The following is a 111,087-nucleotide window of genomic DNA, read 5'->3' on the forward strand; positions in this document are numbered from 1 at the left end:
TGTTATGCAATCTGAGAGCAGCATGATGTAGGGACAGAGAACCTGGTTCCAGCGATGTGTCACTTACTGTAATGTCACTTATCAGCAGGAGATTATCACTACAGAACTATGTGTCTTGTGCCTCCTAGTCCTCCTGCTGTGTGTAACTCCGCCCCCACTACTGATTGGCTGCATATAAATAAAGCTACCAATCAGTGGTGTGGGCGGGGTTATACAGGGCTCAGCTTTCAGAGATCTGCAGCACAGAAAACTGGTTTGTATGAAAACTGCACCACACAGCCCAACAAGTGACACATCGTTGGAATCAGGGTCTCGGTCCCTACATCATACTGCTCTCAAACTACATAGCAAAAACTTCCTGACAGATTCCCTTTAAAAAGTACAACTTCGAGCATGCCAAAGAGCCGAAAAGTGGCTTAATGTTAGGCTAGGGCGCCAGCATTGGCCATGCACCTCGGTATAATCAGATTGCTTGATGCAACCTTGCATTTCCCACCTTTTTACCATGCCTTAACTTTGTGTTTCTGGGGACCGAGGCTTCATGTTACAGTTCTCACACCGGCTTTTATTTCATGTTAAGCCTCTTATCCTGTTTCTCCCGCAGCCTCCATCTTCCATCTATAATTCTTTCCTCTCCCCTGTGAGATTCTGTGTTATTAATGTAAAATTGTGTTTTTTGTGTTTTTTTGTGCACCGAAGCAAACTGCATCTCCCACTGGGATAAGTCGCCGTGTGAAATAATTGTTAGTCCTGCCATGTTTGATGCCATTCCTTCTGTCTGAATAAAACATCAACAACCCTTTCTTTGGAATTTTCTTTAGTTTCATTTTTTTTTTTGCAATGTGTTTGATGACGACGTCCGTGCACCGCTATGGAATATGTCAGCAATATATAGGCGACTAGAGGAGCGCGCGGCTGCCACACACCTCCCAGGGACGGCTGACAAGGGGATAGGGTGCACCGTCTGGTTTGGTTAATAGAAGGGCCGATCCCTATAAAACGTCAAGGATTTATAGTTTAAAATGACATGATCTATCCAGACAAACGTATGTGCCCCCTCCACATCACACCTACAGGAACTTTTATGACCCCCCAATTCTACATCCATAGACATTAATATGGAGTTGGTTCCCTCTTTGTAGATATAACAGCTCCTGCTCTTCTGGGAAGATTTTCTAAAAGATTTTGAAGGTGTCTGTGGGAATTTTTGCCCCTTCATCCAGAAGATCATTTGTGAGGTCAGACACTGATGGAGGAGAGGTCGGCTCACAATCTCTTATAGGTGTAGGACTCGGGTGAGGACTGGACTCTGCAGTCAATCATGTTCTTCCACCATACTCCCCCCAACCATGTCTGGACCCTCTACACTGGGCACAGTCATGAGGAACAGAAAAAGATCTTTCCCAAACTTCCCAAAGAGCTAATTGTCTACAATGTCTTGTGCTGAAGTATTAAGATTTCCCATCACTGCAACTATGTGGCCAATCTCTGAAAAACATCCCCATAGCATTATCCTCCACCAAACTACAGCGGACACAATGCAGTCAGGGGGTAACGTTCTCCTGACATTCACCAAACTCATTCGTCAGATACCAGATAGGGAAGTACAATCTGTCACTGCACAGAACACGTCTCCTCCACAGTCCAGTGGTGGTGCCGACACTCAGCATTGTGCTTGGTGATGTAAGGCAGCATGCTTGGTGATGTAAGGCAGCATGCATGCCATTACCAGAGGAGGTCTGGACTCTGCAGTTATGGAGTCAGCAGAGTGGTTGTGACTTTTCTGCCCTCTGCTCTTCAGCACTCGGCCCCCGCTCTGTAACGTTACGGGGTCTCCACTTGGCTGAGTTTCTGCGGTTCCTTCCACTTCTCAATAATATCACTCACAGGTGATGGGGGAAGATTTAGGAGGGAAGAAATGTCATGAACGGACTTGTTACACCTGTTGCTTCCATTACAGGACCGCGCTGGTATGAGGGAGCTCTGGACCACCGGCTGTACTGTCACATGTTAGTAAAGGCAGATGGCATGGGGGAGGGGGCTGGAGCTTCTACTCTGGGGTGGGGGGCGGCAAGGGGCCAGAGGTTTATACACTGGGGGGGCTGGAGGTTATACCCCCGCTGGGGTGAGGAGCCGGAGGTAATATACTGGGGGGCTCAGGACTGAATGAGAATTAGAACCCAGAATTTAAGATGTCTGTCCTCCTCCTGGACCTGTCGTCTGCCTTGGCACAGTGGACCATTCCTTTTACTACAGACTCTCTCATCTCTCGGCATCACAGACTTGGCCCTAGCTTGGATCTCCTCATACCTAACAGACCGGACATTCAGCGTCTCCCACTCGCACACCACCTCTTCATCTCGCCCCCTATCTGTCGGTGTCCCCCAAGGTTCAGTTCTAGGACCCCTACTCTTCTCCATCTACACCTTCTGCCTAGGAAAGCTCAGAGTCTCACGGCTTTCAGTATCACCTCTATGCTGATGACACACAGATCTACCTCTCTGGACCTGATATCTCCTCCTTACCAGAATCCCACAATGTCTGCCCGCTATCTCATCCTTCTTCTCTGCTAGATTCCTAAAGCTTAACACGGATAAAACAGAATTCATCATCTTTCCACCATCTCATTCATCCCCCCCACCAACTGACCTATCCATCATAGTCAATGGCTGCCCACTCTCCCCAGTCCCACAAGCTCGCTGCCTCGGGGTAACCCTGGACTGTGATCTCTCCATCAAACAACATAGCCAAGCCCTTTCCACTTCCTGCCGACTCCAACTCAAAAATATCTCCAGGATCCGCACATTCCTCAACCATGAATCTGCAAAAACACTAGTGCACGCCCTCATCATCTCCCGCCTTTACTACTGCAACCTATTGCTGTGTGGCCTCCTCTCTAACACTCTCGCACCCCTCCAATCTATCCTAAACTCTGCTGCCCGACTAATCCACCTGTCCCCCCACTATTCCCCGGCCTCTCCTCTCTGTCAATCCCTCTACTGGCTCCCCATTGCTCAGAGACTCCAGTTCAAGACCCTAACCTTGGCATACAAAGCCATCCACATCACGTCTCCTCCATACATCTGTGATCTAGTCTCCCAATACATACCTGAACGCAACCTCTGATCCTCACAAGATCTCCTTCTCTACTCCCCTCTTATCTCCTCTTCCCACGATCGCATACAAGATTTCTCTTGTGCATCCCCCCTACTCCTAAACTCTACCCCAAAGCATCAGACCCTCGCCTACCGTGGAAATCTTCAAAAGGATCCTGAAAACTCACCTCTTCCGAAAAGCCTACAACCTGCAGTAACCACCGCTCCACCATAGCGCTGCACGACCAGCCCTACCCTCACCTACTGTATCCTCACCCATCCCCTGTAGACTGTGAGCCCTCACAGGCAGGGTCCTCTCTCCTTCTGTACCAGTTTGCCGTTGCGTTTTTGTTCAAGATTTTTGTAATTGTTTGTGCTATGTATAACCCCTTTCTCACATGTAAAGTGGCATGGAATAATAAATAATAAAAATATGTTCCCTATGGTGAATCTTTGCTGCAGCAGTGCCATCTAGTGGATACGGCATAGCATGGGAATGCAAGTATCAAAAATATCGTAAGAGAAGCTTCTCTTGGGATTTCATGGTGTTGTTCTAAGTTAGAAAATTATCACCTACAAACAGGAAAGATAACTTGCTGGGACCCCCACCGATCCTTAGAATGAGCCATCACCAGTCATTGTCTATCGGCTGCTGGACGTGGCAGAGGGCTGTATCTGATCATCTCCGACCATCCCATAGACAATACATACACAGGCGCAGCCATTGCTCCATTCATTGTGGCACAGCAGAGCCCCTTTCTCTGGTAAGATGGCATCCTAAGCGTTCAGCTACTGATGAATGATCATCTGGGTAGGTGGTAAGTTATTAAATTGAGACAACCCCTTTACAAAACGGAGCAAAAAGTGGTTTTGCAGACCTGTTTCTGCTCTTTCCTGTACAGTAAAAAATGCATATATTCTACTCTATGGTGGGCGGCCCGAAGCCAAAAGTGCAATCATCTGATATATCGGCCGGGAGCGTTTTCTAGAGTATAAGCCAAACGTAGGGCTCAAACCTGCCGAGGGCGACCGGGCCTTAAAGGGTTACCGATGGGCTGTGTTGCATAGTCCTTATCAAGCACTTTTGCAATTTACTGTTTATTAAAATTTTCAGCCGTTTTTGAATTTTGAAGACTTACTTTTTTTTTTTTGCATGCAACTCATTGCCTAGACTACCAACCACCTCTGCTGACTAGCAACAGTGGCCGAGCATGCGCAGTGCTTACAAGCTCATTTATATTCAGCTTGTAAGCGCTGATTTGAAGCGTGCTGGTGCACACTGTCACCTCCTAATCACGGACAGCTTCAGCGCAGTGCTTACAAGCAGGACAGCAGCGGTGGTCGGTCTCCTAGGCAACAAGCTATACATAAAGTTGTTTCTAGATAAATAATGGCTGTAAATTTTAATAAAGAGTAAATTGCAAATGTGGTAGAGGACGGGAAGTATCCCTTTAAGGTCCCCATACATAACTTTCTGATCATGGGGGTCCAACCCCTGGGACTCACATGTGTGACCGCCGCTCCATTCATTCCCTATGTGATCGGCAAGGGCTGCGCCTGGCTTTGTCCAGCAGTCACATAGAGAATGAATGGAGCAGCGGTAAAAGTCAAATTGAGAGGCGGTTTCGCACATCATCTCTCCACTATTGATCGATGGCATTTACACAGCAATAAATCAAAGCGGCAAAAGCCATATAGGAACAGTTGAGTGACTACCCCTGTGAATACTGTAATTGCAGTCATATTGGTTGTCAGCCACACAGATCCCATATGAAATACTAGTAAGAGGTTGATTAGAAATGGGTATTCTTTTTTCTGATATTCATGTCTGAGCAATATGACATTTATCTGTGATGTCCTCCAGAGGGCGCAGCGTTCCCAGAATTTTTTTTTTTTTACTATACACGCGCGCCACCTAGCGGAGACGGCTGGAAAGACATTTTGTAGTCTTGCGCTGCGTTCCAGACGTCTCGCCAGTGCCAGGATGTGACGTCATCAGCCGGCACCGTTGGGCCTCGTATCGTTCCTGTGCTGGGCGCAGAACGTCGGGAGGCGAATCAGGAGGGAAAACTTCAGGTAAACGGTTTTATTGGGCTAAATTGTGTTTACTGCCCCCGACAGTGCAGTTCAGACAGCGGTGGCCATAGATATATCAGTGTAATTCCTGTGTCTGTGGGGCCCCATCCAATCTCCCTGAGAATGGAGAGAGGCGGTGACTGCGCTGTAAGGATTCCTGCCCAGCCTCTCTTCATGGTCATGGTGTACCTGCTGGAGGTTGCGGTGTCCTTGTGTTTTTGTCCCTGAGGGGCTTTACTGATGTCGGACCCCACGATAAAAGGACACAATATGTTATACCCGCTGTGTTGTATGGGGGACGCTGTCCAGGGGCCCAATATGTATGAAGTGTTGTGATTACATGTACTAATATACTTATCCGTAATGTCTGCCACCCATGTGCCAGGATCAGCGCCCCCAACCCCATGTGCTAGGATCAGCGCACCCCCCTTCCACCGCATGTCCCAGGTTCAGTGTTCCCCCACCTCCCCATATCCCAGGTTCAGCCTCCCCCCTCTACACCCAGGTTCAGGGCCCCCCCCCCCATGTCCCACGTTCAGGGTTCCCCCCCCCCCATGTCCCACGTTCAGGGTTCCCCCCCCCCATGTCCCACGTTCAGGCCCCCCCCCATGTCCCACGTTCAGGGTTCCCCCCCCCCCATGTCCCACGTTCAGGGTCCCCCCCCCCCATGTCCCACGTTCAGGGCCCCCCCCCCATGTCCCACGTTCAGGGTTCCCCCCCCATGTCCCACGTTCAGGGTTCCCCCCCCATGTCCCACGTTCAGGGTTCCCCCCCCCATGTCCCACGTTCAGGGTTCCCCCCCCCATGTCCCACGTTCAGGGTTCCCCCCCCCCCCCATGTCCCACGTTCAGGGTCCCCCCCCCCATGTCCCACGTTCAGGGTCCCCCCCCATGTCCCACGTTCAGGGTCCCCCCCCCATGTCCCACGTTCAGGGTTCCCCCCCATGTCCCACGTTCAGGGTTCCCCCCCCCATGTCCCACGTTCAGGGTTCCCCCCCCATGTCCCACGTTCAGGGTTCCCCCCCCCATGTCCCACGTTCAGGGTTCCCCCCCCCATGTCCCACGTTCAGGGTTCCCCCCCCATGTCCCACGTTCAGGGGTCGTCCCCCCCATGTCCCACGTTCAGGGTCGTCCCCCCCATGTCCCACGTTCAGGGTTCCCCCCCCCATGTCCCACGTTCAGGGTTCCCCCCCCATGTCCCACGTTCAGGGTTCCCCCCCCCCATGTCCCACGTTCAGGGTTCCCCCCCCCATGTCCCACGTTCAGGGTTCCCCCCCCCCATGTCCCACGTTCAGGGTTCCCCCCCCCATGTCCCACGTTCAGGGTTCCCCCCCCCATGTCCCACGTTCAGGATTCCCCCCCATGTCCCACGTTCAGGGTCCCCCCCCATGTCCCGCGTTCAGGGTCCCCCCCCCATGTCCCGCGTTCAGGGTCCCCCCCCCATGTCCCACGTTCAGGGTTCCCTCCCCCCCATGTCCCGCGTTCAGGGTTCCCTCCCCCCCATGTCCCACGTTCAGGGTTCCCCCCCCCCATGTCCCACGTTCAGGGTTCCCCCCCCCCCATGTCCCACGTTCAGGGTCCCCCCCCCCCATGTCCCACGTTCAGGGCCCCCCCCCCATGTCCCACGTTCAGGGTTCCCCCCCCCCATGTCCCACGTTCAGGGTTCCCCCCCATGTCCCAGGTTCAGGGTTCCCCCCCATGTCCCAGGTTCAGGGTTCCCCCCCCCCCCCCCATGTCCCAGGTTCAGGGTTCCCCCCCCATGTCCAACGTTCAGGGTTTCCCCCCCCATGTCCCACGTTCAGGGTTTCCCCCCCCCCATGTCCCACGTTCAGGGTTTCCCCCCCCATGTCCCACGTTCAGGGTTTCCCCCCCCCATGTCCCACGTTCAGGGTTTCCCCCCCCATGTCCCACGTTCAGGATTCCCCCCCATGTCCTACGTTCAGGGTCCCCCCCCCCATGTCCCACGTTCAGGGTTCCCCCCCCCATGTCCCACGTTCAGGGTTCCCCCCCCCCCCATGTCCCACGTTCAGGGTTCCCCCCCCCATGTCCCACGTTCAGGGTTCCCCCCCCAATGTCCCACGTTCAGGGTTCCCCCCCCCCATGTCCCACGTTCAGGGTTCCCCCCCCCCATGTCCCACGTTCAGGGTTCCCCCCCCCATGTCCCACGTTCAGGGTCCCCCCCCCATGTCCCACGTTCAGGGTCCCCCCCCATGTCCCACGTTCAGGGTTCCCCCCCCCATGTCCCACGTTCAGGGTTCCCCCCCCCCCATGTCCCACGTTCAGGGTCCCCCCCCATGTCCCACGTTCAGGGTCCCCCCCCCATGTCCCACGTTCAGGGTTCCCCCCCCCCATGTCCCACGTTCAGGGTCCCCCCCCCCCCCAAGGTCCCACGTTCAGGGTTCCCCCCCCCCCATGTCCCACGTTCAGGGTCGTCGTCCCCCATGTCCCACGTTCAGGGTTCCCCCCCCCATGTCCCACGTTCAGGGTTCCCCCCCCCATGTCCCACGTTCAGGGTTCCCCCCCAAGGTCCCACGTTCAGGGTCCCCCCCCCCCCATGTCCCACGTTCAGGGTTTCCCCCCCCCCATGTCCCACATTCAGGGTTCCCCCCCCCCATGTCCCACGTTCAGGGTCCCCCCCCCCCCCATGTCCTACGTTCAGCGTCCCCCCGCCTTCCCCCTGTGTCCCGGGCTCGGATATTTCCAGTACTGGTAAGACCAGTATCGGAGATATCGGTGTCCGTGTGGCACACGTGTCGCATCAGGATCACACGTACCGGCACCTGTGAATCAGCAGTACAGTTAGCTCTGTTCCCAAGTGCCGAGTGCTGAACGCTGCCCTAATCATTGTTCCCTGCCAGCGCTGCATTCAGCACCAGCAGGGACAATAATGAGAGTAGTATTCTGCTCCCGCTGTCTCCTAGTGTAAAAATAAGAATAAAATAAAAAAAAATCCTTATACTCCTCTGTCTGAAGATGTCCCCCGCTGTAGAAAAAAGGTGGCACTCACTGTCCCATAGGACCACAGGACTCGTTGAAACGGCCGTCGTCAGACGTGTTCCACAGACTCCCCTACATCTATGTTTTAATGTGATACAATAAAGTAATTTTTTTTATATTGGACGGTGAGTGCCACCTTTTTTCTACCTTTATGGACATATGTGATTAAGGAGATTGGCATAGCTGTTGAACTGATTTAGACAGCCAGCCCCCTTTTAAGCACCTCCATTATCATGATGCTTAAATGGATCATGGATATGGAGGACCACATGGCAGGAGCTCATCACTAAGAGGACAAGCAATAAATCACTGATTTTGTTAAAAAACAAAACACCAAGCAGCCCAGTAAGTGACATCTCGCTGGAATCAAAGCTTCTGCCCCTACATCACTCTGCTGTCAGATGGGCAGCAAAAAACCCTCTTACATATTCCCTTTAAACCCCTTGTTGTAAACTTGTAATGCAAGTAAGGTTTGGTTTTGTTAGGTTGACCCACTCCAAATGGGGGATGAAAAAGAGTCTTGGAAAGTGAAAACGCTGGATGAAATTTTGCAAGAAAAGAAAAGGAGGAAGGAGCAAGAAGAAAAATCAGAGTCCAAACATACAAAAAATGTAAGAATCGGGGAAATGATCGCTCTTGTAGATGATTGCGGCCCAAACACTGCGAGGCCAAAATTCGGGGCTATGGAGAAAATACAGAGATAAAACATACTTACCGCAAGAGACATTGCTGCAGGTCAGATTACGCTGCGTTAGAGCCCAGCGGGCACGAGATTTCTAGAACTCCCATCCACTTTGCTGGAGTTTTTCTCATTTCATAGTTTTGTGTTTTTCAAACGGAGTTTTTTAAGATCAAGTGTAAGTCTTTTTTTTCCCTCCAGTTTCTTAATCACCTTTTTATTTTTTTATATCCTTCCCAGGCTGATGATCGTGATTCCAAGAGAGATTCCTTGGAAGAAGGGGAGTTGAGAGATCACAAAATGGAGATTACTATTAGAAATTCCCCTTACAGGCGCGAAGACTCAATGGAAGACAGGTACAGGCCAGACGTCCTCTGTAAATAGCGATTTTTATCAATTTTACGTTCCACATTTTTTATAGTAAAGGTGATTTATGATGCATTTAATTTGTGGTTTTATCCTTCTGATTTAGTGATGTACAAACTTTAAATGTACATGTAAATGTACAATGCAGCGGCAGTAATACAAGCTGTGATCAGAGACTGATACAGTCAGAGACTGATCCCGCCGGGCTTCTATAAAGGAGAACTAAAAATAATACGGCACACAGTGTAATGTTCTGGTGGTCATTGGTAGGGATGAGCCGACCCGTGGAAGTTCAAGTTTGTCGAGTTTGACCAAAGTTTAGTCTCTTTTTTTTTTTATTTCTCTTCTTTTTTCTCTCTCTCTCTCTCTCTCTCTCTCTCTCTCTCTCTCTCTCTCTCTCTCTCTCTCTCTCTCTCTCTCTCTCTCTCCTTTTTTCTCTCTCTCTCTCTCTCTCTCTCTCTCTCCTTTTTTCTCTCTCTCTCTCTCTCTCCTTTTTTCTCTTTCTCTCTCTCTCTCTCCTTTTTTCTCTCTCTCTCTCCTTTTTTCTCTCTCTCTCTCTCCTTTTTTCTCTCTCTCTCTCTTCTTTTTTCTCTCTCTCTCTCTCCTTTTTTCTCTCTCTCTCGCTCCTTTTTTCTCTCTCTCTCGCTCCTTTTTTCTCTCTCTCTCGCTCCTTTTTTCTCTCCTTTTTTCTCTCTCCTTTTTTCTCTCTCTCTCTCTCTCTCCTTTTTTCTCTCTCCTTTTTTCTCTCTCTCTCTCTCCTTTTTTCTCTCTCTCTCTCCTTTTTTCTCTCTCTCTCTCTCTCCTTTTTTCTCTCTCTCTCTCCTTTTTTCTCTCTCTCCTTTTTTCTCTCTCTCTCCTTTTTTCTCTCTCTCTCCTTTTTTCTCTCTCTCTCTCCTTTTTTCTCTCTCTCTCTCTCCTTTTTTCTCTCTCTCTCTCCTTTTTTCTCTCTCTCTCTCCTTTTTTCTCTCTCTCTCTCCTTTTTTCTCTCTCTCTCTCTCCTTTTTTCTCTCTCTCTCTCTCTCTCTCTCTCCTTTTTTCTCTCTCTCTCTCTCTCTCTCCTTTTTTCTCTCTCTCTCTCCTTTTTTCTCTCTCTCTCGCTCCTTTTTTCTCTCCTTTTTTCTCTCTCCTTTTTTCTCTCTCTCTCTCTCCTTTTTTCTCTCTCCTTTTTTCTCTCTCTCTCTCTCCTTTTTTCTCTCTCTCTCCTTTTTTCTCTCTCTCTCTCTCCTTTTTTCTCTCTCTCTCTCTCTCCTTTTTTCTCTCTCTCTCTCTCCTTTTTTCTCTCTCTCTCCTTTTTTCTCTCTCTCTCCTTTTTTCTCTCTCTCTCTCCTTTTTTCTCTCTCTCTCTCTCCTTTTTTCTCTCTCTCTCTCTCTCCTTTTTTCTCTCTCTCTCTCCTTTTTTCTCTCTCTCTCTCTCCTTTTTTCTCTCTCTCTCTCTCTCTCCTTTTTTCTCTCTCTCTCTCTCTCTCCTTTTTTCTCTCTCTCTCTCTCTCTCCTTTTTTCTCTCTCTCTCTCTCCTTTTTTCTCTCTCTCTCTCTCTCTCTCTCTCCTTTTTTCTCTCTCTCTCTCTCTCTCCTTTTTTCTCTCTCTCTCTCTCTCTCCTTTTTCTCTCTCTCTCTCTCTCTCTCCTTTTTTCTCTCTCTCTCTCCTTTTTTCTCGCTCTCTCTCTCCTTTTTTCTCGCTCTCTCTCTCCTTTTTTCTCGCTCTCTCTCTCCTTTTTTCTCGCTCTCTCTCTCCTTTTTTCTCGCTCTCTCTCTCTCCTTTTTTCTCGCTCTCTCTCTCCTTTTTTCTCGCTCTCTCTCTCCTTTTTTCTCGCTCTCTCTCTCCTTTTTTCTCGCTCTCTCTCTCCTTTTTTCTCGCTCTCTCTCTCCTTTTTTCTCGCTCTCTCTCCTTTTTTCTCGCTCTCTCTCTCCTTTTTTCTCGCTCTCTCTCTCCTTTTTTCTCGCTCTCTCTCTCCTTTTTTCTCGCTCTCTCTCTCCTTTTTTCTCGCTCTCTCTCTCCTTTTTTCTCGCTCTCTCTCTCCTTTTTTCTCGCTCTCTCTCTCCTTTTTTCTCGCTCTCTCTCTCCTTTTTTCTCGCTCTCTCTCTCCTTTTTTCTCGCTCTCCTTTTTTCTCGCTCGCTCTCCTTTTTTCTCGCTCGCTCTCCATTTTTCTCGCTCGCTCTCCTTTTTTCTCTCTCGCTCGCTCTCCTCCCCTTCCCCCCCCCTCTTTTTTTTCTCTTTGCTCTCTCTCTCTCTTTGCTCTCTCTCTCTCTGCTCTTTGCTCTCTCTCGCTCTCTCTCTCTTTGCTCGCTCTCTCTCTCTCTGCTCTTTGCTCTCTCTCTCTGCTCTTTGCTCTCTCTGCTCTTTGCTCTCTCCCTCTCTCTCTCTGCTCTTTGCTCTCTCTGCTCTTTGCTCTCTCTCTCTGCTCTTTGCTCTCTCTCTCTCTGCTCTTTGCTCTCTCTCTCTGCTCTTTGCTCTCTCTCTCTCTCTGCTCTTTGCTCTCTCTCTCTCTCTGCTCTTTGCTCTCTCTCTCTCTGCTCTTTGCTCTCTCTCTCTCTCTTTGCTCGCTCTCTCTCTGCTCTTTGCTCTCTCTCTCTGCTCTTTGCTCTCTCTCTGCTCTTTGCTCTCTCTGCTCTTTGCTCTCTCTCTCTGCTCTTTGCTCTCTCTCTCTGCTCTTTGCTCTCTCTCTCTGCTCTTTGCTCTCTCTCTGCTCTTTGCTCTCTCTCTCTCTGCTCTTTGCTCTCTCTCTCTGCTCTTTGCTCTCTCTCTCTGCTCTTTGCTCTCTCTCTCTCTGCTCTTTGCTCTCTCTCTCTGCTCTTTGCTCTCTCTCTCTCTCTGCTCTTTGCTCTCTCTCTCTCTGTTCTTTGCTCTCTCTCTGCTCTTTGCTCTCTCTCTCTGCTCTTTGCTCTCTCTCTCTGCTCTTTGCTCTCTCTCTCTGCTCTTTGCTCTCTCTCTCTGCTCTTTGCTCTCTCTCTCTGCTCTTTGCTCTCTCTCTCTGCTCTTTGCTCTCTCTCTCTGCTCTTTGCTCTCTCTCTCTGCTCTTTGCTCTCTCTCTCTGCTCTTTGCTCTCTCTCTGCTCTTTGCTCTCTCTCTGCTCTTTGCTCTCTCTCTGCTCTTTGCTCTCTCTCTCTGCTCTTTGCTCTCTCTCTGCTCTTTGCTCTCTCTCTGCTCTTTGCTCTCTCTCTGCTCTTTGCTCTCTCTCTGCTCTTTGCTCTCTCTCTGCTCTTTGCTCTCTCTCTGCTCTTTGCTCTCTCTCTGCTCTTTGCTCTCTCTCTGCTCTTTGCTCTCTCTCTGCTCTTTGCTCTCTCTCTGCTCTTTGCTCTCTCTGCTCTTTGCTCTCTCTCTGCTCTTTGCTCTCTCTGCTCTTTGCTCTCTCTCTCTGCTCTTTGCTCTCTCTCTCTGCTCTTTGCTCTCTCTCTCTGCTCTTTGCTCTCTCTCTCTGCTCTTTGCTCTCTCTCTCTGCTCTTTGCTCTCTCTCTCTGCTCTTTGCTCTCTCTCTCTGCTCTTTGCTCTCTCTCTGCTCTTTGCTCTCTCTCTGCTCTTTGCTCTCTCTCTGCTCTTTGCTCTCTCTCTGCTCTTTGCTCTCTCTCTGCTCTTTGCTCTCTCTCTGCTCTTTGCTCTCTCTCTGCTCTTTGCTCTCTCTCTCTCTCTTTGCTCTCTCTCTCTCTCTTTGCTCTCTTTCTCTCTTTGCTCTCTCTCTCTCTTTGCTCTCTCTCTCTTTGCTCTCTCTCTCTTTGCTCTCTCTCTCTCTTTGCTCTCTCTCTCTTTGCTCTCTCTCTCTTTGCTCTCTCTCTCTGCTCTTTGCTCTCTCTCTCTCTGCTCTTTGCTCTCTCTCTCTCTCTGCTCTTTGCTCTCTCTCTCTCTCTGCTCTTTGCTCTCTCTCTCTCTCTGCTCTTTGCTCTCTCTCTGCTCTTTGCTCTCTCTCTGCTCTTTGCTCTCTCTCTGCTCTTTGCTCTCTCTCTCTGCTCTTTGCTCTCTCTCTCTCTGCTCTTTGCTCTCTCTCTCTCTGCTCTTTGCTCTCTCTCTTTGCTCTCTCTCTCTCTCTCTCTTTGCTCTCTCTCTCTCTCTGCTCTTTGCTCTCTCTCTGCTCTTTGCTCTCTCTCTCTCTGCTCTTTGCTCTCTCTCTGCTCTTTGCTCTCTCTCTGCTCTTTGCTCTCTCTCTGCTCTTTGCTCTCTCTCTGCTCTTTGCTCTCTCTCTGCTCTTTGCTCTCTCTCTGCTCTTTGCTCTCTCTCTGCTCTTTGCTCTCTCTCTGCTCTTTGCTCTCTCTCTGCTCTTTGCTCTCTCTCTGCTCTTTGCTCTCTCTCTGCTCTTTGCTCTCTCTCTGCTCTTTGCTCTCTCTCTCTCTCTGCTCTTTGCTCTCTCTCTCTCTGCTCTTTGCTCTCTCTCTCTGCTCTTTGCTCTCTCTCTCTCTCTGCTCTTTGCTCTCTCTCTCTCTGCTCTTTGCTCTCTCTCTCTCTGCTCTTTGCTCTCTCTCTCTCTGCTCTTTGCTCTCTCTCTCTGCTCTTTGCTCTCTCTCTCTGCTCTTTGCTCTCTCTCTCTCTCTGCTCTTTGCTCTCTCTCTCTCTCTCTGCTCTTTGCTCTCTCTGCTCTTTGCTCTCTCTCTCTCTGCTCTTTGCTCTCTCTCTCTCTGCTCTTTGCTCTCGCTCTCTCTCTGCTCTTTGCTCTCGCTCTCTCTCTGCTCTTTGCTCTCGCTCTCTCTCTGCTCTTTGCTCTCGCTCTCTCTCTGCTCTTTGCTCTCGCTCTCTGCTCTTTGCTCTCTCTCTCTCTGCTCTTTGCTCTCTCTCTCTGCTCTCTCTCTCTGCTCTTTGCTCTCTCTCGCTCTCTCTCTGCTCTTTGCTCTCTCTGCTCTTTGCTCTCTCTCTGCTCTTTGCTCTCTCTCTGCTCTTTGCTCTCTCTCTGCTCTTTGCTCTCTCTCTGCTCTTTGCTCTCTCTCTGCTCTTTGCTCTCTCTCTGCTCTTTGCTCTCTCTCTGCTCTTTGCTCTCTCTCTGCTCTTTGCTCTCTCTCTGCTCTTTGCTCTCTCTCTGCTCTTTGCTCTCTCTCTGCTCTTTGCTCTCTCTCTGCTCTTTGCTCTCTCTCTGCTCTTTGCTCTCTCTCTGCTCTTTGCTCTCTCTCTGCTCTTTGCTCTCTCTCTGCTCTTTGCTCTCTCTCTGCTCTTTGCTCTCTCTCTGCTCTTTGCTCTCTCTTTGCTCTCTCTCTCTCTCTGCTCTTTGCTCTCTCTCTCTCTCTGCTCTTTGCTCTCTCTCTCTCTCTGCTCTTTGCTCTCTCTCTCTCTGCTCTTTGCTCTCTCTCTCTCTGCTCTTTGCTCTCTCTCTCTCTCTGCTCTTTGCTCTCTCTCTCTCTCTGCTCTTTGCTCTCTCTCTCTCTCTGCTCTTTGCTCTCTCTCTCTCTCTGCTCTTTGCTCTCTCTCTCTCTCTCTGCTCTTTGCTCTCTCTCTCTCTTTGCTCTCTCTCTCTCTGCTCTTTGCTCTCTCTCTCTCTCTGCTCTTTGCTCTCTCTCTGCTCTTTGCTCTCTCTCTGCTCTTTGCTCTCTCTCTGCTCTTTGCTCTCTCTCTCTCTTTGCTCTCTCTCTCTTTGCTCTCTCTCTTTGCTCTCTCTCTCTTTGCTCTCTCTCTCTTTGCTCTCTCTCTCTGCTCTTTGCTCTCTCTCTCTGCTCTTTGCTCTCTCTCTCTGCTCTTTGCTCTCTCTCTGCTCTTTGCTCTCTCTCTGCTCTTTGCTCTCTCTCTGCTCTTTGCTCTCTCTCTGCTCTTTGCTCTCTCTCTGCTCTTTGCTCTCTCTCTGCTCTTTGCTCTCTCTCTCTGCTCTTTGCTCTCTCTCTCTGCTCTTTGCTCTCTCTCTGCTCTTTGCTCTCTCTCTGCTCTTTGCTCTCTCTCTCTGCTCTTTGCTCTCTCTCTCTCTGCTCTTTGCTCTCTCTCTCTGCTCTTTGCTCTCTCTCTCTGCTCTTTGCTCTCTCTCTCTCTGCTATTTGCTCTCTCTCTCTCTGCTATTTGCTCTCTCTCTCTCTATTTGCTCTCTCTCTCTCTGCTATTTGCTCTCTCTCTCTGCTCTTTGCTCTCTCTCTCTCTCTGCTATTTGCTCTCTCTCTCTCTGCTCTTTGCTCTCTCTCTCTCTCTGCTCTTTGCTCTCTCTCTCTGCTCTTTGCTCTCTCTCTCTGCTCTTTGCTCTCTCTCTCTCTATTTGCTCTCTCTCTCTCTGCTATTTGCTCTCTCTCTCTCTCTGCTCTTTGCTCTCTCTCTCTCTGCTCTTTGCTCTCTCTCTCTGCTATTTGCTCTCTCTCTCTGCTCTTTGCTCTCTCTCTCTCTCTGCTCTTTGCTCTCTCTGCTCTTTTCTCTCTCTCTCTCTCTCTCTCTCTCTCTCTCTCTCTCTCTCTCTGCTCTTTTCTCTCTCTCTCCTTAAACAGACTCCTGGGAGAAGTCAGGGTTCAGTACCAGATACTGTGTCCAGTATGAACCCAAAACTTTAAAGTTCGGGTTCATCTCTAGTCACTGGCCTCAGCAGTCTTATGCATATAATGGCTCAGCGTTGAGCTATAAAGCCAGTAGTAATTGGCTGCAGCGGTCAAGTGTTGACAGCCTGTAGTCAGAGACATGCTGGAGCATCTGCCCTCTGTCAGCAGAAGAGAGGATAGATACGATCTTATAGACATTTAAGCCTGGCTCAGTAGGAATGAGGCGTGTGACATGCGCCCATATTACAGCCGACTGGCAAATAAAAAGAATCCTGAGTAGAAGTAAATCCTGTGTGTTCATTTCTTCTTTATTCCTAGAGGTGAAGAAGACGACTCCTTGGCTATTAAACCTCCTCAGCAAGTTTCTCGAAAAGAAAAGTCTCATCACAGAAAAGAAGAGAAAAGAAAAGAGAAACGTCGGCACCGAAGCCATTCTGCCGAAGGTGCCGGGGGTGCGTCTGTATAATCAGCATTATTTATTTGCCTCTTTCAGGAGCATACATACCTGTCGCAAACTTATTTAATTGAAGTTTGGATTTGGGGGCTGGAATACACTTGCAGGGTCACAAGAAACCTTTACAGCATACCCCTTCATAGCGCATGGACTGAGCACGATAATGTAGGAAGGGTCCGCCATAAGAAATTCCTGATTATATTCTAATTATTCTTTGTTACTGAGTAGTGTAGTTCTTCTACAACCAGACCAATTATTTTTGGAGCCATGTTGCTGTTCACATGGAGACTTTCCCTTACTGCTTTGATTGTGGAAGGTTGAAACATGGTTAATAGCTATGGATGATGAGACGGACGTTCCTAAACAGACAAGTTAGGAGTAAATCTTTTTAACAGGTTTTCCGAAAACACCTGTCCCCCGACTGCGGTTTAAAAAAAAGCGAAAAAAAACAACAAGCTGTGCTTTACTTCTCCTTCCCAGGTCTAGCGCTGAATCTTCACCACTGCTTCCAGTCTCTGTTATTGCCTGCAGCCGTGAGATCATGTCCAATAACTGAGCTCAGCAGCTCTTCCCGAGTTGACGGCACGGGCTGCTCAGAGCCAATGACCTCATTGATTGTCTGCAGCACTGTTGACATGACATCATCGCAATAGACACTGTTAGCATGGTTTTAGACTCGACGCTAGACCCGGGAAGGGTGAGTAAACCTTTTCAAAAGCATTCACTGACCTTACTGTTATACTTCTCACCGAGCAGGTAAATATATGCGCGTGAAGGAAAAGGACCGAGAGCACGAAAGGCGGAAAAGACACCGAGAAGAGCAAGATAAAGTTCGCCATGACCGAGAGCGACTGAAGAGGAGGGAGCTGGCCCGGGAGCATTCGAGAAGGGAACGGTAAGGAGAGCCGAGCATCGTGTGTTGTGTATGATCTGCTTTAGACCACGTTCACACGTTCAGTATTTGGTCAGTATTTTACATCAGTATTTGGAAGCCAAAACAGGAGTGGAACAATCAGAGGAAAAGTATAATAGAAACACGGCACCACTTCTGCATTTATCACCCACTCCTGGATTTAGCTTACAAATACTGATGTGAAATACTCACTGGCGGGGATTGCCTGTGTTTGTCAGGCAATCCCCCCCCATGTTTTGTGGCTGTCTAACAGCCCCGAAACATGCTGCCGCGGGGACTCAAATGTGGCACTCCAGCACCTGCGATACTCGGTGCATACCCGAGCACCCTCGGCAAACTCGAGTAACGAGCACTTGCACTCATCGCTAGTTATCAGTAGAAAAGTAGTGGACAACCCCTTTAAGTGGAGTGGAGATTTGATTTCCTTATAAATGTTATATCACTTAAAGGGATTGTGTAATCAGAAATTGACCTTTTACTTAATCATGTTTTTGTTACATGTAATTTTAAAACATTTTGGAAATGTGTGTTTTTTTCCCTTTATATGACAATCTGTATTCATAAACTGAATTGGTAATATTGCAACTGTCACTACTGGTGCATTTTTTTTAGACTCATACTACCTGTCTTTTCAGGGAGAGTTTTCAGCAGGCTCATTATCATCAGAGGCAGGATTACAATGACAGGTAACATCTCTACTCACAGCTGATAAGTACAGGATCCACCTGTCACAACAGGCGATGTCAGAGCTCCCCTGCTCCTTTTTCCTTCGCAATGATTTTTGCACACGCTCATTACATGCCTTAATGCAAAAGATAGGGGTGGGGTCTCTTAATTGCTGCTAATGTACATGTCAAGTTTCCTGTATTGACTGTAGAATGGCCCCAGTGGCTGGTGTGAAAATGACAAGATTTTTAATATAGATTGTAATATGGGAAAAAAAAACATTGTCAAAACATCTTCTTAAATACATTTTTACACAAAAGCCTGATTTAAACAATTTTCTGACAGCACATCCCTTTAAAATGTTTCCTTTAAAAGTGAGTTGATGTCTCTTGCAAAAATGTAAATGACTGTGGCATTCTTTTGAGCGAGGCTTGCTGCCAAAATAATCCAAATTATAACATCCTATAACTTATTTGGGAATTCGGAATTAATGAAGAAGATCCTCTTCATCAGTTGACTCGGTGTAGAGCGGCTACAACAAAACAGTCTCATTCTGGAGGCCTCTTCTCATCCATACATTACATAGACTGCAAATAAAAGTCAGTGTGAACTGTGCAAATTGCCTCTTCACAGAGGAAGAGGACCTGAACTCTAGCGCCACCTATTGTAAGTAGCAATCCTAAAAGTCAATATCGACACTTTTAACAAGCCTTGCCACATGACTTGGGATAAGAGCCAAACCAGAATCTCTATTTGCAGACACGTGTTTCAGGTGTTTGCCCCTCATCAGTGCAAAGCAAGAGATCTGATTTGGGTGTATTAGAGTGTCACGGGTGTGTCAGAAGTGACAGACAGTCGCCCTGCAGTTGGTTGCAGAAGATCTCTACGTTTGACATTACAGACATCTTCTTAGAGGCTGTCTCTAGCACCCAGCAGCCACCTCCCTCTGGCTAATTAACTCCCTTCCCTGGATGTATAAATACCTGGTGTGTTCTAGAGGGAGATGCCGGCGATATTCATTACTATCTGTGAAGGCTTTAGCGAGAGCAGTACTTTGTCCTCTCTGGAGCTTGAGGACGCGTGCGCATTTGTCTGGAGTTGTCTAAAGCTAAGCTATTTCCCCTTTTGTCCTTCCTTGTTGTCTATAGTGTTTAGTGGAGATCGACTAGTGCTCATCTCCTCCCTTCCCTAGCCTGAGCCAAACGCCAGGGAAAGACAGGACGCAGCACGCGTGCGGTGATTGGTGAAGAGCCAATACAGGGATGTTAGGGCAGACAGGGTGACGCTAGATCAACCTAGGAGATCTCCACTTCCCCCTTTCCCTAGAGTCTGGGCTCCCTTTCCCTCTTCCCTTTGTGTTGCACTAAGTCTTTCCCACACCTTGCGTGACAGAGGCCTCTGACTGGGTTTTAAGGGGTAACCTCTCTCCTTTTGGAGAGTGACATGCCAGTGTAAAGAGACTTAGGCCATGCAGTGCTCCTCTGGGAAATTAAATATGCAGCCAAATCAGATCTCTTGCTTTGCACTGATGAAAGGGCGACACCCCAAAACACATGTTTGCAAATAGAGATTCTGTTTTTTTTTTTTTATACTAATGTGGGGGTCGTGATGACATTCCACTCGTCCTCCAGTCACTCCAAATTCAAACTATGAGCATGGGTCAACCATTCAAAGAATGAGTCAGACAACAAGCTGGTTCAAGCTCAGAGCATGCTCAGAAGACTACTACAGTCAACGTCCTCAGCATTGTTCTGCGTTTATTTTTACATACACAAATCTAAATACACTACATAATGGGAGGGAAAAGGGGTTGTCCGGGGCGGGGTAAACCATGAAAGTCCAGTGTCTGGCCACTCCTGATTGGTCCACATCTCCTTATCTCAGTCTCTGGGCAGATATTGCAGCCGTCAGCTTATAATCTTGTTTCGTTTCTCTGAAATAAGTCTTGGCAACACTGGAAATGTCTTAGTTTAAGTTTCGATTTGAGTATTACGTAGCAAGGAAAGCTTATTGTTATATGACACAAAATGGTGGTTAGTACATTAGCAAAAAAGCGTATAAAAGTTACAAGAATATAAAAGTTACAAATATATATATTCTCTTTTTCCCCGACATTCCCCCCTAAACACTAAGCTTTCCTTTGCTTCGGGGCCTTTGAGACTGTCCATGTGTGGGGAGAGGGGAGGTGGATTTCTTCACCCAATCATCTTAGAAGCTGCCCCCTTATGGGACGCCCCCAGACAATTGAGCCCTATCCTGGATGACACATGGAGTTCTCCCAACTGATCCTAAACTGAATCTTTCAATTGGACTTTGTTATGGGGGGGTCTGGTCAGACTTGTTCAAAGGAGTGTATTTCTCTATATAAGGGGACTATGCAGCACAGGACCACCAGGCCCAATACTAGTAGACCTCCCATTACTAGACAAACTTGTTGGAAGAATCCCTTGAGCCCTCCCAACCAACCTGAGAAGAAGGAGGTATCTACCCCTGCGTGGTAGCTGTCCACCCTGGGACAGACAGTAAGCATATGGAAAGGATATAGAAGAAGGTAGTCATCTTTTATAGGCTCGTTCTGTCTCTCTTGCAGTGGGAGGTGTGAATCCAGGTGCTCCTGCCCTCAAGCTTCAGAGCCGTCGGGGTGGTGAGAAGCACAGTGTACGCTCCCTCGAACCGCGGCTGGAGGCAGTCTTTCCGGACAAACTTCTTCACATACACTAGATCGCCTGGGATGAAATCATGTACTGCATCACCTGTAGATTCTGGGAGAGAAGCAGATACTGTAGAGCGGGTGTTAGTCAATTCTTTAGACAAAACAATTACAAATTTTACCACTCTATCATGTGTTTCAGACAACTCTTGGGGCCTAATCTCTCCTATCTTGGGTGGGGTCCTAAACAAAATTTTATAGGGAGTCAGCCCATGTTTGGCCTGAGGAGTGTGTGTGATATGATACAATACTATGGGGAGTAGGTCGGGCCAGGGGAGGGGATGATCTTGGGTCATTTTCAAGAGCTGGGTCTTGAGTGTGGAATTCATTCTCTCCACTTTGCCTGAACTGGCAGGATGGTATGGAGTGTGGAGGCCCAAATCTGTTCCCAACATGTTCCAGAGTTCTTCGTAGATATTTGTTGTGAAAGCTGGTCCTTGATCCGATTCTATGATTTGGGGAACTCCAAATCTGCAGGCAATTTCGGTGATCAGTTTCTTGGCTGTGACTTTAGCAGTCATGTTGACAACCGGGTAGGCCTCGGGCCAGGCTGAGAACATATCCACGGCTACCAAAACGTACTCCTATTTTCTTGCTTTAGACATTTGGATATGGTCGACTTGTATTCTCTGCCAAGGGTAGTCTGGTTTAGCCAGGTGTTGGAGAGGGACCCGTGCCGTACACGTTGGGTTGCAGGTAGCGCAGACAGAGCAGGATTTTGAGTACGCAGTCACAGTGGAAGAGATTCCAGGTGCAAAGTACAGTTTCTTGATCCATGCCAAAGCTTGATTCTTTCCTCTGTGTGTAGGCCCGTGAGCCCATGCTGCCACAGCTGAGTACATGCGTCTAGTCAAGCAAGGCTTCCCATCCACTTGGTAAAGAGTCGAGTTGACCTTTGAATCTTTGCGACCTGCCAGCACAGCTCCTGCCGCTTTCCATTGCTTGACTTCTTCAGTGGGGGTCTCCCTTTGTTCCTCACACAATTTTTCTTCAGGCATCCTGACCCCCCTGGATTCCATTCGTGTCTCCGCTGGACTTGTATGGTCTTCCGCCGGCTGTTCCTTGGCTCTTGCTCTAGTGAGCGTCACAGCTACGGTTTGCAGGGTCTCTCCCATCTCTTCTTCCTTTTCCTACCACTTTGATGACACATTCTCCACTGCTGCAGTCTTGGCTGCTTGGTCAGCTAGGTGGTTGCCCCTGGCTTCTCTGGATTCTAGTCTTCCATGAGCCTTGACCTTCATAACAGCAACCTGAATGGGTAGTTCCAGGGCCTTCATTAGGGCCTTAATCCATGAGACATGTTTCACTGGTGTACCTGCAGCTGTGATGAATCCTCTAGACTTCCACAAGAGTCCAGAATCATTGCAAATTCCATGTCCATACCTGGAATCGGTATATATATATATACGCCTTTGTTCCTGCTGCCAGGTGGCAGGCCTCTGTGAGAGCCACAAGTTCAGCTTCTTGTGCAGACATGTATGGTGGTAGAGCTTCAGCCTTCAGAACTGTTAGATCTATTGTGACAGCATATCCCGTGTGGAACTTCCCTTGAGGGTCTGCGAAACGGGATCCATCAGTCCATAGGTGCAAGGCAGGGTCTGCGAGCGGATGTGCCACCATATTCTCTGGAGCAGAAGTCTCTTCCTGCAAAATTTTTATACAATCATGAGGTTCCACCAATGGACCTTCACCCTCTTCACCTTCCCCCCTAGAAGGTGGAAGCAAAGTGGCAGGATTGATAGTCAGACATCTGGTAAATGTTATATTGGAGGGCAACAATAGGGAACACTGCAGCCGCAGGTGTCTTTCGTTGGTTAGATGTTTCGGAGATGTTTGTTGCAGAACAGCTGAGAGATCATGGCCGGCCTGTATAACTAGATCATGTCCAAGGACGATATCAGCTGACTTGTCAAAAAGGATGTGAGCAGCGTGGACCGCCTTAAGGCACGTGGGGGCAGTTCGGGCGACAGGGTCCAGGCGGGCTGAGTAGTAGCCCAAAGGCCGATACTTATGATCATAGCGTTGTGCTAGAATTCCAGAGGCATGACCTTCCGATTCCGAGACAAAAAGGTGAAATGGCTGAGTATAGTCCGGTAAGCCCAAGGCCGGGGCAGAGACAACAGCCTGTTTAAGGCGGTCAAAACATAGTCTGTGTTGATGAGAAACACGTGGATCTTCAGCATGAAACCAAACTGAGCCTTCATTCTTGAGACAGTCGTACAGAGGTTGCATGAGCTTTGAGGCATCAGGGATCCATTGCCTGCAGTAAGTGATGAGGCCAAGGAAAGTCTGCATAGCGGAGTAGGTGGTTGGGAAAGTGATATCCATGATGGCTTGTTTTCTTTCTTCAGTCAGATGTCTAGCACCTTGTGATATACAATGTCCGAGGAAAATGACCTTGGGCAGACACCATTGGACTTTGCCTTTCGAGACTTTACAGTTAGCTGAGTGAAGAAACCAGAGAAGGGATACTGACATCTCTGGCAAATTTTCTTCAGTGCCACAGAGTAAAAGATCATCCACATACTGTAGAAGGGTGACCTGAGGGTTCTCTTGAACCCATGGCTCCAGAATAGACTTTATAGAATGAGTGAATTGGTTAGGAGAGTTCTGGGCTCTTTGAAAGGTGAAAACAAAAAGAAACCACGAATCTTCATGTAAGGGTATACTGAAGAAGGCGTTGGCCAGATCTAACACCGTAAACAAAGTGGCCGTTGGAGGCAGCTGAGACAAGAGGGTGTTTGGGTTGGGCACCACTGGAGTTTCTAAAATGGTAGCTGCATTGACGGCTCTGAGATCCTGAACCAACCGGTATCTTGGAGACTCTCTCGGAACGGTTTTCTTTTTTACAGGAAAGAGGGGTGTATTGCATGGAGATACACATCTGACAAGGACTCCTGATTCCAGGAGGGAAGCGATTTGGGTACCCAAGTGTTGTTCTTGTGCAGCCTTGAGGGGGTATTGTGGCAACCGTGGATACCTGTGTCCAGGCTTGAGGTGTACTCGGACCGGGGGAACCTGCAGGAGGCCGACGTCCTCTGGCCCACTGGACCACAGAGAGTTAGGTTGTATGGTCATCATCATGAGAGGGAAGGCTTTAAGAACACAGCGGTCTTCAGTCCCTTGTTCGGAATGAGGGTCCCGCAAAAGAAGCTCCATACCATAGTTTCCGAAGGTAATTATTGCCTTCATCCGCTCTAAGAGATTGGTTCCCAACAGATTGACAGGACAAGTTTCAGAGACCAAGAATCTTGTGAGTACTCCGGTGAATGGTCCTGCAGACACAGGGACTGTGAGTGGAGAGGAAATATGTTGGCCTTCCACCCCAACACAGGTGAGGGTATCCGGTGATAGGGATACAGAAGGAGGGAGCTGTGCAGAGGAAATGACAGATGTGGCCGCCCCAGTGTCCACCAGGAACTCCAGTGGTTGATGGTCCACCTGTAAAGTGACAGTCTCTGAGGATGTGGTCAAGGCTACCACACTCCCAACACAACATTCGTCCTTCAGAATCACGAGATTGTCTCCTGTTTCTAGATGATCCCTTGTCATCTCTTCTGTCTTGTCTTCTATATGTGGGAGGAGTATCATCACCTGTGCCTTTAACCATTACCCACTTGATTCCATGTTGGTTGCCAGGGGGTGGGTAGCTTTCTTGAGCTTGATATAGCATGGCAGGAGCGGTTTTCTTCTTTGGCTTAGTATCCTTTTCCATTTTTAGCATTGATTTTTGGAAAGCTTTAACGATATCCACCGCGTCGTTGAAAGAAGAAGAACGAATCTCGGGGCGTACCCTCAGAACGTCATCTCTGAGAGCGTCTTGTAGGCCATCTACTAGGGCCTGAACCAACAGGGCGGCCTGCATCTTGACGTGAGGACTGTATCCGAGATCCTTAAAATGCATGCTGAGTCTTGCAGCAGATCTTTCCACAGATTCATCAGGGTCTTGTTGAACATCTTGTACAGACCCAGCTTGATCTGACAAGCGATTCTGAGCCCAGGCTTTTAACTGTTTCATGTATTCTAGGCCGGATTCATACGTACTAAGGGGTCCTGCTTTTGTGGAATCCATGGCCTTTTGAAAGCTCTCCGTTTTCGGCTAAGTGAGCCTGGCATTCTGCAGCCAGAGTAGAACCAGCAGCAAGGGCAATTTTACGAACCAATCCTCCAGCATGGCTCATACAGGTGTTTGCAGGGTTGACTATGGCCCCCACCCGATGTGTAAGGATGTCACCATAGCCTATTGACAGAGTGACAGAGCGTCCTGATGGGTCTACTAGGTTCCGGGAGCGGCAGGGGTCCCAAGCTTCTGAGAGGCTGGGGGGTGGTGTTCTTTCAGCAGTTGCTTGGAGCAAGGGCCGGAGTACGGGTAATGGATGTGGGGTGGAGGATGCCATAGGAGACGTATGGGGTAAAGGAGGGGGGGCTGGAGTATCTTGAGCCCATCCCTCATCTGGCTCCGTATCGTCTTGAGTAACAGTATGTTGGCGGAGGGAGAGCAGTCTGGCCTGAAATTCTGGGGAGTTGAGGAGGATATCCCCAGGGTTGTGGGTGACTCCCATAGGAAACAGGGGAAGCGTCTCAGCATCGTGGACTGGAGCAGAGGGTGTCACATTAGTTTCAGATGGGTACTCTGGGACTACGGGCTTTTCCACCTGTGCTGGTGGCTGGTAATATGCACCGGACGGATCTAGTAGTGGATATAGGCTGGATTGGGGCTTTCCGGGCCTCCCACAACAAGTAAGAGGTGTAGTAAGATGGCCGTGGGAGGGAGGAGGTGGGAGTGGGATTATTCTTGGAGGCAGGAAAAGGTGTAGTAAGATGGCCGTTGGAGGGAGGAGGTGGGAGTGGGGGTGGGATTGTTCTTGGGGGCAGGGAAAGGTGTAGTAACAGGCATCAACGGGGTTACGGCCAATTTAGGGTCACATAACAAATCACATTCTGTAGCTTTCATGTATCCGAACAAAGGCTCGGCATTCTCTGTCCCCCCCCTGCACCATCTACTCTAAGATGTGCTTGCAGAAATCCTCACCCAACTTTCCCAACTTCTGTGTAACACATTCATAAGCTTATCATGTTCTACAAATTCCTAACATTCTTCTTGCCTTCTCGTAACTCCACTAATTGGCTTAACTCCCACAGCAGCATTCCGCAACTTACGAGATCTTTCAAATTTGAATATACACAACATTTTCTTATAGAATGCAATGATCTGTCGCGACTCAGATCACTGGTGCAGCCGACAGGTCGCCACTCCTCAGTGTAGAGGCACCTCTCAATACACCGATAAGACAGAGAGTAACCTCTCAATCTGTCCCTTCCCTAACCTTGAATGGCGACTTTACAGTACGACTCACCACGGCACCCTGACAGCAGAACCCCTCCTTATGAGGTTTCTCTGTATAAGACGAAGAGCACCTCTCAATTCGTCTTCTTTCCTACTACGGCACCACCCGTCAGTGTAGAGTACACCTCTCAATACACTAATAAGACAGAGAGTAACCTCTCAATCTGTCTCCTTTCCTAACACGGCATCACCCGTCAGTGTAGAGTCACCTCTCAATACACTGTTTCCTAACCTTGACTTTACAGCAGTCTCTGTATTAGACGAAGAATACTCCTCAATTCGTCACAGATTCTGACAGTACAACACCTTACACTACAATTCAGGAATGCTTTGAAACTTCGACTATCAGTTACGGGAGGCAGCTATCTAAGAAAAGTACAGTGACCGGGGGAGGAGGAGGTGGTGTGCACACGAGCACGCGCAGGCATGCGACGTCACTCGGTTTAACACTTGCTGGTTCAGGACGTGGTGCGGGACGCCCAAGGTCTCACCACTCGACCGGTCACCCACCCAGATCCAACCTGACAATCCCACAGGAACCGCTGCGGCTGACACACAGGCAAGTGAGACATATAAAATACATCTCAACTTACCGTGTTCGATGGAGGTTGATCAGGCCTCAAATTCAGCCACCGCGGTCACCACCAGGGAAATCAGCAATATGGGTCCGGGAGGGCGGCGTACCGCTAGCCACGCCGCACGTTGAGCGCCATTTGTGGGGGTCGTGATGACATTCCACTCGTCCTCCAGTCACTCCAAATTCAAACTATGAGCATGGGTCAACCATTCAAAGAATGAGTCAGACAACAAGCTGGTTCAAGCTCAGAGCATGCTCAGAAGACTACTACAGTCAACGTCCTCAGCATTGTTCTGCGTTTATTTTTACATACACAAATCTAAATACACTACATAATGGGAGGGAAAAGGGGTTGTCCGGGGCGGGGTAAACCATGAAAGTCCAGTGTCTGGCCACTCCTGATTGGTCCACATCTCCTTATCTCAGTCTCTGGGCAGATATTGCAGCCGTCAGCTTATAATCTTGTTTCGTTTCTCTGAAATAAGTCTTGGCAACACTGGAAATGTCTTAGTTTAAGTTTCGATTTGAGTATTACGTAGCAAGGAAAGCTTATTGTTATATGACACAAAATGGTGGTTAGTACATTAGCAAAAAAGCGTATAAAAGTTACAAGAATATAAAAGTTACAAATATATATATTCTCTTTTTCCCCGACACTAAGTCATGTGACAAGACTCTTTAAACTGCCGATATTGACTTTTATGATTGAAAGCACTAGAGTTCAAGGACCTCTGCCTCTCCTTTCCCAGTGAAGCATTGCACGGGCTATCAGTCTCCTTACACTGGCATGTCACTCTCCACAAGAGAGATGTTACCACTTAGACCCTAGTGTGAACTGTTTAATGCTTTCTTTCTCCTGTGATGATGGGTTCACCTATAATTTGTAGTTGATTGCTGGGGATCCCGGTAGTATGACACCCTGTGATCAGCTTATGGCTGGACACCAGATTTTTCAGCTCCTTTAATTTTAATGGAACTTTTTTCTTTCTTTCTTGCAGCGACCGTCTGGAACAACTGGAACGCAATCGTGAGCGCGAGAGGAAACAGAGGGAACAGCAGAAGGAACTGAAAGAACGACAGAGGCGAGCCGAGGAGAGACGTAAAGGACGGGAGGCCAGGAGAGAAGGTACTGTATCTGCTCCCTGTCCTGTCACTTTGGTGTTGGGCTCTATGAAAATGCTGTTTTAATTTTAGGGATCAAAACTTCCAACATGTTTTATAGATTGTTCATCTTTATAGTAGTTGGAGCTCTTCCAAAATTTCCTTGATTTTCCAACACATGGTTGCATATTACATTAGTAATATTATGAAAAAAGTGGAGAAAATCCACAGCAGAAAGTTTCCACCCTGGACTTAAATACTCAGCGTGTCAATATATTCTGCTGATTTGTCCGCAGAAACGTACCGAGACGCTGCTGCCTTTCCACAATTAAATTCTGCTGCAGAAACGTCCATTGAGAACGTTCCCTTAAACAACCCAAAAAATTCCCCTAGTGATGTGAAATAAGAAACAATTAAAAACGCTAGTCAACAGACTTTCATCCGAATCCTGGAGAATCCCTGTAAGATGCATTCATTGAAAGCACTTGATGTATTCAGCCTTTATTAAAGGGATTGTGCAAGGAAGAGTTCAAGATATTAAACTAGCTGCAAGAAATGTATGAAAGAAAAAATCACTTTGGCTGTTAAATCCTCCATCTTCCCTGCTCTGATGATCCCCGCAGTATCCTTTCTTTCTGTTAATTCCGCTCTTAATTTTGCCTTCCAAATACTGACCAAAATTAGGTTAGTGAGAATGAAGCTGACCCAGGGAAAACGAGACGGATCCTCCGATTAATCCACTAGTGACCCAGTCCTTTTCCATCCAGGGCCCTTTCCTGTAATAATGTCCCCCATCATGGCCCTTTCCTGTAATAATGTTCCCCATCCTGGCCCTTTCCTTTAATAATGTCCTCCATCATGGCCCTTTCCTGTAATAATGTCCCCCATCCTGGCCCTTTCCTGTAAAAATGTCCCCCATCCTGGCCCTTTCCTGTAATATTGTCCCCCATCCTGGCCCTTTCCTGTAATAATGTCCCCCATGCTGACCCTTTCCTGTAATAATGTCCCCCATCCTGGCTCTTTCCTGTAATAATGTCCCCCCATCATGGCACTTTCCTGTAATGTTCCCCATCCTGACCCTTTCCTGTAATAATGGCCCCCATCCTGACCCGTTCCTGTAATAATGGCCCCCATCCTGGCACTTTCTTGTAATAATGTCCCCCATGCTGGCCCTTTCCTGTAATAATGTCCCCCATGCTGGCCCTTTCCTGTAATAATGTCCCCCATGCTGGCCCTTTCCTGTAATAATGTCCCCCATGCTGACCCTTTCCTGTAATAATGTCCCCCATCCTGGCCCTTTCCTGTAATAATGTCCCCCATCCTGGCCCTTTCCTGTAATAATGTCCCCCATCCTGGCCCTTTCCTGTAATAATGTCCCCCATCCTGGCCCTTTCCTGTAATAATGTCCCCCATGCTGACCCTTTCCTGTAATAATGTCCCCCATCCTGGCTCTTTCCTGTAATAATGTCCCCCCATCATGGCCCTTTCCTGTAATGTTCCCCATCCTGACCCTTTCCTGTAATAATGGCCCCCATCCTGACCCGTTCCTGTAATAATGGCCCCCATCCTGGCACTTTCTTGTAATAATGTCCCCCATGCTGGCCCTTTCCTGTAATAATGTCCCCCATGCTGGCCCTTTCCTGTAATAATGTCCCCCATGCTGGCCCTTTCCTGTAATAATGTCCCCCATGCTGACCCTTTCCTGTAATAATGTCCCCCATCCTGGCCCTTTCCTGTAATAATGTCCCCCATCCTGGCCCTTTCCTGTAATAATGTCCCCCATCCTGGCCCTTTCCTGTAATAATGTCCCCCATCCTGGCCCTTTCCTGTAATAATGTCCCCCATCCTGGCCCTTTCCTGTAATAATGTCCCCCATCGTGGCCCTTTCCTGTAATAATGTTCCCCATCGTGGCCCTTTCCTGTAATAATGTTCCCCATCGTGGCCCTTTCCTGTAATAATGTTCCCCATCGTGGCCCTTTCCTGTAATAATGTTCCCCATCGTGGCCCTTTCCTGTAATAATGTTCCCCATCGTGGCTCTTTCCTGTAATAATGTTCCCCATCGTGGCCCTTTCCTGTAATAATGTTCCCCGTCGTGGCCCTTTCCTGTAATAATGTTCCCCGTCGTGGCCCTTTCCTGTAATAATGGCCCCCGTCGTGGCCCTTTCCTGTAATAATGGCCCCCGTCGTGGCCCTTTCCTGTAATAATGGCCCCCGTCGTGGCCCTTTCCTGTAATAATGGCCCCCGTCGTGGCCCTTTCCTGTAATAATGGCCCCCGTCGTGGCCCTTTCCTGTAATAATGGCCCCCGTCGTGGCCCTTTCCTGTAATAATGGCCCCCGTCGTGGCCCTTTCCTGTAATAATGGCCCCCGTCGTGGCCCTTTCCTGTAATAATGGCCCCCGTCGTGGCCCTTTCCTGTAATAATGGCCCCCGTCGTGGCCCTTTCCTGTAATAATGGCCCCCGTCGTGGCCCTTTCCTGTAATGATATCCCCCGTCCTGGCCCTTTCCTGTAATTTTGCTCCCCATCCTGGCCCTTTCCTGTAAAAATGTCCCCCATCCTGGCCCTTTCCTGTAATATTGTCCCCCATCCTGGCCCTTTCCTGTAATAATGTCCCCCATGCTTGCCCTTTCCTGTAATAATGACCCCGTAAAATAAGACAACCGGAGTTCAAATGGACTTTGCTTGTGCTTTTTTTTTTTTTCTATCTTTCGGACAGGTGTTTTTGTGCCTGGCTGTAAAGATGCCCCAGAATAAAAATCGCAATGTATTTGACAGTTCCCTCATTGTACTTTATAGCTCTTTCAGGACTTTTTGGGGATTCAAATGGGGTGCTTGATGGAAGTGGCAGAACATTGGTTCTGAATGACCCAGGCTGTCTGGGGATTACATTGGCAGCTCATTGGTTTCAATGGGCATTGTGTAATGCTTGATTTCTCCTGCGGGGGCACTCTACAAGAATATTAACAGCTTGATAATCTGGTTGAGAAGATCCATCAAATAAAATAATGCTAAAAAAAAAATGTTAAATGATTGTCTCTCAAGGTCAAACATTTCAGACTTTGTTAACTTACTCTTTATAGTTTATAATACAATATAGAGCACCATTATTCTATCTTCTTTTTTGTCTCTCTTCCTAAAGTGAACTGGTAGCAATCAATTGGTAGTAATAATACGCCTAATTGCTAGTCATGCACTTGCCAACCTATACAACATGCCTTCTAGGGCTCGCAGGATCTGCGCTTGCTGAGCGCAGGAAGCCAGGGCTCTTACAGGAGACTGAGAGAATGCAGTACAGTGCAGAGTCAAGAATACTTGTAGAGTTTAGCACTCAAAGTAAGTTTTGGCTTTTTAAAACCATTTATATGACATTAACTTTGTGGCAGTCCTGTCCTGCATTGTATCCTCAGAACTTTTTCTCAGCCAGACAAGCTGGCTCCCAGTAATGTTTTGCAGATGACTCTTGGCAGCAAGAGAGATTGAAATATATACTCTTATGAAATCTCTCTGGCTGTCTTATCAAAGGGCAGAATAATGTGGGCTCTTTGTTATGACTAATGTCAACAAGGCCTGTATGATCCCACAAACATATAATATTTGGGGGTCCCTTAAGGTGCCCATCGCTGTACCCTTTTTGCTGTCTGATATGACACAATCGCCCATGAAGTCTCTACCAGAGTTGTGTAGTCAGCCTCAGATATTAAGGCAATTTCAACCCCTCTGTACCCTACTATACACAGACAAATGAAATGGCCACCACTGTGACACGACACAGAGGGTTTTTTTCAGGGATTTGGCTTCTTAAGTTGAGCATTTAGGAATGCTCAAAAGAAAAAACAAGACACTGTTATATGCTTACTATTTAAATGGTTCTTCTGTCACTTACCTCTGGTCCCATGTGTTGACTTTGCTTCCGTGGTAACATTATATGACCACCGCAGCAATGTTTTTTCCAGCCGTTCTGGTTTACCGTCATTAGTATTATTCTATGATGAGCGTGTTACTGCCTCTTGGTGAACACACATCATATTCTGGCGTGGTGGAAATCATTTGGCTTACTTTTACCATAGGGGTAACACTGAAAGGGAATCTGTCACCCCTCTGGGCGATATCAGACCTCTACTATGGCCATACAGGGTATAGAAAAGTAAATCTATACTTACCTGTATGGCCCATAGTAAAGGTCTGATTGCAGAGAAGAGCACTTTAATCAATTCTTTTTTCCACAGGCTTGGCGTCCAGCCTATGTGCTTATTATTCCCCTAAATCCCCGCCTCTCTGCTTAATTATCATACCCCCCTCCTCCCCTGCATGTCACAGGTCCCTGTGACGTGCACTGTGCTCCCTGACTTCCAGGCATGCGCAAAGCGCCGCTCACATAGAGCTCACATAGAGGTCGCTTTGCTTCATCCCGGCCCCGTCTGCCTGTGCTCTGCGTCGCAGGTTTCTATTGCGCAGGCGCCGAGGGGTCACTGTCACTTTCCGGCGCCTGCGCAATAGAAACCTGCAGCGCAGTGCACAGGCAGACGGGGCCGGGATGAAGCAAAGCGCGCTCTATGTGAGCGGCGCTTTGTGCATGCCCGGAAGTCGGGGAGCACAGTGCACGTCACAGGGCCCTGTGACATGCAGGGGAGGGGAGGTATGACAATTAAGCAAAATAGGCGGGGATTTAGGGGAATAATAAGCACATAGGCGGGGATTGCTTGGCTTCCCCCAGACGCCAAGCCTGTGGAAAAAAAAATTGATTAAAATGCTTTTCTCTGTAATCAGACCTCTGCTATGGGCCATACAGGTAAGTATAGATTTACTTTTCTATATCCTGTATGGCCATAGTAGAGGTCTGATATCGCCCAGGGGGTGACAGATTCCCTTGAAGCAACCGCAATACAAGTGAAGATCACAGGGACTTGTAGCTGCAGTGGCTTTTTAATAAATGGCTAAACCGGCACACCACTTTGCAAGAGAACGGCTATTTTAGTGCCGCGCCTTCTGTTCTTGCTTTGCTTTTCATTCGTCACCGCTTTTCTTTTTATTGCTTGCACTCTTTTTTAATTTACAGCTTTGGAGATTTTTGCAAGAAAAAGCTCCCCCAAGTAAGAAGAGGCTGCAGCGTTCGGTCAAGCACTAATGTTTGACTTTGCCGCCGCTTGTAGTTTCCTCTTTCGGAGCATTGATTTCTCCATTGCAGTTGTTGCCTGTAATTTTGTCTTGTTATATAAGGCTGCTTAGAGATTTTTCCTTCTAACGCTTCCATTGTCAGGTGCTTCTGGCGCGGGGACCAGTCGAGATTACACCCGCCGGCATAAATCTGCGCACTTTGCACTGAACCCTCCTGCTTCTCATGCGAGGTTTTATAAGAGCGAACGTCACGCGGAAATATTGCTTCCTATATCTTTCTATTCACTGACAGCAAGCATTCTTGTGTGTACGATCAGGACTAAGGTTCGAATTCCTGACCGTAAGCAGAAGAACGGAGAGGAATAGAAACTCAGAGTATTTTAGAAAGATATTCTACAAAGATGAGGCGATTGGGCCGTACCCGGCACATACACAAAGCTTTCCGTTTATTGCCCTAATTTCCGTTTTCTCCTCCGCAGTATCCGCTCATCACAGAACCGCCAGAGAGGAGCATGGCGACAAAAATAAAGCCAGTTACCCCAACCGCAGTCCCATACGCCAACAGCGGGAAAGAGTCGAAGGAGGAGACTTGCGGAAACACGGTAAGCCATGCTAATGGCCATTATGGCAAAAATGCCAGAATGCTCGTTAGGGTTTATAGATGTAATATCGAGTCATCTGCCGACCCAGTGTCCATTATGGTCTGCAGCTCGGCCAACACGTTGATAGCGCTGAGGACAATAATGGTTCTGCCCGAGTTGTTGGCACAAGCCGTCGACCTCACTGATTGGCTCCTCCGCTGTCGTTAGCACTGCAGACAATGACCAGAAGCAGCGTTGAGAGGCTAAGTGCTGCATCAAGGAAGGGGTTTCCAATGAAGATAACCCTATCCATATGTACTGGCAGACGTACAGCCATTTGTTTTAATGGCAGTCATTACTTAATGCTCTCCTGGCTGCAATGTACTTGACAAAAGCAGCAGTTTTCCAGGAGCGGTACCCAGGGCAATTGACTGATCGCCTCTGGGGTCTATAGTGAGAAAACCTCTTTTCATTATCGCTTCATTGGGGGACACAGGACCATGGGTGTATGCTGTTGTCACTAGGAGGTTGACACTAGGCAAAAAAGAAATAGCTCCTCCTCCGCAGTATATACTCGCCTACAGGCACCAAGCTCACCAGTTTAAACTTAGTGTCTGTAGGAGGTAGACCTGGATCCTACTGATCCAACCCTGTTGTGTTTTATTAATCCTTGTTCTTTATTTTTCAGATACAGGTCTTCAGGGTTAACCGGTAACACTGCGTCCCCTGTTAACCCATTTCACAAGCGACCGAGAGAGCAGTGTGCATTCCCCACATAGCCCACTCTCGGATCTGCTGGGCAGGACTTATACCCTGTCACCTCATGGTGTCTCAGGGTGATTCCTGGTGGCTAGTCCTTGTCTATTCCCCACCCCAGCCCCCTCCTCAAAGCGGCCTGGGAGGGAGACGGTCCCTACAGGTGACCTTCCCCCAGATTCTGGGGTCGACACAGTCTCCTGCACTGTCCAGTACCGGTCAGTGCGGGACGGAGGAAGAGCCAGGATCCCCCCCCTATCCACGGAGGACCTCCTGTGACCATCCTCAGAAGGAAAGAAGAAGAGGAGGTGTTGGGACCTTAAACAAAAGGTACAATCCCACCCCCTCCTGCTGCTTCACAACCGCAGGCCCCAGGCCCCTCAGAACACTGGATATTGGCTCCCAGCACTGCCTGCCACACTTGCCCTCCACCGGCGCTTACTTACAGCAGCGCTTCCTGGGCCACGCCCCCTCTCCTCGCATCTTCATGGCGTCTCCTGCAGCATGGCATCCCCCACACCACCCCCCCCTCCTTCTTTTCCATTGTGCGCAGCAAATCTGCTCGCGCTTTCTCAGTCAGGGGGCGTCTCGGGTGGGCCTTTCCTCTTACCGGCGGGTATACGCCCCCTCCGGCAATTGGCCAATCAGGGCCGAGGAGCATTGTGACGCTTCCGCAACGCCCACAGCTCTCCCGGTGACCTATCAGCAGCCGAGTCTTTTAAGCCCGCCCCCATTCCTTTCGCCTATTAGAGCCTCGGCGCCCCTCGTTACTCAGGGCAGCGCTCTCTGCTCCTGCCCTGCCCCTCTGCGCTGTTCTGCTCCTGGCTCCGGCAGCACCACTCTGCCTGGCAGCTTCTTCACCGCAGCTCCTATAGCGGGTCGCTCCAGCCTCCGCTCCGGAGTTCCGACGGGGGACACGAGACCGTGGTTACTTCAGGACCGGGTAGGCTCTGCCCTGGCACCGACCCACACCCTTTCATACCCATAGGCTCCCTCCGCTGCGGTATCCCTGGTCAGCCACATATGCTCAAAACCCGGGGGCTCTCTATCCGTCCCTCTCACATAGTTACATACTACGCCTGTGCTCTTTGCAGTACTAAGTGGCCCGCGGGTCTCACAACAGCTTTCTGTTCAACCTGCAAACCTCCCACCATGCTGGCACCCCAGGATCCCCCCGCAGACCCAGGACGAAGGAACTCCCTCTCCTCCGGAGTGGGCTGTTGCTATGTCCCAGTCTGTCTCTGACCTCACCAAGGTATCTCAAACTCTGGTGCAGGTCCTAGAACGCTTGCCTATGTTATCCACGGCCACAAGCGCTCCGAACGTTCCCACGGACGATTCACAGGCACCCCTGCCCCCTCCTCCCAATGGCAGACTGAGAGTACTTTCTCAGAAACGTACTCACACAAGCTCATCCTTCAGCTCTCCAGACTCCAAGATGCTCCCTCCCTCACATCTCTTCCCCAGAGGTCGCCTTGGGATCTGACTCTGCATCAGATTCTGACTCTGGATCCGACACGGACCAATATTCCAAGATCCAGGACATGGTTGACAGCCTTATATCGGCCGTCAATCACACTCAACACGTTAGAGGATGAGAGCCCTTCTCAGGACTACTCCGTTTCATTCAAGAGAATTAAGCGCCCGGCTCGCACCTTTTCTAATCATACAGAATTTGACGGTGTCTTTCAGAACAGTGAGAGCATCCAGAAAAGCGTTTCACAGGAAAGAAACAGTTAGACATGCTATACCCGTTTAACCACGATCTTGTCAACAAATGGACGGAGTCCCCATCTGTGGATCCTCCTGTCTTTCGGCCAAGACGGTGCTGTCTCTTCCAGGCGGTTCCTCCCTCAAGGACACTACGGATAGACAGGTTGAGGCCTTGGCTAAGTCAGCCTTCGAGGCTGCTGGCGCCTCCCTTTGTCCTTCCTTTGCCTCAACTTGGGTATCAAAAGCAGTGTCCGCATGTGCCAAACAGCTTAGACAGGGCATCTTAACGGCGGCTTCCCCAAACGATCTGGCTGATCTAGCGGATCAGATCGCCCACGCAGGGAAATATCTGCTCACGGCGTCCTTTGATGCCGCTGCCTGCTCAGCCCGCGTCTCTAGTAATATTATTCCTATACGTAGAATTCTAGAATTCTTTGGCTGAAGGCTTGGAACGCCGACCCGGCCTCCGAAAAATCACTAACAAATCTCCCGCTTCAAGGCTCCAGGCTGTTTGGGTCTAAGTTAGACCAGATCATTTCTGATGCCACTGGGGGCAAGAGCACCTCCCTTCCCCAGCCGAGACCTAAATGCCCCTTTCCTAGGAGACGTTCCCTTCAGTTTCGGTCCTTTCGTCAGTTCGCTCAACCGGGCCCCTCCTCTCAACAGGACTGTACCCCAGCACAGCGAGAGAGACGTAAGCCTACCTTTAGGCCCACCCCCAACTGGCGCGCAAAGGGTCGCTCCTCCAAGCCCTCTGGATCCCGATCACGATCTAACAGATTTTCCTCAGCATGACGGGTCACTCCCACCTGGGACTTCTCCCAGGGTGGGCGGCCGTCTACTTCTGTTCCGAGACTCTTGGGTCTCGGCAATAGAAGACGTCTGGGTGAAGGAGATTGTGACCTCCGGCTACAAAATCAAATTCAACGCCATGCCAAGAACACGATTTCTCAGGTCCCGCCCCCGCAACCATTTCTGCTTCCCGGTTTCCTTCAGGCCATCGCCTCCCATCTGCGCTCAGGAGTCATAGTTCCAGTCCCCTTTCAGGAAAGGTTTTCCGGTTTTTACTCCAATCTTTTCGTTGTTCCAAAAAAGGACGGCTCACTGCGTCCGATCCTGGACCTCAAAGAACTAAATCGACAAGTACGCTTCCGGCACTTCAGAATGGAGTCCCTCAGGTCGGTAATCGCCTCGATGGAAGCCGAGGAATATCTATGTTCAGTGGACATTCAGGACGCATATCTTCACATCCCAATCCGCGCACCACATCAGAAGTTCCTTCGCTTTTCCTTCCAGAACGCACATTACCAGTTCACTTCTTTCCCCTTTGGGCTTGCCTCCGCCCCGAGGGTTTTCACGAAGGTAATTGCTACAGTCATGGCCATTCTACAAGATGGGATTGTAATTATCCCCTACCTCGACAACCTGTTAATCAAAGGCCCCACGTTCAGGGACTGTCTCCACAGTCTCCAGATCACCTTAAACATGCTCTCTCGGTTAGCTGGCTGATCACCACAGACAAATCCTCCCTGGTCCCATCTCAACTTGTAACCTTTTTAGGAATGCAGTTCGACACGACCCGTGCCCGGGTCCTTCTCCCGAGGGAAAAGATAAACTCTCTCCGTCGGGGGATCCACCTTCTCTCCGACCCAAGTCCACACTCTCTTCACCTATGCATGAGTGTCCTGGGAAAAATGGTGGCAGCTATGGAAGCAGTGCCTTTTCCCTGTTCCATACCCGGCCTCTTCAACTGGACCTTCTTTCGGCATGGGACAAGAACCCGTCGTCTCTAGATCGACGCATCAGGTTACCTCTTCAAGTGTCAAGGGCATTAACATGGTGGACCCGCCCCTCTTCCTTCAGACCCGGGAGGTCATTCCTACCGCTTTGCTGGCAGGTGGTCACGACCGATGCCAGCCTCATCGGTTGGGGGGCTGTCTTCCTTCAACACACAGTGCAGGGCCGGTGGAGTCCCCACGAAGTCTCCCTACCGATCAATATCTTGGAGATGAGGGCAATTTACCTGGCGTTGCGTCACTGGCAGGATATTCTAGCAGGGTTCTCAGTCTGCGTACAATCGGACAACGCCACGGCCGTGGCATACATACACCGTCAAGGAGGAATGCGCAGCAAGTCCGTCTTGAAAGAGGTGGCAAAAGTGCTAGTTTGGGCCGAGAACACAGTTCCAGCAATCTCGGCAGTCTACAATCCGGGGGTCGACAATTGGGCGGCCGACTTCCTCAGTCGGCAGGACCTTGCCTCGGGAGAATGGTCTCTCCATCCCGAGGTGTTGCATCAGATTTGCTTACGGTGGGGCACGCCGGACGTCGACCTCATGGCGTCTCGGTTAAATCACAAGGTCCGATCCTTTGTAGCCCGGTCCCGCGATCGATCAAGACGCGCTAGTCATATCATGGTCTTAGTTCCAGCTGCCCTATCTCTTTCCCCCTATACCATTGATCCCTCGAGTCGTCAAAAAGATCAAGACAGAAGGAGTACCGGTAATTCTAGGAGCCCCGGATTGGCCCAGACGCGTCTTGTACGCAGATCTAGTAAACCTGCTCGTTGACTCCCCCTGAAGACTACCAGACCGTCCGGACCTCCTCTCTCTCCTATTCTTCATCAGAGTTCTCGTTCTCTGAATTTAATGGCATGGCCGTTGAGGCCGCAGTATTGAGGAAGGCGGGTTTTGCGGACAGCGTCATTCAGACCCTAATTAGCGCCAGAAAACCTGCAACCTCTCACATATACCACAGAACCTGGAGAGCCTTTTTTCGTCACTGCGAGAAAGATTAGCTAGCTCCCATGTCCTTTTTGTTACATTTCTTCAGTCTGTCCTGGAGGCGGGATTCTCTCTAAGCACTGTCAAAGGCCAAGTTTCGGCCTTGTCCATTCTATTCCAACGTAACATGGCTTCCCGTCCTCCGGTCAAGACGTTTCTACAAGGGGTCGCTCACCTCGCGCCGCCTTATGGCCCCCCGGTGGATCCATGGGACTTTAATATGGTCCTAAGCGTCCTCCAACAGCCCCCGTTTGAGCCCATTCAGGACACCTCAGCCTCTCTTCTCTCCTGGAAGGTGGCTTTTTTCTGGTGGCTGTTACCTCAATTAGGAGGGTTGCAGAGCTCGCAGCCCTCTCATGTCGGTTGCCCTTTCTGGTCTTCCATCAAGACAAGGTAGTGCTCAGGCCGGTGCCTTCCTTTTTGCCGAAAGTAGTCTCCTCTTTCCACAACAATGAGGACATTGTTTTGCCTTCTTTCTGCCCGGCCCCAGTGCATCCACGGGAGAAATCCCTGCACAAACTGGATCTGGTCAGAGCTATACGTGTGTACCTTTCTAGAATAGCCTACCTTGGGTGTTCGGACATCCTGTTTGTCATCCCTGAGGAGCGTCGCAAGGGTCTTCCTGCTTCCAAGTCAACCATCGCCCATTGGATACGTTCGACCACTTTGGAGTCATATCGCATCTCAGACAAACCTCCCCCTCCAGGAGTAAGGGCTCATTCCAGATGGGCGGTGGGGGCCTCTTGGGCGGTTCGCCATCATGCTTCGGCTTCACAAATCTGCAAGGCCGCAACCTGGTCTTCACTCCACACCTTTACAAGGTCCACACTTATTCCTCGGCTGATGCCAGTCTTGGACGGAAGGTTCTGCAGGCGGCGGTGGCTATCTTGTGTTCTCCCACCCTAGGGACTGCTTTAGGACGTCCCATGGCCCCGTGTCCCCCAATGAAGCGATAAAGAGGGATTTTTGGTACTCACCGTAAAATCTCTTTCTTGTAGCCTTCATTGGGGGACACAGCACCCTCCCTGATTTTGGGCATATGTCCAGTTGGCCCTGTTGGGCATTTAATTTAGTTTTCACAATTGTGCCCCGTTGCATATTGCATAGTTGGTTATTTTATGTTCCTCCTACTGCTTTAGCCACTAACTGATGAGCTTGGTGCCTGTAGATGAGTGTATACTGCGGAGGAGGAGCTATTTCTTTTTTGCCTAGTGTCAACCTCCTAGCAACAACAGCATACACCCATGGTCCTGTGTCCCCCAATGAAGGCTCCAAGAAAGAGATTTTGCGGTGAGTACCAGAAATCCCTCTTCTCGCTTCCACCGTGACCCATCTTCATGTACCACTGAGAACAGACCCTGCAGAGTAATGCTGCTTTGGATCGCTGCTGTATAATAACTACTATTTATGCTTTTTTCAGTGAAAGATGACCGACCGGACATGCGGGATCTGCTATCTGACCTGCAGGATATCAGCGATAGCGAGCGAAAAACAAGTTCTGCGGAGTCCTCGACAGGTACAAATTATTAGTGATATTTGACAAGCTGAGACGTAGGTCTGTTTTTGGGAGGTGTCCCTACATACTGTTAACACTGTCCAACCATTCCTGATAGATTCAGACACAACCTACTGACAAATGGAATGGCCAGAAAAGTGGTGTAAACGCTTTGAAAACTTGCAAAATTGACTAAAGTCGCATTTCTGCCAAGACACACACCACTTGGAAAATGCATCTCTTAATGAATTGGGCACATTGTACTTCAGCGAGCTCTTCGTTAAGACTGGCGAGCGCTACTTCACTCTTAATAAATAAGCCAATATGTATTTATCTGCGATCCCCTCCTCTTATATGTATTAAAGTTGATCTGTCAGTTCCTGTAAGAGGGAAAAAAAGTGATAGAAGAAGAAATTCTAAGGCTTTTCTTACCTGTGTTAGTAAATCGGATGATTTCCCTCAATATTCCAGGGAGGCAGGTTTAAAAAATTACCCTCACCTCCAAACAGGAGTCTGAATTTCACTACATACAGAATATTATTTGTCTGGCATGTAATAATATCTACAGTGTATTTTGCAGTCTAGAGGGAGAGGACATGGCAGCTTCTAAATGGTTAGTCTGCAGGAGGAGAACATCACAGTTTCTAAAGAGTTAATGTGCTAAATGGGTATTAAATTATTAAAGAAGTTGTCTACTACTTGGACAACTCCTTGTCATACCCCACGCTTGGCCCAGATAAAATAATAAAGCTTATAATCACCTCTCGTGCTGGCGCCGTTCCCGCTGTGTCCGCACTCGCTTTCCCCGGGACTCCCGTGCTGTTGTTGTGATACGTGACCCCGGTGCCCTATCAGCGCTGGCGTTACTGTCCCCGCCTCCCCTTCATGTTCAATTCGACAGGAGGTGGGGACAGTGATGCCAGCGCTGATTGGGCGCCAGGGTCACATGTCACAACAACCGCACGAGAGCTCCAGGACCGTGAGTGCTGACACCACTGGAACGGCGCCAGCTCGGGAGGTGAGTATAGGCTTTTTTATTTTATCGGGGCCAAACATTTAGATCAAGAAGGGGTTGTCCAAGTAGTGGACCATCCCTTTAATACATCTCTTACTACATACTGTAAAGAGCCACCATGAGCCAAATCACACAGAAGAGAAGGCTTTAGACTTTACCTCTGCTGCTGTTTCTGCACCATAATACATAGGAATCTATATCATGGATATTCAGTTCTATAAGAAGCAATGCAACAGCACAGATCTCACACGTGTTTACATGCTGCACACTCCACTCGCCTCCTCACAGTAGTATTTTCCAGCAGGAAGTCTCACATAGCTTGTCAAAATTGTGAGACAGCAGAGAGCCTGCTAGTGTCTCCCTTTTAAAGTTCCAGAGGTTTCAGCACAAAATTAACATTTGTGTTTTTTTTTAATTTTATTATATATGAGAGGCTTAAATTTGGTTTTCTTTACCAGGATATTTGCTCTTTTTAAGTCTTGACCATTTTTTTGTAATATGATTCCAGCTGAGTCTGGATCAGGGACGGAAGAAGAAGAGGAGACCAGTTCTGAAGAGTCAGAAGAGCCTGAAGAAGAAGAGGAAGATGATGAGGAGGAAGAGGATGAAGAGGAAGAGACTGGAAGCTACTCAGAGGCTGCATCAGAACAGACTGCAGGTAGTAATATTGTCACTGCTCTATGCCCATGAATTACACAGCTACATATGGCCCCACAGTCCCAGAAATCTGTCCAAGTGCCTGGGAGCAAATTGTCTATTTTGAAATATAATTCTTAGGCCGGTTTCACACGACCGACATTTTTTTTTTAATCAGGTCATTTTTATTGAAGCGCTCCAAATACAAATTTTCCTATTTCATTGATCATGTAAGACATAATAATTCCATATTCACAGATCGTTTTCCTGGAAACTTTTTTTGCTAAAGAAATCACAGTGCATTCATTATATATATAGATATAGATATATAGATATATGTGTATATATAGATATATGTGTATGTGTGTATGTATGTATATATATATATATATATATTATACACACACACACACTGTGTGCAGAATTATTAGGCAAGTTGTATTTTAGAGGATTATTTTTATTATTGATCAACAACTATGTTCTCAATCAACCCAAAAGACTCATAAATATCCAAGCTTAATATTTTTGGAAGTTGGAGTAGGCTTTTTTTTCGATTTGGCTATCTTAGGAGGATATCTGTTTGTGCAGTTAATTATTACTGTGCAGAATTATTAGGCAACTTACTAAAAACCAAATATAATCCCATCGCACTTGTTTATTTTCACCAGGTAAACCAATATCAGTGCACAAAATTTAGAAATAAACATTTCTGACATACAAAAACCAAAAAAATTTGTAATGAATATAGCCACCTTTCTTTACGATGACACTCAACAGCCTTCCATCCATAGATTCTGTCAGTTGCTTGATCTGTTTTCGATCAACATTGCGTGCAGCAGCCACCACAGCCTCCCAGACACTGTTCCCAGAGGTGTACTGTTTTCCCTCCCTGTAGATCTCACATTTTATGATGGACCACAGGTTCTCTATGGGGTTCAGATCAGGTGAATAAGGGCGCCATGTCATTATTTTTTCTTCTTTTAGACCTTTACTGGCCAGCGACGCTGTGGAGTAGTTGGATGCATGTGATGGAGCATTGTCCTGCATGAAAATCATGTTTACTCTGTCGCCTCATTGGGGGACACAGGACCTTGGGTGTTATGCTGCTGTCCACTAGGAGGCGACACTATGCATAATCTGAAAAAGATTAACTGTGGCTCCTCCCCTGCAGTATACACCCCTGGACGGCATCAGCCATCTTCAGTTTTTGCATAGTGTCGCAAGGAGGCACACCTCAGACCTTCACTCGTCCCTCGCTTCAGCACAGGATTACAGATGAAGAAAAGAGGGTCTCTTAAGAGACCCCCGGCATGGCTCCTTCCTCTGCCCCCTACTATGGGGTGCACAGTTGAAGTTGAGATGGCGTAGCCACCATGCTGCTCCTTCTCCGGCCCCTCGGGTCAGGCTCGAAGTGGAGAACCCCCCTCCTTCCCCAATTCCCTCAGTCTTGGTCCGAAGTTGAGGCGAGGACAAAAGCCCCCTGACGGTGACAGCGGCACCCTCCCTAATCCCCCCTGGGGGTATTAGGTTGAGACACCATCAGGTAGGGCCTGGACGGCAGCATCTGCAGCTCTCACCAGCCAGCACACTGCGGCCGAGGACCAGCAGCAATGCAGGAGCCCCAGTCTGTCTGTGGGATCCTGTAGGAGCCGGGGGGAGTGCAGGCAGCCATGGCACATACAGGCACAGGCCTTCACAGGCTCTACACCTGCGGAAGTTTTCTCCCTAAAAGCGCCTAAGGGGGCTCTCTTAAGAGCCCCCCTTCCATTTATGCCCCCACCGCCATTCTGCCTTTTAATCCGGGGGGTTCCGGTTCTGAACCGCCCCCCCCGGACTACAGCGCCGGCCTGGAGCCCTTTTGGGCATAGAAAATAAATTTAGACCGCGGCTTTGGCCTAGTTGAAGCTACCACCCATTCTCCGCCCCCCCGGATGACGATTTTGACACTCTGTGGTGCCACACAGGGGGCGGATCTAGGCTGCAGGGCGCGCATCTCCATAGAAACTGCCGCCCTTGCAGCGCTCCGCCCCCCTTCTCCTTCACCTCAGGATACAGGAGAAGAGCTACAGCGGCCATTACTGCTGCAGGACATTCACAGGCCAGCCATGTCTCCGGGGAGGCACAGGACCAGGCTTTTTCAGCGCTGCTCACAGGGGCACATTGGTGGGGTAAGTTCTCAGCTTGAGTTACCCCTCAGCTGTGAATTTTCTAATACTCTGTATCCTCCTCTGCACAGTTAGCCCCCCTGCATAGCCACTCCAGGTGCACTATGACGGGCTCAAAGTCTAAGAAAACCAGGCAGGACTGCCTTTCCAGAGTGGTGAGAAGCCTGCAGTAATGCTCTTCCCAGCGGCATATCCGCATTGCAAGGATTGTACGCAGACTACTGTGCCAGAGTCCCAAGCAGCCCCTACTACCCTTCAGTGGAATGGGCCACTCAAATGTCACAATCTATGACACAGTTCATAGATAACATGACCGACAATTGATTCAGGCTCTGCAAAGTCATACCTCTGCTAGACTACCCAGCAAAGGGAAAGTCTGACTCAGCCACATACTGACCCAGGCACATCCAGGTCAGGGTCAGGACGCAAGCGCACCCATAGGTCACGCTCATCTGCGTCATCACACAGCACACGGTCATCCCTGTCTAGGGACAGATACCGTAGTCCCAGGTCATCTAGACAGTCCCCTACCAGGGACAGGGATTATATTTATCCGCACCATTCCCCGTCCAGAGAAATACTCCATTCTGATTCACCTAGGAGACACCTTAGTGACACACAGGAGTCAGAAGATTCCGACTCAGACAAAGAAACTGATGGATCCCTAACTCTAAGCCCACCTAGCAATACAGCACTAGTTGAGGACATAATCTCGTCCATACATCGGGTGCTGGATATCTCTGATCCGACCCCGGACGCACCACAAGATAACATTTCATTTGAAGGAGCCCTGAAGCCGCCTAAGTTTTTCTTGAATCATTCAGAATTTAAAATCTATCCTCAAAGAATGGACAGACCCACCAGCAGTGGACCCCCCAGTCTCCCAGCTGGCTTCACAGGCACTTCTTTCACTGCCAGATAGCTCAACCCTCAGGGATGCAGCAGACCGGCAGGTAGAAAGTATGGCTCGTTCAATTTGCGAAATCACAGGAGCCTCCCTAGCTCCCGTGCTCGCTTCATGTCTGGGCAGCCAAGACCATACTGGCTTGGGCAAAAAATCTACAAACTGACCTACAAGATTCTGCCCCTGAACTGTCGGAACAAGCAGTTCAAATACCAGTTGTGGCAGACTACTTGCTTCATGCAGCTCTGGATTCTGCAAGAGGTGCAGCGGGGGCAATATCACACGCCATCACTATTCGGCGTATCCTTTGGCTACGTGAATGGAAAGCGGACCCAGCCTCTAAGAAGTCCCTCACGCAGCTTCCATACCTCAGCGGTCGGCTTTTCGGTGAAAGGTTGGACACAATGATATCCAACGCCACTGGGGGTAAGAGTACCTCTCTTCCCTAACTGAAACCCCAAACGCAATTATAACAAGCGTAACCAAGCTAGATTCCGATCCTTTCGGAACTCTTCCGGCTGGTCCGTCTCTCGGCCAGCACAAAATAACAGCCGCTTCACACGCAGGGAAGACTCGAGATCGACACAAAAGTCGGACAAGACCTGGCAGTCAAATGCAGGCCAATCAAAAAGAGGGAAATCCAAAAAAATTCTCATCATGACTCACGGACTCAAAAAGACACTCCACCTGTAGGCAGCCGACTTTTACTCTTTCATCAAGTCTGGCTACCTATTACAGAAGACAGGTGGGTCAGGGAACTAGTATCTTCAGGATACAAAATAAAATTTACTTCCAACTCACCAAACAGATTCCTTATATCTGTTCCCCCAAAACCGCCAGAAAAAGCTTTTCACCAAGCGGTCTCCTCACTCCTTCAAGCACGTGTCATAATACGTGTCCCAACAGCCGAGCGCTTCCAGGGGTTCTACTCCAATCTATTTTTAGTCCCCAAGAAAGGAGGTGGGGCACGGCCCATACTAGATCTAAGACAGCTCAACAAATATGTAAGAGTACGTCACTTCCGTATGGAGTCCCTTCTTTCCATCATCGCATCCATGGAAAAAGGAGAATATAGACATACAAGATGCATACCTGCAAATACCGATTGCACCTGCCCATCAGAGATTTCTGAGGTTCGCAATCGACCAGGACTACTACCAGTTCGTGGCTCTCCCGTTCGGACTCGCCACGACCCCCAGAGTGTTTACCAAAGTCATGGCGGCCACCATGCACATCCAACACTCCAGAGGCATAGTGGTCATTCCATATCTAGACGATCTCCTCGTCAAGGCTCCCACCTTCAAGGACTGCGAGCTCAGTGTCTCAATCACGATCGACACTCTGAGTCACCTGGGCTGGTTAGTCAACCTACAAAAGTCGTCACCAGCCCCAAACCAGTCTCTGACATTCCTGGGAATGCTAAATACCTCCAGGAGTCTAATACTCCTTCCCAAGGACAAGGCACTGCCTCTCCGTTTAGGAGTTCGCACCTTTCTCAGCAAACCCCCTCGATCTCCGGTTTGCCATGAGAGTCCTTGGCAGGATGGTGGCGGCAATAAAAGCGGTTCCATTTGCCCAACTTCACCTCAGACCTCTCCAATTAGACATTCTCAAGTCATGGGACAGGAACTCTTCTTCCCTCGACAGGAAGTTCCAGCTGACGTTGTCAACCAGGAAGTCCCTTCACTGGTGGCTCAACCGGTCCTCTCTAACAAAAGGGAAATGCTTTCTCCCAGGTCAATGGAAGGTCCTGACCACAGACGCTAGCCTGACGGGTTGGGGTGCAGTACACCTACACCACAGAGCACAGGGCAAGTGGTCCCCAGTGGAAGCAACCTTGCCCATCAACATCCTGGAGATTCGTGCCATCCTCCTGGCGTTGAGAGCCTTCCATCACTTACTGGCAGCCTCTCACATCAGAGTACAATCGGACAATACCACAGCCGTGGCATATGTCATTCACCAAGGGGGAACCTGCAGTGCCAGAGCGATGCAAGAAGTGACACGCATCCTTCACTGGGCGGAGAAAACGAGCTCCATTATCTCTGCGGTCCACATTCCGGGTGTAGACAACTGGGAAGCAGACTTCCTCAGCCGGCAAGGAATAGACTCGGGAGAGTGGGCTCTCCATCCCGAAATCTTTCAACAGATCTGACATCGTTGGGGTACTCCGGACATGGACCTAATGGCGTCTCATCTCAATGCCAAAGTCTCCAACTTCATGGCCAGATCACGCGACCCGCGAGCGCTAGCGGAGGACGCCCTGGTTCAGGACTGGACCCAGTTCCAGCTCCTGTACATTTTTCCACCTCTCCCCCTGATTTCCAGAGTGGTGAGGAAGATCAAACAGGAGGGAGTACCAACCATCCTAATTGCACCGGACTGGCCCAGGCATACACGGTACGCCGACATCGTACGACTCACAGCAGACGTACCCTGGCGTCTCCCCGACCGCCCGGATCTTCTATCACAAGGCCCGTTCTACCACCAGAACTTAGAGGCCCTCAATTTGACAGCGTGGCCATTGAGACCTGGATTCTAACCCAGGCAGGTTTTTCGCCAGATGTCATTGGAACCATGATCAGAGCACGAAAACCAACCTCTGCCAAGATTTACTACCGTACCTGGAAAGCCTTCTTTACCTGGTGCGAATCTCGTAAACAAACCCCACTACCCTATTCCCTACCTAGGGTACTCTGTTTTCTCCAATCGGGCCTGGAAACCAGACTATCCCTGGCCTCCCTTAAGAGCCAGGTGTCAGCCCTTTCAGTGCTTTTTCAAAAGTGCATTGCTTACAAACCGCAAGTAAGAACATTCTTCAGGGGGTTTCCCGATTGGTTCCCCCCTACAGACGACCACTAGAAACGTGGGACCTCAACCTGGTGCTGGCTGCATTGCAGGAATCACCCTTTGAATCCCTTAGGGAAGTCCCACTCCGTCTTCTATCACAGAAGGTGTTTTTTTCCTCGTGGCAATCACCTCGCTACGCAGGGTGTCTGAACTCACAGCACTCTCCTGCACACAGCCCTTCCTGATTTTTTTCCAGGAAAAGGTAGTCCTTCGTACGGTTCCATCCTTCCTTCCGAAGGTTGTGTCCAACTTCCATCTCAATGAAGAAATTTCGCTACCATCCCTCTGTCCGGTTCCGGTTCATAGAGTGGAAAAGGCTTTCAATACGCTTGACCTTGTCAGGGAATTGCGTATCTATGTGTCTAGCACTGCGCCCTTCCGGAAATCTGATTCTCTTTTCCTCCTTCTGGAAGGTGGCCTCAAGGGTCTGCCAGCTTCTAAAGCTACCCTTGCCAGGTGGATCAGATCCACCATACAAGAGGCCTACCGCCTCAAAAATTCTCCTCTTCCAGCAGGTATTACAGCACACTCTACACGTGCGGTAGGGGCTTCCTGGGCCATTCGGCACCAGGCTTCGGCACAACAAGTGTGTAAGGCAGCCAACTGGACCAGCCTACACAATTTCTACCAATCACTATAGCGTTCATACCCAGTCTTCAGTAGATGCGAGCTTGGGCAGACGTGTTCTGCAGGCGGCAGTACCCTAATTATAGGGACCCGTCTACACAATATTCGTCCATTGCTTCCCACCCAGGGACTGCTTTGGGACGTCCCAAGGTCCTGTGTCCCCCAATGAGGCGACAGAGTAAAGAAGATTTTTGTGTACTCACCGTAAAATCTCTTTCTCTTAGCCTCTAATTGGGGGACACAGCTCCCACCCTGTTGCCCTTCCAGGCCGTTAAGTTGAGTTCTCATATTGGTTTTCCTATGAGTTCTTATATAGTTGCATTTTCATAGGCATGACTATGTTATCTATGTTACGTTCCTCCTACTGCTTTTGCACAAAACTGAAGATGGCTGATGCCATCCAGGGGTGTATACTGCAGGGGAGGAGCCACAGTTAATCTTTTTCAGATTATGCATAGTGTCGCCTCCTAGTGGACAGCAGCATAACACCCAAGGTCCTGTGTCCCCCAATTAGAGGCTAAGAGAAAGAGATTTTACGGTGAGTACACAAAAATCTCCTTTTTCTTGAACGATACCGACTTCTTCCTGTACCACTGCTTGAAGTCTTGTCTTCCAGAAACTGGCAGTAGGTCTGGGAGTTGAGCTTCACTCCATCCTCAACCCGAAAAGGTCCCACAAGTTCATCTTTGATGATACCAGCCCATACCAGTACCCCACCTCCACCTTGCTGGCGTCTGAGTCGGAGTGGAGCTCTCTGTCCTTTACTGATCCAACCTCTGGCCCATCCATCTGGCCCATTAAGAGTCACTCTCATTTCATCAGTCCATAAAACCTTTGAAAACTCAGTCTTAAAATATTTCTTGGCCCATTCTTGACGTTTTATCTTATGTTTCTTGTTCAAAGGTGGTCGTTTTTCAGTCTTCCTTACCTTGGCTATGTCCCTGAGTATCGCACACTTTTTGATACTCCAGTAACGTTGCAGCTCTGAAATATGGCAAAACTGGTGGCGAATGGCATCTTGGCAGCTTCACGCTTGATTTTCCTCAATTCATGGGCAGTTATTTTGCGCCTTTTTGATTGTTCGGTGATCACTCTTCAAAAGTTTGGAAATTTCAAGACTGCTGCATCCCTCCGCAAGACATCTCACAATTTTGGACTTTTCAGAGCCCGTCAAATCTCTCTTCTGACCCATTTTGCCAAAGGAAAGGAAGTTGCCTAATAATTAAGCACACCTTATGTAGGGTGTTGATGTCATTAGTCAACACCCCTCCTCATTAGAGATGCACATCACCAGATTTACTTAATTGGTAGTTGGCTCTCAAGCCAATGCAGCTTGGAGTAGGACAACATGTATAAAGAGTATCATGTGATCAAAATACTCATTGGCCTAATAATTCTGCACGCGGTGTGTGTGTGTGTGTGTATGTATGTATATGTGTGTATATATATATATATATATATATATATATATATATATATATATATATAAATATATATATATATATATATATATAAATAAATAATCTCTATTAATTATTTTGCAGAAGAGGTCAGCGATGAAGAGATGAGTGAGGAAGAGGAGAGAGAGAATGGGAATCACGTTCCCTTTGGTAAGAGTCCTATATTGATCTACTTTTTGTAGTAGATGTTATCGTCCCCATTGGAGGACAGCAAAATAAGTGGTGGCATACACTATACGGTTCCTGTAGTGGCCAACTTGGGCAACCAGCTCTATTGAGTATTTACAGCATGTCGCTGGCAGTGGGGGTGTTGCTGGATGTTAGACCCTCGCGATTTGATATCCTTTAAAGAAGTCTTCTCTCCAACAAAGTTTCACTGGCGTGAGCTGCACTGATCCAGAGAACATCATCTGTCCTCCATTGGTCATCAAAATTGGTAATCAATGGATTTTACAGCTCGATTTACTGAAATGCTTGAAAATAAAGAACAAATTTGGCATTGTTTTCAGCAGTGTCGTTCCCTCTGCTGCTCTTCACCTGACTTTGCTAACATGACTGCAGCGGAGACGTCCTTTATACACGTGACCGCTGCAGCTAATCCCTGTGTTCATCCATTGTTGCTACACCCATGTGAGCGAGGACCGTCTGGGAGCATCAGAGAAACGCTGATGGCTTTGGCAGCAGATAGGCAACACTGAATTTATTTGCAAACATTTGAACTGTAAAACCAGAAACCCCCTTTAAGAATATTACCCAAATGCTCAATGTATTATCTGTCGCTTTGTCGGTATCAGAAACTTTGCTTATTTCGCAGTTACAGAGTCCAGATTTGATTACAACTCTCCCGAGAGTGAGGAAGAAGAAGAGGAGGAGGAGGAAGAAGAAGAAGAAATTAGAATTGCGAGCCCACATTTAAATGCTCAGACAGAAGGTGAATTTGTTCCCGATTCTCCCGTCATGGCACCTGTCGAGTTGAAGCAAGAATTGCCTAAATATCTTCCGGCTCTACAGGTAACATGAAGGACACACGTGCATAATAATAATACAGCATTCTTGGTCTGAGATGATCATTTCACCCATTTTTCCGCTTTTTACCAGGGCTGCCGCAGCGTGGAGGAGTTTCAGTGTCTGAATAGGATCGAGGAAGGGACCTATGGAGTTGTGTACAGAGCGAAGGACAAGAAGACAGGTCAGTAAAGCTTTTTGTGTTTTTAGAGTTGCAGCATTAGTTTTACGTTAGCTATAAGGGCGTGTTACTGCCACCTGTTGGAAGCAGCGATCCTACAAGTAATTATTGACCCTTTAACAAGCCTTGCAATATGACTTAGGATAGGACACTCTTATTTCAGGTCTATGGATAAATATGGTGCAAGGCATGTGAGACAGGTTAGCTTAGTTAATCAGCCTCATTGTGTTATATATAACACATATTGTGTTATATGTTAAGTGTCCAAAAAGTGTGATCTAATATATTCTCCAGCGGGGGCACTGTTCTGTTAGTCTAGGCAAAAACATGTAAGTATTTAGATCAGAAAGGCAGCGTATCCATATTCAGTCATTGTAGGACACTGTGCACTCATCTGTGTTTTTCTCGGGCGCTTAATTAGGGGACACAGGAACAATGGGTGTTGGCTGCTGACAGTAAGCACAAAAGTCGTCTTTTTCTCTGCAGGCTACACACCTACAGGCACCAAGCTACCGAAGTTGACCTTAGTGTCATCCAGGCGGCAGACAGACATCTGGGATCTCAGATCTGTTTGTACCTAGTTTTTTGTTTTCTCTACAGGCCAGGAAACCCGATCATGTTTGTCACAGGTCTCTACTTCTCTCAGGCGGTCGGTACTTACCTTTAATTACTGACCAATCCTCTAAATTTAAGAGACATGGTTGACAGTCAAATGCAGCTAGGCAGTGACTGCTTGCCGGTGAAGGAAGCAGATATCTTTTCTCCAGCAGAAGGCGACTTCCTTAAGAAAGCCAAACGCACCATGAGGTGTAACCACTCTGAGTTGGACAAAATTCTGACCAGGGAGTGAAAGAACCTGGACAAACGCTTTCATGGACCTTAGTACTTGGATATTCTCTATCCTTTCTCAGTTGACCTCCTCTCTAAATTGTCTGCTTTCCTTAAGGTAGTACCAGTGGTCTCTATCTAAGTTATCTAACTTTACCACCTTGCCGTTTGTGGGCGCTGCTTCTCTAAAGGATCCGACTGACAGGCACTTAAAGTCTATATGGGTAAGTCTGCCCTCTAGACTGTGGGTTTTGACTTGCACCTAGTCTTTGCTACCACTTGGGTCTCTAAGACAATTTCCTGGTCAAAGCAGATACTTCAGGGCATCCTCTGTGGCACTCCAGCTCCAGAAGTTGCTGATTTAGTCTACCCGATACCACAGGCAGGCAAAATACCTCTGCTCTTCTTCACTTGAGGCCACCATATGCTCTTCTCGGGCAGTGGACATCATCATTGCCATTTACAAAATTTTTTGGCTTAAAGTATGGAGTACAGACTCAACTTCCAAGAAATCCCGTTCAGCCAGCTTTTTAGTACCAGTCAAGGCAAAATAGTTGCTTCTTTAAAAGCCATCTTCTCTGCTCAGTTCCATCCCAGATAGCTCCAACTTGCTCTACTTTCCATGGCGTACTGGTGCCCTCTCTCCTTTGAGCACTCTGTCCTTCTGTGCCCCTCAGGTTAGACAATCACTCCTCTGACAAGTCTGTTCTCCCCTTATTCGGCAAGACCGCTCCTTCCTCTCCTTTATTGGCAAGTAGTCACCACTGATGTCTGCCCTCTGGGCAGTGCTGTGGAGTCGGTAAGCCAAACCTTCAACTCCGACTGCCTCAATTTCCATGACTCCGACTCCACGACTTCCGACTCCCTCATACATGGCTCATGATTAAGTGATAAATTTACTGTAGCACAGATTCATCTCAGCTAAAAGTCTAGACCCTTAGATCAGGAATAGGACAGACATTTATAGGAGATTTCATAACTTTCCCAAATTCTTATGAAAAAATGTTCCCCACAAACTGCATTTTACTACTGTACCCAATTGATTATGTATTTTAGGAGTCGGTCCTTTTTATACAGATTCCAACTCCATCAAAATGGACACAGACTCAGACTCCACAGCCCTGCTTCTGGATGAGATGGCATTCAGGATGCTTTGCTAGTTCCTAGACTTGTCCATGTCCTGTAATCCACTAGCATTTGACCTCAGACGCGCTGGTGATCCTGTGATTGCATAACAAGATGATCAAGGCAGTAGGGATTCCAGTCATTCTCGTGGATCTGGACTGGCCCAGATGGTGCTGGTACACAGAGGTGTTCTACAACATCAAAAATGTCCCTGGATTTCTTCCAGATTGTCCAGACCTGCTTTTCCGGGGTCCTATCTTCCACCGGAATTCACATTTGCCGAGTATAATGGCATGGCTGTTGAGGCTGCTGTCTTGGAAGGCCTCTCGGATTAGGTAGTCCAGCCCGTCATCAAAGAATGGAATCCCTCCTAATTTCTTGTCTACCATTGTACCTGGAAGGCCTTTTTCCAATGGTGTGAATCCTATCGCATCGCTCCCATGTCCTTCTCTTTCTCTTCTTTTCTCTCTGCTTTCTTACATTTTGGTCTAGAAGCTGGCTTGGGCCTACAGCTTCCTGAAAGGCCATCTTTCTCCCTTTTCCAGGAAAAAAAATCTGGCTTCCAAATCTCCAGTCAAGATTTTCCTCTACGGTTTTGCCCATTCAGTTCCTTCCTACTGCTAACTCTTTCCCCCTGTGGGATCTCAACCTGGTATTAGAATATTTTACCCTTTTTGAGCATTTACAGGAAGTTTCCCCGCAGTTCACGACATGGAATCCATCAGAAGGATCTCCGAGCTGGCGGCCCTCTCGTGTCACTCGCCTTTTTTTTTCGTTTTCTTCAGGGACAAGGCGGTTTTGTGTCCAGTTCCCTCCCTCCTTAAAGTGGTCTCCGTCTTCCACCTTAATGAGGATATAGTTTAGCCCTCTCCCATCTCGTCCAAGAGAGAACTACCTTCACAAATTGGATGTGGCGAAAGGTCTCTACTTGTCCATCACCACCGCCCTTTTCAGGTGCTTGGACTTTCTCTGTTTTTTGCAAGGGATTGCCTGCTTCTAATGCAACTATTTCTAGCTAGATACGGTCTGCCATTCCTCGGATTTTTGAGGGCTTTCTGACCTTTGCTCCGTCAGACCTCCGCACTACAATTTTGCTAGGCCACCACATGATTTTCAGAACACGTTCTACAGAGTCCATACCTTTGCATCTATGGATGAGAGTCTTAGCAGGTGCTGCTGGCGGGTATCACTCAGGCTTCTTCAAGGGTTTCCACTCCTTATTTTTCTAATTTTTTATCCCCACCTGAGGCACTGCTTTGGTTTCTGCGTCTTCCAGTGAAGAGCTCTTGAAACAAGGATTTTTGGTACTTTCCATAAAATCCCTCTCTCATAGCCTTCATTGGGTGACGCTGCTTCCCTGTTGGGTGTATGTGTGTTTTTCTTTCTGGAACAACTTGTTGCCTCTTTTTGGTGTAGCCTGTGGAGGGGAAGATGACATTTTTGGCTATCTTCATGTCGGCAGTCAACACCCATGGTTCTTGTGTCCACCAGTGACGCACCCGAGCACATAACCAGTCTATACACCGCGCCTTACAATGATTGGATACGGATACGCCCTAGACTCTAACAGCGCAGTGCCCCCGGTGGACAATATATGAAATCATAGTTTTCAAACAGACATTTTACATAGGTACTAAAAATCATTTTTTTATTTTTTTTATTTTTATTTTTTTCTATTGTCTAGATGAAATTGTGGCCCTTAAAAGGTTAAAAATGGAAAAAGAGAAGGAAGGATTCCCTATAACTTCCCTCCGGGAGATCAATACCATATTAAAAGCCCAGCATGAGAATATTGTCAGGGTGCGGGTAAGCATCAGAAACAGCGCTGCAGATGCCTTGTTAGTCAATGTCAGACTGCAGAGATGGTTTGGGTTTTCAGCCTGCTATTTTTTTCTCTTCCTTCCCCACATGTTAATGACAGATATTGTTTCCTAGTCTCGGCCATTTCCTGAGACAGCTGGAATGAAATGTACCCGAATGTAATGAGTGGGTTTGGTTTTGCGGTGACCCTCTTACATATACATGAACGCTTCACCGCTTATTCCTAAGCTGCATTTTACTAAAAGGATTTATTTTTTTCCTTGATAGACTTTTATAGTGCAACCGCTGGCATGGCCCCTCATCCCAAAAATATAGACGTGGTCACACCCTTCTCCATAAAAATTAATGGGGGATTTGGCAAATAGGCTACAGGGTGATTCATTTGATAGCTCAGGCAATGGGGACCGAGGCCTTCCCCTGCTCCTCCTGGGGGGGACCGGGGCCTTCCCCTGCTCCTCCTGGGGGGGACTGCGGCCCCCCCCCCCCCCCTGCTCCTCCAGGGGGGGGACCGGGGCCTCCCCCCCCCCCCCTCCCCCTGCTCCTCCTGGGGGGGACCGGGGCCTTCCCCCCCCGCTCCTCCTGGGGGGGACCGGGACCCCCCCCCCCCCCCCTGCTCCTCCTGGGGGGGACCGGGGCCTTCTCCCCCGCTCCTCCTGGGGGGGACCGGGGCCTTCTCCCCCGCTCCTCCTGGGGGGGACCGGGGCATCCCCACTAATGGGATTAGTAGGAGATCAGTTGGCAGATATCAACCGTTTAGATTTTTTGACAAACGTGGTATAAAGATTGATTGCGGAGGAACCATTTTAGCAAAGACAAACTGAGCTTCACTCGCCCTCCCCAGGTCCGTCGCTAAAGCTCCACTTCTGCTGTTGCCGCCTGCAGCTCTTCCATAACATTGAAAGCACTGCAGCCAATCAGCAAGTTCATTGGCTCTTCCGGAGTTGACAGCATGAGCCGCTGAGTTTGGTGATTGGTTGCAGTGTTGTCATCGCTGCAGACAATGACAGACACCAGGAGCATCAGCAGAGACTCAGGGGAGGGCGAGTAAAGAATAATATTTGGTTTTGTGAAACCCTTGTATAACTCGGCTGCAAGAAACTAAGACAACCCCTTTAATCTCTTTTTCGGGACTCCGGACCTTGCGTTCTCACCAGCTACACTCCTTCTGCAACCGCCGAGCTAAACCAATTTTAGCTTAGAGTCTGTCGGAGGTAGTAATGGTACAAGTTTCTTTATTTTTCCCTTTTTCTGGTTTCGGTTGGGGATACAGGGCTCAATCATCGCCCCAGTTACCCTACATTCAGAGATCTGGCCAGAAAATGATAATCTCTGCCGCTGTCACTGTGTCCTGATACTTGAGCTGATTCTCTTCTTCCTAGGAAATCGTTGTTGGGAGCAATATGGACAAAATCTACATTGTGATGAACTATGTGGAGCATGATCTGAAAAGCCTCATGGAGACCATGAAACAGCCTTTCCTACCAGGTGGATGAATAGATGGATTTATTTATGTTGATTTTTTTTTTAATATATTAATTTGTAACTTGGGAGATCTTGTTCCCAATGAATGTCTGTCCCTGCAACCAGATCTCTTAATGGTGGCCATTTAATTTTATACCTTCCTGAATAACGGTGGCCTCTGTACTGGAGGCTGTAGTCATCTATCACTGATGTCCTCCATCTATTGAGGCACTAAATCTTCCACCTTTCAGTCCTGATACAAAACTGGAACAAGTTTTTAAAAGTCCTAAACTTCTCAGAACTGGAATGAATTCCTAAAAACTCTTGAACATGAATTAATCGCTCCAGCAAGTTCCTCTCTTCTTTTTCCAGCCGACGTCTGTTACTTATTAGTACAGAACAGATTATTCCAACCAGATTTTATTTTAGGAAAGAAAAAAAAATCCAATATAAAACCCTTTTCCCCATCTCTTCCCTCCGCAGGTGAAGTGAAGACACTTATGATTCAGCTGTTAAGGGGCGTCCGACATCTCCATGATAACTGGATTCTTCACAGGGACCTCAAGACGTCGAATTTACTGCTCAGTCACGCTGGAATATTAAAGGTACGGCTTCTGCCTCGTCTCCAAAGTGGCACGGTACTACTAACACAGCAATCAGACCTCCACCAATTGGTGACATATCGCAGTAATTAGGGGTTTCAGGGTCGGACGCTGCTTTTTATGGAGTTCCCTGATGTGTAGATGGAGAGGGAAACCTTGATAGCAAAGTGCAGAAGTGTTTTATATCAGACATAAGGTGCAGACATTGCTTTTGTTTTAATCCATTTATTGTAATAATATTTTAGAAGTGCTGGTATATGACATCCGTCTATTTTTTTTTCATAATTCATTAAATTTAGTTGTGCTTTATTTTTTTATTTTAACAGGTTGGAGATTTTGGTTTGGCTCGTGAATATGGCTCTCCTCTAAAACCTTATACCCCCATCGTGGTCACCTTGTGGTATCGAGCTCCAGAGCTTCTGCTTGGTGCTAAGGTATATATTACGAAGAGACTGATGGACTTTGTCACCTTTACAACCATTTTTTATTAGTGTAATATATCTAAAATCAGACAAAACAGCTCTGTAAACTCTACATAGTACACCGCCGCTTCTTACTAATCTGCCGGACATGGGTTGGTAAGCGGCAGGATCGGACTACACAGGGTTTGTGGTAGTTTGCTCTGTGGAGGTACATACATATGTCAGCATTGTTTGCATGCTTCCATTAATAAGCATTAAATAAAGTGGATTTGGTTTTCAAGTCTTTTATAATTTCATTATTTTCTTGCCAGGAATACTCCACAGCCATAGACTTGTGGTCCGTTGGTTGTATATTTGGAGAACTTCTGACCCAAAAGCCGCTCTTCCCAGGAAAATCTGAGATTGATCAGATCAACAAGGTCTTTAAGGTAAAGTTGTTTTTTTTTGCATTTGTTTGAAATATACCGTATATTCCGGCGTATAAGACGACCTGGTGTATAAGACGACCCCCCTACTTTCCTGTTAAAATATAGAGTTTAGGATATATTCACCGTATAAGACTACCCCTTTTCCAACGCATACCAAACACCGGTAAAAATTAAAAAAAAACAGATTTGAATTTAACATGGTCCTTTTTTAATTTAAATTCTTATGACATGCAGGTATATAGCAGGAAAACTGTCACTCATAAACATATTAAAATAGGGGGGACCCCATGTCATTTTTTGGGGGGGTCCCCCATTCTAATAGCTAGTAAAGGCTAGGTATTCAGCTGGGGGCTGATATTAGTAGCCTGGGAAGCTCCGTGGGTATTACCCCCTTCCCAGACTTCAAACATCTGCCCCAGCTGTCTGCTTAACCTCCGCTAGAGACTATAATGATGGGGGATCCCACGCCAATTTTCTTTTTAAAAAATCCTTTATTTTAACACTAAATGACAATTGAGGGGTTAATAAAGATGCAGTCCCTAAATTATTAATTTTGTAATTAATTTTTCCCAAAAATGTTGACGTGGGGCTTCGCCATATTTTTGTGTCCAGCCAGGTACAGCAGGCAGGAACGGGCTGCCCCCAACCACCAGCTGCCTAGTTGTACCTGGCCGGACACAACAATATAGGGAAGCCCTTTTTTTTTTAATTATTTCATGAAATAATTAAAAAAAAAATACGTGGGGCTTCGCCCTATTTTTGTGTCCAGCCAAGTACAACTAGGCAGCTGGGGGCTGGAATCTGCAGCGCAGGGAGGCCCAAGCTTTCTGGGCCCCCCCCGCTGCAAATTGCAGTCCGCAGCCGCCCCAGAAAATGGCGCGTTCATAGAAGCGCCATCTTCTGGCGCTGTACCCAACTCATCCAGGGCCCTGGTGCGGTGGCTCACTGGGTAATAAAGGGGTTAGGGCCAGCTTGGCATTATCAGCTGGCCCTAAGCCCGAAATTCATGGGGTCACGCCAATATTAGACATGACCACCATGAATTTCTAGTAAAGTAATTAAAAAAAACACAACACCCAGAAAAAAGTCCTTTAATTGAAATAAAGACACAATTTTTTAATGTTCTAAATTAAACCATACTTACAGTCACGCCCATTCCAGCTGAAGCCAACGATCTCCTGCAATAAAAGTAAAATAATAAAGCAACCTCATCCTTACCTTTCCATGGTTCCCAGGACCGGTCCAGCTCTGCTACATTCACATGACAGGCTGCACCGCAGCAGAACGCTGCCGTTCAGCTTGCCATGCGGCAGACACTGAGAAGCGCAGGCATGCTTGTGCTCCTCAGTGTCTGACTGTGACGGCATCCAGATGAGCCGAGATCATGTCCAATGAACTCGGCTCACCTCATGCACGTCACTGACAGCGTGGGAAAATTCTCCTGCTCCCCGCATGCGCAGTAGAAGTTTCCCACGCTGTCAGTGACGGACGTCCAGGAGGTGAGCTGAGTTCATTGTCGGCTCATCTGGATGTCGTCACAGAGAGACGCTGAGCAGCGCAAGCATGCCTGCGCTTCTCAGTGTCTGCGGGATGACAGGCTGGATGGCGGCGTTCTGCTGCGGTCCAGCCTGTCATCTCGATGTAGCAGAGCTGAAGCTGTCGTGGGAACCATGGAGAGGTAAGGATGAGGTTGCTTTATTATTTTTCTTTTATTGCAGGAGATCGCTGGCTTCAGCTGGAATGGGCGTGACGGTAAGTATGGTTTAATTTAGAGCAATAAAGATTTGTGTCTTTATTTCAATTAAAGGACTTTATTCTGGGTGTTTGTGTTTTTTTTAACTTTGACTATGGGGTTAGTAATGGGGGTGTCTTATAGACGCCTCTCCATTACTAACCTGGGCTTGATGTCAGCTGGCATTATAAGCTGACATCAACCCCAGCCCTATTACCCCCTGCCACCGCTACAGGGCAGTGGGAAGAGCGAGGCTAAGTGCCAGAATTGGCGCATCCTATGAATGCGCCATTTCTGGGGCGGCTGACGGCTGGTGTTTCTAGCCTGGGAGGGGGCCAATATTCATGGCTCCCTTCCTGGGCTATTAATATCAGCCCCCAGCTGTCTGCCTAGCCTTTGCTAGCTATTAAAATAGGGGGGACCCCACGTCATTTTTTTGGGATCCCCCATTTTAATAGCTAGTAAAGGCTAGGTATTCAGCTGGGGGCTGATATTAGTAGCCTGGGAAGCTCCGTGGGTATTACCCCCTTCCCAGGCTTCAAACATCTGCCCCAGCTGTCTGCTTAACCTCCGCTAGAGCCTAAAATTACGGGGAACCCCACGCCAATTTTTTTTTTAATAAATCCGTTATTTTAACACTAGATGACAAGTACAGTAACCAACACTGTCACTGTACTTCATATATATGTGACTGACATGTTTCTATCTATCTAATCTATGTGTGAAGCTCTATTCTGTCTGTTATAAATTGTCGGGTACCGCTGCTGAATTGCCGGCCGGCTTTCTTAAAGAGACGGTGCACGAAAACACTATTATTTGTTTTAATAAATCCTTTACACTAAATGACAAGTACAGTAACCAACACTGTCACTGTACTTCATATATATGTGACTGACATGTTTCTATCTATCTAATCTATGTGTGAAGCTCTATTCTTTCTATTCTAAATTGTCGGGTGCCGGCTTATGCCGCTGCTGAATTGCCGGCTTTTCATATATTGTCACAGAAGCGATGCGAACTTCCCTGCTCCGGACACAGCGCAGCGCTTCTGTGACAAGTGAAAGCTGTCGGCACAGAAGCCCTGCGCTGTGTCCGGAGCTGGGAAGACACTGCGATGTGTCAGTTTCAGCACAGAAGCGCTGACTGTCTGGACCTACCGCCGCCGTATTTTAACTCCCTCCACCTTATATTAACTCCCACATGGCAGGGATACGGCCACGGCAGCTTATTAACACCCCCAGAGTATCCCCGCATGTCAATTTCTGAAAGTTCAAAAGCATTACCGGCGTATAAGACGACCCCAGACTAGACAGAAGATTTTTCAGTCTTCAAAAGTCGTCTTATACGCCGGAATATACGGTAAGTATTATATAAAGGATCACAAGATAGGTGTAATGGCAATATCGCAGTATAGGGCACTTAAGCAGCAGCGCTCCGCCGCTACTACTGTCAGTGCACAGCAAAGAAGTAAAAAGGTATACGAACAAAATAATGCATGTATCACCAATAGCGCAATGTAATGTGGATACAGGACACAAGGTGGTAATCTGATCACTAATAGTTCAGGGAGAATATCTTAGGCAATTGTGTTGATGCTGGCGGCCAGTCCACACTTTCGTCTCGGCTTCCACATTCACCGCTATGGAAGCCTAGAGAGTCCAAACTGCTCAAAGTGCCTGGAGATGATCTGTTGGGAAGAATTACTGTGTGAGAAGTATTATCTCATGTGTCTGTATTACCGATGCTCCCAGCTCTCCTGGATCCTGTATATAATGATCAGTCACTTGTACCTTATTTCTTTTCCAGGATCTTGGAACCCCAAGTGAGAAGATCTGGCCCGGTTACAATGAGCTTCCAGCCATAAAGAAAATGACCTTCTCTGAATATCCTTACAACAACCTCCGAAAGAGATTTGGGGCTCTGCTGTCAGACCAAGGATTTGACCTCATGAACAAGTAAGTATTTCACGGTTACATATGATATTGGTCTCCATTTATAGTGGAAGGAATCATTAGAAGATGGCTGTCACTAGGTCCTCTATCCCCCAGATAATGTTGTGTTGTGTCCCCCCAGGTTCCTGACCTACTGTCCTGCAAAACGAATCACCGCAGAAGACGGCTTAAAGCACGAATACTTCGGTGAGACCCCTCTGCCAATCGACCCGTCCATGTTTCCTACATGGCCGGCAAAAAGTGAACAGCCGAGAGTGAAACGTGCCACAAGCCCTCGCCCCCCAGAGGGTGGACTCGGATACAAGGAGTTGGTAAGCTTCTCCATCCAGGGCTTACATTCATTAGTGCAGTTCTTCTGCCGCAGGGGAGGATGATGCAGCATTAGACCCCTGCTAATATTAATAGTGGGAGCATTAATGTGGACGTTAGGAATAATGTGCAGAGCCAAAATCCGCATCAAACCGCACAGATTTCATTGTGGAAATGCCATGGATGTGCTACAGCCCAGCAAAGAGTGAAATAAGCAGTGTCAGCGAGCGAAAATTATACACCACAAGTCCGCTTAATGCTGTGGATTTTTCATGTAGCTCATGGATGACATTTGGTAAAATCTCACCCAAAATGATCCGACTGTTTAATTTAATCTATAATATGCTGCAAATTTCCACATTTGCTACGTGGAAATTTATAGTAAATCTGTTCTCTCTTTTGAAGGAAAAGCTCCCGGTGTTTATGCCATAAGCATTGATGGAGGCATAAAACACTGTGTGTACAGGGCCTTATTATACCACTTATCTAAGGCCACATAATGCATCCGATTACTATACATGGCCACATCTATGATACTCTTTACATTCTGTGCTTCTTCCATCGTCATCTTCTCCTCCGTTTTATTTCAGGGTGACGATGATCTCAAGGACACAGGGTTTCACCTTACCACCACCAATCAGGGGGCATCGGCGGCCGGGCCGGGCTTCAGCCTCAAGTTCTAAGTCTGCTGGAAATGGAATAGACTTTGGTTTTCCAATTTTAAAACAAATATTAATGACAACGAGGATTCAAGTCCCCGAACCATCAACACTGTACAATACAGACGTGTCCACCGGTACGTCACATCATGAACGTTTTATCCCAGTGGAGGACCATTGCACAGGAGCAGGGACTGGCGTCTTGGACGTATTTATTTTTCACTATTGTATATTTGTAGAAATAAAATGCAATTTTTAATTGTTTAAATCCGCTTTCTTTCTAACAAATTTCACCTAGTAGGGGCACAGGTTCAGGTCTTATGCTGTGATATTAGAAAGCTCGAAACAGATGAAAGGTCTGCAGCCTGGCCCATAAGGGAAAATCCTCCTATAGGGCTTACAACAATGGGCTGGCGGATATCGTTTGACAAAAGACCGTTTTACCAACAGCGCCTAGTTAGATTCCAGCTTTTATGATTTTTCAGAGTGTATATGTTTTAAAGAACCCAGCCGGCTACTCCCAGCACCCCTGCAGGTGATTGACAGGTCTCTCACTATGGGAATGACCTGTCAATCACCTCCAGCAGCGCTGGGAAGAGCCGGCTGGGGGCAGCACCAGACTAGTTCAGCTGGAGAATATTTTATTTGTGGATAGTTTCAGAGTAAAATATACCAGACTGCAGTCGTGCAGCTTCATGCTACCCTCAGTTAGGGCAACATGAATTAGTTGACAGGTTCTCTTTAAAAAAAAAAAAAAAAAACACTGAGCTTTTACTCTCCCACAGCTGCCTCTCTACCACTGCCTCTGGTCGTTGTGGACAGGCTGCAACAGTGATGTCACTACTACAGCACATGACCGCTGCAGCCAATCACGGGCTTAGTAGTTTTTGTGCCATCTACACCGCTGAGTTCAATGATTGGCTGCAGCGGTCATGTGTTATACTCGTGATTTCTGCATGTCAACAAAGTTACGGAGCAGCGGAGGGTGAATAAATACTGATTGAGCCGTATTTTTATATTAGACAAGTGCATGGAGGTAAAATGGTAATCCCACAAAACCCTTTTAAGCGAGGAAGATGGCAGTCCCAGGGGCCTTTATTAGTCCACTAGCTGACCTGGCAGTCCATTGCCACCGTGGGGGCAACAGATGGTCACTTTCTGTCTTAACGCTTAGGTGCAAAAGTCACTTGACAGAAGGGGTTAAACTTTGAGTTTTCTCCGATCCCAGTAGATGCAGGCAGGTGTCAGCTGTATGACGCAGCCGCCCCTAGCCATGTATACAGGTGGGGTCGGCTCTTGACTCCATCTTAATTACTTTTGTTGCAGGTGACCTTTACAACCCACGTACACATTAGATTAGTGTTGGCTGATATCGATGGGTTCGGTCTACACTGATCATCGGGGAAGATATCAGTTGGACATGTCTGATTTCGGACTACCGATCACTTTGTTCTCCTGGAGATAAGCCTTTGTTAGAGATGTTTCGCCATCAGCTTTTTCAGAGGAGCGCTCCTGTGTATGGGAGAGATGGCGGTCGGCCAGAGCATCATTCTCTAATGTGTATGGCCAGCTTTAAGGCCCTATACAGATTAGGTAATTGTCCCTATTACCCATACACAGGAACGTTCGGCTTGGCGCTCCAGTAATCAGTGACAGCTGCTGCTGGACTCTTCTGTTATCAGATTCTTCGTGCAGAACTGAAGGGATCGCCTTTGAAATTGAGCAAGCCAGATCCTTCTCATCACCGACATCTTCTGTCGGGAGACCCCCATACATACTGCTGACTTTACTGTAAGGTGTATAGGGGCCTTTACTTGTGTATATGTTGCTCAGCCAGTTATTGGTTCACAGGGGATTTCAGGTTTGGGAGCCATTATGACCCCTGTCCCCCATTATTCTGCTGATCCAGCACTAGATACAAGCGACGCCAACGAAAAATACGATCAGAACCCACAACAAAGACCCCGGACAATGCTGGAGGCAGATGCTTAATGCCGACTCTGCAGATTCTTTATAGATCTTCTGATCCACACAAGGAGTTTATTTAATGAGTCACGCTGCGAATCGGGGAACCTCGGAAAGGAACGCGGATGGGAATATGTAACCCTTTAGTGGTTTAGTGGTAGACAGCATGTGTGTTAATTCATTTGATTTTTTTTTTGATAGATCGCACTTTTACGGACACATCAATACCACATTTTTTTTTCTTCATTTTTTAAAAAAGGAAAAGGCTAGTTAATTCGTTAAAAAAAAAAAAAAAGTCATAAAAAAAAAAACAAAGTTTGAATTAACTCTTAGTCCCCATAGGAAACGTAAAATATCTGATCGCTTTTCTACATATTGCAATAGTTTGTTATTGCAGTTTGTAGAGGGAAAAAAAATGGTTTCCATGACACGGCACCCTGCGATCTGAATCGGTCTATTTTAAATGCCTCCTGTCTGAGATCCAGCAGCATTTAAATGGTTAAACAGCAGCAATCAAAGCTAGCTCTGGTTGCTGTTGTTACAAGCAAATGCCAGCTGTGTAATACAGCCGGCATCTGCAGGGTACAATGCACACTTGGCGCATCCTACAACGGGAGCCATGTCGGAAAGTTATTTCTATTGGCTGCCGTGAACAGTGGCGCTCTCTACAGTGACCTGGCTGCGGAAAGAGGGACTGAGCATGTGCGACCACCACCAGTTGGCGTATTAGATAGACCAGCATTTCGCTATACGCTACAGACACATTCATATTCTTACACAGTGACGTTTTTTTTTTCAATAGCATTTTAAATGGCCAATATTCATTTTTTATGGTTTTATCAATAAATCTGATGTTCAACGGTGGTATGGCTTCTCTATAATTAGAGATTATGGTAACATTAGATGTAAAGTTAAAATAATGGTAGACGGACGTACGGTATCCCCCGTGGCCAATGTAACTCTATGGACGGCTCGCGACAATTTCACTTTTTATAGAATTACTTTTTTGTTTTGAGAAATTGCAAATCCTGAAATGTTTTTAATTACAAATTATTTTGAAATTTTCACAAAACACTTACAGCAAAGCCTAAAATAATAATAATCCCACTGCACAATATATAAAAATGTAGCACCATAACGAAGGTAAGTGGATCGGCTCGGAAAGAACCATCCCTGACCGTACATGTAGGATATCTTCTCCCGCTCCGCGGACATCATGACAGTTTGGTTTTGGGGACATTTATCCTCTCGCTGTGAATTCACGGGAAGAAAAAGCACTGCATTGCTACTGCCTGGCTTTCGTTACATCCTCTTCCCGTTCTGCCTCTTTAAAGGGATGTTGTGGCAACTTTTATGAATAGTTCTTTCTATGGTCATGTGTTATAAGGGGGTTTCTATAGGACAAATGCAAAAACTGTTTCCTCTCTTTGAATCCTTCAGTGTTCAGTGATCATTTGTATAATGTTCCCGATCACTGATTAATAGAATTGCTACAAATTGATTTGCAGGATCCAGTTTATCGTCCAGATCTGTGGATACTGGACGGGATGCCTGAGAAATGGCCATTAACTCCTGGAATCCATGGTTCTACTTTTGATTAGCCAGTCTGGCGCAACGTCATCGTTGCAGCGCAACGCACATATGACATCACACCAAGCCAGCTAACAAAAGAAGAGCTGCAGATGTCGTTCATTGAGAAGCGTTTCTCAAGGCTCCCATCCAGCATCCACAGATTACAGGTATCGATGATGGACTTGGTCCTACAATCCGATTCGCACCAACTCTACTCCCCAGTGATGATATGAGAAAATGCTTGTTTTGTCACATAATTTAGGCTTTAGTAAAATTATCTTTTGACATAGGAAAACGTGTGTCAGGGGGCAAATTATTATATAAAAAAACGATAATTTAGGCGGAGGTTACATGGTGAGTCAGGTACTGCATTGCAGCATAATACAATAGAATGGGGTCTTAACCTCAACAAGCAAGTCAGAAACCAGTTGGAGATTTTGTAACTTGCTTGCTGCGGTCACTGCGTGTCACAATAATACCCATCCACCTGCACTCTGTTGCAAGGTAGCAGCTGCATACAGCAATCTTTGGTGTCTTAACCTGTGTCACAACCAATGTTACTGTGTAGCCCCAGCCTAAAACATATAAATGCACTTGCCATATTGTTGTTAGGGACTCATTGTGAGCATTTTTTTCTTCCCTTGTTAAAAGGACCTGAGGGGCACAGTGTGGGTCCAGAACGCGCTCTACATCACTGTTCCCCATTCTGTGGCTCCCCACTGCTCAAAACTACAACTCCACTCATTCCCTGACAGACTTGATGGGAGTAAATCAATGTCAATACATCTGCACCAATACCTGGAGTTATCTAAGGCTCTTAAATATTGATGAGGACGGGGATTTGGATCCACAAATTGTTATTTTTTGGACCTTAAAAATGGGGCCTTATTTCTTAAAACTGTCTAATTAAAAGAAATCTAGGCAACAAAGACAGTTTTTATTTTAGCCAGCCGTGATAAATGTGCCCTAGTGTTCTGCAAAAGTAATACGAGGCACGTGATGGACGTTTTGGACCTATTGTGTTCCCGTCCTATAATGCTTACATTCTGCATTACTTTACCGCAGGCTTTCTGAAGCCATGAAATCCAAATCCAGCTGTTCACTACAACTCAAAGCTGCTGGTCTAGGTCATCCATATTTCATCATCCACCCCAATTAGGGGTTTTGTAATGCGGTTATATGTGCAAAGCTCAACAATGTGACGATGCCCTCAGTAGACAGAAGTGCTTTGCATCATCGCCAAGCATTGAGAGGTCGACTTATCAACATAGCAAAATGTCTGGGGTCGAGAAACGGTGGTGTGTGAGCGAACAGTCAAACCATTGGTCTCTGTGTCCAAAACTCTCACATCTGTACCCTTATATTCCAGGAGTATGTCGTCAGCACCCGCTCCCTCTTCTTCACTATGCAGGTATAGAGGCCTTCATTTATGGCATTGGCGATGATACTCATGTGGTCGTCATTGAGGAATAGGTATCCAGGATAGGAGTACTCCAGGAGCTCATTGTCTTTGTACCAGCTGTGGACAGAATACAATAAATATTATACAGCACATGATGAATTTGTGTTATTAGCCGGTCTGCACAATTAAAGGGAACCTGTTGGCTCCTTTTTGCACTCTAAACCACATATAACCCTGTCTGACTAGTCATCTGGGTGGAGCCATTCACCTGAATCGCCACACAGGCCTGAGCATGTGCTGTAAAGCGAAGAGCACTTGCCATGGCTTCTACTGTTTTTCACCTGCCCCACAACAGTACAGCGGGACCCAGCTGGCATATGGGGTCTCCCATTTTGAACCTCATCCCTTAAAATAAACATTGGGACAAAGGCAGCTATGGCACCAGAAAGAAGTCCATAATTCCCTTCCAATTTATTAGTTGAATAAGGACAGCTATGGGCACCAGAATGAATTCCATAATTCCCTTCCAATCTTTCGTGTGATAAGGGCTGCCATGTGCACCAGAATGAAGTCCAAAATTCCCTTCCAATTTATTAGTTGAATAAGGGCAGCCATGGGCACCAGAATTAAGTCTGAAATTCCCTTCCAATATTTAGTGTGATAAGGGCAGCCATGGGCACCAGAATGAAGTCCAAAATGAATTCCTGCTAGATTCATAGGAGATGATTATTTTGGTTGAGTGGTAGAATAAAATAAAAAGACCATGCATACATTTGTCATGTTCCTTGCGAGAACTTTGACCACATCTCTCTGCTACGATAAATCAGCTATTCTGTAGTATACTTACTACACTTTGCCTTTCTTATGGATAATCTTTTTTCCACATCTGAAGGTCATATTTCTGCCCTCTGGAACCAATCGCACTTTGGTTCTGGGTGGTATTGGGGTTGGCATCCGCGTCGGGAATGGAAAGTCTAAAGGATACAATAATAAAGACCTGTCAGGTGCAGAATATATACAAGGCAAATTGGTGAAAAGCCTATAGACTGACACACTATGAGGATTCTTCATTGTATGCATGCTCTTTCCTGAAAGCTTGGAGTAAATATAAGACTTTTTTTTTTTCCAATCTTTTGTTGATGCAGACTCACAAGTTTAATTTAGGTGGGAAAGGTTCATAGCGACCCACCCTCTAGACAAACATACATTTTACACCAGATATTTTACATTGATATTTTATGAACTCCCGATAAATATCATATTGATACCATAGCAGAAGTCACAGCTGTACGGACAATACTTCTTCATAGGTTTCCTCCGGGAGTCACAGTACCCTTTATGTGCCCAGCTCGCACAAACCAAGTATCTGTCTCTACACCCTGCAAGAAAAAAAAATAGAATAATCTAGCCAATCCAAAGTTTAAAAATAATGTATAGAACTTGTACAACTCGGTACTGACCGTACAGACTGTAGATGCCCCACATGTCATCTTGGGAGATTATTTTCTTCCCTGTCAATGTGGCATTAATGTGCATCAGGGCATTGCTGTTGAGAGAATGCATCAATCCCAGGGCATGTCCGATTTCATGAGCGGCCACGTGCACCAGGTCTGTGAGCCATACCCCTAAAAAGAATGGCCTTGGTAATTAGATTTACAATCTTTACACTAAAAAAAAAAAAAAAAATAAGCAATAACCAATTTTCAATGCTCAAGAGTTATCTAAACTGCTCTACTCCATGATAGGTCAGGTTGGCTTCATGAATCCCAATTCCTCTCTTTGGGCATGTGATCTTATTTTTGTTCTATGCAACGTAAAGTGTCATTGTAACCAGAAATATAGATGTGAAATATTTGTGTCATCCGATTCCAATATTGCTCAATAGATCCGCACTATTCAACAAGATCTCCATTGGTGGTCTCCAATCTGTGGCTCCCAGACTTTAAATCCCAGCAGCTTGGGGGTCACAAGTTGGAGACCACTGGTCGTTTTTCTAGAAAAGGTCGCAACTCCAAGGCTCAAACATAAATTATAACCAGTACCTTTTTTCCAGCTGAATCTGGTGTTACCCACAATCCAGTATTCACTGTCATCAAAGTGAATCTCCCCAGTCTGTGGAAAGTAAGCATGAGCCAACTCCCCGGTGGTTCCATCAAAGCAGTAATGAATACGAGACTCCAGACAGTCTGTGTGGTTTATACCATAAAACCCTGAAAGATATAAAACAAGTATATATTAGGTATAGTAAATCTACTATGTTGTTTACCTCCTTGTAGGAGCCTCACAAAGCACCTTTTCGTAATTAAGGAAATCTGTCATGTGCCAAAATTATTATTTTTTTTTACCTGGTGTAAATGTTTCTGATCTCTTGAATCCGGCGATGTTTTTCTTTTGTTCCTGCGCCTCTCCATTCCTGAGATATGGCCCTTTGTTCCCTGAATATAAATCTAGTCTTTTTATCCCATGTGGGTGTGGGCCTAGAGTTTTCTCTGTGGGCGTGTTCTTGGTGACCACACCCACCAAGATAAAAAGAACACATTTACATACAGGAAATAGAGGGCCATATCTCCGGAACGGAGAGGCACAGAAACAAAAGAAAAACATCGCCGGATTCAGGAGAACAGCGGCATTTACACCATGTAAAAAAAATCACATAATTATGGTAAGTGACATGTTCCCTTTAAGGGAGCAGTTGCATTTTATTCCACTCTTGTCCAAAGGCTGTGTCTAGTATCGCAGCTCAGTCCTATTGAAGTGAGTGTGGCTGAGCTGCAATACTGGATATATATATATTTTTTATTATGAAAGTCCCTAAAGCTAGGAGAGAAATTCTTCAAGCAATACAAGTCAAATTTTTCTGTCTTGATTTTTATTCTGTGATATTTTCCCACATGAAAACGAGACATCAGAATGGGCTTTATTTTGCAGAAAATTTATTTAATTCAACCTACAATTCATATTGGATTTATGACACTGGGTTTTGTCGATTCACTGTCTGATGTTCTGCCCCCTTGGGCCCTAAATTAGGCATATCACAATGTATCAACTTTGCCCAGAATATTCCTTTAAAGTGAAATGGCTTCCATTTACGCCCATGAACTATACTATGGTATAAAGGAATAGGTGATAACTTACTGATTGCTGTAGGTCCAACTCCTAGGAACCGCCTAAGGCCACAGCCCCACTTGGTCAGTATTTTTTCTCAGGAGTGGGAGCCAAAACCAGGTAAGGAACAATCAGAGTAAAGGTGTAATAGAAACAAGTCACCAATTCTGCATTTATCACCCACTGCTGGTTTTGGCTCCCACTCCTGAGAAAAAATACTGACCAAATACTGATAGTGGGGCCGTGTCCTAAGTCCCCAGAACGTGGCTCCGTATCACAATTAATGGAGTGGAGATCGAGTATGTCCAACTCTGCTCCATTCCAGGTGGAGCTCTGTAGAGCCCAGTTCTCAGGTTCCAGAGCCCTCTTCTTGGAATTGTTGGGGATCCCAGTGGTTGGACCCCCAACAATCAGTAAGTTATTGCCTATTGTAACTTAATATAATGGGAATAACCCTTTAATGATCAAATAAATAATCCATGATTCTATTAGAGAGTTCATGCCCTAAAAAAATATGAAAGTTATAATTCACATAAATCTGAGAGTGTAAGAACGAACTATCAACATACCAATCTTCATATCACTTTCTTCGTCCGCCGGGACCTCCCTGAAGTAGAAGGGCGTCACATCACTCCACATACGGTACGCTTCCGCTATGCCTTTTCTTGTATCACTCTCATTAATTAAATTCCTTGGAAATGACACAATTCTGAAAAAAAATGCAGAAAAAAAGTTGATGAATATTAGGAAAAAAAATATGAAAGTTATGTCCAAGTCTGCAACTGTCAAATAAAAATATCAACATGAAGCAAATGTTCAAATCGTCCTGATTCAAATAGGGTTAATGGCAGGTCCATTGTGCTGACCCAAAAGGGAATGTGCAGATGTAACGTGGGTGAGGGATTGACTTCACACGCCCCGGCACGCCACATGAAAGACATGGTCATGGTTGGGTGTGTGCAATTGTGCTGTGCCCATGTAGGCCACATGTTGCCGTTGGCATCGGCTGGCCAGGACCCGATGACAACTCGTTTCCACAAGGAAACCACCAGTTCATTTTAGACAACTGTACTTTACTCAACAGTACCTCATCATCAACTTTATACACCAGATAGCGGACACATTTCTTCCAGCACGTTTCAGTTGTACAGAGCATATTCAGACAAATCTACAGTTCCATCTCGATGGTTTTCGTTCTGACTGGTCCCACGAGTCCCAGCCCAAGCCACCCTAGCTCAACAGTCCAATCCATAACAGTCACTTTCCCTTTTGGCAGCTCCACATCTATTCTCCTCATAGAGAAAGGGGTAAGGTATTTAGTCACTATGGCCAGAGTAGAGCCTTGCATTCCCAGACGTACCAGTATCCACATATTCGCCTCAGAGAAAGGGGGTAGGGGATAGTCAGAAGTGCCCAGGTAGAGCCTTGCGCTCTCAGACGCTTAGAATCTGCCCGGAAAAGTCGGCTCAGTTTATGCACCAGTCCGTCTCGACTCGTTACCTTAGCGGCAAGGCTCCAAGCCTCAAAAGTCCCATCTGACGCGCCCCCTGGGCCATAGGGTACCCGGTGCCGGGCCGGTAGATGCTGGGGGTTGTAGTCACAGTGGCGGTGACCCAGGGCGGTCAATCCAAGGGAAATTTATATGTATAGGTTTTATTAAAGAGTCCGACTACGCCACCTGTGGAATGCGGCTAAGGGGGCCGCCGCTGCGGAACAGTCCTCTGAAGCTGGTGGTATTGCAGCAAGGATGTTATGACTCCCCACAGGAAGAGTTAGCGTCAGGGCAGTGTGTGGATGTTGGTGGTTGTGCAGGGAGTCGTAGTGCAGTAATAACCACAGAGTCAGTATAGTGCAGTCCCAGCGTCTTTACTGATGACAATTAGGCAAGCCTGGATTGGGGTACTGGCTAGAGGTAAGAGTCCGGTCAGCCTGGAAGCAAACATTGAGTCCTCCTTTCCAGGTGAAGTTGTAGGCCTCCCCTTCTTACTATACTCTTTGGCTTTGCAGCTTGTAGCTGTGCTATAGCCCACGTCCCTGAGTGTAACGTTCTGTGCTCACCCATATGGCTTGCAGCTCAGGCCTTACTCATGTGTTGCTCCCACGTAGCGGTGCTGGTCCCTCTGTGCTGCTGAGCCTCCGGGCGTCTGATGGGGCCAGGAGACCTTCAATCTCCTGCCCTACGGTATCTGCTGCTGGGCCTTCAGTGCCCCACAGCCTCGGACTCCGGTGTCCGGTCCTCTGTGTTTCTCTAGCTAGGACGAGCTGCCTCAGCTCCAGTCCCTAGCTCTTGTCTTCTCGACATGCTAAACTCAACTCTTCACACTAAGACTAACTAACCCCGCCCCCAGATACCAGTTGCCAAGGGGAGGAGCTCCCCTTGCTGGTCTGGAGCCAGGAAAGTGTTGCATGTTTAGTGTCCCTGACTAGGGGACCCCTGCTTGCTTCCAGGCATGGCATTACCTCTTTTTAGGGAGGCAAAGCCACTGTGGCAACCGGACCCCTGAGGTGCCACACATCCTCCGGACCCTATTTTTTGGGGGGGTCACTCCTTTAGAAGGTCGGTCTCTTGACTCAACATTGTTCCACTTACCTTATCTCAGTCAGGATCACGCTATCTTAAATCTGGTCTCCTCTCTCCTACCTTTGCCTCATACCACCCACTGCATGCGGCCTTGCTGAGCACGCAGACCAAACACCTGTTCTAGCTGCAAGCTAGTAATGACGGGTCGTTCATGAACAATCCGAGACAAAGAACCGGTTCCCTGCTGTGAACGACTGGAGTTGGCACCCCAGTGAGCCACTACGTTCTCTTAATGGCTCTCACTGGGCGTAAAATTTCGGTGTATGGCAGACGTAACCCCGGCCACATTAATCAAACCTCACCCACTCATCAATTTAATTGGCTGTCTGAAAGTGGGCAGGGTTTCGGCCGTGAGTGAGCGGGGTTTTGGCAGCATGCACGTCATTTTAAATATGTGTTTACCTAAGGTGAACACATATTTAATAGGAATCCATTTAGAATTCAAAAGAGTCTGCTCTTTTTAGTGAGCGGAGCCAAGTGAGCTGGATCACCAAAAAAAGCCGAACTGCCAATCACTACAAGCTAGGCCCTGTCTGAGCTTCTAGAAGGAAACGGTTTCTGTGCCTTAGGCTATGTGCCCACGATGCAGAAATGAAGCAGAAAATTTCTGCAGCATTTCTGCATCTCCCTGGCAGAAAAAATGCATGCAGATTGTGCATGTGTTTTTCCTGCAGAATACATGCGGATCCACATGCGGATTCACATGCGTTTCCGCATGCAGATTGACAAGCACTTTCCAGGCGATAGCATCACTTGGAAAGTGCTTGACAACTAGGTCACACTGTATAAATCCATGCAACCGGCATGGATTTATACAGTGTGAACCGTAAAAATTAAAACAAATAAAGTATACTCACCCCCGAGGCCCCGGCGTGGCTGCAGCGCTGCTTCCTGGCTGGTTCCCGGCTGCCGGTATATCGCGAGACAGAGCGGTGAAGGGCCTGCGGTCACATGACTGTGACGTCACCGCAGGTCCTCAAGCGATGCCGGCATTCAGAGAGAAGCCTTCGGAAAGGTGAGTATAAACTTTGTTATTTTATTCTTTTTTTTACAGGTACAATGGTACCCAGGTCTGGATGAGAGTCTCCTCTCCTCCAGAACTGGGTACCATCCGCACATAGAGACGCATAGAAGCCGCTTGTACAAATGTACAGTCGCGGTTTCTATGCGTCTCAATGCAAGTCAATGGCGGGAGTTCCGCTGCGCTTCCGCAAAATTAAATGACATGCTGCGGATTTTTGTACGCAGCATAAACGCTGCGGAAAAATCCGCAGCATGTGCATAGAACATGCGGAATCCCCTTGGGGACCATGGGGTGCGGATTACCTAGCGTTTCACAAGCGTTTCCGCTGCGGAAATTCCGCAGCATAAACGCTTGAAAAACGCTACGTGGGCACCCAGCCTTGCACTGTCCCTTCCACTATGGGCTAGTCCCAGATATTAACTGTCTGTTGCTGGGCAGAACACAGCTTTCTCACAGTACAGTGCAAAACATTACAAGGCAAATACAGTCTATCACTAACAGCACATATTACAATTAATATTGCCCATCATTAACACTTACCACGTTATACATGACATATCCTAATAACATTGGTTTCTTCAAGGACAAGAGGGCAATATGTCCATCTCCTTACACACACATAAAGCATATTAAACCTGTCAAGTCACATTAGACCATCGGCAGATGCTGACAATTGTGGTAGGATACTCAGACAATCATGTGTCAAAAAGTCCAACAATTGCAGACATTGGGGGGAAATAAAGATTAGGCATGTTGGATTTCAACATGCCCAAGCCTTAGTTCTTCCAGGAGATAAACTGCTGCCAGAGGTATCGAGTGAACTTGTCTTTTTTTAACCCTATAAAGAGGAAACTTCATGTGGAGAATGAGAGTGATTGGTGTTAGCGTATTGCATGACAGCTATCTTATGTGTATGGCCATTTTATATTGATAAGTCACCGTCCATCTCAAATTCCAGTCTCCACAGTATGAGAGTATTCTTTACAGTCAAGTAACATTGTCTGGTTTAGAAAATCTAATTTCTCAAGAAAGGAGAGAGTTTTAATTCTATAGTTTACAGCTCATTGCCTAGGCTACCAGCCGCCTCTGCAGTCTATCAGAGGTGGCCTGTTTCCTAGGTAAAGAGGGTAAGGTTGCTTTAGAGCGCTCAAACCGTCTGGATCGCTAGATAGTGCGCTCCTCCAATGCTGCAGAGGCAACAATACGGTCTCAGCTGGCAGCAAGAGATAACGCACAGCTTTTTTTTTTTGGACATGTGGATTGCAGATTCTGGAAGCCTTTTCCACATAAGCCTCTCATATACAGCAGTTTGCACCCACTGCTCCGCACCGACAAGTAGTGATGGGCATAATTGAGGGTTTGACCACTGGGCCCCCAAAAATTGGGGCAACCTGGACCCCAACTCCAAGGTAGAGCTCCACATGTGGGAAGCAAACTGCCTTACCCCATTAAACACAATTAGGGGTTAGTTATATAACATGTTGGGCTTTATTGCAGATGTGCAACCCTCACATTCACGCATCTGACGAGTGCAGATAATATTAATCCAATGCAATTTATGTCGATCATCTTTACATTTTCGCATCCTGGTCACATTCTGTGCGAGTAGGGGGTGATGTAAGAATATAGACAAGTGTTCCTTCACATACCTGTATGTCAGATTATAATGGTCCCATTTCAGCAGCCCTGGTGTCAGAGTGTAACGTTTCGTCCTCAGGTGATACGGCAAGCGAAGAACCGGGACTGGAGCCACCACAGAGTCTACCTTATAAAGAGTTAAAATGTCAGATACAAGAGCTTTCATTTAAATAAGATGAAAAAAGACAGCCATGTGGGGTAGGTTTCTGTTGAAGCAAGCAGCCCCCCAGCAAATAATGTGGCAAACCAGGACCCTTCCCTTTTCCTAATCATAGAGGGAAGAAGAAGGGGGTGAGAAAATTAAAGCTCCCGGCACACTAATAGAGACAGGGAATGTAATAAAGGCAAGTGTTGCTAGAACGGAGTTTTTTTTAAAGTTGATTGTCCTTAAAAGAACCTGTTATTTGCCATAAATCTGTATTTTTTTCCCCCTGGTGTAAATGCCGCTGTTCTCCTGAATCCGGCAATGTTTTTCTTTTGTTCCTGCGCCTCTCCGTTCCTGAGATATGGCCTCTTCTTCCTTATATAGAAATGTAACTATTTTATCCAACTGGGTGTGGTCCCCAAGTAGGTTCCCATAGAGAAGTGTTGATGACCACTCCCACTTGGCATAAAGGACTAGATTTTTACAAAGGGAAGAAAGGGCCATATCTCAGGAACGAAGAGGCGTAGGAAGAAAAGAAAAACAACGTCGGATCCGGGAGAACGGCGGCATTTACACTGGGTAATAAAATTACATATTTACAGCAAGCGACTGGTTAGGATGCCACCTAAAAAACCTTACTTATCTGTGAATTCCTATATCTGCTTGTTACTGACTTGCAACATCTTCCAAATATAACGCGCGTCATTGTGGTTTTGCAGCAAAATCTCCCATTTTACTCTTTCCAGCTTTTGCTTTGACTGTAGCCAGGCTGCCTTGTATTTATGGCAGACCTGGGAATAATCCCATACTTGCAGAACGTGTGATGCTGAAGCCTAGATTTTCATTACGGGGAAATCGTGACTCCGCATAAATCTTCCTATCTGGAATATGGCTCATAGGAGAGATCAGGAAACTGTTCAGGGGCTCATACGAGTGACTTTTCCTTATATCCTGTCTGTACTACATGCCCCCATAACCATGCTTTATTAGCGATATCAGACAATTATGAAGAAAACCAGATCTAACACAGAATTTCTTGTGCAATTGTTTCTGGAAGTCCTAAAACAAGTCTGTGTTACTTGGAGAGTCAGTGTCATATATAACAGCCTGAACTTTCTGTGACCAGAACGCATCATGTACTGAAATACAGGCGGTCACCCAGATAGAAAGCTAAACCATTGCTGCTGCTCACATATCTGGTATGATACTTTACAGGACCATGCAAGACACAGAATCTGCAAAGTTATAGCCATTTGGTCACAGAAAAGGAGCTGCACTACAAAACATAGTAGACATGTATCACTTATCCATAGGATAGGTAATACTTTTTATTTGCTGGGGGTCACAATTCCCCATTATTCAGGATTAAATGGAGCATGGTTGTGTATAACTGCTGGCGTTCTATGGGACAGACCGAGAAGGCAGAATACATTGTCCCACTAAGTGCAACCATGCTGCTCCATTCAATCCCAACACAGAAAGGAAGAATAGGTGATTGGGACCCCCATTCTTTTGATCTGTGGGGGTCCAATTGCATAATCCAACATTTACTAACTGTGGGTAGGTGACAAGTATCATTCATGGGGAAATCCAGAATATCCCTTTAAATGGGTATCCTAACCATTGACACTAAGATTTCTTGCACCCTATATTATTAATAATAATAATAATAATAATAATAATAACGGCCTTCAGCTCGATCTCGAACCATGGCAACTTGATGGATAAACACTTTGTAGGAAGATTGATCTTGTGCAGCCTAGATAGGTCCACCAGGCTCTTCTTCGCCGTTATGCTGATTGTATCAAGCCATCGGGTTGCCGGTCTTCCTCTTCTCCTTGTTCCTTCTATTCTTTCCACCATGATGTCCTTCTCCAGTGATTGCGCTCTTCATATGATGTGTTCAAAGTAGGCAAGTCGTAGCTTGGTGATCCTTGCTTCGAGTGACATGTCTGGCTTGATTTGTTCTAAGATTGATATTTTTGTTCTTCTTGCCGTCCATGGTATTGAGAACATCCTTCTCCAGCACCACATTTCAAAGGCGTCGATTCTTCTTCTTCTTCTGTCTTGTTTCTTCATCGTCCAGGTTTCGCATCTGTATGTTACTACAGAAAAGACCAAACTATGTACGAGCCATGTCTTCATCGCCAGTTGAATGATCCTTGAGTTGAATACTTTGTCCATAGTCTTTATTGTTGATTTGCCCATTGCTATTCTCCTAGTGACTTCCGGTGTCGTCGCTGCATCTTGAGTTATTATCATCGATCCGAGTAGGTTGAAGTCCTTTACAACTTCCAGTTTGTCGCCGTCCATCTCAAATGTGTCCCGGTCGTACCTGGCAATAGTCAATATCTTTGTCTTCCTTGTATGGAGTAGCAGTCCCATGTTCGAGCTTTCCATCTTGACACTCTGTAATAAGTTCTTCATTCCATCTACGTTTGTTGCTATCAATGTTGTATCGTCTGCGTATTTAAGATTGTTGATGATTAGTCCAGCAATTTTGATTCCTTCTTCTTTTTCGGCAAGTCCAGCCTTCCTGAAAATAGCTTCTGCTTATAAATTGAGAAATGGTGACCGGATGCCGCCTTGCCTGACGCCTCGTTTGGCTTTGAACCATGCCGTGTCACCGTGTTCTGCTCGGACTGTTTCTTCTTGGTTGATGTAAAGGTTCCTAATGAGGCTGATCAGATGGTTCGGCACACTCATATCCTTCATGATATTCCAAAGTTTCTGGTGATCAACACGGTCAAAGGCTTTGCTGTAGTCAATGAAGCAAAAACAGATCTCCTTGTACTTTTTGGCCTTTTCCATTATCCATCTAATATTGGCAATCACATCTCTTCTTCCTCTGCCTTTTCGGAATCCTGCTTGTTCCTCTGGCAGCTCCTTGTCAAAGTAAGGCTGTAACTGTCTTTGTAGGATCGTCGGTGATATTTTGCTGGTATAAAGTATGACCACAATAGTCCGATAGTTTCCGCAGTCAGTAGCATCTCCCTATAAACTTGCACCCTAGAAGGAAGGATAACGCGATCCTATGACACCAGAGAGGACAAGCTAAAGGGAGAAGAAAGAGAGTAGTTGGAGAACATGTGCTACTTTCTCCCAAAAAAATGTTGGGAATTTTTCTAAAAGCGAGACCCCCCACGTATCAGACATTTAGGACGTTTACTGCGGATACACATCTGACTATTGCAGTCGGTGCGATTATACAATTAGGTCATCGCTCTCCTGTGATTTGCTCGGAATATTACCGCACCTGTCAGGCAGTCGTCTCCATTATAATAAGTAATAATTGCCGCTCTCGTACCCGGGTAATGACACTGACACAAATCTCCAGCTCTGCAATTTTACACTAATGTAAATACATCCCGGACAGCGCGGCCTCATCCAGCTGCGATCTCTCCTACAAGTAGATGACGTAATCGTCTGTGCGGAAACAGATGGCAGATTCCCACTAATACGGACTAATTGCCTGACAAGCGCCAACAATACTACACGGCCATAGTGTGCACTCAGAATATACCGTACACCTGTAGTAAATTACTGGACAAAATGTGTAATATTGGTGTATAACATTGTGCCAATATATTGTACAATGATATCCATGAACTCTGTGTGACGACGTAAAAGGGAGTATGTCATCAGAAAATACCCTATTGATCAGATTATTATGTTAGATGTATTTTTATACATCACTATCCATAAAAAAATAAAATCGGAGATCTTGCTATTTTCAGACTGGCCACTAGGCCTCATACTAGACTTGCACTTCCTGTTCTGTACAGAAGATTTTCAGCAGTTTCATTATCATCACAGACAGTATTATGATGAAAGACAACACCTCTATATACAGTGGATAACACAAGATCCACCATTCACAATAAGTGAGGTCACAGCTCACCTCCTCCTCCTGTACAATGACTGATAACACCTCTAAATACAGTAGATAACACGGGATCCACCATTCACAATAGATGATGTCACAGCTCACCTCCTCCTTCTGTACAATGACTGATATCTACTGTATATAGAGGTGTTAGCAGTCATTGTACAGGAGGAGGAGGTGAGCTGTGACATCATCTATTGTGAATGGTGGAAACTTATCTACTGTATATAGAGGTGTTAACACAGGATCCACCATTCACAATAGGTGATGTCACAGCTCACCTTCCCCTTTACAATGACTGATAACACCTCTATATACAGGAGACAGCACAAGATCCACCATTCACAATAGGTGATGTCACAGCTCACCTCCTTCTCCTTCTGTACAATGACTGATAACACCTCTATATACAGGAGATAACAGTGAGTTCAGCAGCTCTGAGTGGCTCATACCATCAACTTGGTCAAGGCAGGTAAACTCAGTGACTGGCTGCAGCCCTGTCAACATGACGTCAGCGCTGCAGACAATAACAGACATCGGGAGCAGCAGTAAAGAGGGGAAGCAAAACAAGAAAACCCCAGTTAAGGGTAAAATACGCCATGTTGCCTTACATTACCAATCCAGAACTAGGGAGTACGAAGGTCAGTCCTCTGGACACCGCAGCCCAACCTCCACTTGTTATGGCCAATTATTTTCTTGACTCTTCCTGGTGAAGTGACACGTGGGAACACGGTGCATGGACAATGAGGAAGCATGTGTATATGTATACACCATAGTCAATCATACAAGTAGAAGCCGTCATATATACATAAATCCTAAAAGTACTAAAAAACGATCATGACTTCACGAGACAGTTTTATGGCCGGGAATACACACAACCCCAATGGTCTCGTGGAGATTTTAAAACAAGTCCGACACTTGAAGCGAAACTATAAAACTAATGTTCTCAATATGTGCGGACCTGTTCCTAAAAAGAGACCTTTTTGTTCCCATAACTCAGCAGTCAGTAACCCTGCGAGGCTGTGCACTACAGTCCATGTTCTCCAGCACCTGAAGAAAATAACATCTCCAAGAACATGGGGGCAATTCTGCAGGAATATTCAATTCATGACCCTCTACAATGTGCAATTTTCAATTCTAGTCTCTTCTTATGTGGCTTACAGGGCTTGAAAGAGAATCTGTCAGCAGGTTTTTTCCATGTAATCAGAGAGAACTATAATGTAGGAGCAGAGACTCTGATTCCGGTGATGTATCACTTATTAGATTGTGTGTTGCTGTTTCAATAAAATCAGTGTTTTATCAACAGGAGATTATCACTACAGGACTAGGTGTTTCGTGCCTCTTAGTCAACTTGCTCTGTATAACTCCAGCCTCACCACTGATTGGCAGCTTTCTGTTAATGTACGCACAAAGCTGCCAATCAGTGATGTGGGCGGGGTTATACAGGGCTCTGCACTCAGAGCTCTGCTAGATCTGCAGCAGAGAAAACTGTCATTTATCAAGATGACAGCATGCAGCCCAGCAAGTGATACATCACTGGAATCAGGGTTTCTGCCCCTTCTTTATTCTGCTCTCAGATTACATAGTAAAAACTTGGTGACAGATTCCCTTTAAAATGTAACCCCTGTGTGTGTACACAAAGAACTTTATATCTGACCATTATATTCTGCATTTTCACTAGTTTTACCCTCTACAGTGTCTTTCTCTAATTTGCCATAAAAGAGAGGAAATACACAGAAAATTAATTCTACTTCCTAAATTTTAACAATATAAATCTTTATTATGTAGCAAACACAAATCTGCATCGCACTACTGATACCCATTACAGATATTTTATTCACATGGCTCTATGGGTTATCATACCAATCATATGGGTGGTATCACAGCCCCAGTTTTTGGCCTAGAAAGCAGTGTGTGGCGCCATGGGTGCATTTTTTTAATGCTTTAGCTTGTCTAGGCTTTTGTGCTTGCTATATAATAAAAATGAATATTTTAAAAATCTAGAAAGTGCATGAGAGCTGCTTTCCTCTTTTTTTTTTAAGTTGCATTTGTTTTACATGTATTTTGGTTAGTGCTCCATTACTATACAGGTGGTGCCAGCTCCATTGGGATTTTGTTATCTTTGATTTGCAATCCACTTTGAGATGGTGGGAAGAGACTAAAACCCACAACACAACTGAGCAAGCAGAGGTGAATGCCTGCTCTTAATTACTTTCTTTTTTTTAACAGGGACTCTGTGCTGAGCTTTCTAACAAGTCTTTTATTTCACTCCAGAGCTGGATTCACATCTACACTGCTCAGTACTGATGTATAATGTCCTCCATGCTCCTGCTTTTCTCTGTGTACTGATAGAGCACAGAATGACTGTTCAAACCAAGTACAGGCGCTCTGTGCAACCTTGGCGTGGCCAAACAATTAAGTGCAACTTCCCACCTGCTTGTTTTCTCTCTATCTCCACACCCCTTCTTCGATTGACAGTTCTGGCTTCTTGGAGCCAGAGAAGGGAGGAAATAGATGGAAAACAAGCTGGTGGAAAGGTGCACTTAAATGTTTGGCTGCACCATGGTGCACCGTTCTTGAATTGAAGAGTCATTCTGTGCTGATAAAATCTCTTTAAGCACTTGGAGAGAAGCAGCAGCAGCATGGAGGACGTTATACGGCAGTATTGAGCAGTGTAGATGTGAATCCAACTCTGGAGTGAAATAAAGGACTTGTTAGAGAGCTCAGCAAATGCGTCTTCCTCTGCCTGTTTTCTCAATCTCCACCTCCTCTCTTCGTTGGGTTTAAATGGCTCTGTAACCTGACACGTCAGTGTGTTGGTAATCCAGGACAAATTTCAGCTTTTTTTTCTCTTTTTTTTTAGTGGACAGTGAGTTTAAGATGCAGGGTGGGGGGGAGAAGAATAATTGTCTCATAAATGGGGAAGGAGGCAGATTTCTCTAATAAAGTATATTACAAAGTTTCTTGTATTCGTCTGCAAAGTTTGTTGCAAGTACAGTTCCCATATAAGTCCCGAAAGTGCAGTGGTAGACCTAAATTCTAACTATAGATACGCCCGGAGGGGCATAATTTCGCAATCATGTGTCTTAGTTTTGTGATCTCTGGTTGCTAATTTCATACTTAATTGTGAGCTATTCCCTAATATGATTTTTTAGTAAGTCAGTAAATAGTTTATAAGAGTTTGTGACAGCAGCGTCTCCGAACAAAGGTGGCAGAAAACACATGTATTGTGCATTATGTGCCGATGGTGTCAGGGAGAGCAGCTGCAGGCATTTCGTTTCCTGCAGCTGTTCTCCCCTCCTACCAGATTCTCTGTATCTGCTCAATCTGATTCCGTACAAAAGAAAAATATATCCAAAAAGGTAATAACACAACCGAACACAGAACTGGTGACCCACAGCAACTACTCCATAAGTAAAACTTTCAAAGTACATCTTTTTAAATTGCTCAATCAAGTCAGAAAATTAATTGTACAAGTTTACAAGGTCTCTGCTTTGCTGCTATTCGAGAGGAACTTTTAGGCCATGTTCACATGCAACATAAATGCTGCATTTTTTTTTGCATGTTTTCTGTAGTTGTCTGCACCTTAATATGCAATAAAAATCTTTTCTGATTATTGCATTTTACTGCATTACTGCATCTTTTTATGTTTTCCTCCTAATTTGATGGGTTTTTAGTGCAGATTTGGAGCAAAATTTTTCAATGCATTTTTTGATTCTGCCCCAATTTTTACATGCATTGTTTTCAATCTCCATATAGAAGCTTATAGAGAAAAAAATGCACCAAAAAAAAAAAAAAAAAAAAAAGCACAATTCTACATATTTGTTAAACTCACAGCGGGCAGGAAAGTTTTCATGAAATCATATCCACTCTGCATGGATTGTTATCCTCAGTGCAAAAAAAAAAATAATAATAATGTGCATAGTTCGTTACATTGTATCTCGTCTCATCACATGGCCAGGACAGATCGTTATCCGCTTGGAGTAAAACTTCTTGAAAACTGAGAAATTGATCCAAAATCAGTATATTTGAAAATTTGCAAAATTTTAATGAAATTGGCTAAAATTGTGATTTTTTTTTATTTTTTTCTATTTTTAAGGACACCTTTGATTCTGACTCTTACCGGGTTCTGACTCTTACCGGGTTCTGACTCTTACCGGGTTCTGACTCTTACCGGGTTCTGACTCTTACCGGGTTCTGACTCTTACCTGGGTCTTCCATGACACTAGTGATGAAGCAGTGACGATTCCCGCCACCAATACGAGGGCACCAAATAATCCGAGCAGCGGCCAGGCGAATCTGCCTCCTCTACCGCCAACGTCTCCATCTCTCTGACAGTCCATGGCACCTGGTTGAGAGGTCCCAGCAACGTGCACAATTTAGGAATGGTCTCTGGTTCCTCTATCAGCAGGTTTTCATCTGAACCCTGGTTAAATACTTTGCAGAATTCTCCTTTGTTCTCTGCAGATTGTTTATTCTTGCATTTCTCCTATTTCCTCCACTGATCTCCTATTGTTGTCTCCTCGTTAGGTTGTCTTTTTCCCTTTCCTGTAGGTTCAGATGATTCTATCTAGAGATGGGACAGTCCAGGGCAATGTCTGGTGTTCCTGCCTCATCATCCTCTCTCTAAGTTTCCCTGTAAGTCCTTTCTTTCTCTCACTTTCGTTAAAATCCCGGCTGGGAGTCAGAGCTGCCAACTATCCTTCCAATTGAAGCCAAATGTTCTCATCTTTCACAGGCAAGAGAGGGTTTGGTCTGGGACCGAGTTGGGGCGAGAGTGGGGGGGATCAGGAGCTGTACAGTCTACTTCCAGCTGACTGGCTCCGCAACAGGAGGAATAAATCTGCTCTTGACAGTTCACTGTATAGAGACCCAGAAATGGTAAAAAAAACACCCTCAGATGATGAAATGTGACGGATACATGACTTATGTAATCTACCACATGTGATACGTAGCTGCGGGTTATTTGCTTAGATACTTATGTGTCTACCATACGTATTATTGTTGCCAACTTTTAATAAACTGATGGCGTCTGGATAAACATCGCCAGAAGACCCCAAACACAGCGCTGTGGGCCCACTACCATGAAAGGATGTGGACAAAGGGACCTTTTTTTTTGTTAAATGCAAGTATTTTGTGCTAGAAATCATTTTTGCCATTGCGTTTCATTAAAAATTTTGCACCGTTTGGTTTTTACAGGTTCTTTTCTTTCTCTGCACATGGTTGGCTGTAGGAGGAGTCAACTGAGAATCCTTCAGTGGGTTTGTTCTGAAAGGGATTTGTAAAAGAGTAGGATCAAATCTCCTAAGCCATCTATATGGACATGCAGGTCATATAAAGATGAATAAAATGATGCCTTGATATTTATGATGTGATGTCTTATTCTAGAGAAATACTTTTTTTCTTTAATATGTAAATGAGCTGTTAGGATCTATGGGACGGACATAATCTCTGGAGGCAGATACTTAGGGAGATCTATTATAAATTAAATAAATGGGGCATTACCAGTGGGAGACATGTAGACCGTGAGAGCAGACTGTCAGTCATTACATGTCTCACGGAGTTGAGTTATGATTACAAAGTTCAGCAAAACTATCAGGTGGTGATAAATCAGCCCAGAGGAGCTAAGAAAATGACATAAAATGGTCACAAACTCTCATCAGAGACTGAAGCAGAGAGCAGGACACTGTCCAAACTATCAGGGTGGAATACAATGCAGATCTTGTGGATTAAAAATTCACACTAAATTATAGTACGAGAAAAGGGGATGAGATTTTACCGAGTCTCTCCCACACCCTGCATGAAATGGACCCGTGCTACGGATTTTAAGGCTATTTCTACATATGGAGCTGCGGAGCATTGCAAAGGATGAAGTCTGCAGTAACAGCCACAGCATAAACTGAGATGCAAAGAGCTTCATGTGGTGATGAACAATGATTTTTTTCCAGCATGATGAAGACCATGTCACAAGGAAAAAATGATAACTAAATGGCTTGGTGAAAAAAAAAAATTGAAATTTTGGATCCATGGCCAGAATACTACCCCAGATCTCAATCCCGTTTAGAACCTGTGGTCAATCCTCAAAAATCGGAAGGACAAAAAAAAACTAAAAACACAGAAATTGTGATAAACTTCAAGTACGGATTAAACAAGAATGGGCGGTCATCAGTCAGGATTTGGCCCAGAATTTGAGGGTGAAGGGCATAAGTCTGGAACAATAAGTGACAACACTGTAAATATTTACATTCCATAAACTTCACGTATTTGTCAATAAAAGTTTAAAAACTAGAAATTCTGATAATTTTATTTCAGTAGCCACAGAAACATCTAAAAACACTGCATCAAACGTTGCAAAAAAAAAACAAACAAAACTTGTGTCGTTTTCAAAACTTTTGGCCACTACTGTATATTATCTGTGGTGTTACATAGGACTGCAGGTGACATTGCTGCATTTCCAGAATGGGTAATGTGCCTTTAAATTTTGGTTACCATTACTTATATTTTATAGAGAAATAAGGGGCATGGAAATGGGTATCGTCTGCAAATTTTTTATTTTTTTTGCCACATTGCTAAATCTCTTTCAAAAGTTGGCAAGTGCAGTACATTGTAGATGCATTATAGCCGCCTCAAACAGTATTGTATATAATATAGTTGTCATCATACATTCCCCCGATTCCTGTATTACTGGAAAGGATACAGTGGCTTTTTCATTCTTGTGGATTAATATTTGCACAGAGGTGAAACCCAAATCCTTATATAACCGGGCACAGCGCTGGCAAGGGCACAAAGTGGAACTTCTTATTCATTAACTAAATATTAGTACGGCGGCAAAGGGGCAGCTGAGGCTAAACTCTGCGCCAGTTGTTATGGCAGTGACCCAGGCAGTCAGGTCAGCCTTCTTTCAGGGATTGAACAATTACAGACTATAGATTACTCTTCCATGATTTGTGTTTCATGAGCTGGCACTGTTATGAACAGTGTAAAAAAAAACTGAATCAGATTTAATAGCTCTAAATACAGTTCTGTGCAAAAATTTTAGGCAAATGTGGAAAAAATGCTGCAGAGTAAGAATTCTTCCAAAAATAGAAGTGTTAAAAGTTTATTTTTATCATTTAGCAAAATGCAAAGTGAATGAACAAAAGAGAAATCCAAATCACATTAATATTTGGTGTGACCGCCCTTTGCCTTCACAGCATCATCAATTCTTATAGGCACATTTGTACAAAGTCCAGGATTTTGTAGGATTATAGTCTGGAGTATGAGTAACAAATTATACCAAACAGGTGATAATGATCATTTTCATATTTAGGTTGAAATGCAGAAATTAACTGAAACAGAAACAGGAGTGTAGGAGGCTTAAAACTGGGTTAGGAACAGCCAAACTGTACTACAAAGGTAAGGTTGTGGAAGATTGTTTTCAGGTAACAGGTCAAACCCTACAGCTGACTGAGCACATCAAAAAGATACAAGGTAGTTATACTGCATCAGCAAGGTCTCTCCAAGGCAAAGATTTCAAAGCAGACTGGGGTGATCAAGATGCACTGTTCAAACTCTTATGAAAACGCACCAAGAAATGGGCAATGTGGAGGACCATAGATGTAGTTATCGGTCAAGGAAACTTAGTGCAGCAGATGAAAGAAACATCATGCTTACTCCCCTTCAATATTGGAAGATGTCCAGCAGTGCCATCAGCTCAGAACTGGCAGCAACCAGTGGGACCCAGCTACACACATCTACTGTTCGGAGAAGTGAGGCCAGAAGTGGTCTTCATGGAAGAATTACAGTCAAATAGCTATACCTCAACTTGGACACAAGGTCAAGTGACTCAACCATGCACGAAAAATAGGAAATGGGGTGCAGAAAAATGGCAGCAGGTTCTCTGGACTGATGAGTCAAAATGTGAAATATTTGCCTGTAACAGAAGGCAGTTTGTTCACTGAAGGGCTTTGAGAGCAGCACAATAATGAGTGCCTGCAGGAATAGTGAAGCATGGTGGAGGATCCTTGCATGTTTGGGGCTGTATTTCAGCAACTGGAGGTGGGGGATTTAGCCAAGATTTATAGTGTCCTCATTGATGAGAAATGCAGCCAGTCACTTATCCATGTAATTTCATTAGGGAAACGTCCGATTGGCTCCAAATTTATTCTGCAGCAGGACAACGACCCCAAAGATAAAGGAAATGTCATTAAGAACTATCTACTGTACAAAAAAGAACATAGAGTCCTAGAAGTGACAATACGGCCCCACAGAGACCTGATCTCAGCATCATCGAGTCTGTCTGGGATTCCATGAAGACAGAGAGATTTGCACAAGTGACATCCACAGAAGATCTGAGGTTAGTTCTCCAAGATGTTTGGAACAATCTCCCTGCTGTGCTCCTTCAACAACTGATAGAGGCAAAGGGTGGTCACATATAAGATTGATTTGATTTAAAAAAAATGTTTGTTCATTCACTTTACATTTTTGTAATTGATAAAAAAAAACTTTTAACATTTCTATTTGCGAAATCATTCTTACATTATGGATTGGAGGGGAGCAAGATGCCCTCTAGCAGCGTCTTTTTTTCACACCTGCCTGAAACTTTTGCACAGTCCTGTATATCATATTATCCCCTGGCAGAATTTATCAGATAGAAAAAAAGATTGGCATTATGTGTGACCACCCCAGTCAGAAAAAAAAGAGGGTAGCTTGTTCCCCTCTCCCCATCCAAACACTCCTTAATTCTTCCAATCCATAATTTAATCCCAAATCTGGAGCCAAATTAAATTTAGAACTTGAATCCTTCCAGCCTGACCTGTCCAGCTACGGAAGATTAGAATAATTTCTTCCATTATATTAAATAACTGCTAAATTGTGTCATCCTAGAGGAAACAGATTGAGGAAACTATTGCATGTAGAGCAGGGAGGTGGGAGCCGGACTTCTCTACAGTTATGTGTTGGTGGCATCATAAAAGAAGTGTTTCCAAGCTGTCAGTGTTCTTCTATTAACACTTCAGTTTTGGGCTCCATGAGAGGTTCCTGGATGTGATTCAGGCCTTAGACTCCTGTGTAATAAATCATACAAATCAAGTACACAAGTTTCCAAAATTAGAAAAACATGGCTGCTTTTTCACACACCTATTAATGGATTAGATGTGGAATCGCAGTACAGCTCCATTGAAGCGAATAGGGCTGCCTGCAATACCACAAGCAACCAAAGGACAGGTGTGGTGCTGTCTTCAGTAGAAAGCAAATATAGAGATGTAATAATTGATATATAGAGATGTAATTGGCAGATACATATGCAAGATCAGTGAAGTAAAATAATGGTCCCAACCTCGTCTCCCCAAATGTATCCATGGGTTCTCTGATGGTCAATGGAGCAGATCCGTATCCTTCCAGTCAGGACCATGTACTCTTAAGCCAGAATCATGTAGAATCCAAATCTGTGTCTCTCTGTATGAAGCCATGCTACCAGACTGATGTCCTGATGAGTCTGCTTGTTCTTTGATTCTCCTTGTAAAGTCTCTCTTTCAATTTTGCATGCTCCAGAGGCATATGTCCCTTAAATAGTTACAGTTGTTCTTTCAAGTACACATCCACAGGTCAAGAATTAGGGATGATATTATTCCACAGGGCTCAGGACTCATTGTTTGTGCATTTAATCCATTTATAGCAGGGGGGCTCTTTAAATCAACATCTAGCTGGCTTTAGTACAATATGCAATTAGCATAGTAACAAACATCATTGTTTCAAACCCAAGAGAAGTCAACATTCAGGTTTATACACATAATAGTATGTCCTTCTTGACCAGCCACAGAAATACACAAACATTCACAGTAGTGTATTTCTCTTGGCTTAACAAATCTAGACATCTGGCTTATTAAGATAAGAAGCTGTTTTGTCACAATACTTGTCAGGAATATTATAAAATATTAATATCAGGGAAATGTTCGTCCATATCTGCCTGACATAGATGTTCACCCCCCTCCCTTATTCCCCTTCTGCTCAGCACAAAAGCCCCAATTAACACACACCTGGGAAATAGTTTATGCAAACAAGGCCAGCCAAGGAGTGTTATAACTTCGTGAGGAAGCAAGCATCTTGTCTCTGAAAGACGCAGGAGGTAATTAAAATGCAGGCTTGCACTAATTTGCGTGTAACTGTTGAAGCTGCTTCCCAAGCCTCAAAGGAAAATTTGTAGACGCACTGACTCCGATATGAAATCTTGTGAGTTCCATAGGTCCGACAGTAATGGGACCCATATGTGTAGTGACCAAATCAGCCCAGGAATGTATAGGTAGTTTTCCAGGGTGGTAACCAAAATCAGGGAGCTGTAGCGCAAAAACACCAGAATAGCAGACTGCAGCTATGTGATGTGTGATATCTAAATAAAGATAAAATCATAAGGGAAAAAATGGCATAGTTTGCAAGCTTCTGCGATCAACGAGCAATGAGTTATCGCAGCAGTCAGCGTTTTTAATAAAAATGTACAGGCTGGAGTCCGGCCCACATGATGTCACCACAAGGGGCGTGTGGCCAGATCTCCCCTTAGGTATAAGAGAATCTATGGAGAAGACAGGAGCACTCATTGCCAGGGGGGAATAAGAATTATAAGCAATGGGTCCTGTTCAATAACAACATACTCCAACCGGGGAGCCCCTCCTCCACCTATATTGAGTCGTCGCAGCGAACTTTATAGTGTAAGTTTCACCTTTTTATCCTGTTTTATTTTATGTAACTGCCTATGTATTTTAATGTCTCCCTTGTAACATCCTTGTATATATTTTTCCTAAACACTGCCTCCCTTTTGGATTAAATCTAAAATTTAATAGTTCTGTTTCTTTTTGTTCTCTAATCGTTCCCTTCCCCGAAGCCATATACGCTACCAAAACGCAGGCATCCAGCCAGGCCTGTATTATATTTTAAACTCGGCCGGTGGTGGCAGAGAGTATTAATAATTGGGCTATCGTGAAGCTGACAGTGACCGTACGGAGGGCGTTAAACACGGATTCCAGGCTGTGGAACCCAGGGTGTTACGCCATACGCTCACTGGTCGCTTACCAATACCTACCTAGAGAGTAGTCTGGATCGCGTGCTCGCGACTCCGGACGAAATACTGACAGCGTGACGGCACGGTGAGATATTGCGTGATCTCCCCGGTGTCATCCCTCTGTGTGTGTTGGAATCCCTGACAAATTGGTGGCAGTGGTGGGATTCCCTGACAAATTGGTGGCAGCGGTGGGATATTACAGAACATCAGTGGCTGGACTGAGCAATCATTCTTGTCACTGAAAACTTGCACGGTTCTTGCGAGAATTCTGTGCAGAGTGTTAAGAAATCAGACTCCGTGTTTTAATATTTTTTTTATCTGGGACATTACTATACGTGTAGTAGTTGCATCCCCTCCCCTTCTCTTGTTTTTCTATCCTATCTTTTATTTGGCAATAATGGCTACACGTGGAGAGCCCTGGTATCACCAGCAGACGAAGACCACTATCACTGCCCTCTGTGAGTTGAGGCAGATTGACCTCACGGGCAAAAACAAGGCCCAAATGATTGCTGAACTGTTGCAAGGTGATGCAGAGCCTGTCCGACAGCAGAGCCCTGATGATGGGGCAGCCAGCCAAGGCCCGGATGGCGCTGCTGCAGGGGTCCAACCTGTGATTGCCACCTGCAGATGGCCTTGGAGCAGCTCGCCGCAGACGATCGTGACGGACGACTGCAGCTGATCCTGAAATTCCAGGAGCGAAAGGCTGAGAGAGCTGAGCGACAAGCACAAGCTGACCGGGAGGAGCGCCAAGCCCAAGCTGACCGAGAGGAGCGCCAGGCCCAAGCTGACCGAGAGGAGCGCCAGGCCCAAGCTGACCGAGAGGAGCGCCAAGCCCAAGCTGACCGAGAGGAGCGCCAAGCCCAAGCTGACCGAGAGGAGCGCCAGGCCCAAGCTGACCGAGAGGAGCGCCAGGCCCAAGCTGACCGAGAGGAGCGCCAGGCCCAAGCTGACCGAGAGGCTGCTGAGCGCCAGGCCCAAGTTGACCGACAACACCAGCTGGAGCTAGCCCGGATTCCGAAGGAGTCATCCTCCACGCAGACCCGTGAGTCCAACAGTGCCAACTGCTTTAAACCCCGTCCTGAGCACTTCCCTGTGATGGAAAAGGATGGGGACTTGGACACATTTCTGCGAGGCTTTGAAAAGGCCTGCAGGCAGTATCAGCTGCCCACGGACCAGTGGGCAAGGTACTTAACTCCAGGGCTCCGAGGAAAAGCCTTGAAGGTGTTTGCTTCCCTCCCTCGAGAACAAGATGGAGACTATGAGGCCGTCAAGCAGGCCCTGATAAAAAAAGTACCAGCTGACTCCGGAGGTTTACGGAAAAAGTTCAGAGCCCTCCAACGTGGACCACATGACACCTACAGTGATGTGGTAGACGGGCTCAGAACCAACTTTGAGCAGTGGATCCGAGGACGGTCAGTCACCACCTTCGAGGACCTGAAGGATCTGATGGTGAAGGACCAGTTTTTTCATCTTTGCCCAGTGGAAGTGAGACAGTTTGTGCTTGACCGGGAGCCGAAGGAAGCCGCCAAAGCAGCCCAGATTGCGGATACCTATGAGGCCAACCGCACACCAGAGGTGCGGAAGTCAGCCACCGCCAGCTGGAAAGGGGGTAAGCCGACGACCACCCTCAGTGTTCCAGCCAGCCGGCCCTCAGCAGGGCCTGCCACATCTTCCAGCACCTGGACTGCATTTGACTCCTGTAGGTGTTATACTTGTGACCAAACGGGTCACATCAGCCTTGTCTGCCCGGAGAGGCAGAAGATGAACCCCACACCTGAGGCCCAAGGGCCTACTGCAGCCATTCTTTTTGTGGGTGGGGCAGTTGGCCGGGCCCGGGAGAACTTACAACCCGTTACCGTGGGAAACACAGTCACTGTCGGCCTTAAGGACACTGGCGCAGAGCGCACCCTGATCCACCCTGAGTTTGTGTTACCAGAGGAACTCATTCCTGGGAAGACCCTGACTGTCACCGGGTTTGGGGGTGTTCGCCATCCCATACCAATGGCCCGAGTTTTCCTGGACTGGGGTGCGGGGAGGGGATTAAGGGTAGTGGGGGTGTCGGATAATCTCCCCACTAATGTGCTATTGGGAACTGATCTGGGACGGTTGGTTGCCCGATACATCCCTGACAACCCTCCCAGATCTGATATGTCATGTAATGCCGCTATCAAAAATGTCAATGTGATGTCTAATAAAAGTGTGTGTTGTGGTAAAGGGGAACTCAGCCACCTCACCCCGCGGGGTGATGCTGCTGAGGATCCCCTAAAGCGAGCCAGCATAAGTGCTAGGGGCAAGGGGAGCAGGCACGGACACCAGGAAGCAGGCCGTCTCGTGCAGGTGACTAGTGTCACGCCAGAGGGTAACATGGTCGGTGGTAGCTGCCCCATGACTAGCACGGCTCCAGAGGTGATGAGAAAGGATGGAGAGAAACACGGGGATCATAGGGAAAGTGGTACCGTGCCGACGACCAGTGTCACGACGGACTGTGACATGGCCGGTCATAGCGCGCCCCTAGAGAGCACAGCTCCCAAGGTAAAAGAGATGGCAGGTAAAAAGGTAGGCCGCATAACCAGGTGAGGTGACAGGAAAGTGTGTCCCCCTGTCTGTCAGGAGTATGGGAGGAAGGTACACATAGCCTGTTAGAGGTGTGGGGAAAATGTATCCCAAACCGGTCAGGGTGATCAGAAAGCTGGACCCTCAGGTTGGTGGGCAAGTGGATCTGCGGCTTGTCGAATCAGCAGGAAGGGTGGGCCAAGAGGTGGGCTCAAGGGGCGATCTGTAAATCACCCCTTATGCCACCTCAAAGAGGGGAAGATGTCAGGAATATTATAAAATATTAATATCAGGGAAATGTTCGTCCATATCTGCCTGACATAGATGTTCACCCCCCTCCCTTATTCCCCTTCTGCTCAGCACAAAAGCCCCAATTAACACACGCCTGGGAAATAGTATATGCAAACAAGGCCAGCCAAGGAGTGTTATAACTTCGTGAGGAAGCAAGCATCTTGTCTCTGAAAGACGCAGGAGGTAATTAAAACGCAGGCTTGCACTAATTTGCATGTAACTGTTGAAGCTGCTTCCCAAGCCTCAAAGGAAAATTTGTAGACGCACTGACTCCGATATGAAATATGAAATCTTGTGAGTTCCATAGGTCCGACAGTAATGGGACCCATATGTGTATTGACCAAATCAGCCCAGGAATGTATAGGTAGTTTTCCAGGGCGGTAACCAAAATCAGGGAGCTGTAGCGCAAAAACACCAGAATAGCAGACTGCAGCTATGTGATGTGTGATATCTAAATAAAGATAAAATCATAAGGGAAAAAATGGCGTAGTTTGCAAGCTTCTGCGATCAACGAGCGATGAGTTATCGCAGAAGTCAGCGTTTTTAATAAAAATGTACAGGCTGGAGACTGGCCCACATGATGTCACAACAAGGGGCGTGTGGCCAGATCTCCCCTTAGGTATAAGAGAATCTATGGAGAAGACAGGAGCACTCATTGCCAGGGGGGAATAAAAATTATAAGCAATGGGTCCTGTTCAATAACAGCATACTCCAACCAGGGAGCCCCTCCTCCACCTATGTTGAGTCGTCGCAGCGAACTTTATAGTGTAAGTTTCACCTTTTTATCCTGTTTTATTTTATGTAACTGCCTATGTATTTTAATGTCTCCCTTGTAACATCCTTGTATATATTTTTCCTAAACACTGCCTCCCTTTTGGATTAAATCTAAAATTTAATAGTTCTGTTTCTTTTGTTCTGTAATCGTTCCCTTCCCCGAAGCCATATACGCTACCAAAACACAGGCGTCCGGCCAGGCCTGTATTATATTTTAAACTCGGCCGGTGGTGCAGAGAGTATTAATAATTGGGCTATCGTGAAGCTGACAGTGACCGTATGGAGGGCGTTAAACACGGATTCCAGGCTGTGGAACCCAGGGTGTTACGCCATACGCTCACTGGTTGCTTACCGATATCTACCTAGAGAGTAGTCTGGATCGCGTGCTCGCGACTCCGGACGAAATACTGACAGCGTGATGGCACGGTGAGATATTGCGTGATCTCCCCGGTGTCGTCCCTCTGTGTGTGTTGGAATCCCTGACAAATTGGTGGCAGTGGTGGGATTCCCGGACAATACTCTTAATATTAATATATTTTTCTATTACCGTACTTTGGAATTGTTTCGCCCTCGGACCCTTGTAGTGGGAGAAGAGTCTTCTTCTCTTTGACTCCCCAGATAGAAGGAACTCTACTGAGTTTTTTTTTTAGCCGCTGCAGTGACTGTTACCAGAAGGAACAAAGCCAGCAAGGTAATAATATGGAAGTAGAAATAGAAGGTTTGGCACACAGAACGAACTGTTGTATCTATTAAAAGAATTCTGTGTAATGAATAGACAGTGCTATGTATCAGGAAATCCACTGTGCCGGCCGCTACTGTACCGTGAATGAGCCTCTGTTCTCGTGTTCATTCTTTATCTGCTGCAAAGCTACCTCTTATTCTGCAAGCTTGTGTTCCCATGTACGATCTGTGACCCCTATGTATGTGCCTCTCTATACAAAACAAAAAAAGTGGAGTGGAGTTATTTGATTTTTTTAAGCAGACCATAAAATTGATGGATGTGCCTAAATTATGCTCAGTTCTCAATGCCTCCCGATGCCCAAAAACCACCAACAAGGCTATACTGGGGGCCATGGTGGCAGGCACAGTCTTCCTCTGGTGCCTTAGGCAGTGTAAAAGCTCCCATATAATAAGAAAATACACAAGTATCATACATATGAATGGTCCGTGGTGGGTGGGCGCTCCATTTCAGAGTCTCCCTTGTGGCTGGGAACTTTGGGTTAAGTAAATGCCCACGGCAGCACCACAGTGCTCAAATCTTAGTTCCTAGTCCCAGGCACTTTAATAAACTTTTCTGAATCTTCATCTAAGTCAATTATTGGTAAATAAAAAAATAAGTGACTATAGCTTTAAATTAATTAATTAGATGCCACCTTATTTGTCTGGTTCCCAGAAAACCTCATGCACATTTTTATGAATACAAGACTCTTGCTTGGTGTCCCTAAAGTGAATGCCCTTTTTTTTTTTTTTAAAGGTATATACCATTCATAAAGTAATATTTTAATATAATTACCTTAAATAGTGGTCGCAGTCTGATACCGCTGCAGATCTCCTGTGTAGCTATGGTCTACTTTGGGATCATACAAATGATAGGAGGGGATTGCACAGCTGTACTCTCCTGTAATCGGGTGGATAATGGTGTCAGGGGAGCACCACAAAAGGGAGTCTTCAGCATAACAAGCCTGATAAATAATGAATGGGATCCACTGCCTCTCCTTAATCAAACAATCTCATAGCAGCTGAGAGTCCGAACCCCTACATCCAAATTTGATATTGTTGATTGATGGCCTATGCTTAAAGAGGAAGGAATTGATTCAATAAGAATTGAATTCATATCAAAGTTTTGGAAATTCGCTGAACCAGGCAAATTTTAACAATTTACGATTCGTGCAAATCGCCATAAATACTGCCGCCATTTTACCCCAATGCAGAAGACTACATAAGCCAGAGAAGTCTCACATGACCATGGGCACAATCTGGCAGGGTTACTCACAATACTTTGCTGCTATCACATCACATGCTATAGCACAGAAAATCAGGAAAAACTATCCTAGCCTGTATAAAAGCCAAAGTAGGGAATGCAGTAGCATTTTGTTTTGAATCTGGATAGGGAGAGGATGCCATAGCGATCAGTAGAGAAAGCCATAAACCATTGGACAAATAGTACAAAGAGTAATGTGTTTTACAACTGCAGTAGTGAAGAAGATGAGTGTAGTAGTTTGAGAATATGAGATTCAATTCATAGGGGGAGAGAGAGGAGAGCTGTGATCGATCACATAGTGATCTAGTATAGATGGCAGCTGTCCTGATGCATTTCAATTACACTTTTTTTTATTCTTAATGCAAAAGCAAGCCAACAATATTTCTTCAAGAAAAAAAAAGCAAAAACAAAAACACAACAATCTAAACTCTGTCTGCTAGAGAAAGTGTGTGTCACAGGCTGCTACTGAGTTTTTGCATTTCTTGTTCTGTCCTTTCTGGGCAGGAAGGAATAATTGTGTTAAAAACACAAAAGATCGTGAGGCTGTGTTAGCATTGAAAAGCATGAAAAGTTGTTGGATACAGTCCTAGGACACCTCAGAGTGTTACATACGCAGGTTTCTGGGCAAATGGAAGCTTTGCAATATTTAATAAACAAGCCGTGGAAAAGTGACGCAAACGACACAATAGCCGTGTAGCAAAAAGTGGGCAAAATGTCTCCCAAAAACCACATACACAATAAACCGAATATGCAAGATAGAATTAAAAGGACACAAGTCTGATTAGTTTTCAAAGCTGCTATTATTTAACGGATAATTGCCTGGATACAAAGTAAAATACTTGCTGCATAGGATAACCTTCATGGCTGGTAACACCCATACGTCCTGTGAGCCAAAGTAAATTCATGGAGTAAGCTGCATCAGCTGTAGATACAACTAGCCTTTCATGGAGACATCATGGAGAGGGAATGAGCGTGCATTTACGCACCTATTGCCAGCATCTTAATGAGCCCTAATAAGAATGAAGGAAACACTTGATGGCTCGTGCACTGGGGAGCACACGGACCAATGCAAGTCACTGGGGTAGTACAGATGGACTATGGGTACGCGTGTAAAAAATGGCATCATCCACTGCTGTGATCTGGTTTTTGGAATCTGTGAAAGAATCCGCACTGATTTCTTCCATTGAGTGTGAATATACCATTTAGACAGCAGAGGGTGAAATCAGGGCCAAAATCTGCATCCAACAGAATTTTGGCGTGGATTTGCTTTGGAAAATCTACAGCAAATCTTATAAATGCATTAGGGTTCACTTAGACGTCAGTGATTTTTCATAAGTGTTAGTTTTTACCATCAGAGTTTCATCAGTTTTTTTTTTAGATAAAGAAAAAAAATCTGATGGAGGTTTCTCCAGCTTCTCCTATCAAACAGTCCATAAAGAAATGAACAGCACATGGATGGCATCCGAGTGCAGTCTGATTTTTTTCATGGATCCATAGCCTTGCATTGGCGAGATGAATCCAACACTTGCATCAATATCGGACAAGTCTCTGCACTTTTGTGCAGACCACTTGGTCTTAAGGAAAAAATCGGACATGTGAACAGCTCCATAGACTATCATGGAGAGTACTCGTCTGAATGAACCCTTAACATTTGTTCACACACTGCGCTTTTTGCTGTGGATTTTCCTGCAAAATTTACAGCATAAAATTCACCACCAGACAAACAGATGAGAGTTGAATAAATCTAATCTACTTATTGATGAAAAGCTCTGCTCAAAAAATCAGTTCTTTATAGAGAATTCATTGCAGATTTCACCCTTTGGCCACGGCCCCACTATCAGTATTCGGCCAGTATTTTTTCTCAGGAGTGGGAGCCAAAACCAGGAGTGGGTGATAAATGCAGAATTGGTGACTTGTTCCTATTATTCCTTTTCTCTGATTGTTCCTCACCTGGTTTTGGCTCCCAATCCTGAGAAAAAATACTGACTGAATACTGACCAAATGATAGTGGGCCGTGGCCTTTGGAATAAAATCACATGTGGCTTTTGCTGCAGAGAAGCTGTGAAAAAATATGTAGCAAATCTTCTGTGTGAACAGATCCTTACACTTATGGCTCATTGCTGGGGTTTAGGAGGGGACCCCTAATCAGTTTTAGCTTAATTGAAATAGAAACAGCTTTCCTTATCTCTATTGCCCCTGTATACACGGATTAGGGAAAGTTCTCAATACCACCTAATAGGCCATAACTAATGGAGATCACTCCTGAGGCTGCGTGCCCACTATGCATTTTTCAAGCGTTTTTGCTGCGGAATTTCCACAGCGAAAACGCTTAAAAAATGCTTGGTAATTCGTGCCCCATGGTCCCCAATGATAATCCGCATGTGCTGTGCACGTGCTGCGGAAATTTCTGCTCCGGATTATCATTGCGGAAAAATACGCAGCATGTCCATTAATTTTGTGGACACGCAGCGTAATTGCCGCCATTGACTTGCATTGAATCGCTTAATATCTGCATCACTACATGTGCACATGCGGATATTAAGTGATTCAATGTGCGGATGGTACCCGGGTTGGAGAAGAGGAGACTCTCCTCCTGACCCAGGTACCATAGTACCTGAAAAAAAAAAAGAATTTAAAATAAAAAATAAAGATTATACTTACCTTCCGATGGCCCCAGGTCTCAATAGCGACGCGACCGGTGTGTTGGGCGGCTCGCGATGGTCTAAAATGACCTGCGGTGACGTCATTTAGTCATGTGACATGTCACGCGACTGCTGATGTCGGCGGTCGCGTGACCTGTTACATGACTAAATGACGTCACCGCAGGTCCTTTTAGACCACCGCGAGATATGAGGAGATTGGACGCGGTGGAGAAAACACTGGGGGCCATCGGAAGGTAAGTATAATCTTTATTTTTTTACCATTTTTATTCTTTTTTTTAACTATTACTTGGTCACACTATATATGCCGGTTGCATGGATTTATATAGCGTGACCAAGTTGTCAAGCACTTTCCAAGTAATGCTAAAATCACTTGGAAAAGCGCTTGATAACCCGCATGCGGAAATGCATTCAAAAACACTTGACAAACGCTTCTACCTGGCGGGAAAAACGCATGTAAAATCCGCATGTATTTTTCCTGCCAGAGAGATGCGGAAAAAATATGCTGCATTTCTGCATCGTGGGCACATAGCCGTACCACTCATATCACTACTAACTTAGGAGTGAGGGTGTTAAAGAGCAGCAGTCTTTATAATTTATAATCAACAGTACACATGAAAATAAGCATTTTTTTTTTAACCTTATTAGAGAATTCCACTTCTTTCTCCTCCTAGATTCATGGGATACAATCTGTATTCAGTGAAGACAGATTTTCCCATTACTGAGATAGGAGACGACAGTTGGTGCTCATAAGATTCTATGGATATGGGACAGACGCAGATACAGACATTCTGCTGCAAGTCCGATGAAAAAAACTGCAGCATGCACAATTTGCCTCCGATAATGGCACTCGCCCATTCAGGTCTATTGGTCCACAGAAAACATCGGACCACGCTCCGTTGCCTGTGCCGGCCCTCGTCGTGTTCAAGGGAAAAGACAACTCAGCACTCAGATCTGGGGAGTATATACTTTTTTTTTTTTGGAGGGGTGGGATGGTGGCATTATTACATTTTAAGGCGGCATCATTACTTTTTAAAAGGGCACCATTTGTTTAAGGGGGTATTAAAGGGCAATATTTGCTTTAGGAGGCATGCAGGGGGCATTATTACTGCGGTAGGGGATGTGATACTTTGCAGCCCTCTCTACCACTAATTTCTTTTTTTTCATGAAATCTTGGCGCAGTTTCATCTTATATCTATCAAGGACCTAAAACACCTTTCCTTCCAGAAGACCTTCAGCCTTCATGAGATACGCTCTATACGCAGACGCTTTTCCAGCTGGCGGGGAATGTGGAATATTTTACACAAACTGTTCCAAAATAAGACAAATTCAACTTACTCTCATTTGTGAGCCAGAGAATGGGAGGGATGCAGAGAAGTGGGTCAGTGACTTAGGGTGAATTTCCATTGACTCATGCCGCAGCTTTCTTGTCTTGTACAAATCACTTCTTTTCCTTAAGCCTTTCATGTTCATGGAGGAGGTTGATGCACAATGTATATTTTTATTAATGATCCATACCGTTTCCTCCCCCCGGCTCTATATACAGTGTCAACACTCGGGTGACGTTCATGATGTATTTCTTGCCAGTTTTGGAATTTTAGGGCATGATGGGACCAGCGCTGCCGCCCGTTATGGAGAATGCGGTAATAATTGTAAATATATTACTACATGGCTAAATGTAGCAAATCAAGACGCGGAAACATTAGGAAAATGGACTATTCATTATTATCCATCATTTTGACCTATTTAGGGACTAAGTGAGTAATGCTTGTTTCTACAACGCAATGTATGTATATGCAATGTAGCAGTGCTGAGTTTGTCATCTGTCAGGATGTATGGTGATGTCATTATGCAGGGGAGTAACAAGTAATCATGGGGCGCCGCAGCAAAACTTGTAATAAGCCTCCATTCCTCCATGGCCAGGCTCAGCAGCGAGTTCACAATGTGAAAAGATTATGGCATTACTGCTCTCCCTTCTGCAAAGGAATAAAGCACACAGTGATGTCACTGTACCGGGGTAATACACAGTGATGTCATCATACAGGGATAATGAGTCCAGTGATGTCACAGTACAGGGCTAATCATACAGTGCTGCTCACCATTTTTGGCACCCCTTCATTTTTTTCATAGACTGTACAATATCTTCAGAAATAAATGGAAATGTACCAAAGTTATATCCTCAGGATTTTTCAATTAGTGGTCCAAAGTAATACAACAATAAAACACTGAAATTGCAGCATGGAATTTTAAAAACAAAGAAGAAACAGAATAAACAGCATGTGCAGCAATAAAAGCACCCCTAATTAATACTTGGCTGCACACACCCTTTGGCATTGCTGACTGCCTCCAAACGTTTCTTGTAGCCATCTATAAGCTTCTTGCACTTCTCAGCTGGAATTTTCTCCCACTCTTCCTTTGCAGTTTGTTCAAGCTCTTGAATGTTTGCAGGGTTCTTTTTCCCAATGGCAGATTTCAGCTCACCCCAAAGATTCTCAACGGCATTGAGGTCAGGACTCATTGCTGGCCATTTTAAAATAGTCAATTTTTTCTTTTTCAACCATTCCCGTGTACTTTTGGATGTGTGCTTTGGGACATTGTCTTGCTGGAGGACCCATGATCTTCGACTCAAACCACGTTTTCTTACATTAAGCACAACATTTTGCTCTAAATCTCTTGATAATTCTCTGATTTCATGATTCCTGTGATACGGTCAAGGACTCCAGTAGCAGACGCAACAAAGCAACCCCACAGCATTATGGATCCTCCACCATGCTTAGCTGTTGATAAGGTGTTCTTTTCCTCATAAGCTTCATTGCGCCGTCTGTAAACAAACTGTTGCTTTGCATTGCCAAAAAGCTCTATTTTTGTTTCATCTGTCCACAGAACATTTTCCCAGAAGGATTGTGGTTTGTCAAGGTACTCTTTGGCAAAGATCAGTCTTTCCTTTTTATGTCTGTTCTTCAGCAATGGTTTCTTCCTTGGCCTTCGCCCATAAAGCTCAGCTTGGTTTAGTGTGCGGTGTATGGTACTTGTTGAAACCATGACCCCAGACTGTTCCAGGTTGGCCTTCAGGTATTTAAATGTTTTATGTGGTGTTTTTTCCACCATTCGCACCAACCTTTGAAGACATCTCTTGTCAATTTTCCTCTTTCCCCCACATCCAGGGAGGTTCTTCACGGTTCCATGCTTGGAAAATTTCTTAATAACATTGCTCACTGTTGAAACTGGGATACCAAGGTCTTTGGAGATGGCCTTATACCCTTTGGAAGTCTTGTGTTTGCTAATAATAGCAGTTGTGATGTCCTCAGACAGCTCCTTGTCTTCACCATTGTGACAAAGGAACAGGGCCTACCATGTGACTTTTAAAACACTGAAGTCATCATTCATTGGCTAATTCATGTCACATGGGCACCGACAATTTTTCACAGGTGAATCTCTTTTGTGATTTACCAGAGGCGAGTCAAATGTGTTTCCATACTAAATAAATGTAAAGGGTGACAATACCAGTGACACAGCAAGCTTTAGGTTTTTCTATTTTTCCCTCCCATTGTTTTTGGTTTTAAATTATTGTTTGATTTGTTCTTTTGTAGTTAGCACTAGTGCTCTACACAAAAAAAATATTTCACTTGATTCATTTTTTTTTCAGGAGATATTCCACATTATGTACTTAATGAGCAGGACTGTAGTACAGGGATCATGCACAGAGTGAAGCCACAGTACAGGGATTATACACACAGTGGTGTCACAGTACAGGGATAATAAATCCAGTGATGTCACAGTACAGGTTTAATAAACACAGTGATGTCACAGTACAGGGATAATAAACATAGTGATGTCACATTACAGGGATAATAAACACTGTGATGTCACAGTACAGGAATAATACACACAGTGATGTCACAGTACAGGGATAATACACACAGTGATGTCACAGTACAGGGATACTAAACACAGTGATGTCACAGTACAGGGATAATACACACAGTGATGTCACAGTAAAGGGATAATACACATAGTGATGTCACAGTACAGGGATAGTAAACACAGTGTTGTCACAGTACAGGGATAATAAACACAGTGATGTCACAGTACAGAGATAATACACACAGTGATGTCACAGTACAGGGATAATCACAGTGATGTCACAGTACAGAGATAATACACACAGTGATGTCACAGTACAGGGATAATGCACACAGTGATGTCACAGTACAGGGATAATACACACAGTGATGTCACAGTACAGGGATAATACACACAGTGATGTCACAGTACAGAGATAATACAGTGATGTCACAGAACAGAGATAATACACACAGTGATGTCACAGTACAGGTTTAATAAACACAGTGATGTCACAGTACAGGGATAATAAACAAAGTGATGTCACAGTACAGGGATAATACGCACAGTGATGTCACAGTACAGGGATAATACGCACAGTGATGTCACAGTACAGGGATAATACACACAGTGATGTCACAGTACAGGGATACTAAACACAGTGATGTCACAGTACAGGGATAGTAAACACAGTGTTGTCACAGTACAGGGATAATAAACACAGTGATGTCACAGTACAGAGATAATACACACAGTGATGTCACAGTACAGGGATAATCACAGTGATGTCACATTACAGGGATAATACACACAGTGATGTCACAGTACAGAGATAATACACACAGTGATGGCACAGTACAGGGATAATGCACACAGTGATGTCACAGTACAGGGATAATACACACAGTGATGTCACAGTACAGGGATAATACACACAGTGATGTCACAGTACAGAGATAATACACACAGTGATGTCACAGTACAGAGATAATACACACAGTGATGTCACAGTACAGGGATAATACACACTGTGATGTCAGAGTACAGGGATAATAAATCCAGTGATGTCACAGTACTGGGATAATACACACAGTGATGTCACAGTACAGGGGTAATAAACACAGTGTTGTCACAGTACAGGGATAATAAGCACAGTGATGTCACAGTACAGAGATAATAGACACAGTGATGTCACAGTACAGGGATAATTAACACTGTGATGTCACAGTACAGGGATAATAAACACAGTGATGTCACAGTACAGGGATAATACACACAGTGATGTCACAGTACAGGGATAATCACAGTGATGTCACATTACAGGGATAATAAACAGTGATGTCACAGTACAGGGATACTAAACACAGTGATGTCACAGTACAGGGATAATACACACAGTGATGTCACAGTACAGGGATAATACACATAGTGATGTCACAGTACAGGGATAATAAACAGTGTTGTCACAGTACAGGGATAATAAACACAGTGATGTCACAGTACAGAGATAATACACACAGTGATGTCACAGTACAGGGATAATACACACAGTGATGTCACAGTACAGGGATAATCACAGTGATGTCACATTACAGGGATAATACACACAGTGATGTCACAGTACAGAGATAATACACACAGTGATGTCACAGTACAGGGATAATACACACAGTGATGTCACAGTACAGAGATAATACACACAGTGATGTCACAGTACAGGGATAATACACACTGTGATGTCACAGTACAGGGATAATAAATCCAGTGATGTCACAGTACAGGGATAATACACACAGTGATGTCACAGTACAGGGATAATACACACAGTGATGTCACAGTACAGAGATAATACACACAGTGATGTCACAGTACAGGGATAATACACACTGTGATGTCACAGTACAGGGATAATAAATCCAGTGATGTCACAGTACAGGGATAATACACACAGTGATGTCACAGTACAGGGGTAATAAACGCAGTGTTGTCACAGTACAGAGATAATACACACAGTGATGTCACAGTACAGGGATAATACACACAGTGATGTCACAGTACAGGGGTAATAAACACAGTGTTGTCACAGTACAGGGATAATATACACAGTGATGTCATGTCACAGTACAGAGATAATACACACAGTGATGTCACAGTACAGGGATAATACACACAGTGATGTCACAGTACAGAGCTAATACACACAGTGATGTCACAGTACAGAGCTAATACACACAGTGATGTCACAGTACAGGGATAATACACACAGTGATGTCACAATAAAATCACATGGTCTCCTTCTGGTGCAGTCGTAACATGGACCCTGAATGATTAGTTTTTACATATTTTGCAGATAAGGTTAACTCCATGGTGAAGACGGCAGGACTAGGATTTTGAGGTTTGTGCATAAAATTCCTCAGCTACTTTCCTTCAGATAAGGGATCCAACAACATTCTTCTAGTGAAGGGCTGGGATGTCAGGAGCCTTTCCTGTTCCTCTTACACTGTGTCTACAGTAATTATGGTGAGAAACCTCAAATGACAGAGTAAAGCTGTACAAGGACAATAAAGAGGAAACGTATTCTTTGTGGCGACCTATAATACTGTATTAAAACACGGAACTTCATAAATGTTTGTCAATTGTTAGCAGACATATTTAGCTGAAAACTTTTTTCACTTGTAAGAGGTGGACAGGGTAAATGATGTCCAAAACTATAATGGGACAGCCTCAGATAAAGGTAGATGCCATACATACAGTGCTCAGGATAAATGAGTACACCCCTTTGAAAAGTAAGATTTGAATCAATATAAAACTGAACACAAGAAAAATTTTAAAAATTTTGACAAGAATGAGTTTCATAGAAGATTTTTTACCCATAACATGAAAGTCAGGTTAATAATATATCATTCATTACAAAATCTTCAGTTTTACTCAAATTTGTTGATGCAAAAATGAATACATCCCATATCAAAGACTGGTACATCTAGTATTTAGTATGACCTCCATGATTTTTAAGGACAGCGCCAAGTCTTCTAGGCCTGGAATGAACAAGTTGGCGACATAGTGCAACATCTATCTTTTTCTATTCTACAAGAACAACCTCTTTTAGAGCCTGGATGCAGGATGAGAGTGATCACAACTTGTCTCTTCAGAATTCACCATAGGTGTTCGGTTGGAGGTCAGATCAGGAGACACCTGGACAATGAATCACTTTCATCCTATTCTTCTTCACAAATGCAACAAACATGTGTTTCGGATCATCATCATGTTAGAAAAGTGTTCGTCTACTAAGGGCACGGAGTGATCTTTTCTTTCAGTATAGAGAAGAACATCTGTGATTTCATGATACAATCAATGAAATGTAGCCCCTGACACAAGCAGCTCATGAAGCCCCGCATAAGGACATTGACACCACCATGCTTCACTGTAGGCACCATGCATTTTTCTAAATTCATTTTTAAAAGTTTTTCTAAAACTTGGTGTTTGTTTCTAAAAGTCTTTTTTCCAATGCACATTCATTTAAATAATTATTAGGTAATTTGATATCTTTGTTTTACCTTTTTTTCACCTAGAACATGTTGGATTTTTAGAAGGTCTTTCTATTCCTGGTCCATTTTACTTTGTAACACAGTACAAGACCACACGTGACCTGCAATGAAGCTTATTCTGCCAACCATCTGTATTTTTTGTGATTTTGCTTGGCTGTTCCTGGCTTGTTCTTTTGGTCTCTTGTCAGGGAGGTTAAGCTATTAAAGAAAAAAAATCCTGAAAAAATAACACATGTAAAGCAGCTGGTTCAATACAAGCAAACAAATCTATCAACGCTGACTTAATGAATACAAGAAAAAAATTACAGTCTTAACGTGAGGTCCTCCAGGTCCGGAGGTCCTCACTGTACTGACTGGACACATGGATCTGAAAAGTACAGGGTGAAATGCTTCACTTTAGTACTGACAAAAAGAACCCAATGCACAATGATATATTCCAACATTTTAAGCTATGTCAACATACAATGGGGTCACGTGGTTTCTGCAGCGGTGACCCCATGTAAGATATCCATGTGTCCTGGTCATCATACAACGGGGTCACGTGGGTTCTGCAGTGGTGACCCCATCTAAGATGTCCATGTGTCCTGATCGATCATCATGTAATGGGATCATGTACAGTAGTGTTCAAAATAATAGCAGTTCAATATGACTAACCAGATTAATCACTGTTTTTGGTATAAATTATATTACCACATGTCAAACAATTTACCAGTTGGTGCAGTAGATTCTAAGAAAACCAACAGACTCCGCATTCATGATCTACAGGTTTTTGAGTCTGTGTATTTGAATAATTAATTGTACGGGGGTGTGTTCAAAATAATAGCAGTGTGGAGTTCAATTTGTGCGGTCAATCATTCTGTGAAGAAACAGGTGTGAATCAGGTGGCCCTTATGTAAGGGTGAAGCCAGCACATGTTGTACATGCATTTCTCCTTGAAAGTCTGAGAAATATGGCTCGTTCGAGACATCGTTCAGAAGAACAGCATACCTTGATTAAAAAGTTGTTTGGAGAGGGTAAAACTTATAAAGAAGTGCAGACAATGATAGACTTTTCAGCTAAAATGATCTCCAGTGCTTTAAAATGCAAAGCAAAACCAGAGAGACGTGGAAGAAAACGGAAGACTACTATTCGAATGGATAGAAGAATAGCCAGAATGGCAAAGGCTCAGCCAATGATCAGCTCCAGGATGAACAAAGACAGTCTCAAGTTACCTGTGAATACTGTGACAGTTAGAAGATGCCTGTGTGAAGCTAATCTCTTAGCAAGAAGTCCCTGCAAAGTCCCACTGTTATTAAAAAAAAAAAAGACATGTACTGAAGCGAATACAATTTGCCAAAGAACACATCAACTGGCCTAAAGAGAAATGGAGAAACATTTTGTGGACTGATGAAATTAAAATTTTCTTTTTTGGGTTCAAGGGCCGCAGACAGTTCGTCAGACGACCCTCAAACTCTGCATTCAAGCCACAGTACACTCTGAAGATAGTGAGCATCGTGCAAGCCTCATGATATCGCCATGTTACTCTTACTATGATGCCGGACCTATTTACCGCATAACAGGGCTCATGGACCAGTTTGCATATATTAAAATAGTTGAAGAGGTCATGTCGCCTTACGCTGAAGAGGATATGCCCTTGAAACAAGACAACGAGCCTAAACACACCAGCAAACGAGCAAAATCTTGGTTCCAGTCCAACAAAATTGACGTTATGGAGTGGCCAGCCCAATCCCCGGACCTTAATCCGATAGAACACTTGTAGGGTGACATCTAAAATACAGTTTCTGAGGCAGAGCCAACAAATGCCAAAAAATTGTGGGATGTAATCAAAGCATCCTGGGCTGGAATAACAGCTGACAGGGGCCAGAAGTTGGTTGACTTTATGCAACATAGATGTGAATCAGCTCTAAAAAACTGTGGATATACAACTAAATATTAGGTTAGTGATTCACAGGAATGCTAAATCCTCGAAACAAAAGAGTACATATTGTGAGTTTGTAAAGACAAATGCAGACACTGCACACTACACATATGTCCTGATCATCATGTAATGGGGTCAAGTGGGTTCCGCAGTGGTGACCCTATCTAAGATGTCCATGTGTCCTGATCACCATACAATGTGGTCACGTTGGTTATGCTGGGTTGACCTCATCTAAAATATACACGTGTCCTGATAAAATCCTGAGACAACCCTTTAAGGGTACGTGCACATGTTGAGTTTGCAGCCGACATTTCTGCACCAAAAAAGTTTCTCTTGGCAAGAGGAAAGCAGTGTAAAATGCATGGGTTTTCCTGTGTGTTTCTGATGGGCTTTCTCCCCATTCATTAAAATTTGTGAAAAATGCTGCAAAAACGCTGAAAGAATTGACGCGGAAAAAGAGAAAATAAGCACCATGTGCATGAGATTACAGAAATCTCCGGTACTGTAAAATGCCTTTTTGCAGGAAAAACGCTTGGACAAAAAAACAGCAAAAACGCTGTGTGTGAACAAGCCCTTAGAAGGCGATTAGGATAAATGTTCATAATGATATGTCTGTATTCTAAGTTACCATCACTTACAAAAGATGAGAAACATTCATCGCTTATGCTCTGTGTGTGTTTTTGCAAGTGTCATTATGTAATTTTCCAATTTATCACACCTTTTATTCATCATTATTCTGCACGGTGCTGAGATGGCACTTAGCACCTGGTGTTGGGCAGCACCAGCGATGAGTAAATTTAGAATGTTATTGTACATGCTCCGCAGCCAACATTAATAGAGCGTTTCATTGTGCTGTGTGACCATTTTGGACGGTTTCTGTGTTTGGAGTCAATGCTCAGCGGAGTGGACGGTTTTCTGGAGAGAGTCCAGAAGTTGATGTGTAATCTGCTATTAGAGCTTAGGGCGATTCTGAAGGCGCAATAATTACATGCGGCTGATAATAGTTTACAGTATAATACACTTTCTACTTAGGCTTCCTCTAGTATCGAATGGGCATTTTATATTTGAATTTGGACCAAATTTGGGTCAGGTCAACTAGTCAGATGATTTACAGTTGTGGCAGAGTTTACAGATGTCTACAATGTCATTCACAGCCTGTAAATCTTGTTTTAAAATGAGACACACACTGAGGAGCCATAACATGAACAGTGCCAGTACACGTAGTGGTGGTTATTGCTCCGAGGTTAAGAACCGCGCGGCAAAATAACAGATGGAGTACAGATGGAGTTAATGCTCGTTCTTACAATTTTATGCCATGTACTGGTAAAGCATATAGGGCTTATACACTGGAGCAGTGGGGTACCGCCAATGGCGGAAGGCCACTGGGTTACTATGGGGCCCGGCACCCGGCCCTCTCACACCCGTCATTGCAAGTTCAAGTGCATCGGCATCCAGGATTCCGATACAGTTGAAGGCAATGAGGAAAAAGGGAGCGTAAGCCGACATTATTTCCTCCATAATTCTTTCTCGGCATCTGACATCTCAGTGCAACATGAGCGATGATGTCACTATATGGCACCTGCTGCACTGAGATGTGCGAGCACTTCAGAACACTCACTGCAGAAATAAACGAGGAGGAGAGGGGAGTATTGTTATTTTTAAATCAATAAGTACATTGTGGTGGCCATAATTCTATATGGAGGACTATGGGGAGTGCATTATACTATGTGGAGGACTATAGGGAGTATGTTATACTGTATGGAGGACTATGATGAGTGCATTATACAATATGGAGGACTATGGGGAGTGCATTATACTGTATAGAGGACTATGGGGAATGCATTATACTATATGGGGGACTATGGGGAGTGCTTTATACTATGTGGAGGACTATAGGGAGTACATTATACTATATTGAGGACTATGGGGAGTGCATTATACTATGTGGAGGACTACACGGAGGGCATTATACTCTGTGGAGGACTATGAGGTGCAGAATACAATATGGAGGACTATAGTGCCAATTATAATATATAGAGGGTTATTATAATATTTGGAGGGCTATGTGGGGGCCATTATAATATTTGAGGGGCTATGTGGGAGCCTTTATACATTATGGAGGGCTATGTGGGGGCCATTATACTGTATGCAAGCAATTATACAGTGTAAAGGTTTGTGTGGGGTCTATCATACTATGTGAAGGGCTAGTGGGGGGAATTATACAGTGTGGTGAGGTGTGGGGCCATTATACTGTATTCATGCACACTCTACTGCATGGAGGGCTGTGTGGGGGTCACAGTTGGGGGATCATACTGTGTTGGGGTCACCATACTTTGCCGGGGGAAGTGAGGTAGGGTACAGTAGGGTCATCATACTGTGTGTAGAGGATACAGTGGAGGAATTCACTGTGGGGGTATCATACAATGTTTGTGGGGCACTTTTGTTGGCATCATACTTTATGGGGGCAATGAAAGAGGAATCTAGGGCTTGAGTAGGAGAAAAATTACTTTGCAAAGGCTGCAAAGTTGTGAGATCTGCTCTTCTGTGATCTTGCCAAATCTTAATTATTTTCTTGTTGTTAGGAGAGCGCCCAAATAGAATTTCTGCTATGGGGCCCCATGATTTCTATATACACCCCTAAGACTAGCATTTTGTACTCCAGGCATGATGAAGGGTCTTCTTGAGTAAGATGCACCTCTTAATGAACATGCCGTATAGATGAGATAGTGGAAAGAAATGGGCTGGAGTAATTTTCACCACATTCGTAGCCTAAATGATGATGAATTTGTCAGTTCAGGCTCGCCCTTGCTCCTCCTGCTAAGCCCCACCAACTTTTCAAAAAGTTGGCAGAGCTGGAATAAAAGCACCAATTGTCAAAAAACTTTTGCACGACTTTGATTTGCTCAAAAACTTTGTGAGATTTTAAACAGTTTAACACAAGGTGATGGAAACTGGTGAATCGACCCTGTGGTTTTAATGTTTCTCAACTGTGTTTGCCACAAAAGTAAGACAATTCCGCACAACTGGAAATTTATGAACTAATGATAAATGTATGGGCCCCCTAACGCTACCAACTGCTGGTGGCGGGAATAATATTGGTTACCACTATGGCATCTATAAAGGATGGGAAATATTCAACATCA

At 45.8% G+C, this 111,087-nt stretch overlaps 3 protein-coding genes across 6 annotated transcripts; 1 reads left to right on the forward strand and 2 right to left on the reverse strand.

The window, feature by feature from the left end:
- The first annotated feature begins 5,054 nt into the window (after window positions 1-5,054).
- Window positions 5,055-62,297, forward strand: LOC141172519 (cyclin-dependent kinase 11B-like). Of its 4 annotated transcripts, XM_073656822.1 has the most exons (22): window positions 5,055-5,171; window positions 8,653-8,778; window positions 9,087-9,202; window positions 15,954-16,087; window positions 16,846-16,984; window positions 17,638-17,688; window positions 27,301-27,428; window positions 30,628-30,738; window positions 33,000-33,122; window positions 39,773-39,868; window positions 41,371-41,520; window positions 49,589-49,654; window positions 50,319-50,515; window positions 50,603-50,693; window positions 54,328-54,449; window positions 55,844-55,949; window positions 56,409-56,530; window positions 56,854-56,961; window positions 57,261-57,377; window positions 60,916-61,064; window positions 61,183-61,372; window positions 61,961-62,297. In XM_073656822.1, the coding sequence occupies exons 2-22, from the start codon at window positions 8,668-8,670 to the stop codon at window positions 62,051-62,053; spliced, it is 2,520 nt and encodes an 839-aa protein (XP_073512923.1). In that variant the 5' UTR covers window positions 5,055-5,171; window positions 8,653-8,667; the 3' UTR covers window positions 62,054-62,297. The 4 variants fall into 4 exon arrangements, with proteins under 4 accessions (XP_073512923.1, XP_073512925.1, XP_073512924.1 ...); XM_073656824.1 differs by lacking the exon at window positions 30,628-30,738; XM_073656823.1 differs by lacking the exon at window positions 17,638-17,688.
- LOC141172520 (uncharacterized) lies at window positions 19,273-26,626 on the reverse strand. Its single transcript, XM_073656826.1, has 2 exons — window positions 25,882-26,626; window positions 19,273-25,681 (listed from the first exon to the last, which is right to left on the reverse strand). The coding sequence occupies exon 2, from the start codon at window positions 23,967-23,969 to the stop codon at window positions 21,738-21,740; it is 2,232 nt and encodes a 743-aa protein (XP_073512927.1). The 5' UTR covers window positions 23,970-25,681; window positions 25,882-26,626; the 3' UTR covers window positions 19,273-21,737.
- A 2,723-nt stretch (window positions 62,298-65,020) lies between the features above and the next one.
- MMP23B (matrix metallopeptidase 23B) lies at window positions 65,021-84,207 on the reverse strand. Its single transcript, XM_073656827.1, has 8 exons — window positions 83,556-84,207; window positions 75,328-75,443; window positions 70,643-70,782; window positions 69,011-69,178; window positions 68,429-68,593; window positions 68,237-68,347; window positions 67,816-67,942; window positions 65,021-67,085 (listed from the first exon to the last, which is right to left on the reverse strand). The coding sequence occupies exons 1-8, from the start codon at window positions 83,688-83,690 to the stop codon at window positions 66,911-66,913; spliced, it is 1,137 nt and encodes a 378-aa protein (XP_073512928.1). The 5' UTR covers window positions 83,691-84,207; the 3' UTR covers window positions 65,021-66,910.
- Window positions 84,208-111,087: the final 26,880 nt, after the last annotated feature.

This window comes from Phyllobates terribilis, unplaced genomic scaffold (genome assembly GCF_046119375.1).
Source record: "Phyllobates terribilis strain yellow unplaced genomic scaffold, ASM4611937v1 Scaffold_12__6_contigs__length_324123572, whole genome shotgun sequence".
Lineage (NCBI taxonomy): Eukaryota > Metazoa > Chordata > Amphibia > Anura > Dendrobatidae > Phyllobates > Phyllobates terribilis.

Bases quoted from the DNA above. Each gene is read 5' to 3' on its own strand.
- LOC141172520 (XM_073656826.1), bottom strand. From the start codon at position 23,969: ATGATACTCCTCCCACATATAGAAGACAAGACAGAAGAGATGACAAGG.
- MMP23B (XM_073656827.1), bottom strand. From the start codon at position 83,690: ATGGACTGTCAGAGAGATGGAGACGTTGGCGGTAGAGGAGGCAGATTC. The intron at 70,783-75,327 runs GTATGTGAAGGA...ATTTTTTTTCAG, and splicing joins CATTATAATCTGACATACAG to AATTGTGTCATTTCCAAGGA. The intron at 68,594-69,010 runs GTACTGGTTATA...CATTCTTTTTAG, and splicing joins CAGATTCAGCTGGAAAAAAG to GGGTATGGCTCACAGACCTG.
- LOC141172519 (XM_073656822.1), top strand. From the start codon at position 8,668: ATGGGGGATGAAAAAGAGTCTTGGAAAGTGAAAACGCTGGATGAAATT. The intron at 16,985-17,637 runs GTAAGGAGAGCC...CTGTCTTTTCAG, and splicing joins GAGCATTCGAGAAGGGAACG to GGAGAGTTTTCAGCAGGCTC. The intron at 61,373-61,960 runs GTAAGCTTCTCC...GTTTTATTTCAG, and splicing joins GACTCGGATACAAGGAGTTG to GGTGACGATGATCTCAAGGA.